Source organism: Mobula birostris, chromosome 29 (genome assembly GCF_030028105.1).
Source record: "Mobula birostris isolate sMobBir1 chromosome 29, sMobBir1.hap1, whole genome shotgun sequence".
Lineage (NCBI taxonomy): Eukaryota > Metazoa > Chordata > Chondrichthyes > Myliobatiformes > Myliobatidae > Mobula > Mobula birostris.
The window spans coordinates 321,412-443,307 of NC_092398.1; the positions used below are offsets into that span (position 1 = coordinate 321,412).

The window sequence follows — 121,896 nt, forward strand, 5'->3', positions numbered from 1 at the left end:
TTATGTGAGGTATAAATAGAGTAGGCAACCATTATCTTTTTGCCAGGATTGAAATGCCTAGTGCTAGAGTGCATATATTTAAAATGGGAGGAGGAAATACAAAGATGTGTGAGGCAATTTTTTTTTTAATACACATAGTAGGAGCCAGCAGTGGACCCTAAGACATGGGAACTGAATTAGGCCATTTGCCAGGCGTGGTGTTGGAGGCAGATAGCATAAAGAGTATTTACAAGGCTCTTAGATATGCATATGCAGAGAAGGAAGCGTTATGGGCAATGTGTGGGGAAGAGGGATTAGATTAATTAAGGCTCATTCGTTTAGTCTGGGCTGAAAGGCCTATCCAGTCCATACTGATCTACAGTATGTTCTAATATACACTATACCTTTCCATTTGTCAGTCTGGCCATCTGGGGAGTTAGTTCGTATAAAGGTTTTGTTTGTATTCCTTTCATGACAGGCCTTCCAGATAGAGACTAAAACTGCACACAACTTGCAGTGGGGTCTGGCCATGGCCCGTAGCCCTGTACAATGTTAGCAAGTAGTTGTAATCTGATTTGTGTAACTTCCATGAGACCAGAAAACATAGTGCTATAAAACTTTTTTTTTCTCTTTTTGCTTTAATGAGATGACAAAAAAGATTAAAAAACTGGAAAAGGAGACAACGATGTATCGGAGTAGATGGGAGTGCAGTAATAAAGCTTTACTGGATATGGTCGAGGAGGTAAGTAATCATTTGTACTCAAGTTAAATGTTAAATTAGATCTACTTCTATATTAATGATAGATACTTGTGGCATCATTGTGGGCCAAAGGGCCTGTTTCTGTACACTTCTAATCTACTTCTCATTAATTGACTTTCAAGTATAAATCATTTGTCTATTTTTGAAAATAATTTGTGCTTCAGGTACTTTTTAAATTGAAGGTTTCGTATTAATTTATGGGAGCTAGATCTAGAACCATCTGGACTAGAAAAACCTGTATTGATTTGTGCTGTTAGGCCATTTGGCCCTTTGGGCCTGCTTCCCCGCACACCATCATGGCTGATCATTGATCTCCGAGCACTGTCATAGAGGAATCCCCAGAGCTGGAACTTTTCTTCAATTTGTTGATGTTATTAGGCTGTTTACCTCCAACATTTGACAATGTTGACAATTACGTTTTGCTCATCATTCACTGTGAATTGTTGCAGAAACCTTTTCCCCTTCCAAAAATGAAATGAGAATGTTGCTGGATCCCAAGAGAGAATTTGCAGAATGCCTATGAGATGGCTTTTTAAGGCAATTTGTGGTTGAGCCCACTAGGGAGGAGGCAATTCTGGGTTGGGTGTTGTGTTAGGGAGCTTGAGGTAAAGGAACCCTTAGGAAACGGTGATCATAATATGATAGAATTCACCCTTCAATTTGAGAGGGTGAAGCTGAATTCGGATGTATCAGTATTAAAGGGAATTACTGAGGCATGAGAACGGAGCTGGCCAAAGTTGATTGGAAGTGAACACTAGCAGAGATGGTGGCAGAACAGTAAAGGCTGGAGAATCTGGATGTAATTCAGAAGGCGCAGGATAGATACATCCCAAAATGAAGTATTCTGAAGGCAGGACGAAGCAACCATGGCTGACAAAGAAAGTTAAAGAGCAGAAAAGCAAAAGAAAGGGCACATAATATCGCAAAAATTGGTGGGAAGTTCGAAAGTTGAGAAGGCTTTAAAAACCAACAGAAGGCAAGTAAGAAAGCCATAAGGAGAAAATAAATGGAATATAAAAGTGGGTACAAAAAGTTTTTTTTCAGATATATAAAGAGTAAAAGAGAATCAAGAATGGGTAGCTTCAGAATTGAAGGGTATCACTTTAGAAAATTTCTGTAGCTTTAAGGTGGTGAATCTGTGGAATTCATTGCCAGAGGTGGCTGTGGAGATGGAGTCATCAGGGATATTTAAAGCGTAGGTTGATAGGTTCTTGATTAGTCAGGGCAACAAAAGTTACGTGGAGAAAGCGTGAGAATGGGGGTTAACAGGAATAATAAATCGGCCATGATGGAATGGCAAAGCAGGTCCAAGTGGCCTAATTCTGCTCCTATGTCTTGTATTGAATATTGGCTTTATTTTTTAATTAAAAATAGAAAACCCTGCGCGACAAGGAATTTGAAAATCTTCAGATAAAGATTCAGCGCCTGGAGAAATTGTGTCGAGCTCTTCAGACTGAGAGGAATGACTTGAATAAAAAGGTTCATGACCTGAGTGTCCAGTCTACACAGGATGGGCACAACAAGGGGGCTGGAGAAAATGAAGATTCCCAGTCCTTCAGTAGTGTCCCCCAAGATGATCAAGGCAAAGGATCTACACTGGATGTTTCTGTAAAGCCTAATTGCCTCAGCCAAGAAATTCAGCTCTCATCTGAAGTTTGTGCTTGTGTGGCTGAGCAGATGCAGTCACCCATGTTTACAGAAAATTTGGAGAAATCCACCAGTGAAGCTTCTAGCACCCAGCCTGAATTACTATCATCAAACAGCTCATCAGAGTAGCTTGCTATGGCCATAGGGAGTGCAAAAAGAAGGTTACAAAATCCAAAATGTTTGGGCTGTATGGAACTGAGACATTTTCACCATATCTTCGTTTGGGTGAAATTATTCATCAGTGATTTGGTTAAATAAGTTTCCTCAAAAGCTTGTTGACAAAATTTCTGTATTAGACCACATGGTTCATGCAAGTGTGAGTCAAAAAAGTTTGGTTTAATTGCATGCAAAATCTATCAGTGTGATTGAAATAGGTTCCTGAAATCAGCTTTGCACATTCAAAAGTATAGGCCATTTGAAGTAAATCAAATGGTCCATGTTTTATTTACACTTTCTTAGGTTTTAATGTTCTTTCTGCACTCCCTGTCCCTGGAGTATACGCCTACACTTCTCCAGTTACTTTGGTTTTATTGAGCTGTTTTCTGTCTACAAAAGTTGGCAAGTACATTTCATCGTCTACTTTAGCTCCTTAGTAGATCATTAGAGGGCGCACAACAGCGGCATGGCACAAAACACAGCTTTTCCACCCCTGCTTCTGAAATGGCTTTTAAAGTACCCTTGGCATGTGAGAAAAAACAAGGGTCAGACAGAAAGAAGTACAGAGAAGCCTTTTTCCACAACGCATGCAGTCAAGCTGCATTTTGTTTGAAGACTGAACAGATTGAAGGTTTAAATTAACCAAGAATATGTTCATTTAAATTAACTAAGGCAAATGATATTTAAGCAAACCAATTACTCTTGGACAACATTGTCAAAAAGTCTTTGAGGGAGCTTTCACATCCTCCATCCCAACTAATTTACATAAATTGAAAATTTAACTGAACTAAACTTCATACTTTCTCTCTTTGTCCTTTTTTGTAAAATCTTGCTTCCATACAGTTTCTTCATAAAACATTTGCTTAAGAATCAAAAATGACTTATCTCAAACTTTCATCTTGGATCTTACTAAATCTTTTAAAACATATTATTGTGAAATGTAAAGCTGAAGATATTGCCATTGCAAATGGTGTTTGTGATGTTACCTTTTTGGGAAAGTTTTAGTTACTTGTTTGTAGTTCATTACGCTCTTTTCAAACTCATTAATATGAGCACTGAATAAAAACGTCACATGCACTTTTATCTGCCACCTTCACTTTGTTCTGAAGTCCCGAGAGATTTTACAGGACTACGATGATCTTACAGATGGATGGTGGAGGCAATTGGTTTTCCTTTTAAACCACAACATTTTCTACCAAATAAAATCTTTTATTATACTTAGCATTTAAAGTGGTGGTAACTTACTAAATGTTGCATCATAAATGCTGTCCCATTACGTTGAACAGAAGAAAATAGTTTGATAATGCTGAAGAAATGTTGTAACTATGATAGCTGTACCTTGATTATGAATGTCTAGTGTTGAAATTTTATTCAGAAACTTCCACACAAAAGCATTATTGAATTACTTGCTCTTGAATTTCATATTATGAATTTAATAACTTTAGTGGAACTCAGAATATTTAATAACTTTCCAACGTTTAATAATTTGTGGACTGATACACCTTTGGTGTCGTTGACAAGATTGGAAGTGAATAGGGGCTAAACTCTCAGAACATAAAGCCTTAATTTTTCAGTATTTCCTATTGTGTGTGCTGACAATTGCACAGTGGTAATTGCTATTTCTTCTTGCCATTCCTCTTGCCGTTGCCCATATTGTTTTGCTGGAGGAAGGCAGAGTTTACCTCTGACTGATACATCATCAATCACAAAGTAACAATGTACAACTGAGAAGATGAAAAAACACTAAAGCAGATTAAATCTGCGGTGTGATGTGTGATAATCTGTATGTAATGCGATTGAAGAATTTGGCTTGGTTGCTGCAATGCTTTTTAAAAATATAGATTAAAAAATCATATTGATTGTTGCGCTGGATTCAGTGAGAAATAAGATAAGTTACTTAATTGCTCCATATTTAGCCTCCACCAATGTTCAAAGACCTGACATAAGTTCAAAATGGATGGTATCCACGAAGTGATAAAGTTCCTACTTGTATACACACTTGTCAATGTGTTAAAATTAAGGGGTAGATGAGTTAATTCCAAAACAATATTCAATTTATGCATAGATCAGAATCACTAAAAAATATTGTAAGGTAAGCAAATGCCGAAACTTTGTTCCTTGTACCTATGCACAGAAATGTGTGTCCTTGTTTTAAATCTTGTAGATACTTTGAAAATTAAGCAACCCATTCTGGTTAATGTGGTGTAATTTTTTTCGTTAATATATTGTCTATGAAGTAGCTTGTATCATTTGCTACCAAATTAGTTCACAAGTGGAAAATTTCATTTTACAGCAACATATAACACTATCTTAATTTTCATTGATCAACACTGAGACCGTTGTGTCAATCTCATTTAATAAAGCAGTGTGCTAATTCTGAACACTGATACAATTTCTCCCCTAATGTTCACATGTGATTCTGAAGTAACTTCAGCTGTTTGAGTTGTGCACGTCCTGATTTCTCAGCGCTGCACGTTGCAGTGTGTGACCCACGTGGGACAGCTCTTCAGCGAAGATGCTGGTAAGTTAACTCTAATGGCTAGAGAGTGCAGAACCCAGGAAATGGAAACATGACTTAGTTTTTTATTGCAGTGAGAAATTTCTTAATTTTGTGGGTGAATCTGTACAGATTTCTGCCATGAGGGTTTTGAATGACGTCTCATTGAAATAGGGATCAGGTGGCATTGTGGAGTTGAGTTTAAACTTGTACTGGCAAAATGGAAGGACCTGATGACCCAGTTTTCCTTCTGTCCTTGCGCATATCACTTGATGAAAAAGATTATTCCTTTACTACAAAAAAAATGAGTAGAATACTGCAATATCAGTTGGAGTGCCTATATCATACTGATGATCGTCTATGATCATAATTGACAAACCTGATTGTTAGGGAGTAGCAGTGCCCAGTGATCAGAAGTGGCATACTATGTATTATCGATGGATTTGAATTTTTCAGTATAATCTTTGGGAGAAGTCCTGAGCAGATTGGGGAGGTAGGAAGTCTGGGTATTTGGTTTTGTCTTAAGTTCATGTTATTCTCTTGTGCAGTTGGTTTTTTTTTTTGCTTTTGGTGTCCAGAACTAGAGGAAGGAATTTGTGTGAAATAGTATGTAAAGTGCACACTTTTGAAATGCTTCTATTTCTCAGGATTTTTCAGCACAGAATAAATGGTTGACTTGGGAGAAGGAGTGCATTAAGATTGGCCTAAACTTGGCTCTAGAAGAATGAAAGATGATCGCAATCAGGAAATAGCCTTTGTGCGTCTAAGTTTGGAAAGTCTTTAACTACATGTCTCTGGACAAGGAATTGGCCATTTAGAGTGGAGATAAGCAGTCAATGCTCAGCCACGCTCTTGAATGTTGGAGCAAACTTGAGAGTCATAAAGGCCTTTTCTATCTGTTACTCCTTGTGTTTAGAATCATTAATATCTTCTCCTTTTTCTTATGGATAATTGCTCATTAATATATTCAAGCACCACAGAGTTGGCAATTACACACAAAAAAATAAGAATTAGGTGTGGAACAGGCCATTCTGACTTGTACTTTCCTTTAATGTTAATACAATTAACCATAGAAACTTTGCAGAAATTAATGGTGATACAGTTGTTTACTAAATGTTTACTAATATTTTCCCAGTTTTTTGTTTTATTAATACATCTTAAATTGATTTGAAGTTAATGTCAATATCAGTACCTGATGAAAGAAAATGGAATGAGGACCCTGTTAGTTTAGCATTGAATCTTATTGCAGTTTTTCATGTTTTAGTGCCTTCATGATTTGTAAAACTCTTCCTAGTGTGATAGCAATCTATGATATTGCCAATGACAGTTTCCTCTTTAATGATTTCTCAATGATTCAGGAAGAATGAGGCTTAAATACATTAGCTTTACCAACCCACTTGGACTATAAGACACAGGAGCAGAATTAGGCCACTCCACCCATCGATTTTGCTCCATCATTCCAAAATTGCTGATTTATTATCCCTCTCATCCCCATTCTCCTGTGCTTTCTCATAACATTTCATGCCCCGACTAACCAAGAAACTATCAGCCTCCACTTTAAGTATACCCAATGACTTGATCTCCACATCCACCTGTGGCAATGAATTCCACAGATTCACCACCCTTTGCTCCTTATCTTTGTTCTAAATAGACATTTCTGGGTTCTGAGGCTGTCTCCTCTTGTCCTAGACTCATCCACTATAGGAAACATCCCCTCCACATCTACCCTATCTAGGCCTTTCAGTGTTGGATATGTTTCAATGTTTGCAGCATCTTCAGTGTAGTTTTCACAACTTCATGGATCTTCAAGTTAGCTTGGCTTTTAGACGAAGGAACATTTATGAAACTTAAGTGCTCTGCATTTCTGACAATTTCAGAATTCAATCATTAAGTTCCATTGCTAAGTATTGTCCAGATCTGACTCCAGTGCTGCATGCTGTGCTTCATTCCAACAGAGAGCCTGTGGCCATGAACTCAATTGGTGTGTCAGAAAGGAATCTTGTCAGATTATGTTGCCAAGGCTGGAATTGTATGAATTGAAATCGTTAACTTTAATTCTATAAATGTAAGCTTAAGAGACTCTGAAAATGCTGGAAATCCAGAGCAATACACTCAAAATGCTGGGGGAACTCAGCAGGTCAGGTAGCGTCTATGGAAATGAATAAACAGTGGATATTTTGGGCCGAGACCCTTCATTGGACTGGAAAGGCAGGAGGAGGAAGAAACCAGAATAAGAAGGATAAGGAAGAGGAAAGTGAAGCCAGGTGGCACACAATGTAGAGGATGCTACAGCAGGAGCATAGCCATAAAAAGTACAGCACACAGACGGCCCTGTGGCCCATCTAGTCCATGCATGGCCATTTAAACTGCCTACTCCCATCAATGCAGCAGAACCTTAGCCCTCCATATGCCTACCATCCCTATCCCTATCCAGACTTCTCCTAAATGTTGAAATCGAGCTCGCTTGCACCACTTGGGCTGGCAGTTCTTTCCACACTTTTACCACCCTCTGAGTGAAGAAGTTTCCCTTCATGTTCCCCTTAAACTTTTCACCTTTCACCCTTACCCATGACCTCTAGTTGTGGACCTACCCAAACTCAGTGGAAAAAGCCTGCTGGCATTTAACTTACCTATAACCCTCTTAATTTTGTATACCTCTTTCAAATCTCCTCTTACTTTTCTATGTTCCAAGGAATAAAGTCCTAACCTATCCAATCTTTCCTTATAACTCAGGTCCTACAGACCCAACAACATCCTTGTAAATTTTCTCTGTACTCTTTCAACCTTATTTACATTTTTTCTGTAGGTAGGTGACCAAAACTGCACACAAACTCCAAATTAGGCTTCGCCAATGCCCTATGCAACTAGATACAGTCTATAATACTGACAGCATTGCAGCTGTCGTGTTGACAACGCGGAAGGGCCATTTGGGGCCCTGAATAGAGGTGGGGGAGGAGGTGAATTGGTAGATGTAGCATTTGTTCTGGGAGGGACAAATAGACGAGACCCCTGCAGAAAGTGGGGTGGGGGGGAGGTAAAGATATGTTTGGTGGTAGATACGTTTTATAAAATTATCTAGGCAGTAGCCCAAGACCATAAGATATAGAAGCAGAATAAGGCCATTTGGCCCATTGAGTCTGCTCAGCCACTTTATGATGGTTGATCTATTTCCATCTCAACCTCAATCTCGTGCCTTCTCCCTGTAACCCTTCATACCCTGACTAATGAAGAACTTATCGTCCTTTTTCTTAAATACACCCAATGACCTTTCTTTCGCAGCTGCCTGTGGCAATGAATTCCACAGATTCACCATACTCTGGCTAAATAAATTCCTCCTCATTTCTGTTCTAAATGGACATCCCTCTACCATGAGGCTGTCCCCTCTGGTCTTAGACTCCCCCACCATAAAAAAAAAATCCACTCTGAAGAGGCCTTTCAACATTCGAAAGGTTTCAGTGAGATCTTGCCCTCCCCACCCCCCATTCTTATAAATTCCAGTGAGTCGAGGCTCAGAGCCATCAAATGCTGCTCATGTGACAACCCTTTCATTCCTGGAGTCATTCTCTTGAACCTCCTCTGAATTCTGTCCTTTCTAAGATAAGGGGCCCAAAACTGCTCACAATGCTCCAAGTGAGGCCTCCCCGGTGCTTTATAAAGTCTGAACATTACATCTTTGCTTTTATATTCGAGTCCTCATGAAATTTAAAAAAAAAATTTAAGGTTCAAAGTCTGGTTTACAACTGACTACTTGGATCTCTCAGCCTGGTATCTTTTATGGGTATATTAAGCTCAGGTCAAATTAACTAGAGGGCATAACCTCAAAATGGAAGGATGTTCATTTAGAACAGGGATGAGGAGAAATTATCAAAATGTCAATTAAAACCAATACTTGTACCCAACTGGAAGCCCAAGAAGAGTTTGTTCATCACATACACCGGGAAAGCTCTAGATCCTTGTTGAAAGATGACTAAAGAAATTGTTTCCATGTGTTTAGAAAATGCTTCCTAAATTGGAGTGTAATGTAGTTCAATATTATATGTTGTTTGAAGACTTTTTTGAAAGCCCTTTACTTTCTGCAGCAATTGTAAATAATCAGCTTTCCTGTTGCAATAATCCTGTTTCTTAACAAAATAAGCATGTATTAATTGGAACATTTTGTGGGGGCTGGGAAATAATTGTGATGTCAGTTCACCATTAGTTAATTTACATCATCTTCGTTAATAAGTTATCCAGTGACATCTCCAGTCTGACAATGTTTGTCTTCAAGTATTATTCGGTTGAAACATTGATAATTGTGAACATTTCAATTGAAGAGATTGGACTTTATGTGCAATAACAAATAAAAGTAATTTTCTCACAAGTTTAATTTTGTTTTGCTTAGTAAAATGGAAAATTGATTGCACCAATATGCTTAGATTTATTTCATAAACCTTAACCTCAGAGCCCTAAAATCATTTTAATTACCATCCTTTTCATAAGGCTCATTTGGAAATCTCAGTTAATGATGAGTTTGAAAGAGAGAGTTGCTGCAGTGAAGTGCCATTACCAAAGGGACTGGGCGGTTAACGTGGTGGAATGATGTCATAGAAACATAGAAAATAGGTGCAGGAGTAGGCCATTCGGCCCTTCGAGCCTGCACCGCCATTCAGTATGATCATGGCTGATCATCCAACTCAGAACCCTGTACCTGCTTTCTCTCCATAGCCCCTGATCCCTTTAGCCACAAGGGCCATATCTAACTCCCTCTTAAATATAGCCAATGAACTGGCCTCAACTGTTTCCTGTGGCAGAGAATTCCACAGATTCACCACTCTCTGTGTGAAGAAGTTTTTCCTAATCTTGGTCCTAAAAGGCTTCCCCTTTATCCTCAAACTGTGACCCCTTGTTCTGGACTTCGCCAACATCGGGAACAATCTTCCTGCATCTAGCCTGTCCAATCCCTTTAGGATTTTATATGTTTCAATAAGATCCCCCCCCCCCAATCTTCTAAATTCCAATGAGTATAAGCCTAGTCGATCCAGTCTTTCATCATATGAAAGTCCTGCCATCCCAGGAATCAATCTGGTGAACCTTCTTTCTACTCCCTCTATGGCAAGGATGTCTTTCCTCAGATTAGGGGACCAAAACTGCACACAATACTCCGGGTGTGGTCTCACCAAGGCCTTGTACAACTTCAGTAGTACCTCCCTGCTCCTGTACTCGAATCCTCTTGCTATGAATGCCAACATGCCATTCGCCTTTTTAACTGCCTGCTGTACCTGCATGCCCACTTTCAATGACTGGTGTACAATGACACCCAGGTCTCGTTGCACCTCCCCTTTTCCTAATCGGCCACCGTTCAGATAATAATCTGTTTTCCTGTTTTTGCCACCGTGGTCATGGTATTCTTGGGAATAGTGGACATGGATTGGTTAAGGGAAGATGGAATGTGAGTAACAGCCTCGCATGACAGAATCAGAAGCAGGTTTAATATCACTGGTATATGTGGTGAAATTTGTTCACTTTGTGACAATGCAATACATGATAAATATAGAAAAACAAAAGCTGAATTACAGTATTCATATATATAGTAAATAGTTAAGTAGTGCAAAAACTGAAATTAAAGCAAAGTAGTGAGGTGGTGTTCGTGGATTCAATGCCCATTTAGAAATTGGATGGCAGAGGGGAAGAAGCTGTTCCTGAATCGTTGAGTGTGTGTCTCCAGGCTTCCTGATGGTAAGAATGTCCTGGGAGATGGGGGTCCTTAATAATGGAAGCTGCTTTTCTGAGATGCCGCTCCTTGAAGGTGTCCTGGATAATAGAGGCTGGTGCCCATGACAGAGCTGACTATATTTACAACTCTGCAGCTTACTTTGATCCTGTGCAGTAGCCCCCCCCCCCAATATCAGACGGTGATGCAGCCTGGCAGAATGCTCTTCGTGTATACTCGTAGAAGTTTTTGAATATTTTAGGTGACAAACCAAATCTCAAGCTCCTAATGAAATATAGTTGCTGTCTTGCCTCCTTTATAGCTGCTTCAATATGTTGGGACCAGGTTAGATCCTCAGAGATCTTGACATCCAGGAAGCTGAAATTGCTCACTCTCTCTCTCTACCTCTGATCCTTTGATGAGGAATGGTTCTTGTTTCCTTGTCTTACCCTTTCTGAAGTCCACAATCGGCTCTATTGTCTTACTGACACAGAGTGCAAGTTTGTTGCTGTGACACCACTCAGCTAGCTGGTATATCTCGCTCCTGTATGCCCTCTCATCTCCATCTGAGATTCTGCCAACAATGGTTGTATCATCAGCAAATTTATAGATGGCATTGATATCAAACAAAGAAAAGGCCTTTGGAATCAAGGGTCTGATATTTGTGCAAAGTTGGGTAATGATTACCGAGCATCTTTGTGGTTGAAGGAGTATTACTAACTAGAGGGGTCCTACGGAGCTCAGTGCTCAGCTAACTGGGTATTAATAACTTCAACCTAAGGGGAGGGGTGAAGGTGTAATAAAGAAGTTTACATGTAGTGTTTTACAAAACAGTCAACAGTACAGTGTAGGAATAGGCCATTCAGCCCATAATGTTGTGCTGGATCAGTAAGAAGAAAAGCTTAAGGGAAGATGTTGATGGTTTGGTAAATTAGGATAGAATTGAATTTGGTGATGTGTGAGGGTGATGGATTTGGGGACACACACAAGGGTGAAAAAAAATGAATGAAGGTGAAGAAATTGAACAGTGTGAAAGAATAGAGAAACCTTTGGTATATGTGTCCCAGGGGTTGATGTGCATCTCCAGGGCTGTGATTATACGGGCGAAGGTGAGAGAGGCTTTAACCACAATGACCTAAAGCATCTCAAGCCTGTTACACAATGCAATCTATAGTGGTTGATCTGATTTGTAAATTCACAACAGAAAGCAACTTCTGTAAATCCTGAAGTATCTTCAGATTAATGAAAGTGTTGCCATCAGTGGAAAACTGGCTGTGAGGAAAGATTTGAAACCAAGAATATTTGCTTTCAAGTGGAGACTTAATTGAGTTACACAAGTTATGAAGATTTGGAAGTGTAGATAGGAAGGATCCCTGTACTCCTAGTGAAGAATCATAAACTAAGAGCCATAGATAGGAATAATTGGTGCATTAGTAAAGAGATGAATTTCTTTCAATCTTGAGATGAGCTGTGTGGAACTCATTTCCTGAACGTGTAGTGGACACAGACATCCTCAATATTTAAACTTCTATACACACTATGTACTTGAACACTTGGATCTTGCAGAATCTGGACCCGGTAACCAAAGATGGGGGTTCATTGGGGATATCTGTAATTCACAGAAGAAATGAAGAAACACTAAATGACTCCTTCCTGTGTCTTCAATTTTGTGATTTCTCAAAGTTCATAAGCAAACAAAAAATCAATGAGGACAGTTGCACACTTGTTCACGTCTTCATTATCTTTTCACATCTTGTCTTCATGACCTGATTTTTGAATGGATGTTTAACAACTCCCAGAACAATGATATTATTTTCATTGCTTTCTGTTTTTGTTTGTTCTTTTCATGTCTCATTAGGCATCCATGGTACAATGTTTCTATTTCTGATGCTAATCATATTGATTCCTGTAGAACCATATTTGGAGATGGAAAGAATATACAGTAAATGGTGGAAACTACAAATTTATGTACAGAGTCCATGGTTCCCTGAAAGTAGCAACACCTGTAGAGTGGGTAGTAACAGAGTGGTGAGGCACATGTGCATTGGGGTAAGGGCAGTTGCAATTCTATAAAACTCGAGGACTGGATGTCTCTTTACTGAAAGGATGTAAAGGACTGGGGGAAGGTGCAAGAGAGGTTCACTGGGAGGCTGCCTGGATTAGAGAGTATTAGCTAAAAGGATAATTTTGGATGTTTTCTCTGGAAATTGAGGCGATAGAAGTGTTAGTCTTAAACACTGGAGGGCATGTATTTAAAGTGGGATGGGGGAAAGTTTAAAGGGATTTGTGGAGAGGAATAGTTTAACTTAAAGTGTGGAATATGCTGGTGATGCAGATAATACCGTTTGGGGAATTTAGGCTGGATGTGCTAAGAATGGATCAGGTTCATGTATAGAACATAAAACGCACGGATGGATACAAGCCCTTCGGCTCCACCGGTCTGTGCCCACTCTGTAGGTCCGATATCCAGTCCCTCCGAGCGCCACCCCGCCACTCCCTGGTGAACCAGCTTTTCCTGCTTCCTCATCCGGGACGCGACGTCAAAAACGCTCACACAGGTGACGTAGCACGTCGAGGGCGGGACGATCATTCCATTGGTCCCAGGCGGTAATTGGTGGTCCGTTGCCCCGCCCCCTGTGGGATTACATTGTTACCGGCCGCGACGCGTCGTTCGGCTCCCGGTAAAGGTTCAGATTTTGAGCCCGGAGCCGGTCGGCGGCGGAGTCTGTTTAGGAAGACAGTGGGCGATGTGGGTGATTTAAAAGCCCTTAATAATTCGAGAAATGAAGTAAATTGAGACAGAGTCAGTCTCCATTTGAAATGGGCGGCACTCGGTAGCGGCGCCGACGATCCTAACGGTGGAGACAGCGGAAGATGCTGGAAACACTCGCAGGTCGGACAGCGGCTGCAAAGGGAGAAGCAGAGTTCGCGTTGTAGGTTCGTGACCCGCCGCGGATGTGTGTGTGTGGCTGAGTTCTGGCTGAGTGTGTCAAAATGGAAATCCCAAGCTGAAATGACAGAAGAAAACACGCAGCAGGTCGGTCAGCGTCTGCGAAGAAAACAGACAATCTTTCAAGTTAGTTTAGCGACAATTAAAATCAGTTAACTTTTTTTCTCTGCCTTATGTGGTGCTAATGGACTATAGACAAAAAGTATTTTAAAAAATTGCGTAATAATTATTGGTAGCCAAGGCCGGTTCTCATTCAGTAACAGCGAGTAACCCGAAGTTGGAGAGTTCAATACCTAGTCTGGAATTGGGGATGTTTTAGTGATTTACCACTTAGGCACATCACATCATGGGCAGCCCTGAGAAGGGTCTGGGCCTGAACCATTGACTAACGATCCATTTCCGTGGATGCTGCCTGACCTGCTGAGTCCCTGCAGCATTTTGTGTGTATCACACTTTGGACTAATGCCTCTTTCACTGGCCACTAGCAAGCTTGTTGTGGATGGGGAGAAGTGGTTTAAAAAATAGGAAAGTCATTGTTGATGGTCAGGTAGCCTCTGTGGAAACAGAAACCATTCATGTTTGGGGTCCCAGACTCTTTGTGGGTACCAGGGAGCAAAAAAAGAGAGAAGTTAACTTAAATTTCAGTTTAGAAATGTTTTCTTTTATCAACACATTAGACAAAGAAGCACAATGTGCTTGTAACTGGCCCCCAACTCCACTATTTCAGAGATTCCGTTTATTCTACCTATTGCTCTCCCAGCACCACTACTACTAAAAACAAACTGACCTTCCAGAGTAGGAGGTACTCAGCAGGTCAGGCAGCATCTGTGGAGGGGGAGAAAGGTCCGCATTTTGGGCCAAGACTGTTTATCAGGACAGGACCTGATGAAGGGTTGTGGCCTTAAATGTCAACTGTTTATTCATCTCCATGGATGCTGCCTGACCTGCTGAGTTCCTCCAGCAGTCTGTGTCTGTTGCTTTGGATTTCCTGCACCTGCAAAATCTCTTGTGTTTCTGATTTGCTGACCTTGTTCGGGGTTAGTTGAAACTTGTTCTTTAATAGCTACAATTATGAGGATCATTGATCAGGAAGATGTAATTTAATTGGAGTGGACTCGGTCAATTCAGCACAGCAGATGTGTAACCATGTGCTGTTCCAGCGTTCCATGAATGTATTCTCCTGTTATAGAATTGTACCCGTACAGTCAGTCATTGCACTCAGTCAGTAGATAACAGCAAAGCCTGGCCCTTCCCATTAGTATTGTACCCGTACAGTCAGTCATTGCACTCAGTCAGTGTAGAAGCAGCACAATCTGGCCCTTCCCATTCTATTTGTACCCGTACAGTCAGTCATTGCACTCAGTCAGTGTAGAAGCAGCACAGTCTGGTCCTCTCAAAGATTCAATTCAAAGTACATTCATTTATTATCAGATTATGTATGCAGTATACATTCCTGAAATTCGGCTTCTCAGAGACAGTCCTGAAACAAAGAAGAACCTACAGGGGCAAAGTCCAGCACCTGGCCGCGTGGTGTGCCGACAACAACCTGGCCTTTAACACCCAGAAGACCAAGGAGATCATTGTGGACTTCAGGCATGCTAGGAGCCACACTCACGTCCCCATCTACATCAACAGAGCTGTACTGGAGCGTGTATCAAGCTTCAAATTCCTTGGTGTCCACATTTCCGAGGATCTCACCTGGTCCCTGAACTCCACCATCCTGATCAAAAAGGCATAACAGTGCCTTTATTTCCTGCGGAGCATCAAGAAAGCTCACCTCTGTCCCAGGATACTGACTGACTTTTACCGCTGTACCATTGAGAGCATACTCACCAACTGCACCTCAGTGTGGTATGGCAATTGTCCTGTATTGGACCGCAAAGCACTCCAGTGTGTGGTGAAAACTGCCCAGTGGATTAACGACACCCAGTTGCCCACCATTGAGAACATATACCATAAACGCTGCCTGGGCAGGGTGAGAAGCATTATCAAGGATGCCTCTCACCCTAACCATGGACTTTTTACTCTCCTCCCATTCGGTAAGCGCTACAGGAGCCTCCGCTCCCACACCAGCAGGCACAGGAAGAGCTTCTTCCCTGAGGCTGTGACCCTGCTGAACCTCACATCACAGTGCTAAGCAGTATTGCACCCATATTGTACTGTCTCAGTACTTTTATATTTGTGTGCTGTAGCACTTTTTTTATTCGCAGTTATTTTGTAAATACCACTATTCTTTGCATTTCTGGTTAGATGCTAACTGCATTTCATTGGCTTTGTATCTGTACTCGGCACAATGACAATAAAGTTTAATCTAATCAACCTACTCAAAGAAAAACATCAAACATTAAATCTCCCCCACCCCCATGCGCAATAGAAATAGCACAAATGTCAGCCAAAAAATCGATCAAAAACACAATATAAAATGCAGCAAAATTGAAGTACAGTACAGTTAAGTTCACTGTTTGTTATCTGCAGGCCACCAGATTCAAAAGTTGCCCAAAAATATTAACAAAAAAGAGTGATTGGAACTAGAGTTAGAAACTAGAACACATCATAAACTGGAATTAGAATCCCAATCTAAAATCCGCATTGATTAAACATCGTTCTGGTACTGTCAAGGGGGAGAGAGATCAATTGAACTGTCGGGAGCATTGAGAAACTGTCACATTCACCGGCAGCAGCGAGCAAGAGGCTAAACACTCACTTGCCTTCCGCACCTGTCTCGGTGATTTCAATCTTCCTCAGCAAGGTCGATGAGGGATGGAGTTGGTCATGGGTCACACCTGGCCTCCATGCCACAAGCTTTGGTCGCAGCCTCGTGCAACACTCTCGGAGACAACTAAGTGCCAGATCGCCCGACCAGCCCAAAATCACACTGCTAGAATATAGATAACTAGCTCTAACAGTAGTAGAACCATGTCTGAAATATAAAGGTGTAAAAGAAGTGAAAGGAGTTGCCTTCGTAAACCATCCTGAGGATGTCACCTTTGGTAGCATTGTTCGTTGGCAATATCTTCTTCCAAGTGGTACCTGTAAGGCATTTGCCGCACTCAGTGTACAAGCAGCACAGCCTGAGTCTTTCCATAAGAGCAGAAGACACTGGAATTCACCCATTCTTCACCAGTAACCTCACAATGCTTTTCTGCTAATTCTCTCCCTGCATTGTGACCATAAGGCAAAGTGGTTTTGAGAGCACGAGTCACTGATTCCTGCTTATCATGACTTTCTTTCCACACATCATTTACAAAGCATTTGACAGAAATATATAGCAATGTAACAGAACATGCTGGAAAGTGGTCAAGCAGCGTCTGTGAAGGGAGTACCCTTCATCAGAGTATTCTTTACTGGAACTGCAAAAGAGGGAAAACAGCTTAGAGATGCAGAGGACGGGAGGTGAGTATCTGTGATGGGGTTAGGCAGCAGTTGAGGTGATTGCACTGTTCTCAGAGCAGTCTATCTGACAGATTGATATGTACAGTTAGAGAATGAGCAAACAAATATAAAAAAGATGCAAATGCACATCACACCATCTCGGCATTTGTCCTTCACCCACTTGAAGACATTCCTAATGCTAGTCACTGTGTGTTTCAGAATCAGTTTTAGTATCACTGGCACACTGTATGTCATGAAACTTGTCTTTGCAGCAGCATTACATTGCAATACGTAGTAATAGAGGGAAAAAAAACGAATTACAGTAAGAGTGTGTGTTCATGGGTTCAATGTCCATTCAGAAATCAGATGGCAGAGTGTTCCTGAATTGAGTGTGTGCCTTCACTTCAGGCTCTGTACTTCCTTCCTGATGACAGCGTGTCCTGTGTGATGGGGGTCCTTAATGATGCTGCCATTTTGAGGCATTGCTCCTTGAAAATGTCCTGAATGCTGGGGAGGTTAGTGTCAATGATGGAGCTGTCTGAGTTTACAACTTCCTGCAGCTTCTTTCAATCCTGTGCAGTAGCCCCTGCCCCCACCCCCTCACAATACCAAATGGCGATGCAGCTGCAAACACCAGAAAATCTGCAGATGCTGGAAATTCAAGCAACACACACAAAGTGCTGGTGGAACGCAGCAGGCCAGGCAGCATCTATAGGAAGAACTGCAGCCAGTTAGAATGCTCTCCACAGACTATCTGTAGAAATTTGCAAGCATTTTTGGCAACATACCAAATTTCCTCAAACTCCTAAGAAATGCAGTTGCTGCCATGCCTTCTTTTTAATTGCATTGATATGCTGGGATAAGGTTAGAGCCTCAGATACTGACACCCAGGACCTTGAAATTTCTCACACTTTCCACTTCAGATCCCTCTATGAGTACTGATGTGTGCTCCCTCACCGTAACCTTTCTGAAGTCTACAATTGATGTACATGTGATAAATAAAAATAAATATCAATCTGAGAATATACTCATCTGCATTATATATCAGGAATGTACAGCGGAGAGGTGGGCCCCTCATCTCAGCTTGTCCATGCTAACTGTTTACACTCATTCCATTTGCCCATATTCCCTCTACTCTGGTCCTGCCCAGGCATCTCTGCAAATGCCTTTACAGTGTTGGAATTGTAAACATGAAATTTTGCAGATACTGGGAAGTTTCTTTGAGGTATGCCTACCCTGCAGAAGTTTAATCTCTTTGGGAGTTCAGTGAGACTCTCCCTCACTGTTCCCCCTCTGCTGCCTGACCTTGGACCTCAGTGAGACCCTCTCACGCTGCTCGCCTTTTGTGGTCTCTTGCTCCCTCTAGTGAGGAGAAGCTGTTGATGGGGCAGGGTCGCATTCAACAGGATGAAGGCGGACAAAATTGAAAAGGGTGAATGCAGGAGTGAAGGTGTTATAGTTGAATGCACGCAGTATACGGAATATGGTAGATGAACTTGTAGCACAGTTCACAGTAGATGAACTTGGCATGTATGATATTGAGGCATCACTTGAGCATGGCTGAAAGGAGATTATAGCTGGGAGCTTGTGTTAAAAGGACAGGCGGGCAGAGGGGGTGCGTTGCTCACTTGGTTAAAAAATGAAAAACACTGGCAGGGATGATGGCAGAGCGGCAAAGGCTGGAATTTCTGGAAGCAATACGGAAGGCACAGGATATAAACAGTACATTCCAAAGAGGAAGAAGTATTCTAAAGGCAAGATCACAACCATGGCTAACAAGAGAAGTCGAAGTCAAAGCCACCATAAAAGCCAAAGAGAGGGCATATAATAGAGCAAAGATTAGTAGGAAATTGGAGGATTGGGAAGCTTTTAAAAACCAACAGGGCAACTAAAAAAGTCATTAAGAAGGTAAAGATGAAATATTGTAAGTAAGTTAGCCAACAATATTTTTTTTAGATTATGAGGACACTCAGTCCTTGTTTATTGTCATTTAGAAATACATGCATTAAGAAATGATACAATGTTCCTCCAGAGTGATATCACAAAGAAAAAGGACAGCCCAAAGACTAACACTGACAAGACCACATACTGTAATTATAACATATAGTTACAGCAGTGCAAGGCAATACCATAATTTGATAAAGAGCAGACCATGGGCACGGTAAAAAAAAAGTCTCAAAGTTCCCATCGACTCCTAATAGTCCCGATAGCAGGTGGCAAAAGGGGGAAGCTCTCCCTGTCATAAACCTCCAGGCGCTGACAACTGCCGATGCATTGGAAGCATCCGACCACAGCCGACTCTTGAGTCCGTCCGAAAACTTCGAGCCTCCAACACCGAGCACTGAGCACTGTCTCTGCTGAGCACTTCGACCCTGCCCCAGCCGCTGAGCAACAAGCAAAGCCGAGGACTTGGGGCCTTCTCCGGAGATTCTGGATCACACAGTAGCAGCGGCAGCGAAGAAGGCATTTCAGAAGCTTTTCCAGATGTTCCTCCGTACTCTCACGTCTGTCTCCATCAAATCAGGATTGTGCACGGCACCCTACTTGACAGATAACAGATATCATTCACCGGAGTGGCCACTGCGCACTGCGTCGCGCCGCCATCTTCTCCTCTTCCCGATATTAAAGAGGATACCAAAATTTTCTTCAGACACATAGTGCAAAAGAGAGGTAAGAGTAGATATCAGACTGCTAGAAAACGATGCTGGAGAGTTAGTAATGAGAGACAAAGAAATGGAAGACAAAACTGAATAAGTATTTTGCATTAGTCTTCACTGTGGAAAACATTTGCAATATGGTGGAAGTTCGAGGTGTCGGGTCAAGAAGTGTGTGAAGTTACCATTTCTAGAGAGCAAGTTCTTGGGAAACTGAAAGGTCTGAAGGTAGATAAGTCACCTGGGCCAGATGGTGGTGTACACCTCAGGGTTCTGAAAGAGCTGGCTGAAAAGATTGTGGAGGCATTAGTAATGATCTTTCAAGAATCACTAGATTCTGGAATGCTTCTGGAAGATTGGAAAATTGTAAATATCACTCCACTCTTCAAGAAGGGAGAGAGGCTGAAGAAAGGAAACTATAGGCCAGTTAGTCTGACCTCAGTAGTTGGGAAGATGTTGGGAGTTGATTATTAAGGATGAGGTCTCAGGGTACTTGGAAGCACATGATAAAATAGGCCGTGGTCCCCATGGTTTCCTCAAGGGAAAACCTTGTCTAATAAATCTGCTGGAATCCTTTGAAGAAATGACAAGTATGATAGACAAAAGAGAATTGATTGATGTTGAATACTTGGATTTTCAGAAGGCTTTTCGCAAGGTGCCACACATAAGGATATGATATAAGCTATGATCCCATGGTATTACAGGAAATATTCTGGCTTGGATAAAGCAGTGGCTGATTGGCTGGGGGCAAAGAGTGGAGATAAAGGGAGCCTGTTTTTGGTTGGCTGCCGGTGACTAGTGGTGTTCCAAAGGGGACTGTTTTGGGACCGATTCTTTAAACATTTTATGTCAATGATTTGGATGATGGAACTGATGGCTTTGTTGCAAAGTTTGCAGATGATATGAAGATAGGTGGAGGTGTAGATATTTTGAGATATAGAAAGGATACATAAGGACTTAGACAGATTAGGAGAATGGGCAAAGAAGTGGCAGATGGAAAATAGTATTGGGAAGTGTACGTTCATGCACTTGGGTCGAAGAAATGAAAGAGTTGACTATTTTTAAATGGAGAGAAAATAACAAAAAACTGAGGTGCAAAGGGATTTAGAAACCCTTGTGCTGAAGCCCTAAAGGTTAATTTGCAGGTTGACCTCGGCGAGGAAGGCAAATGCAATGTTGATGTTCATTTTAAGAGGGCTAGAATTTAAAAGCAAAGATGTAATGTTGAGACTTTATAAAGCACTGGTGAGGCCTCACTTGGAGTATTGTGAGTAGTTTGGACCCCTTATCTTAGAAAGGATGTGCTGAAACTGGAGAAGGTTCAAATGAGCTTCACAAAAATGATTCCAGGATTGAATGGCTTGTCAAATGAACAGTGTTTGATGGCTCTAGGCCTATATTCACAAGAATTCAGAAGAATGAGAGGTGACCTCATTGAAACCCATTGAATAGTGAAAGGCATTGCTAGAGTGGATGTGGAGAGGATGTTTCCTATGGTGGGAGAGTCTAAGATCGGAGGACACAGCCTCAGAATAGAGGGGCATCCTTTTAGAATGGAAATGAAGAATTTCTTTAGTCAGAGAGTGGTGAATCTGTGGCATTCTTTGCCACAGGCTGTTGTGGAAGTCAAGTCTTTATGTATATTTAAGGCAGAGGTTGACAGATTCTTGATTGGTCAGGGCATTAAGGGATATAAGGAGAAGGCAGGAGATTGGGGCTTAGAGGAAAATTGGATCAACCATGATGAAATGGCAGACTAGGTGGGCCAAATGGCCTAATTCTGCTTTTAATGGCCTTATGGTCTTTGATTTCAGTAAGACCCTCTCTCACTGCTCCCCCTCTACTGCCCTCTGACCTTCGACCTCAGTGAGACCCTCTCTCACTGCTCCCCCTCCGTGATCTTCAATCTCCTTCCCCTCCCCCACCCTCTTATTTCTGGCACCTTCCCCCTTCCTTTCCAGTCCTGATGAAGGGTCTTGGCCCGAAACATCGACTGTTATTAATTTCAATAGAAGTTGCCTGACCTGCTGAGTTCTTCCAGCATTTTATTTTGTAATTTTATCTGCTTCCACCAACACCCCTGGAAACTCATAGCCAGGTATTCACCAACCTGTGTGTGGAAAACATACTCCTCAGATCACCACTTTACCCTTAAATCTCTGCCTACAGATCAAGATTTTCCTGTCCCAGGAAAAAGGCTATCTTTCCTATCTATGTCTTTCATGATTCTGTAAACCTCTGTAAGGTCACCCCTCAGCCTCTTGCATCTTAATAAGTGTAAACCCTTCTAATCCCTCCTTATATCTACAGCCTTCCATTCCAGGCAACATCTTGGTGAATCTCTACACATCCTCACTCAGGGTGGTGTGAGTGTGCATCCTGGTGAATCCCTTCACGTCCAGTGAGAGGGTGGTGAGAATGTGGAAAGAGCTGTAGAATATGTGGGTTTGATGGCAACATTTTAGAGAAATTGGGATAAATACGTGTAAAGAAGGGTATGGAGACCCATGGACCAGGTTTGGGTTAATGGGACTAGGCAGAATAATAATTTTGCACAGGTGAGGTGGGTTGAAGGATCTACTTCTGTGGTGTAGTACCCTGTGATCTTTCGTCCTTCCTACAGGTGTGGCAACCAGTACTGTACACGATTTTCTTCGTGCCTGAGAAGGCAAACACAATGTTTGCTTTCACCCGTGTTACCACTTTCAGAGAGCTTGCCGTGTACTCTGCATGTCTACCAGAATCTGACTTTCCAAACTATATTACTTTGTTGTCGGTATTGAATTCCATCCATTGGTGCTCTGTTGACTACCCAGCTGACCTATGTCCCACTGTTTCTTTTCAAAACCGTTGACTTCCTGAAAGAATTGGCCAGATTCCATCAATGTTTTTATATGATACCACTGTCGTAGGCTGAATATCAGGCATGGTGTGATGACAGTGACCTTTCAATGAAAGTAAACAAAAGAGCTGGTCGTTGACTTTGTGCACGCTTTCCCGACGCTTCACAGCTTGGTATGGCCCATGTTCTGCCCAAGACCACAAGAAACTGCAGAGAGTTGTGGTCAAAGCTCAACACATTACAGAAACCAACCTCCTCTCCATTGACTCTACTGACACTCCTCACTGCCTTGGTAAAGTGGCCTGCATAATTAACCTTAGACATTCTCTCTCCTCCCTCTCCCATTAGGTAGAAGATACAAAAGTCTGAAACCATGCACTGCCATATGTTTCTGTCTCGCTGTTATAAGACTAATGAACAGTTCCCTAGTAGGACTTTTGAACTGACAATCCACCTTGTTATGATTTTTGCATTATTTGCCTGTCTGCACTGCACCTTCTTTGCAACCATCACACTGTATTCTGCATTCTGTTCTTTTTCCTTGTACTGATTTGATTCACTAACGTGATGAAATAATCCATTTGGATGGCTAGAGAAACAAAACTTTTCACTTTACCTCAGCATGTGGAATAATAATAGAGGAATTAACAAACGACGGTACGTCTTCCCAGTGATGGTACATTGTCCCGTGGTGGTGTGTTTACCAATGCCATTAATTTACCAGTTTGCAGCTGTGTTTAGTTCTGTTGGCAGAACCATAAATACTTAAATAATCAGAATCAAGTTTAATATGTTGTGAAATAATGAAATGTGTGTTAACGAATGTATTAACCATCTCCTTGAAAGTAAATCTCAATGTTAGGTAAAGGTTTAAAAGGACAAGTTTGCTGAGCTGGTTTATTTTGATCTGCTGTAGTGGAAAAGTGAAACGTCTGAGAATGGAAGAAAGACTGAAGCCAGCAAGTCCAAAGGTGACCTTGTACCAGCACGGCAAGCTAGGAAGATCTCCGGTGTCAGCCCACATGGCCACGGCTTTCTCTGCAGCGTCACCCCAGCCTTCTTCACCAAAACTTAAATCCACATTGAAAAGGTTGGTGCTGACTTAGTGGAGGAAGTTTCAAACATAATTTGATTTTCACTGTAAAGTGTATATTTTTTTCAGCAATCTGTTCCATCCAGCTTCACATTCACATTTGATTTCTCACCACACTTGGCACTTTAATACATTAGCAGGTAAACTTGGTAAAGCAGAAGTGCACATGAGCTGTGAACAAATTGGCTTTGGATCAAATGGATCACCCATTGAATGTGTGCCTCGAGGACTGTTGTGGGAGAAAGGGTTCTAATTCATGAGGATGCACTAGGACTGAAGAAAGGGAGTAGGTCGATAGGACAAGCTTTAGCTGAACCAAACTGAGACCAGCATCTAAAGAAAATGACTTACAAGTATTGTAAATGAGCTTTAAAGATGAACAATGGGAGAAAGGGCTTAGTTAAGGGGAATGTTAGAAATTTAACAAAAAGATGGGGCAATGGGTAATGGTGAACTCTGTGCCAGAAAGTACAACCAACAAAAAAGTTAAAATTAAAGACTCTTTATTTAAATGCATGAAGCAACAGTAGCAATACAGATGAAATAGGAAAATGAACAAAGAGAGATTCAGTGTGATAGGCACGGTTTACGGTAGTCACAATGATGAAATGAACATCCCATAGTATTTGACACTTCCGAAGGATAGGCAATTGGAAAGCGGTGCTGATGGGTGCGTGAGAAGCTCCTGTAATAAAGGATTACGTTAAAACTATTGAGAAAGGATCTTGGCTCAGATGGTCAGCAAGTTCAGTGTGGAGATTAGAAACACTAAGAGACAGAAATCTCGTGGGTATAGTATTGGATTTGCTAGACAAGTTATTATGTGAAAAGAAATAATAAATAAAACAATAATTATGGGAATTTTTAGACTCGAGGATAAGCTCACAATGCATTTGTGACAGTTCCTTGGACCATATGTTATAGAGTCTTATCAGTGAACAGTCTAAGACTTGGCCATGTGTGATGAGACAGAATTGATTATATTAGATTAGATTATGAGGACACGCAGTCCTCTTTTATTGTCATTTAGTAATGCATGCATTAAGAAATGATACAATTTGTTCCTCCAGAATGATATCACAGAAACACAAGACAAACCAAGACTAAAAAAATTCAACAAAAACCACATAATTATAACACATAGTTACAACAGTGCAAAGCAATACCTTAATTTGATAAAGAACAGACCATGGGCACGGTAAAAAAAAGTCTCAAAGTCTTTCGAAAGTCCCATCATCTCACACAGACAGCAGAAGGAAGAGAAACTCTCTTTCTGCCATGAACTTCCAGTGCCACAAACTTGCCGATGCAGCACCCTGGAAACACCTGACCACAGCCAACTCTTGAATCCGTCCGAAACTCTCGAGCCTCCAACCAGCCCTCCGACACCGAGCACCATCCCTGCTGAGCGCTTTGACCCCAGCCCCGGCAACAGGCAATAGGCAAAGCCGAGGATTTGGGGCCTTCCCCTCCGGGAATTAATGACCTTGTAAAGTGAGAAAGATTTTCTGTGGAAAGGTGATCGTAATAAGACCATAAGACATAGGAGCAGAAATAGGCCTTTCAGCCCATCGAGTCTGCCCTGGCATTCCATCAGGGCTGACTCTGGATCCCACTGAACCCCATACACCTGCCTTTTCGCCATATCCTTTGATGCCCTGACTGATCAGAAAATAATCAACTTCCACCTTAAATATACCCACAGACTTGGCCTCCACTGCAGTCTGGCAGAGCATTCCACAGATTCACTACTCTTCGGCTAAAAAAAATTCCTCCTTGCCTCTTTTCTAAAAGGTCACCCCTCAATTTTAAGGCTCTGCCGTCTAGTTCTGGATACCCTCACTATAGGAAACATCCTCTTCATATCCACCCTATCTAGTCCTTTCAGTTTTTGGTAGGTTTCAATGAAGATTTCTGCCCCGCCCGCATTCTTCTAAATTCCAGTGAGTACAGGCCCAAAGCAGCCAAATGCTCCTCATATGTTAACCCCTTCATTCCTGGAATCATCCTCGTCAACCTCCTCTGGACTCTTTCCAATGACAACACATCCTTTCTGAGATATGGGGCCCAAAACTGTTGACAGTACTCCAAGTGTGGCCTGACTAGTGTCTAATAAAGCCTCAAAATTATCTCCTTGCTTTTATATTCTATTCGCCTTGAAATAAATGCTAATATTGCAATTGCCTTCTCTCCCACAGACTCAACCTGTGAATTAACCTTCTGGGTGTCTTCCACGAAGACTCCCAAGTCCCTCTGCACCTCTGATGTTTGAACCTTTTCCCCCATTTAGATAATAGTCCGCAGTGTTGTATAGAGTTTAACTGCCAGTTTTAAATGGAAATATTCATCTTTCTGCCATAGTTAAGCTTGGAATTCCCTCCCAGTGAGATTCTGACCAAGAAGCAGAGCAGAGATTTGAGGATGTTCGCCACCAGCTTCTCAAAGGAAATTAGAATAGGTAATAAATGCAATTTTATAATCAATATCCACATTCTAAACTTGAATTGAAAAACATTGATAGAACTGATTAGAAAAATGTTTCTAAAAGGTGTGAAAAGACAAGGATATAGGTCAGTTGGATGTTCAGTTGGCCACTGGCAGTTGGAGTTTAATCCAGATAAGTGTGGGGTAATTCATTTTGGGATGTCTAATACTGACAGTAAATAGAAGGGACTTTGTGTGCAGGCACAGATGGATAGGGTCATGAAGAAGCCATTTGGTATGCTTCTCCATGGGCTGAGGCATTGAGTATTAAGAGTTCAGACATCATGTTGCAGTTGTACGAGGCATTGGTCAGGCCGCACTTGGAATATTGTGTGCAGTACTATTTTGGACACCACACCACAGGAAGGTTTGTGATAGCAATATAGAGTGTGCTAAGCAGATTCATCAGGAAGTTACAGTATCTGCAACTGAGGGCTTTAGTTATAGGGACAGGCACCATCACTTTCTAACAGACTTGCCTCAAAATTCTCTTTTAAACTCTGCCCTCTCACCTTAAACCCATGCCCTCTAATGTTTGGCATTTCCACCCTTTGAAAAAGTTCGAAGTAAATTTCTTGTGGGCATTCATGGTAAATACAAAGAAACACAATAGAGTTGATGAAAGCTGCACGCAAGATGGGTAAACAACCAGTGTGCAAAAGACAACTGTGTAAATACAAAAAGAAAAAGAAGTACAGAATAATGATAAATAAACAATAAATATTAGAACATGAGATGAAGAGTCCTTGAAAGCAAGACCTTATGTTGTGGGAATAGTTTAGTGATGGGGTGAGTGAAGCCATCCCCTCTGGTTTGAGAGCCTGATGGTTGAGGGGTAATAACTCTTCCTGAGCCTGAGGCTCCTGTACCTTCTCCCTGATGGTAGCAGTGGGAAGAGAGCATCACCTGAGTGGTAGAGGTCCTTAATGACAAACGCTGATTTCCTCTGACTACCCCATCTCTTCAAAAGATGCTGATGATCCCTTCTGTGACTCTTATTATTCAGTAGTGAAGAAGGGCCTTGGCCTGAAATATTAACTATTCCTTTTCATAGATGCTGCCTGACCAGCATTTTGTGTGTTACTAAGCATGTTTTTGGTAGATTTGTTGATAATACATTATGTATAAAATGATATTGTGAGGAAGGGATTTGGACAGGTTAAGTGCAAGAACAAAAACAAGTGATGTGGGCTTTTCCTTGGCCTTGACACCCTTCCCCAAGAACATGGTTAGATTTGATACAGAACTCAATGTGGCCTCAGCAGAGTTTTGAACAAATGCAACATGACCTTCTTTTTTGCCCCCTGATTTAACGATGGATCTTGGGGTTCCATTGGCTTCACAAGTCTAAATGAAGTTTTACACTGGACCTTGGATGGATTCCAAATACTTGCCATAATGTGCAGTAAAGTAACAGGACTATAACTGCTCATTTATCCCTTCCTCTTATTTTAAAGTGTTACCTCTCATCCTCTTGTTCAGCTCCTCAATGAGCTACTTGTCCTCTGGTTCAGTACTGGATTGGTGCTCTGTTGTAACTACACTCACTGATGGAGCTCATCACACATCTGGCTGTCTCTGTTGTTGCATGAACAAAGTCATTGGAGTGAAGTACTGGTAGATATGAAGTAGTCTCTTTACTTGACAAAATGAGATACAGCAGGTATCAGATGGGGGAAGGTCTGCCTAACCCAATACTACACAACATTTTATATGCGAAAGATCAAATACAATTCCATATTAATAATGCTTCCTTTGAACTGCACACCACCTGACACCACCCTTTTCACAGCCACGCAACAGACCTCAAATAACACTTTTAATCAGCATTGCTTTGGTCTTCCAATTAACCGTGGTGACTTCCAATTAGCTATGGTTCACGGTTTTAGGAACCCATTATCAGAGCTGCATTTTAGATTTAATCCACAATTCATCTTTGAATCTGAAGACTAGTGGCTGAAGTCAGTTGCTGAAATTATTTGCTACATATATGCTAACCCCAAAAAACACTCTAATGTCCCTAATCTGTTACATGCCTGTCCACTCACTCCTCTGAACTCAAGGCTGTGGGCTACCCACCATGTGGAGTGCATCGTGCAGGCATCCCTTGCCTCTATCATGTTTTCAGGGGCTCACTCCTGTTGTCTCCGAGATTAGAAATCTTAGCCTTGGGGTTTAACCATTTTGAGGCCTTCTGTTACATGCAAGGTTTTCCAGAAGTGTTATCTGATCTAACAAACTTGTATCAACTTTTAGAAATTCTCATTCAGTTGTTATCCTGACAGATATCTCTATCATTACTTTTTTGTAGTTTTGCCTTCCAGTTTTTAGCTTGGATTTGGACACCACTTTCCCAGTATCATCATACTCCTGGGTTCTACACTGTTTGAAATCTGTGCTCTGCGCACTTTCTAGTAATTTAACAGTTTTAAATACCAAAGCAGCACCTCCTCCCTCTATTGCACTGATTTCCCAATTTATCAAATTTTGACTTTTGCTCTCTTGAAGTTGCACTCATTTGTACCAATGCTTGTCTGGCCTGACGTGTCCTTAATCTTCTCTTACTGACGTGAATAAAATGTAGATCATAATGACCCATTTCACCTTACTCCCAACATCACATTTTCTGCAGTGTTGAGGGGACTATATGACATTTAGAAATGGCCATTTATTTGTGTGAAACAGTTGCCTTCGTTAGGTTATCTTTCCTTAAATTTACAATAATTTGGACATTTAAACAGAGCAGATAAAGGAAAAGCAAACCCCCGGGAGCCAGCGGAAGTGTCTAAACCAGCTTCAGTTCAGCACTCCTTCCTAACGGACGTCTCTGATGTGAGGGAGATGGAATGTGGATTGTTACATTTGCTCAAAGATTTTCACTCTGGGAAGCTACAAGCTTTTGGTAAGTTTGGTTGACAAAAATGTGACATTTAAAAATTACGAACTTAAGGTGCAGAAAGTATGTATCAAGAGAAAGGAAAGAAGCAATTGATGAAGCTAAATGCTTTATTTTTTTTAAATTATAAGGTAATGGAATACAAGGGTAAACTTATTTTGTATAAGCTTTTAGCAAGATCTCATTTGGAACAGTGTGCAGTTTTTTGGAATTCTAACCGAAAGGAGAATATAATTATCTTGGAGTTGGTGTCTAATGCTTTGAATAAAGTGATTCCTGCAGTGATGAGATCTGTCCTGCGAAAGTGACCCAGTAATATTGGCTGAATTTCACGAGGTCAGAAGGTGTTCTCTTTAAGGTCGCAAAATGGTTTGGGAGGAGGAGGAGGAGGAGGCCGCTGAGAACAGTCTAGTTCCTGGAAAAGGCCACTCCCGGCCTCTTGCTGCAGAGACTGAAAGTTCTTTCCTTTGCCTACTTGTATGCTTCTGTTTAGAACTACAAGTGAATCTGTATACTACCCTGGCTGTAAATTCCAGAACCTTAACCACTTTTTAAAATAGAACTTTTTCTTATACAGTATCAGCTTTGATTCATTTGTACAGCATCGTCATTTGGAGTTCCATGGTTGGCGACACCTCTGTCGATGGGAACAATATCCTTCATCATTTTAAACATATCCTCCATGTCCCCTCAACATGCTCTTTTCCAAAAGGAACACATCTAGCTTCTCCATTCTACTGCAAGAATGTAAAGAATTTATCCAGGACATGCCCTCTTCTTACTACCATCAGGGAGGAGGTACAGGAGCCTGAAGACTCTCAGGTGGTATTTTGAAAAAAGAAATAAAGTTAAGGAGAATACCATACATATTGAAACAGCCACATGTAAATTTTTGCATCTATCACAAGCTGCATCTGTAGCAGAATGTTGTTCCTGACTGAATCGTGTGAATACACTTCCGTGACGCAGCTAAACAGACTGAAGTGAAAGCACATTGAAATCATTTGCAGCATTTCGAGCGGCAGGTCAAATTTAACCCAGTTTTGGTAAATCTGCTTTTATATGTGAGTGAACTTTATTAGGACTGAGAGCATTGCAGTCTGCTCAACTTCATGCAGTTAATTTTTGCAATTGTGAAATTGCTCGATCTTCCTTAGGGAAAGAATGCTCCTTTGAACAGATGGAGCATGTGAGAGAGATGCAGGAAAAAATGGCCCATTTACACTTCAGCCTGGATAGCCACGTGGAGGAACTCTCTGAGGATCAGAAAAAAGTTGTGTCAGACAGGAATCTCGAACAGCTTCTGATCAACGTGAGTATGTCTTTTTTCTCTGATGTCAAATGTGATGTTTTGTAATGGTAGCAACGCACACAAAATGCTGGAGCAACTCAGCAGGCCAGGCAGCATCTATGGAAAAGAGTATAGTCAACGTTTCAGGCCGAGACCCTTCATTAGGCCTGTATACTCTTTTCTATAAGTGCTGTCTGGCCTGCCGAATTCCTCCAGCATTTTGTGTGTGTTACTTTGATTTCAACTTCTGCAGATTTTCTCTCGTTTGCTATATAACGGAGTCTGCTGCAGAATGACAACATCTGAGCATAACAGTTAAAGATTTTGAAGAAAGATTCAGAAGGGACATCAGGTTGGAATTACTTAAGTTTGATGTTCTGGAGATGAGACCTCCTACTCCTTGTATAAAAGCTTTTCAAATCTTTGAACGTACTGCACATTTCCAAGTTCAAGATACATTTATTATTAAAGTATGTATACTATATACAAACAAGAGAAAATCTGTAGTTGCTGGAAAACCAAGCAATATACTCAAAATGCTGGAGGAGCTCAGCAGGCCTGGCAGCATCTATGGAAAAGAGTACAGCTAATGTTTGGGCCGAGGTTCTTCATCAGGACACATCAGCTGTGAGCTGAACACTGGCCCGTCTCTCATCTCTGACCCTGACACTCTGATCTTTTCAATTTGGTCCTGTATTTAAATTGGCTAAACTGTTGAGTTCTGTTCATTTGGGCTATGTAGGCACTCAGTTGGGATGTTCACAATCCCTGTTACGCGCATGCACACGAAGGTAGGGATGGTGGGTAAGAAAATGGCAGCCTTGTGTATCAAATGTGAAAAGAGAAAGTCAAGTTGTTAAAACGAAAGAAAATCTTGTCTTTGTTGTTTGAACATTAACATTCAATGGTGGTAGAGGAAGGTTACCAACTATAGGATCTTGCCACTATTCAATGGGAACAAGCCTTACGAAAACTGGAAAAATGAAATTGGAATATGGATTTGTGTTACTGAGCTAGAGAAGAAGAATGCCATTACAGTTGTACTGTTGCTTTCGGGAAGAGTGAGAAAGACTGTGATGGGAATTTCAATGGCAGACTTGAACAATGATGACGGTATTGTAGGTTTTTGCAAATAAAACTGGTGGAGGCATTTTATGTTTAAGAAAAACTGCAACAACTCATTTATTGTATTCCAAATACAGAACATAAAGCATGGTAAGAGTACTTTACATAATTATGTCATCACGTCAGACCAGCCTCTTGAAGTGAACTCCAACTCAATGCTGGTAGCTATGAATTACGTTTCCACCAATTACATTACCCTACAGTGTGACTACACTAATAAATGCACTTGACTCAGTTTTCTGAAGAAAGAAAAGGATTGGATTTATGAGGCAGATTCAGACTTTGACAATATTTCCAGAGACAGTTCTACATATTGTTGATTTTGAACTAAAGTACAGTTGCATGAAGTTAAATACAAAATGGAACTTCCTGACACAGTATTAGCTTTCAAATTATTGGATATGGCGTGTCTAGACATAAAGGATTAATTGCATGTACAGAACTTGCATCTATGAAATCAGCACTGAAGACAATTTTTGCAGAAAAGGCCGCCAAGACAAAAGTTCGAATTAATGAGTCAGGAAACTGCATACTTCACTCAGCAAAAATGAGAGTAGCAAGCGTAGTTCCCAGAGTGACCAGACGAGGCACCATTAACTGGCTCAAATCCACCAGACAAGTACAGCAGGAGATTGAAATGTGCTGCTTGTCAGAGTTCTTACCACTTGGGCAAAAAAAACCAAACAAGTTAAGCTGAGTGAAGAAATTAACAAATCTAAAGATGTAGGGGAGTGCCATATATTATTGTTTGCAAAGGAATCACTCTCTAATGCAGAGGCATCTGATGCAGGTTTTGATGATAGAACCTCTAGGATCTGCTGTTACTGATACAGCATGCACACACACAGTGTGAGGAGAAAAATGGCTTGACAGCTATGTAAGTGAACTAAAACAGAATGAAGTGCATGAGCTGGTGAACAGATACACCCAGTAACAAAGCATTAAAATTTGGAAATGGAAAGATTGAACATTCCACCAAAAGTGTGAAAATTCTCACAAAAATAGGGAGACAAAGCATTACGTAAAACGGAGGTGTTACCAGTGAACATTCCATTACTGGAGTAAAACTTCCCTACGGACTGTGGGGGCAGAAACGGATATGGAGAACGGCCAAGCAACGATGTTTCAGCATGTCAGTGTCTTTTGAGCTCACCAACTCTGGACATTACTGTGTAAACATTCTAGATAAAGACATTACTGAAAACCAATGTGAGAATGAAGTAAACGCAAAGAGGAGGAAATCTGCAGATGCTGGAATTTCAAGCAACACACATAAAAGTTGCTGGTGAACACAGCAGGCCAGGCAGCATCTCTAGGAAGAACAAAGTACTAATTGTCACAGAGGACATGACCCCAGATGAGAAACGCAAAATGTTGCTCAAGCTTCACAAGCAGTTTGGACATGCTTCGACTGATAGACTTAAGAAACCGCTCGGGAGTTCTGGAAACAAAGATGCAGGTTATTTTTCCATTCTAAAGCAGATAATTGGCAACTTTGAGATGTGCCAAAAGTTTGGAAAGCCCAAGCCTGCTGTTGGTCTGTCACCTACATGAACTGGAGCAGGGAGTGTAGTATCTCCACATCACTGATGAATTCACACATTTCAGTGCTGGTAGCATTGTAAGTACAAAGAGTCCGCAGAGACAGTTTAAAAAAAACTTCATCCATTTCTGGATAAGTGTGCATGGCTCACCTCTGAAAGTAATTGTGGCAAATTTTATAATGACGAATTCAGAGATATGGCAGAGAACTTTAACATTGAACCAAAGACAACAACGGCATACAGTCCTTGGAGTAATGGACTTCTGCAGCAACACAATCAAATGATTACTGAAATAGTCAAGTCACTTTTTATTGTCATTTCCACCATAACTGCTGGTACAGTACACAGTAAAAACGAGACGTTTTTCAGGACCATGGTGCTACATGAACAATACAAAAACTACACTGAACTACGTAAAAAAACAACACAAAACTACACTAGACTACAGACCTACCCAGGACTGCATAAAGTGCATAAAACAGTGTGGCGTTACAATAAATAATAAACAAGACAATAGGCACAGTAGAGGGCAGTAGGTTGGTGTCAGTCCAGCCTCTGGGTATTGAGGAGACTTTTGGCTTGGGGGAAGAAACTGTTACACAGTCTGGTCGTGAGAGCCCGAATGCTTCGGTGCCTTTTGCCAGATGTCAGGAGGGAGAAGAGTTTGTATGAGGGATGCGTGGGGCCCTTCATAATGCTGTTTGCTTTACGGATGCAGCGTGTGGTGTAAATGTCTGTAATGGCGGGAAGGGAGACCCCGATAATCTTCTCAGCTGACCTCAGTATCCGCTGCAGGGTCTTGTGATCCGAGATGGTGCAACAGTAATGCTGAAGGTAAAGAAAAGCAATGTCTGTAATTGGAACACAGCCCTGGATTGGGCCCCTATGGCAAAGAATACCATGCACAATGTATATGGCTATAGCCCATATCAACTTGTGCTCAGCCAAAATCCAAACCTTCCATCTGTAGTGGTTAACAGGCCACTTGCTCCTGCAGGCACTACAAGGAGTGAATGGGTTGGGAATCATATTTCAGCACTGCATGCGTCAAGGGAGGCTTTCATTGAAGCAGAGTGTTCAGAGAGAATTCGAAGAGCATTGAGGGCACATCTCCATCCTACAGATGAGAAATATGAGACCAGGGATAAAGTGTATTATAAAAGAGCAGTGTACAGAATGGAAAAACCCTGGAGTTGTCATTGGTCAGGGTGGAGTTGTGGTATTCATGAGACATGAAGGTACATGGGTGAGAGTGCATCATTCCAGACGTGTAAAGCACAAAGTGAAGATCAGAAGTCTATGGAGAATGACACAAAAAATGAAAGGCGCTTACCTGATACACTGTCACACAGCACCGAAGGTGTTCAGAGAGTGCAGCAGAGGGCCCACAAACAGTCCTGCAGAGAGTGCAGCTCAGGACTGACACAGCCTAGCTTGAACAGAAATCATCACAAGTGCAAAGACAATGTGGAAGTTTCAGTCTTAAAGCAGGACAAATGGAGCTTTGTAGACCGAGACACTGGTATCTCATACAAAGCTGAAGTCTTAGGACGAGCAGGCAAAACACTGGGAGAAACAGAAGATGGAACAACTTGGATAACCTGGAACCATGTCACAGATAGACAGACTTCATTTTGAACCAAGTAAAGATCAGGCTGGCCCATCCGAGAAATGTTAAGATGAAGATGTCTTAGTAACTGAGGAGGTGTTGTCTGAATCTGTAAAACAGGATGAAATCAGTAGTTGGAGAAATAATGGAGTGTTTGAGGAAGTCAGAGACATTGGCCAAAGGACAATGTCTACAAGATGAGAAAAACCCCAACAGGAATTGCACCAAAAGCACACCAGTGGCTGGAGGTTTTGAGGAACTGAAGATAAAACAACTCCAAAAAGACTCACCAACATGTGTGTCAGTCTCTCCAACTACTCATGGTTATATGTCAAAAGCATTGGCAACCCCATTGCATGGACATAAAATCTGCATTCTTACAGGGAATGGAGCTGTCACATGACATTTATATTCCCCCGTCTGAACACTGTGGAAACTCAAAAGCGTGTATATGGTCTAGCAGATGCATCGCTCTACCTGTATAAAAGAGTCAAAGAAATAATGTTGAAAATAGATGGAAAGATGTCACAAGTGGATCCAGCTGTTGTTTTTACTGGCAAGATTCAGAATGTCATGTGACTGGAGTACTCGCCTGTCATGCAGGTGACCTCGTATGGGGAAGATCACAAACTTTGCCACAACAGTCATCCCTCAGCTAAAGTCAGCCTTTCAGGTTGGATGCGAGGAACATTACAGAGTTGTAGGGCTAGACATCCTTGCTGTTGATGGAACAGACAGTCTGCATGGAATCCTGATGTGCCACACAGCAGGATGTACCCCAGTGAAGCTGAACCTCAGCAACTCAGGTCAAAGATGGATCAGATTCTATGAGTAGCAAGACAAAGCAGACCTGACATCATGTTTGATTCCTGCAACTTGGCATCCAGCACAAAAAATGCCAAGTACAAACTTTACATGAAGCAAACAAGATAGTGTGCATAATTCAATCTGAAAAAGTAGTTTTGAAGTTTCAACAGCTTCTGAAAGATGGCTTTTGGAAGCTCATTGTCTTCAGTGATGCCTCACTTGGAAATTTCCCTGATGGAGGTACACAAGGGGGACATTTTATTGTACTGATGGGAAAAGAGGGAAGATTTTCACCTCTGTTGGCAATCGAAAAGGATCCGAAGAGTTGTACGTAATACGCTGGCACAAGAAACCTTTGCAACACACACAAAATGCTGGAGGATCTCAGCAGGTCAGGCAGCATCTATGGAAAAGAGTAAACAGTTGACGTTTCAAGCTGAGACCCTTCATCAGGACTGGAAAGAAAGAGAAGTGGGGGAGGAAGAAGTACAAGATGATAGCTGAAACTGGGGGAAGAGGTGAAGTGAAGAGCTGGGAAGTTGATTGGTGAAAGAGATAAAGGGCTGGAGAAGGGGTAATATGATGGGAGAGGATGGAAAATTCCATGGAAGAAAGGGAAGAAGGAGGAGCATGAGGGAGGTGATGAACAGGTTAGGAGACAAGATGAGAGATGGAAAGCATATAAACCCTTGCAATGTCTGATGGTATTGATAATATCTGGCCACATACTATTCTGAGCTTGTCCATGGTGGCCTGAAAGACTGAAATAAGAACACTACAAATAACTTGTGTCACAGACAACTACTCTGGTTGATGCCATCAAATCCACCAAGTCAGTTACAGAGAAGAGTCTTCATCTGGAGATAAGCAGCATCAGGGAACTCATTCAAGCACAGAAAATTCATCACATGCTATATTCAACTACAAAGGAACAACTAGCTGACCGTTTCACTAAGAAGAGAGCACCAGCTCTTGTGCTGCTGAAAGCACTTAGTGAAGGCATTTGCAACATCAAAGGTTAGAACTAATCCTCATATCCTAAATGACATTCAAGTGATGGAATTGACCCTCATACCCTAAAGGATTTTTGAGTTGATACTTTAAAAAAAATGTTGTAGTACTTTGAAGGCACCAAGGGAGGTTATAGGGTAGCTTCAGAAATTTACATGGCCTAACAACTAGAGGTAAAAGCAATACATCTAAACCAATGGGCATTTAGTTTTTTATATTTTTTAATTTTTTAAGAGGATGGGAGATTGTAGAGTACTGTTCATGTAGGATATAACCATATAACAATTACAGCACGGAAACAGGTCATCTCAGCCCTTCTAGTCCGTGCCGATGTAGGCATTTAGTTGAGATGTTCGCTTTCCCTGTTGTGGGCATACACAAGGTGGAAGGGAGGATTGTAGGTAAGGAAATAGTATCCTTGTATACTAAACATGACTGGAGAAAGTAAAGTTGTTAAAATGAAAGAAAATCTTGTCTTGTTTGAACATATAGCATCAATAATCTGAATGATAATGTGGTTAACTGGATCAGCAGATTTGCAGATGACAGCAAGATTGGTCATGTCATAGACAGTGAGGAAGACTGTCATGACGTGTAGAGGGATCTGGACCAGCTGGATAAATGACAGATGAAAATTCAATGCAGACAAGTGCGAGGTGTTGCACTTCAGTAGGACCAGCCTGGATAGGTCCTGAGGAGTGCTGTAGAACAGGTATATAATTCCTAGAAAGTGGTGTCACAGGTAGATATGGTCATAAAGAAAGTTTTTGGCACATTTGCCTGCATAAATCAAAGTACTGAGTACAGGAGATGGGACATTATGTTGAAGTTGTATGAGATGCTGGAGAGGCCTAATTTGGAGTATTGTGTTCAGTTTTGGTCATGTACCTACAGGAAAGATGTAAACAAGGTTGAAAGAGTACAGAGAAAATATACAAGGATGTTGCTGGGACTGGAGGACCTGAATTATAAGGAAAGATTGAATAAGTTAGAACTTTATCCTTGGAATGTAGAAGATTGAAGGGAGATTTGATAGAGGTATATAGAATTATGAGGGGTATAGATAGAGTAAATGCAAACAAACCTTTTTCACTGAGGTTGGTTGCAACAACTAGAGGTCATGGGCTAAGGGTGAAAGGTGAAATATTTAAGGGGAACATGAGGGGAACGTCTTTGCTCAGAAAGTGGTGAGAGTGTGGTACAAGCTGCACAAGTGGTGCATTTGAGCTTGATTTCAATGTTTGAACAGTCTGGAAAGGTACATGGATGGTAATAGTATGGAGGGCTATAGTCCTAATGGAGGTTGATGGGAGTAGGCAGGTTAAATGGTTTGGCACAGACTAGATGGGCCAAAGGGCCTGTTTCTGTGCTGTATTTTTCTATGACTCTGCATGTTCTTTGATAATATTTATATATAGGCATCCGTTAGTCTCGTGAGACCATAGATTTGCGACGGAAGACCGGCGTTGCCCATGCTGCGAGTCTCCCCTCACCACGCCACCGATGTTGTCCAAGGGAAGGGCACCAGGGCCGATACAGCTTGGCACCGGTGTCATCGCAGAGCAATGTCCTTGCTCAAGGACACAACATGCTGCCTCAGCTGAGGCTCCAACTGGTGACCTTTAGATCACTAGACCGATGCCTTAACCACTTGGCCACGCACCAAAACTTGATAATAGATTTGGACCATAAGGTATAGGAGCAGAATTAGGCCATCTGGCCATTGAGTCTGCTCTACCACTCAGTCATGGCTGATCCGTTTTTTTTTCTCCTCAACCTCAGTTCCCGGCCTTCTCCCCATAACCTTTGAGGCCATGTCCAATCAAGAACCTACCAATCTCTGCCTTAAATACACCCAATGACCTGGCCTCCACAGCTGCATGTGGAAACAAATTCCCATAAATTCATCACCCTTTGCCTAAAGAAATTTCTCTGCATCTCTGTTTTGAAAGGGCACCCCTCTATCCTGAGGCTGTGCCCTCTTGTCCTAGACTCTCCCATCATGGGAAACATCCTTTCCACATTGACTCTGTCTAGGTCTTTCAACATTCTAAAGGTTTCAATGAGATCCCCCCTCATCCTTCTGAATTCCAGCGAGTACATATGCCAGAGCCATCAAATACTCCTCGTATAATAACCCTTTCATTCTTGGAATCATCCTTGTGAACCTCCTCTGGATCCTCTCCAATGCTAGCACATCTTTCCTAAGGCTACATCCACACTAGACCGGATAAATCCATAACCGCTTTTTCTCTTCGTTTTGACCCTCCGTCTTTCCTCTCCCGAAAACGGAGATTTTCTAAAACGCCCTCCAGAGTGTGTAAATTTGAAAACGCCGATTGTGCAGAGCAGGGTGGACAAGGTAAATGGATTTTTTTTAAAACACTGTCATGACATGTCGGAACAGATGGCGGCAGCGCAGCATTTCATTGTTTTCTTGAACGCAACCCCCCACACAACCTAACAATTTCAGAACAGACGGCAACAAGACTGAAGCCAGAAGAGTTAGAAATGTACTCACCGAATACTTTGACCCATAGCTTACTCAATAAATAAGTATACTCACTTTGCCCTGTTTTCTGTCCTTGCTTGTATGAAGGTGGTTTACCTATTTATGCAAGTACTTCTCTGACAATAGATGTGTAACCCAGCCTAATGTAACATTGTATGGAAATACGAGATAACACTGATGCAGACATGTTTTATACATTTAACAAGGCGCTTTATTTGTCATGGTCTCTTCTGGCAATCCTCCAGCTTACTATTTACCTCAAGAATTGGGCTTCAATCCCCTCGTTTAATTTCCAATCATTCCCAAGTGCCACTAACTACACACACCTGCTTTCCATCTGAAAATGCAGGATAAAGACCCTGTGAGCACAACAAGGCACTGCCAAGTTGTTGGTTGACTCTGGGTGAGTAACCTTGTTTCATGGTTCTTAGGGCTGTTAGTTCTAAGTCTAGCTTCACTCCTGGATTCTCTCCAAATCCAAGATTTCAGGTAAAGACTCTCCTGGAAACCGATTCCACGCTTGCTACGGTGATAATGCCTCCTGACTCTGACCCGTGCCCGTGTTCTGCACTTGTGTTTATCCACTGCCACTCTCGTGTAACATTAATAATGTATTGCTTGTGCAAACATTCAATAGATGCAATTGTCATTTTTGCCCAGTAACTCGTTTTATTGCACGTGTTAAATACAGCAAAATAATACACAAAGACATGGTAAAAGTAAAGGCAAACAAATGAGGTAACAGGAAATTTCACTTTTGCCCAGTAACATTGCATTTTAACTTGCATCTTATTGCATTTAGTTGTAGCTGTCATCCCTTTCACCGATGAAGAGACTATGGCTGTAGGAAATGTTTCTGGACAATTATGTGCACCAAGTCTTTCGTTTGGCAATTTCCTTTTAAGTTTTTCTAGTCTGTAACTGGACAAATGTGCACCAAATATACTGTCTCCTCTTCGCTTGTTTTCTGTGTGTCCTGCGCATGCCCAGTAGGAGATTCACCCAAATATTCATTTTAATGTGGACAGAGGTATTTTTAAAAACACCTGGTGTGGATGCCTGTCATTTTTACACAAAAACTGGCATTTTCAAAATTATCCAGTCTAGTGTGGACATAGCCTAAGATGAGGGGCCCAAAACTGTTCTCAATACTCAAGGTGAGGCCTCTCCATTGCCTTATAAAGCCTCAGCATCACATCCTTGCTCTTGTATTCTAGACCTCTTGAAATGAATACTAACATTGCATTTGCCTTCCTCACCACCGACTTGACCTGCAAGTTAACCCTTAGGGTGTTCTGCACAAGAACTCCCAAGTTCCTTCGCATCTCAGATATTTGGATTTTTTTCTCGTTTAGAAAATAGTCCGCACATTTATTTCTACTACCAAAGTGCATGACCATGCACTTTCCAATGCTCTAACCATGGTAGTAACTTTCCTATAATACCATGGGCTCTTAACTTGGTAAGCAGCTTCATGTGTGACACCTTGTCAAAGGCCTTCTTAAAGTCCAAATATACAACATCCACTGCATCCCCTTTATCTATCCTACTTGTAATCTCCTCAAGAATTCCAACAGGTTCGTCAGGCAAGATTTTTCCTGAAGGAAACTAGGCTGACTTTGTACTATCTTGTCCTGTGTCAATATGTACTCCATCATCTCATCCTTAACAATTGACTCCAACATCTTCTCAACCACTGAGGTCAGGCTAACTGGCCTATAATTTCCTTCCTGCTGCCTTCTTCCTTTCTTAAAGAGTGGAGTGACATATGCAATTTTCACGTCCTCTGGCACCATGCCAGAGTCCAACGATTTTTTTTGAAAGATCACTTCTAATGCCACCACAATCTCTAATGCTACCTCTTTCAGAACCCTACGGTGCAGTTCTTCTGGTCTGGGTGACTTGTTTACCTTTAGGTCTTTCAGCTTTTTGTGCATCTTCTCTCTTGTAATAGTAACTGCACCCACTTCTCTTCCTTCACACACTACAACATCAAGCACACTGCCAGTGTCTTCCACGGTGAAGACTGATGCAAAATATTCATCTAGTTCATCAACCATCTCCTTGCCCCCCATTATTATTTCTCCTGCCTCATTTTCTAGCGGTCCTATATCCATTCTCATTTCTTTTATTTTTAACATACTTGAAAAAACTTTTACTATCCACTGTGATATTATTTGCTAGCTTGCTTTCATATTTCATCTTTTCCCTTCTAATGATTTTTTAGTTGCTCTCTGTTGGTCTAAATCATTTTACATTGAACTTTGAAGGTGAGTTGGCTAATTGAGCCTGGAAATGGCTTTCTGGTAGGAGGCGGAGGGTAGTGATGCTGTTCTGGTTGGAAGTCTGAGAAGCGATATACAGCAAAAGTTGATACAACAATTCCTACTCTTGATGTTGCTGTTGGATAGTTACAGCAACTTGGATGTAAACGTAGGAGGTATGGTTAATGAGCTTACAGATGACATGAAAGTCGGTGGGATATGAATACATGGGCATGTTGGACCAAAGGGCCTGTTAGCATGCAGTACACATCTAGTATTTAATGGCTCCATGATGCTGCTCCTCCCCAGGTCTCTTCAGATTGGGTGTCCTGAGAGAGCTTGTTATGGCTCGCACCACAGGCTCTGTAGAATGTAATGATGCAGAAAGTTATAAAATCAGTGAATGGCAGACCTCCAGAAAGGCCCCATCTTCCAACCTGAAAAGGTGGTGTGTTGTGGTGGTGCTCCTCTAGTTAAGTATAAACTAGTTCAACTTTGGAGAAATACCTCTTGGATATGGATTGCTGGCCATGAAGGAATTAAAATTTGGAGGAAAACATCGAATTGGAATGGGTCAAGGTCAGTGGAAGTAGACAAACCAGATGTCTTTGTTATGTGCTTGGAGTGGAGGCTGCCATTTTGTGAAGCTGCTCTGTAATCTCCATTTTGTGAACTGTTTGATGTACTAATTCATGCTCTGGTGTAACTTAATCAGAGCAATTGAATGTGAGAACAATGTGTTTCTACTATTGATCTGCTAAACCTGAGATCATTCTCAGATAAGCTGTACAATGGCAGGTTTGCAGAAGTTCATTTGTTATCTCAACCCAGTGTCTGGGTAACGCAGTTTGACTTGTTTGAACCAGAGTCGAATAGAGCAAAAGAAGTCACCTAAGGTATAAAATTGTGTAGCTCTTAGACTACATTCAATGGGAATCTGACATAGGTGAGTCAGATAATTCAAGCCAACAAGATTGAAGTGCGACATCTGAACTGCTAAGGGAAGACTATAAGAATTAAGAGCTTCAGATGCAAAGTGGCGAGAACTTTTGGAGACTAACTAGGAATGGAAGAACCCACATGCCAAGGGCGGGGATCAATTGGCCAACGGGAGATCTCTATTTCAGTGTTATAAATTAGAGAATTGTTCTGAATGAGTATTGGTACAGATGGAACAGTAGAATTCATGTTTTAAGTTGTTGGCCTGGGGGTCAACATAGTTACATTGTTGTTTGTGCAGAGACAATAAAGTGTAAGCTTTGATTAAGAAAGAGTTGTCTAATTTAGATTAGTTGATGTAGTCAACATGCATTTCCAACTACTGTGATTAAAAATGTGCTTTTAAAATGTCTCCCAATTTCAGTTGAAGTTAGTTACATAAATGTCACTGATGGCATTAAACAGATCACTGAGAACTATTACTTTTTAATGATTTATTCTTTGCATTAATTGTTTTTTTTACCTTACAGTTGGAAGAACTTAGTACCTCAATGTATCCTTTTCAAATGATTTCTGTACCTGTAATTAATTACAGGTATAGAGCTCTGAAACAGCCTCATCGTGTCCATGCTGACATTCAACAACCTATCTCTGCTCATCTCATCTACTAGCACTTGGTCCTATGCCTTGATGATTTAACTGAGTACCAGCTTCTCAGGTGATGCATTCCACATTTCAATTACCCTCTGGATGGAAAAAAAAATTCTTCCTCAGATTCCCTCCAAATTTCTTACTCCTCACCTTAAACTTGTGCCCTCTGGTCTCACATAGCCAAGACATGAAGAGACATTTTCATACTATACACCTTAACGCCTGTTGTAATGTCACATTCCAGGGAAACAAACTGAGCCTATGTACGCTGATTCTTATAACTGAAGACAAAATTTAATCGGAACAACTGAGTTTAGACATTTTTGGAAGTGAAATAGGGGTAGGATTTTACTGCAAGCAGCAGGGTGCGAAGGATTATTTCTTTATTTGTTGAGATACAGTGCACAATAGGCCCTCCCAGTCCTTCAAGCCACACTGCCAAGCAACCCTAGCCTAATCATGGGACAATTTGCAATGACCAATTAACCTACCAACATGTACATCTTCGGAATGTGGGAGGAAACTGGAGCACCCGGAGGAAACCCACCAGGAGAACGTACAAACTCCTTATAGACAGCGGTGGAAATGAACCCCGAACAGCAAGCTTTAGTGCATATTTTTTTGTCCACTGAGCTATTTGCAGGCGAGGTATGGGAAATGTAAGAGTTATTACGTGTATGATGTTTTTGGTGAAAAGAAGAAATGATCCTTAATATAAATTAAGACAAAAACTACACTTGGCAGAAAATCAAGAACTGCCAAAAAATGAAGAGTTGAAATCATCTCCTACCTAGAAGTGGTTGAAAGTGAGACCCAAGGGAAGGTGACCCACACTGCTCAGTGAAAGCACCCCTTCGAGAGTAAGATATGTAACAGCAACTTCCTGTTTTGTTTAAGCATGGGAGCCCGATTTTACAACTAACTGCTCAGATTCTACGACATGTATATATTTATTATTGGCTTTCTCTCCTGCCTGTAAGATTGTAAAGACTGACTGCTTTCTGTGTTTTGAGCGTAGACAGTAATTTTCAGTAGGTGAGCTGTCCCGTATCTAATTCTGCAGTGAGGAGGCACAGAACTGTCCAGCACGAAGACAGGGCTTTCAGCCACCATTGTGCCTATCTATACTACTGCTATTTGCCTACACTAAGTCTGTATCTTTTTAAGCCTTGCCTATTCAAGTGCCTGTCAAAATGTCTGCCTCCAACATCTCCTCTGCAATTAACCACGGTGTGGGAAAACTTTCTCCTCCGATCACTTTTAAATTTCCCCCCTCTAACCTTAAAGAGATTCTAAATGCTGGAATTGAGATGAAAATTATGATAAACAAAGTTAAGGTAGATAATCGGTCTTTTTTCTTTTCGGGGCAAAAATATCAAATACTGAAGGGCTTAGCTTTAAAGTCCATATTCCTAAACCTTCCTTATCCATCTACCCGTATGGAAGTCTTTTAGACACTGCAATTATACTTGCCTCTACCACTTCCTCCGGCAGCTCGTTCCACATATCAAACGTCCTCTGAAAATAGTTGCCCCTCATGTCACTTTTAAATCTTTCACTTCTCATGCTAAATCTGGTTGTAGACTTCCCCATTCTGGGAATAATTTACAATGACCAATTAACGTACCAACATGTACATCTTCGGAATGTGGGAGGAAACTGGAGCCACCCAGAGGAAACCCACCAGGAGAACGTACAAACTCCTTATAGACAGCGGTGGAAATGAATCCCGAACAGCAAGCTTTAGTGCATTTTACTGTCCACTGAGCTATTTGCATCTTGTCTTTAACCTCGAAGGTCAGTCCTTGGCATGGTTTCCTCTAAGCTGCATAGGTACGTGGACACACGGTAACTAAATGCTCCCGTAAACATGGTCTTTCCCACAGCTGGAGTTTTCTTTTATATCATGTTTTATTAAAGTGCCGCACAGTTTCAGGCTGTGTAAAAATTTCCTGCTCGGAGCAATGTTTGGTACGTGCATCTGTTTTTTTAAAAAAAGGGAATGTTGGTCCTCAGCCTCCTTCATTCCAAGGGAGAACAGACACAGCTTGTCCAGTCTTACTTTATAACTCAAGCCCTTCATTTCTGACAGGTTTTCTAAACCCTCTCTAGTTTAGTCACATTGTTCCTTTAGTATAAAATGAGAATTGTGCACAATAGTTCAGCTATGGTCTCACCAATGTCTTGTTCAGCTGTAACATGACATCACAACTCAGTGCCCCTAACCATCAAGGTGAGCAGACCATATGCTCAATTCACCCCCTCCCCGCCCCCAGTCAATGTATGTAACCACTTTTGATGGACTATACACCTATACCCCTGGGTCTCTCTGTTCTACAACACACTGTGGGCCACTCCATACATATACTCCTTGTTCTCTCTGGGCCACTATGTACTTGTACCCCTGGGTCTCTCTGTTCTACAACACACCTTGCTGTCCTTCAAGTCCTGCCCTTTTTAACTTTCCAAAATGCATCACTTTGGGCTTTTCTAAATTAAATTCCATCTGCCATCCCTTTTCCCATTTTCGCAGTTGGTCTAGATTCTGTTGTAACTTTAGGTAACCTGTTTCGCTGTCTACCACACCACCAATTTAGGTGCCATCTGCAAACTTGCTAATCATTCTTAGTAAATTGTTAATACATCATGAAGAACAGATCTCTACTCTGAAAAACAATCCTCCACTATCACCTTTTGACTCCAGTCAGGGACAAAATGGAGGAGGATTTGGGGGCACATGCTACAACAGGTTTGGAGTAAGAACTGTTCCATATAGCCAGACGTATGTTAGTGATATTAACTTGATTCTGATTCAGAGCCAACAAAAAGGCAGGCCAAGCTATAGCCCATAGCTACCTCTCAAATATGAAAAAAGTGGAGGAATTAAAATAAGTTATTAAGGGTAAGTGTAAATTCTGTGAAGTTGCTGAGAGTGTTGGTAGAGGGGCAGTGGTTGGGACTGACTTAAGATCTTGATGGGGGACGCTGGTGTACAGAGACTGAGAAAAATGCTCTGGTTGGGAAAATGATACAAGGCACGAATGGTGTTCTGGATACAAGTGGAGAAATGTCTGGACCAGGAGAGATAGTATTGAGTCCAGGCAAAAGAAACAAATTCAGTGGGGCAACATCAGGTAGAAACAGTACACTATGGGCAATGCTCGTTAATGATCTTTTACCTAGTTAAGGGATAAAAGTATACCTATGCTCTCTTGTTTGAAGAAAGATTCTTTGTGCCTCTGATAACTTTATATACCTCTATCAGGTCAATCCTTGGCCTCCTTTGTTCTAGGGAAATCAAGCCCTGCCTATCAAATCTCTCCCCGCTACCAACACCCTCCAGTCCAGGCCACATCTTGGTGAGCCTCCTCTGCATTCTCTCTGACACAATCGCTTCCTTCCTATAGTATGCACAACAATCACTTCCTTCCAACTGCACATAGTATTCCCAAGTGCAGTTTAAGCAAAGTTCTGTAAGTCTACAACATGACATCCCAATGTTAATATTCTACACCCTGCCAACAAAGGTAAGCATGCCATCACCATGTGTATCCTAATTAACAGGGCTTCCATTTCCCAAGATCAAGTGCAGTTGTCGTGGATGGAGTTACTGCTGGTTTAGTTCCAGAGTTTAGATTATTTACAAAGTACTGTGCCATTCTGAGCTGGTGTCTACTGGTTTGTTCCATTTCAAAGAGCTATATGAAAATTGGATGGAGGAAAATTAAAATAGAAAATAGTTTCTGTAGTGAACATCTGGAAAATGTACAAAGTACATAGCTACAAGAGGACAATTTTCAGTGGTGGGTAAACCCCAGACACTCTATTGTCCTCAAGAGTTTTCATTGCTGAGCCCTTTCAGAAATCTCTGAATATGTAACTGAATGACAGAGCATTTAAGAAATGTTGGTAAGTTGAAAACTCCTGCTCTTGGGGGTTTTATTCCAGGTTTATGTGTTTGCAGAGAGTAATGTTAGCAAATCCAGAACTATGATGATTTTGTCAAGCCTGCATTTGTGTAAAATGTATCATGGTGCGTAAGGTGATTTTTGTGAAACTGTGCTTAAATGTTTTAAAAATTCCATGAAATTGCTTTAAGTATTATCATTCTTTTCTTTACCTCACATTGTCTAGGACTCAGTTCCACATTTTCATCTTGTAGGTTTATAAAGTTATGAGTTTTGTACTAAAATTTATACAAATTTTGCTACTAGAAAATGACTTAGAAAAACAGTAAAGTTACTGATTGCAATTGTTATCCATTTATGTGAATCTAATGTAAACTCGGATATAATTAATATTAAATGTTGTACAAGCTATCTCATTGTATTCTTGTTTGAATAATTACAAAACATGTATTGGAAGCAAATACATTGATCCATAGTCAGTGTAGCTACTGCGAATAGAGCACAAAAACCACCAATTCAGTCCAGCTAGTTTTGCTGTTAATACATTTTTTGCACTTCAAATTCCATATTCCAGGGTACTGTGCAAAAGTATTAGAAACATAGAAAATAGGTGCAGGAGTAGGCCATTCGGCCCTTCGAGCCTGCACCACCATTTATTATGATCATGGCTGATCATCCAACTCAGAACCCAGCCCCAGCCTTCCCTCCATACCCCCTGACCCCCGTAGCCACAAGGGCCATATCTAACTCCCTCTTAAATATAGCCAATGAACTGGCCTCAACTGTTTCCTGTGGCAGAGAATTCCATAGATTCACCACTCTGTGTGAAGAAGTTTTTCCTAATCTCGGTCCTAAAAGGCTTCCCCTTTATCCTCAAACTGTGGCCCCTCGTTCTGGACTTCCCCAACATCGGGAACAATCTTCCTGCATCTAGCCTGTCCAATCCCTTTAGGATTTTATATGTTTCAATCAGATCCCCCCCTCAATCTTCTAAATTCCAACGAGTACAAGCCCAGTTCATCCAGTCTTTCTTCATATGAAAGTCCTGCCATCCCAGGAATCAATCTGGTGAACCTTCTTTGTACTCCCTCTATGGCAAGGATGTCTTTCCTCAGATTAGGGGACCAAATCTGCACACAATACTCCAGGTGTGGTCTCACCAAGGCCTTGTACAACTGCAGTAGTACCTCCCTGCTCCTGTACTCGAATCCTCTTGCTATAAATGCCAGCATACCATTCGCCTTTTTCACCGCCTGCTGTACCTGCCTGCCCACTTTCAATGACTGGTGTATAATAACACCCAGGTCACGTTGCACCTCCCCTTTTCCTAATCGGCCACCATTCAGATAATAATCTGTTTTCCTATTTTTGCCACCAAAGTGGATAACTTCACATTTATCCACATTAAATTGCATCTGCCATGAATTTGCCTACTCACCCAACCTATCCAAGCCACCCTGCATCCTCTTAGCATCCTCCTCGCAGCTAACACTGCCACCCAGCTTCGTGTCATCCGCAAACTTGGAGATGCTGCATTTAATTCCCTCATCCAAGTCATTAGGTGCATATATACCTAAGGGTGCCTAAAATTTTTTGCACTACTGTATTTGTCAACGTGAAGCAGAGTGTGTTTGTAAATCTGGCGGCAGTAAAGAAGATTGGGAATGGCAAGGGTAGAATGCCACAGGAGGAGTGTGGAACAGGTTGCAGAGAAGGAATGCCAGGAACGGGGAGTGGCATGAGTGCAGATGTGCTCAGCCCTGAGACACCAGGCAAGGTCACTTGATTCCAAATGATTGGTTTATTGATAATCACAGAATGTCTCTGTGGTGTTTCCCGCTCCCTTCCCCCTTTCCACTCTCAGTCCACAATAGTGACCCATATCAGAATTGGTTTTATTATCACTCATGAAATTATTTTTTTGCAGCAGCAATACAGTGCAATACATAAAATTACTACAGCACTATGCAAAAGTCTTAGGCACCCTAGCTATATAGGTATATGTGCCTAAGACTTTTGCACAGTACTGTAAGCAAACACTTTGCTCCAGAATTCTTAATACCTACTTTAAACTTGAGAATTTTCTCCCTAAGTATATCTATTTAATCTTTTAATTCCAACCTAAAACCCAGCAATTCACCAACTGTTCGCCACACCAACCTGGTAAGAATTAATCTGATTCTTCCTGTTATAGACCCTGCTATGACATGCTTCACATGTAAGATAATGGAACAAATGGTTATAGCAAGCTTTTCCTTATTTGTGGAAAGTAGTGGAAAATTAGTTGTATAACAATGTGGATTTCGTTAAGGGACAGTGTCCTTGGACTCTGTTACATTTGGAATCTGATACTCGTAAGGCCCAAGTTAATAAAGAATCGGTGGTGCCAGTTTTTTTTGATGTAGAGAAAGCTTTTGCTATGTTATGGTCAAAAGGATTGCTGCTTAAACTGGACAACATGGGAATAGGTGGTAAAATGTTCAATTGGATTCAAGTTTTTTTTAATGTAATGGGAAGATACAAGATAAAGCGGGAACAATGTTCTCGAAGGAGTATGCAATAGAGAATGGAACTCCACAGGGGAGTGTGTGTAGCCACTCCTTTTTAAGATTATGATTAATGATATTTTCTTAAATGTTGGTTGAGACATTTCTAAATTGTTATATGATGGTGCAGCATGGAAGTGAGGCAGAAATGTAAAGTATAGAGTTAAGAAATCGCAGGCAGCTATTAATTAGAGGAATGAGGATGTCATTGGGGGTTAAATTTCCTGTTGCAAAGACTCAAGTTATTTGTTTTTATAAAAGAAACATTATACCCACAATTGATCTCAAGTTGTATGGCAACTCTCTCAAACAAGAGTAGGTGGTAAAGTTTCTAGGTATGTGGATGGACAAAAAGATGGCAGGTGGAATAGTGTTGGGAAATGTATGGTAATGCATTTTGGTAAAAGGAATAAAAGTGCAGATTATTATCTAAATGGAAAGAAAATTCAAACATCAGAGGTGCAGAGGGATTTGGGAGTCCTCATGGAAGAATCCCAGAGGTTAATTTACAGGCTGGGTCTCTGGTAAAGAAGGCAAATGCAATATTGGCATTTATTTCAAGGGGAATGGAATATAAAACGCAAGGAGATCATGCTGAGCCTTTATAAGACACTAGCCAGGGTGCACTTGGAGCATTGTCAACAGTTTTGGGCCCCATATCTCAGATAGGATGTGTTGTCATTGGAGAGTTCAGAGGACATTCATGTGGACGATTCTGGGAATGAAGGTGTTAACATATGAGGAGTGTTTGACAGCTTTGGGTTTCTACTCACTGGAATTTAGAAGAATGCAGGGGGGGGAGTGGAATCTCATTGGAACCTGCCAAATGTTGAAAGGTCTAGATAAGGTGGATGTGGACAGGCTGTTTCTTGTGGTGGGGGTGTCCAGAATTAAAGGGCACAGCCTCAAAATTAAGGGGCAACCTTTTAGAACATGGCTAAGGAGAAATGTTTTTAGCCGGAGTTGTGAATCTGTGGAATGCTCTGCAGTAGACAGATGGAGGTTGTCCCTGGGGTATATATTTTTTTTGTAATTTATTTTTTATTGAATTTCATCATCAAACAAATATTTCCATAAGATTTCAGATACTGTACATATATAATCATATTTGTTACAAATCTCCACAATATTTATCTGAGGTATACACTTATAGAAAGGCAAGGAAAGAATGAACAATCGAAAGAAGAAAACTATGTACAGAGTAGGGAGTGATTTTTTTTTACAACGTATTCATTGACTTGTGAGAATAAAATCAAGCCTACGAGGTGTTATGTAGTTAAACCATTTTTTCCAGTATGAATAAAATTGTTCCAACTTATGATTAACAGATGCTGTTATCTTCTCCATTTTGTAAATGTCCACTGTAATTTCCATCCATACATTTAAAGTTGGGCTCTCCTGTGATAACGATTTCCTGGTAAGGGTCTTTTTACCAGTCACCAGCAGTACATTCATTAAATATTTATCTCCTTTCAACCATTCTTTAGGTATATACCCAAAATATATGGTCTTGCTCTCTAATGGTATCTCACATTTAAAGATGTCTTATAGGGCATTATGTATCCCACACCAATAGTCTTTTATAATGGGGCATTCCCAGAAAATATGATAATGGTTTGCATTTTGATTTCCACAATTTCTCCAGCAAATGGGGGTTACTATCATAATGGGATTACTATCATAACGCTGAATAAACTGGATGCTGGATTTAAGGACTGGACTGCTAAAGGAATAAAAGCTATTTGCAATATAATGAAAGAAGGAACACTTCAGTTTTGAAATGCTCAAAGAGAAACACTTATTAGAAAAACAAGACTTTTACCGGTATTTACAGATGTGACAGTATGTTAATAGAACGGTTAAAAATGTAACCAAGGCAATTACATCTGATAGAGCTGTTTAGAAAAGCATATAATTCAGACAACAGTAGTAGAATAATTTCAAGCATGTATAAGGGTTTGTCAAATCTTAAAACACATTCGACTTCATACATTAAAACAAAATGGGAGAAGGAAGGAGGGATAATAATAACTGAGGAAGACTGGACAATAACATGGAGGTATCAATGGAAGTGTACCAGTTCACAGAAATGGAGGGAATTTGGGTGGAAAAACTTGATAAGATATTTTATCACACCCTCTCAGAAGTCTCTGGGTATATTTAAAGCAGAAGTTGATAGTTTTCTGAATGGTCAGGGCATCAAATGATGTGGCAAAAAGGCAGGTGTATGGGGTTGAGTGGGATCTAAGATCAGCCATGATGGAGACTCAATGGACTGAATGGCCTAATTCTGCTGCTATGTCTTATGGTCTAACAGATGGTGCAACACATATTGTTTAAATACAGTTTCTGTTAGGTGCAAAGGAAACAGCTAATTGTTAAATTGACATCTTTGGGACAGACACAGTTTAACATGGAAGCTTTGTTGGGGTGCAACTGACTTCCTGAAAAGCATTAGACTTTTTGATATTATAAGTTTTTTTGGGGAGGGGGAAGTCAATGGGTATATTTACTGTCTCTTTGCTCTGCACTCCTACTCAGTAAGTGATGGTAATGCACCTTATGTTGGTCTGCCAAACACCACTAAACCACAAGACTAAGAACTCCTAGCATCCTTTCAATCACACTTCTTTCCATTGCCATTTGGTATTTCTTCTCAAAACACCCAATAAAAGAGCAACGTGTATATACAAATGTATCATATTGGGCTGTGTGTTATTTAGTTTAAAAGGTAGTCTTGTGTTATCATAAAGGCTTGTCTTGTTCTTGTTTTTGGACATTTGTGGAGGAGTGGTTATAATGTTAAACTAGTGTAAAAGAGATGTGAAGCAACGTTTTAAATCTAAACAAAGGAATCTGAAGCAACGCATGCACACACAAAATCCTGGAGGACCTCAGCAGCTCAGGCCAGCATCTATATTGGAGAGGAATACAACAGACGTTTCGGGTATGAGAGGAGAATTGGCTAAGATTGTAAGGAGGAACGTGGAAAGGAAACTGGTTAGCATTTAAAGAAGCAATGCAAAAAAAAATTGCAATAAATATTTTCTCCAAAATATGAAAATTCCAATATTAAAAGCGATTCTACCATGACTGATGACAGATAGATAATATTAGAGAATTAATTCATTGCCAATTAACAAAAGAGTAGACCTGCGGGTTGGGAATAATTTAGAACCAGGTAAAGGAAGTACACGCAATTGACAGCGAAAGAATGTAGAACGGTGAGAAAGAGGAAAGCAGATTGTAAGATCATCTACTTGTATGTAGGGAAAACCTGCGGACCCCTTATGAAAGAATTGCGAAAAATGACAGTGAAAGTAAACACTTTGAACAGAGCAGTTGGGCTATATTAAGAATAAAGCATCAAGCAATAGCAATGTATTGCAGTAACTGACCATTTGCGAAAGAACTGCAGACATTTGTGAGATTGAACGCACAGGGCCGCGAACTTCGTTCCCCCCTTGCAGAGCGTGTGAACCCTCAATATGGCGCTACTGAGATCAGCCTCAGCATCCGATCACGTGGCCAGCCTGCTGCCTCCTGATTGGATGGTTTACGGAGGCAGGTTTTGACGCGCAGTTGGCGCGCGAACGGACAGCGCATGCGCAAGAGACGCAGAAACAAAGACGGCGGATCGTCGGCATGGCGGATAAAGAAGGTAATGGGCCGGGCCCGGCGCCTTCGGTCCCCGGCTCTCTCATCGCACCGCGCTTTCGGAAGCCGGGTTACGGCAGCGGGCCGCAGTGGCCCCGGGGAGGGGGTGGGAACCGAGTGGGCCCGGGACGTTCGTACCCGAAGGAGGGCCTTGCTCGGGCATCGGTGTCTTGTGCTGTGTGGGAGGGAGAAGCGCCGGGAGGGCCGAGATTGGGAGGCGGGGTATGAGACCTGGAGCAAGGGGAGGAAATGGGGGTGAGCTGTGGGGTTCAGAACCGACAGGGTGCTCTTTCGCAGCTGATTCGAGGTTGCGTGGTCCAAGAGAGATGTGTAGAGGTGTCAGATTGGTTGGTTGCAGGTGTGCGTGGTGCATATGGCAGGGAAAATGAAAGTTTTGTTGGGCGAGGTGAGGGTATCCAAGGGGCAGTGGTGAAGGCTGGGTGGTCTGGTTTTTAAGGGCTTAGATGTTTTGTAGATGGAGGTGTGTTGGCGTGTTAGGGAGTCCTAGGTGGTTGGAATCAGGGTAGGTAAGGTAGTGGGTGAGGAGTTGACGATAGGATGGGGTTGGCAAAGGGGTGAAGTAAGGGTGTGGGCTGAGGCTGTTACTGAGTGCGGTGGAAGTGATGGTGCTAAGTGGAGATGGGATGAGGATAGTGGGGAATGAGGTGGGTTGGAAAAGGTTGGTTCAATGGGAGTAGGGCCTGGTGAAAGGGGCATTGTGTTGGGTAGAATGTTCTGGGGTGGGCAATGTCATGTGAGGGTGCTGTAGTGTGGAATTGGCATGTGGGTGTGGATTGGTGACATGCTTGGGTAGGGGGAATTTTGAGGATGAGAGCAGTTGGATTTAGGGTATTAATGAGGACTTGGAGCGATGGTGTGTCGTCCAGGTTGGTTGCCCTGAATGTGTAGATTGTGGCTTCAAGTGCCTATGTTGGAGAACAGTTTTTCTTTGGGATAGCAGTTGCATTGCAGCTACTGTGCGTGGCTCAGCTGTTGGTTTGGATTTTGTTCTTGGTTTGTGATGGTTTGATTTAGCTGAAATTGGAAAAAGGGCATACATTGGTCCATTTGGCCTCGTATTAGTGGCTTTGTTCCTGCACTAGGCGACTGGCTACTCATACAGGGTTAATTGAAAATTTGCACAGTCAAAACTTGTATTTAGTCTGTATATTAAAGCTACTTACCAAGATATCAATAAAGGTAATTATTACTTTTATTTTCATTTCATTTCTTATTGTGATTAAGTGTTAAAATATGAAATTACAGAATAGCTTGTGTGAAAGTTTTAAAGTGAACTTGTTTCCCCACTTTTTCAGTTGAGAGAGTAGCATGTCACTGCTCTCAGTGCTCCTCTGCTTAAACAATCAGTTGCCTTGAGAAATGTGGAAAGGAATACCACTCCAGCACTTCTCGTTTCTTTAGCTGAGCTTAATGTAATCCCTGGTTTCCTCCCCATTTCAATCCTCTACTTCCTCAAAAAAAAAGGCCTCAGCATGAATATTGGACTTGAATGTCAATTTTATGCTTTGGCAACACTCTATTTTAAGGGGATATGAGAAGCCATTGCAATGACTATAATGTATGCAAGGTACTCTGTAAATTTGTATCCCTGTAAACTGCATGTACTATTGTCAGAATGTTTAGATTATTTCTCTTTAATTTTGCACCTCTAGCATCAGATGCCCATTATGATGTTACACCTGTGACGTCACACACCCACTGTTCTTCATTACTGACGGCCGCCTCACCAGTGCAGTCCACTCATCTCGACACGACGCCAGCCATTTGTCATGAATGGAAACGAGGAAAAAAAAGTACCTTGTATATATTATACACAATAACAGACTGTCAGGAGATGAATTAGAGAAGTGCATGGGAGACTCCATTAAATTGTGGTCTTGTAGTGGCTGTAATGTGAAATGCCCACACTTGCCCCATTTCAGTCAAAGCCCTAATACACATCTATAATTCACCTCATGACATTGATTACTTGATTTTAACATTGTAAAACGTGACAGCTGTGCAATAAATGTACTTTAAATGATTTATACTGTATAAATACTATTTTGTGCATCTCCCCTTAAAATTAAGTGGTTTGTAAATTTGTTATATGGCCCTCTTCAATTTGACTTGTGTAATTGAGAAAGGGTGATAGGATTTTAGATGTGCACTTTGCAGAAATTCTTGATTGTAGGTGTTGGAAAATATCTTGCATCTTTCAGTAGACTCGTAGAGATTTCAGTATAGCTGCTATTTGCTTTTTTTGTTGAAAACCTCTAAATACCTGAAGGTGGAATGCATTATTTTTGATTCTGATTGTTATAAGCATCTGTTTTCATGATGAATGATGAAGTTGGCTTTTCTAAGTCTGTTCACATCATTTACCACTCAAGTCATCTGCGAGATATCATAGGGGACGCTGAACAGCCAAAGGTTGTGCTAGATCTAGATACCAATGACACTGGAAGGATAAGCGCCTGTAAAATTAACCTTTTGGATCCAAAATTGGCCTGACAATAGGAAGTGGGTGGTGATGCATCTTTATTAAAGGAGGTGTAAAACACTCTATCCCTCCGCTAGCCTGCAGGTCACCCTTGGGCGAGGTGTAGCACCTGCTTAGCCACCCGATCAGGGTCACGTGAAGCCATGGGAGCAGATGGTGGTGGATGGTCGTATGAGCGGCTGGTGCATATCACAAGTCCTGGTTATGTGGCCGCTGACACCAGGTAGTCAATCTCTGCAGAGTATTGATAATGACTGGGGTCACCCTTCTTGTAAAAACACTGCCCGGAAGAAGGCAATGGCAAACTACTTCTGTAGAAAAATTTGCCAAGAATGATCATGGTCAAGATCATGATTGCTTGCTTCATATGACACAGCACATTCTGATAATGAATAGGAAGCAGAGGGTGGTATGTGACTCGTGGTGTCCTACAAGGATAGATGCTGGAATCCTTACTGTTTGTCGTATGTGAGTGACTTGGATCTGGGTGGCACAATCAGTAACTTTACAGATGACACAAATATTGGAATTGACTGTGTGGAAGGTAGCCTTTGGCTGCAAAGGAATATCGAGGAAGGGAAAATAGTTGATCCTACAGGTGAGGCACCAGAAGACTGGAGGGTGGCTAATGTGCGTTTATTTAAGAAAGGCTGAAAGGAAAACCTGGGAGCCGCAGACCAGTGAGTCTATTGTCAGTGGTGGGCAAGAGACAGGAGTACATGAACCAAAAATGGCAAGCACTGATTAGGGATGGGCAGAATGGCTTTGTCATAGTCATACTTTATTAATCCTGGGGGAAATTGGTTTTTGTTACAGTTGCACCATAAAACCATAAATAGTTAAATAGTAATATGTAAATTATGCCAGGAAATAAGTCCAGGACCAGCCTATTGGCTTTGTACTTGGGGAATGAAGAGGTAACAAAGAAGTGAATGAAGGAGATGTTGCAGATTTATCTCCATGGGCTTTAGTGATCTTTGAGTAGGTGCTGCATGGTTTGGTAGGCTAGTCCGAAGATTAGATCACATGGGATTCAGGGCAAGCTAGCCAGCTGGATACCAAATTGACTTGATAGTGGAAGACAGGGTTGTGTTTCAGATTGGAGGACTTTGGCCAGTGGTGTGCAGCTTAGATTAATGTTCTTTGTTTATTTGGGTGAAAATGTATGGTTAGTTTGCAGATGACACTAAAATGGTGGATAGTGATGAAAGTTATGTAAGATTACAACTTGATCTTGACAAAGTGGGTGAGGGAATAGCAGATGGTGTTTAATTTGGATAAAAGTGATATATGCATTTTGATAAAATCCAACAGGGACAGTAAATGTAAAATAACACTTGCACACTACCCCTAGCCCTGAGGAGTGTTGTAGAGCAGAGAGACTAAAGGGTGCAGATACATAGTTTCTTGAAAATAGTGACTCAGGTAGGCTGGTGAAGAAGGCATTTTGGCATGCCTGCCTTCATTGACCAGGAGTTGGAACATCTTGCTACAGCTATACAAGGCATTGATAAAGTCACAGCTGGAGTAGTGCACAAAGTTCTGCTTGCCCTGCTTTTGGAAGGCTGTCATTAAACTGGAGAGCATGTGGAAAAACATTTACAAGTACCTAAATAGAACTGGTGGGTCTAGGTTAAATGGATAGGCTTGGGCTTTTTTCTCTGGAGTGTAGGAGGCTGAGGGTAATATTAGACCATAAGATATAGGAACAGAATTGGGCCATTTGGCCCATTGAGTCTGCTCTGCCATTTCATCATGGCTGATCCATTTTCCCGCTCAGCCCCAATCTCCTGCCTTCTGCCCTTCTCCCCCCTGCCCTGTGTTGTATCCCTTCATACCCTGACCAATCAAGAATCTATCAATCTCTGCCTGAAATACAGAGCTATAAAGGGTTATCAAATCATAAGGGGCGCAAACAAGATAAATAGGAAAATTATTTTCTCAGGTTTGGGGAGTCCAAAGCTAAAGGGCACAAATTTAAAGTGAGAGTCAAAAGATTTAAAACAACCTTAGGGGCAACTTTTCCCATATAGAGGGTGGTGAGTATATCAAAAGAACTGCCAGAGGAAGTGTTGGAGGCAGGTGTAGGTTAGTGGCTTGTGGCCGTGTGGGTGTCCTCCAGGTACATCGGAAGCGTAGCAACACGAGCAATTTGCTCTCAGTACAACTTAAATTGTGTTGGCTGTTGATGCAAATGACACATTTCACTGTTTCAATGTACATTTGATAAGTTATGGTAGTCTTGCAGGGCTGAGAATTAAAAAGTATTTTGACAGTTATGTGCACAGGAAAGGATTAGAGGCATGTGGGACTGGCTCACTTTGGCATTAGATCAGCACAGACAAGATGGCCCAATGGGCTTGTTTCTGTGTTTTTAACTACCATTATAGTATAGGAAGGGTGTTATAATACTGGAGTATGTAGAGCGCTTCATGGATGGAACAGTTCAATTATGAAGAGAGACTGGAGAAGCTGGGTCTGTATCGCTGGGTTGGAGGATATCGAGGGATATGACTGACCTATATAAAATTACGAGGAATAAACTTCAGGAAACTTTTCACTATCTCAAAGGTAGAGAACATGGGTGTATGGTAATGAGTAAGTGGCTTAGAGAGGACATTGGGGATCCCACTTCACCCAGTGAATAGTGAACACCTGACTGGTTGAACCTGGGCTGCTGACAGTATTTTAAGTCATGTCTGGATTAGTATTTGAATTGCTTAGTCATAGAAGCCTATGGACCAAGTGCTGGGAGATGCGATTAATATGGAAGGGTATCCAGTGTCTTGTGTTGGATGAGTTGGACCAAATGGCCTCTTTTCATGTCATATGATACTATGACTGGGTTTAGGAACCAGGAAGCCAATTAAAAAGCAGCACCACAATGGTAATCTCTTGATGGCATCTGGCACCATGAGTTGGTTCAGTGTCAGAGTAGATGGTAGTCATTGTATGCAGGAGAATGGGCTTTGTGTTCCTGGATCATTGCAACTATTTCTGCGCAATGTGGGATCTGTACAAGTGAGATGCGTTGCTCCTTAGCCACGATCTAACTGGCATCCTTGCTGGAGGTGTGCTTGCACTGTTGGAGAAGATCTAAGCAGAGTTAATCAGATGGAGAGCAACAGTCAGCTCTGAGGAAAAATGGTTACTGGGACTGGTAGGCAGAACGAAGGAGTAAGGGCACGTTCAGAGAATTTAAATTGTACCTAACTTGTTACAAGGAATATTAGCAGTAAATTATAACTCAACTATAATTAACATGGGGGTCGACAGTGTTTTTGCCATCACTGAGATGTGGCTGAAAGACAGAAAGGACCATTAATTCAATATTCCGGGGCAAAGAATTTCAGGTAAAAGGAAGCATTGCACTGTTAGTCAGAAATTGCGTGACTTCAGTGGAGAAGGAGAAAGTCGGAGAAGGCTCTTTAGATGAAGTCATCTGTCTAGAGATTTAAAACCAGAAGGGGTGTAAGTACTTCACTGGAATGTATTACAAACCTCCAAGAGCCAACAGGAAATGGAGAGCAGATAAGAGGTCCAATGAAATAGGGATCTTGTTTTCCCAAATATTAACTAATGACCTGGGCCTCCATAAGCTGGAGACCCATATTCCTATAAAAGTTATTACCATCCAATAGAAACTAACTATTTCTTAACATAGCCTCTAATGACATTGTCTTAGCAACTTTAGGTATATTAGAGCATTTCATGGAAAGTTAACAAATTAAATTAAATAATAATAAAAAATAAATATCGAGGTATCACAGAAACTGGAAACTGTCCATCTTCTGCTTTGGTCTTATTCTAGCTCTAAGTTACTTGACCAATTAGAGTCATTAAAGACTATAGCAGAGAAAGAGACCCTTCATCCCATCTAGTCCATGCCAAAGTGCTATTCTGCCTAGTTAATTGACCCACATCTGGTGGGCCATAACCCTCCATACCCCCCTCTCAGCCATGTACTTATCCGAAATTCTCTTAAATGTTGACATTGAACCTGTATTCAACATTACTGTTGGCATCTTGCTCCACAGTCTCACCACCCTCTGAGTGAAAATGTTCCTCCTCACATTTCTCTTAAATATTTTGTCTTTCAGGTATAACCTACTGTATGACCTCTAGTTTGTGTTTCACCTTTACATTATCCCATCTTTACCTCTCATACTTTGTATACCATGAATCAAGTCTTTTCCCCTCTTTATTCTCCTACACTTCAAGGAATAAAGTCTTAACCTATTCGACCTTTTCCCTATGACTCAGGTCCTTAAGCCCCAGCAACATCCTTGCGAATTTTTTCTGGACTCTTTCAATCTCGTTGATATAATTTCTGTAGTTAGGTAACCAGAACTGCACACAATAATCCAAATTCAGCTTCACCAAGGTCGTACGCAACTTCAACATAACATCCCAACTTCTGTACTTAATACTTTGACTTATGAAGTCCAATGTGCCAAAAGCTCACTTTATGACCCTATTTACCTTGATGCCGCTTTCAGGGAATTATGGATCTGTATTCCTAGATCCCTCTGTTCTACCGTGCTTGTCCATGCCCTACCATTCACTGTTTATCCTACCCTGGTTGGTCCTACCAAAGTACAACACCTCGCACTTGTCTGCATTATATTCCATCTGCCATTTTCCAGTTGGTCCAGATCCCCCTGCGAGCTTTGATAGCTTTCTTTGCTGTCCACTATACCGAATCTTGGTGTCATCCACAAATTTGCTGATCCAGTTTACTGCATTATCGTCCTGATCATTCATATAGATGACAAACAACGATGAACCTACCATCTATGCCTGCAACATAGCACTAGTCACAGGCCTTCATCCAGTGAGGCAGCTGTCTACCTTCTCCCACAAAGCCACTGTCTAATCCAATTTGCTACCTCATCCTGAATGCTGGGTGACTGAACCTTCTTGACCAACCTTCCTTGTAGGACTTTGTCAAAGGCCTTGCTGAAGTTCATGTAGACAACATCCACTACCATCATCAACTTTCCTGGTTAACTCCTGAATAAACTCTAAAAGATTGGTTAGATATAACCTACCACACACAAAACCATGGTGACTATCCATAATCAGGTCTTGTTCACCTAAGTACTTTTATGTATCTGGTCCCTTCCTATAATTTACCCATGACTGACGTCAGACTAATTTCCCTGAATATTTATTGACTATCACTGACTGTCCTCCAGTCCTTCAGCATCTAACCTGTGGCTAAAGATGTTTTAAATATCTCTGCTGGGACCCTACAATGTCTGCACTAGCCTCCCACAAGGTCTGCATAAGATCATCTCTGAATACACAACACATCAAACCATGAAGTGGATGTGCTACAGCAACAGAAGACCATGAACATACATTCTATGCCCTCTTTATTAGGTATCTAATAAAGTGGCCACTTAGTTTTTCTGTAGAAACCCTTCAAATTCTCCTTTACCTTGTCTGCCCTCCTGATTTCCCTCATGTTCTCTTGCCTTTCTTATTTTTCCCAAGTATCTCATTAGTTCCTTGCTGTCCACACCTGCTATGCAACTCCTCCTTAATCAGGGTTTCAGTATCCTTTGAAAACCAAGGTTCCCTAAACCTGTTAGCTTTGCTTTTTGTTCCAACAGGAACATGCAAACTCTGTACACTCAAAAACTTTGAGTTTTGAATGCCTCCCACTTACCAAGCATCCAACTTTTAGAAAGCAACCTGTCCCAATCCACACTTGCCAGGTCCTTTCTGATGCCATCAAAATTGATCTGTTTTCATTTTAGAATGTCAACCTAATAACCATTCTTCTATCCTTCATAATTATTTTGAAACAAATGAAATTATAATCACTAGATCCAAAGTGTTACCCTACACACACTTCTGTCAACTGCCCTTGTCTCCTTCCCTAATAGGAAATCCAGTATCTCATACTCTCTAGTTGGGAACTTTACTGAATGCATTTGACAAACTATCCCATCCAGCTTTTTTACAGTATGGGAGTCACAGTCGATATATAGAAAGTTAAAATCACCTACTATCACAACCTTGTGTTTTTTTCAATTTTCTGCTATCTCTGCACATTTGTTTCTCTAAATCCAGTTGATTATTGGGTGGCCTATAATATAATCCCTTTAACATGGTAATCCCTTTCTCATTCTTAATTTCACCCATATAGCCTCAGTAGACAGCTCCAGTCTGTGCTGTCTGACACTGGCTTGACATTGTCATAATTCCACATGTTGATCCATGTCTAAGCTCATCCGCCTTGCTTCATGCATTGAAATAGAAACAACTCAGAGCATTAGTCGCACTGTGCTCAACCTTTCGATTCCTGTTTTTATGTGCAGGCTTAACATCGTCTTTCTCCACAACCACTCCACTATCTGTCCTGGCACTTTGGTTCCCATCTCCCTAGTTTAAACTTCTTCCTGAAGCAGTACTAACAAAGGGACAAAGCTGCAAGATTTGGGGGAGTAAATTTAAGACGGAGATGAGAAGGAATTACTTTTCCCAGAAGGTGGTGAATCTGTGGAATTGTGTGCCCAACGAAGCAGTGGAAGCTACCTCAGTAAATATACTTAAGACAAGGTTGGATAGATTTTTTGCATAGTAGAGGAATTAAGGGTTGTGGAGAAAAGGCAGGTAGGTGGAGATGAGTCCATGGCTAGATCAGCCATGATCTTATTGAATGGTGGAGCAGACTTGATGGGCCAGATGGCCTACACCTGCTCCTATTTCTTATCTTATGTAAACCTTCCCGCACGGATGTTGGTCCCCTTCCAGTTCAGGTAGGGATCATTTCGGAGATAATCCTGTTTTTATTTTTTTTTAAATGAACCTTGGAAGCTATAGTTCTCTGCTATTCAATTGAATAATTGTTGATGTATCTTAAATTCATCTTAGGAGTTTAACTCTGTTGCCCAACATTCTTTCCAGTCTGTGACCCATTCCGCAGAGCTTCTAGTTTTTCACTCCCTTTGAATGGAAAAGTGGCTCTTTAAGTGTCTAAAGATATAGGGGAGCGGTTCTTCAGTTAAGAAAGTTTTATAAGTCCTGGACCTTGTTGCCAGAAAAAATGATCACTGAAAATTTTCACCCTAGTCACCTCAGTTGTCTTGTTTAGGACTCTGCATACATACAAGTACGTTGAAGCCCAATCTTTGCAATATGCAGCACAAGAGAGTGCAGCTGGTGGAATCTGGAGCAACATGTAATCTGCTGGAGAAACTCGGGGTCGAGCAGCATCTGTGTGGGGGGGGGGTGCGAGGATTGTCAATTGGTTGTAGTGTTTCAATCTAAAGCGTTGGCAGTTTCTTTCCTCTCACAGATGCTGCCTCATCTGTTGAGTTGTCCCAGTAGCTTCCCTGCAACCCATCCTTGCATTTGACGCCTTTCAGTTTGGCATCAATCTGCGTTGTTATCCTTTAAAAGGGCAATACATCCTTCCAATGATACTGTGCACTTTGAAAGAGCCATGACTAGACTTGTATACATTTGACATAACTTTGAAATATGAGCAAATATTCTGTGTAATTATTTCTGTATTTGGCCTCAGTTATTGCCGCTGCTTCACACTTCTAAGGTTCTTGGAGAGCGGAATGGCACAGAAACTGAACCCTTGGCCCAATCTGTCCATGCCAGATGTGATGCATATATGCTCATCACATTTGTCTGTATGGGGTCCATGTACTTGTAGTCCTTTTCTATCCAAGTACCTGTCCAAATTTCTTTTTGTATCTGTCAGTATCTGTCTCTGCCACTGTGTGAGGGAAAACCTGCCCCTCAGATCTTTACATTTCTCCCTTCTGACCTAAACCAGGCTCTCGCTAACCTGGGAAAAAGACTGACTGTGTAGTTAAGATGTTTCATCCTCTTGTGGAATATCGGAATCAGGTTTATTATCACCAGCATGTGACGTGAAATTTGTTAACTTAGCAGCAGCAGTTTAATGCAATACATAACCTAGCAGAGAGGAAAAAAATATCAGTAGTGGGCAGATGTAGTTTCAGAACAAAGGTGAAGGTGGGGAGGAATATCATCTGAGGGTCTCAGATCTTTGAAATTCTGCACTATAGAATGCTGAGTCATTGAATATATTCACTCAATGCTGTAAGATCTTTCGTCTGTAACTAGAACAGGCACAAAGTGAGTTAGATGAAGTTGTAGCCTTGAATTACAGAGCAGCCTGGCAGGTTTCAGGCAATACTTTTCATTTCTTGTGTTTGTCGCTTAGAGTTCCTCAGTTCTGTTGCTAGAAGTAAATAGTTTGTTCACTCATTGTGAAGTTTCGGGTTGCTGCTGTTCATATGTATGAGGTAGATTGTTTAGAGGGAACTTTCCAAATTTTAAATAAGATTCTAGTTTTTTTTAAACTTCGCAGTTTTTAAAAATATATATATTTAATTTCTAGTTAAGGTATTAACTTCCTTAGCACTTTGTTGAGACAAAGGGAAATTTTTTTAACACTTAATTTCATTCCTTTAGCTGACTATATTCTCAGTATTTTTTCCCTGTTTCTTTAGCCAACATCAAAAATTCAAAAGTGTTTTACTTCACTCAGATTTTGTAAGTTTACTGTTAGTTGGTGACGAGAAATGTTGCTTGTTTTATAAACTAATGAAGATTTGCAGTTTAGTGTCAACCAAATGAAAGGTGTGCAGTGTAACAACAGGATGTTAATTTTATTATAAGTAAAACAATACTTCTGTTTGGTCGGGAATAAATTGTGGGTCAGTAGTAGAATATCAATAAGCAATACAGATTGTGGAATTTTTGTTTGCCACTGATGACAAGTTGTGTATTTGCAGCAGCCTTTGATGATGCTGTGGAAGAACGTGTCATTAATGAAGAATACAAGATCTGGAAGAAAAATACTCCCTTCTTGTATGACCTGGTTATGACTCATGCTCTGGAATGGCCAAGTCTGACTGCCCAATGGCTACCTGATGTTTCCAGGTATGGATCTGACTTAAAGAAAAATAATCGTGTAATTGAAAATTAAACATTGCCCATTAAACAAGTCTACATTTGGGTTTCTCTTTCTGGCAAAACTCCATTAATGTATGTTTCTCCTTTTCTTTCTGTGGCCCTTAATTTCAAGCAGAACTTGTGATTCGTTTAACTCCTCTATTCTTAGTGTTCCCGGTGGCTGATGGATACTGCTTCTTCTCAAATTACCATCACATAAACTAGTCTTAAATCTATTTGTCTGAATATCCAACGTATAGCAAAGGCTACTGAGCCCGTCATCATCTCAGCTGTTGTACTGATGATCTGTGCTTCAAAGCCAGCTTTTAGCCAAGGTGTTCAATACAGTTAGAATGTTGGTGTCTATCCAGCAATGTGTACGGTGGCATGGGTGTGGCCTGTTTACCTGAATCAGAGCAAATTTAATATGGATAATTAATGTACAATCAGTTTACCCTCCAGTAATCTTTTGGTGATTAGCATTTCAACTGAATGAACTAGAGAACCCAAGAGAGGACAATGATACGAACCCTTCAACTGCCTGCTAATAGTCCATCAGAAACATCTCCTTTCCCCATTCTCCTGGCAGCCTAGCAAGCTCCTTTTGCCTCTTTCCCACTTCTAATTACTTGAAACATAAGCCCTCTTTTGCTTCCTACAGATGCTGCCTGACTGGGGTATTTTTTGCATTTAATTTCAGATTTCCTGTGTCTGCATTTTGTTTTTTACTTTCACTGACTTTTGTACTTGACTCCTTGGCATTCTTTTCAATGCTTAGTTCTTCCATTCTGCCTGCCACCACTATGCTTGTCTTTTCTGAACATTAAGAGTTGGACAGTTGATTCCCTGAACTTGCTGTACCAGTAAGGGCCATGGTTGCTCTATAACCTCAGCTCTATGTTCCAGTAATGTTTAAATGTTTAGCTTCTTGCTTATGAAGAATCTACCTATCTGTGCCTTCCACATAATTCAATGAGTCTACTTCATTGCCTCTTCAGAAAGAGTTCCAAGAAATTTGTATCAGGGATATTAAGTGCCCAGTCATGTGTCTTCTTCAAACTGGTTCTTGATTAATGCCCTCTATCATGACCCTGCATGCCTTAACCATTGCAGTTCACTAACTCTATCCACTGCTCTTTGTGTTTTTATATGGACTCTCAAACAGCTGCTGCATTCTTGGCAATCTGCTTCTAATAGTCTACAATTTTACTATTGCTGTTTAACATTCCTGCCCTGTTTGTTACTACATACTGGTGCTTGTCTCCCCTCCCCAGTGAATTGGCCATTGATCCTAGTTTTGTTTAGGTGAAACCGATCCCCTTTGAATACATTGGATGGAACTGTTTGTGCAGCTAGTAAAACGGTTGCCTTACCTCGCTAGAGATCTAGATTCAGTCCATTTGGAGTTTGCATGTTCTTCCTGTGACCCTGGTGCTCCAGATTAATCCTGAATAAATGCAGGTTAGTAGGTTCATTGGCCTCTGTAAATTGTTTGTGGTGTCATAAGTGAAGAATTGAATCCATCCAGCTTTTATGTGAATGAAGAAAAAATTGGGATTAAGGTCAGCACCGACTCACTGGGCCGATGGGTTTATTTCCATTCTGTATCTGTCTGAGATATAAAACTATACAGATATGTTCCTGGTCCTCCAGGAATCTGATGCCTTCCTGTAGGATATCTTTAGTATGCATTCAGCTGCCTGATCTATTTCTGTTTCTACTTTTACATGCCATCAGGGACTCACTGCACTATTTCAGTGACCACTGCACTGGCCTGCAGTGCACCACCTCTTCATTTTTAGGGTCTCTTGCTGTTTCCGATACATGGTAGCATAACTCTTTACAGCGCTGGCAGCCTAGGTTCAATTCCTGCTGCTGTCTGTTATGAGCTTGTATGTTCTCCTTGTGACCATGTGGGCTTCCTCCTGGTGTTCTGTTTTTCTCCATCATTCTAAAGATGTGCAGGTTAGTGGACTAATTGGTCACATGGGTGTAATTGGTATATCACCCTATGGTATCTCCAAATAAAGATAAAATAAACATTGCTTGAGTAAAATGCCTTGTTATGAGTTAGCGGCTTGTGTGTAATGCAGATTTGCTATTGGCATGCAGAACCACTTGGATGTCCACTTGAGCTGCAAGTCCTGTTCAGAATCTATTTAAATGAAGGAGGCTTGAAAAAATGCTTTCTTGTAGACTGTTTGACACCTGGCCAAACCACTTTGTAGGCAGCAAAAGTGGTTTGAGACAGTGATGGTACATTTGGAGTGTGTTTTTTATTTTATGGTACATTTTTCTGTGTTAAAGAAAACTTTAATTTCTTGGATGATCTGTTAATTTAATACTTAATGATCTACAGGCCTGAAGGGAAGGATTACAGTGTTCACAGGTTGGTCCTTGGAACCCATACATCTGATGAGCAAAACCATTTAGTCATTGCCAGTGTTCAGCTTCCAAATGATGATGCACAGTTTGATGCTTCTCATTATGATAGTGAGAAGGGAGGTGAGATTCTTTAAGTGCAAAATATTTTAATGTGTATAGATAGACTTAAGATTTTTCCAGGTTGTAGTTTGTGACATGGGGTATGCGTATTTGTACCACTTGCAATTTGGTGCTCTGACAGAAGTTTCCCACCCGCTTAGTGCCTATGCAACTAACAACTGCAGCCAAAGGCTGTGCATTATGCATGTTAACTTCTTAAGTACTGATTTAAAAGTGATTCCCCACACTATTCCCATGCTTTTTGTCATGTTCTGGGTGAAATTTACCCTGCTGCCCAAATGGCTGTTCAAGTGTGAGTCTTGGATTATCAATTTCAGTTTAGTCTAATCTAGTTTTGAAGTCACAGAATTTTACAACTTGGAAACTGGTTCAACTCATCCATGCCATATCTATCCAAGTTAGTCCTAACTGCCTGCATTTGTCCCATATCCCTCAAAGGCTTCATCTTTTGTCATTTTGCCACCTCTACCAGTTTCTTTGGCAGCTTGTTTTAGGTACCCATCACCCACTACATGGTAAAAGATCCCCCTCAGCTCTCTTTTTAAATCTACATGTGTCTTCTCTAATTTTAGACTCCCCTACCATGGGGGATAGGCTTATCATATGAGGAGGGTTTGATGACCTGGCCCTGTACTCACTGAACTTCAGAAGAATCAGAGGGAATCTCATTGAAACCTATCAAATGTTGAAAGGCCTTGCTAGAGTGGATGTGGAGAAGATGTTTCCTATGGTGAGGTAGTCTAGGACCAAAGGACACAGCCTCAGCCTATAGGGTTGTCCATTTAGAATGGAGATAAGGAGGAATTTCTTTAGCCAGAGGGTGGTGAATCTGTGGAATTCATTGCCACAGGTGGCTGTGGAAGCCAAGTCATTGGGTATATGTAAGGCAGAGGTTGATAGATCCTTCAATAGTCAGGGCTTAAAGGGATATGGGGAGAAGGCAGGAGACGAGGGCTGAGAGGAAAATGGATCAGACATGGTGGAAATGGCATAATTCTGCTCCTATATCTTATGGGTGGCATGATGGAGATATGTCTCTACCCAAAGGGAGGAAGATGCTTCTTTTCTCCACTAACCTGCAGGTCCCCTTGGGCAAGGTGTAGCACCTGCTTAACCCCCGATCAGGATCATATCAAGCCATGGGAGCAGGTGATGGATGGTCATATGAGCAGCTGGTGCATATCATGTCCTGGTTATGCGACCACTGGAACCGGGCAGCCAATCTCTGAAGGGTGTTGATAATGGCTGGGGTCACCTGTCTTGTAAAGGCAGTGCCCAGTAAAAGGCCACGTTAAACGACATGGTGCAGAACGATGATTGGAGGAAAAGGACTGTGACCATCCTCATTTTCTATGCCCCTCATGCTTTTATAAACATTTATAGTCACCTCTCAGCCTCCTACACTTAAGGGATGAAAGCCACAATGCTGTCCTTCTACATCTAATATTCACAAGCATGCAATAAATAAGTATTAGGAAACCAGGGCTAAACATGGAACATCCTAACATGTCTCAAGAACTTATCTACTGATTGCAGAAAATATGGGAATTGAGTGTTTTCTGAGCCACCAAAAAGTCATTAAAAAAAATAGGATCAGAACTGGGCCATTTGGCCCATTGAGTCTGCTCCACCATTTCATCATGGCTGATCCATTTTCCCTCTCAGTCCCAATCTCCTGCCTTCTCCCTGGATCCCTTCATGCCCTGACCAATCAAGAATCCATCAACCTCTGCCTTAAATATACTTAAAGACTTGGCCTCCACAGCTGCCTGTGGCAACAAATTCCACAGATTCAACATTCCGGCTAAAGAAATTTCTCCTCATCTCCGTTCTAAAAGGATGCCCCTCTATTTTGAGGCTGTGCCCTCTGGTTTTAAACACTCCCACCAGAGGAAACGTCCTTTCCACATCCACTCTACCAAGGCCTTTCACCGTTTGGTAGGTTTCAAATAGTTCACTGCCCATTCTTCTAAATTCCAGTGAAAAAAGGCCGAGAGTCATCAAACACTCTTCATTTGACAAGCTGTTTAATCCTGGAATCATTTTCATGAACCTTCTTTGAACCCTCTCCAGTTTCTGCAAGTCATTTCTAAGATAAAGACCCCAAAACTGCACATAATATTCCAAGTGAGGCCTCGGCAGTGTTTTATAAAGTCTCAACGTTACATTTTTGCTTTTATATTCTAGTCCTCTTCAAATGAATGCTAATATTGCATTTGCCTTCCTCACCACAGATTCAACCTGCAAATTAACCTTTAGGGAATCCTGCACAAGAACTCCCAAATCCCTTTGCACTTCAGGTTTATGTATTTTCCACTCCATTTAGAAAATAGTCAACCTTTTCATTTCTTTTACCGAAGTGTATGACCGTACACTTGCTGATGCTGTACTCCTTTGCCCATTCTCCTAAGTCCTTCTGTAGCCTCCCTATTTTCTCAAAACTACCTATCTCTCTGCCTACCTTCATAATGTCTGCAAACTTTGCAACAAAGCCATCAATTCCATCATCCAAATTATTAACATATTTAAAATAATTGGTCCCAACACAGGCCCCTGCAGAACACAACTAGTCACCGGCAGCCAGCCAGAAAAGGCTCCCTTTGTTCCCACTCTTTGCCTCCTACTATTCAACCACTGCTTTATCTATGCTAGAATCTTCCCTGTAACACCATGGACTCGTCACTTATTAAGCAGCCTCATGTGTGGCACCTTGTCAAAGGCCTTCTGAAAATCCAAGTACACACTATCAACTGATCCTCCTTTGTCCGGCCTGCTTATTATTTCTTCAAAGAATTCCAACAGATTTGTCAGGCAAGATTTTCCCTTGAAGAAGCCATGCTTGACCACAGCCTATTTTGTGTCGCTAAATACCCCGAAGACGATTACATCCTTAACAGTTGAATCCAACATCTTCTGAACCATTGAGATCAGACTCACTGACCTATAATTTCGTTTCTTCTGCTTCTCTCCCTTCTTCATGAGTGGAGTTGAGCTATCCACTCACTCTTGCTTTTTTTATTCTGTCACAGTTTACTGTTTACTTGAAAACTCCAAAATGGTGTAGTTTGTTTGTGAAATTCTTTCAAGTCTCATGGATTAATAACATATGCAAACTTTAAATTAAAAGGTACCATCTTGAATATTTAAAAAGGTTCTTTTTACCATCAGAAAAGTTCAAAGGAATCTTAGGTTTTGTATTTGTTAGGATTGATAAACTGGCTATGATAATCTTTCCTGTTTGTAAATTGTTTCTTTTGCAGAATTTGGTGGATTTGGTTCTGTTAGTGGAAAAATAGAAATTGAAATTAAAATCAACCATGAAGGGGAAGTGAATCGTGCACGCTACATGCCCCAGAATCCTTGTATTATCGCCACAAAGACTCCCTCCAGTGATGTGCTAGTCTTTGATTATACGAAACATCCTTCCAAACCAGGTAAGTAGTATAAGCACTGCATGGAGCAATGGTGCTTTTTAATGCCACTCAGCTTTGAATTGATTTCCAGCAGCACCTTTAGGGAAGGAGCAAGAACCAACAGCATTGCTGAGATGCAACCAACTGTTGTGGTTCGCAGTTGACAGATATGTTTTAAAGCAGTCCAAGTTAAATTATTAGTCTGAAAGTTAGTAGTCTGATCTTGTATGGTTTCCCTTTATCCTTGTAGGGAGCAATTATCAGATCATAATCCCTCTGCTTACCTATCCAAACCTGTCCTCATAGAGTCCATATGACATTCCAATGTTGCTTTGCAAGAACTATCTAAACATAGGACAATAATAAACCAATCATTGACTAGATGTGGATTTAATTATTAGTCTAATGCTGGCCATGGTGTACACTGACCATGTTTGGCAATGTTCCTCTAAACCTTTCCTATCCACGTACTTACCCAAATTTCTGTTAAATATTATTAATGTAACTGCCTCAGCCACCGTCTGGCAGCTCATTCCATATATGCCTGCATGAAGAAGTTGCCCCTATAGTCTAAATTTCACCTTCTAAATTTTTCAGCTCTCACATTAAACTTGTGCCTGTTAGTTTTTGGTTCCCCTTCCACGTGGGGGAAAGAATATGTACGCTGACCCTATCTATGCCACTCATGATTTTAGACGCCTCTATAAAGTCTAGCCTGGTCAAGTACGCATAAATCTTCTCTGCATTCATTCTAGTTTAATGATGTCTTTCAAGATGACCAAAAACTGTACACAGTATTCTCAAGTGTAGTCTCACCAACATCCCTTAACTCCTCGGTTCACTGCTCTGACCTATAAAGGCTAACATGCCAAGTGCTGCCTTCGCCACCTTGACTACCTGCCTCCTTTCACACTCTGACCTAGCAGTCCAATGTGAAATAAAAGAAGCATTGAGTTCTATTATTGAATTATTCAGGAACATGGTCTTCAGTCCACAGTGTTGTCTGAGTTAATTAAATAATCAATTCCTTCTGCATAATGTCTATATTCCTCCATTTCCTACACATTCATGTGCCTCTTGAATGCCCCTAGCATTTTTGCAGCCACCACTACTTCTGGCATTGCATTCTAGGCACCCACCACTTGTATTTAAAGAATACTTGCCCTGCACATCACCCTTGAACACCCCCAATCACCTTAAATACATGCATGAGGGTGTTGGGCATTTCAACCCAGGGGAAACAATATTTGCTGTCTGAACTATCCATGTTTCTCATATTCTTAGAAAGCTCTATCAGAATTCCCCACAGCTTTTGGTGCTCCAGAGAAAACAACTCTTATCCAACTTCTCCTTATAGCACATACCCTCTAATCGAGGACACATCCTGATAAATTTGTGGACTGGTCATTGAAACACCTGGACGAATGAAGCAGTGACCTGGCCTTTGATTCCAACATGACAGCTGTGGGATATAAATTGGCCTAATGATCTGGTCTCTGTGGGGATGATGCAGAGGGGAACAACTAATCTTGCTGATAGAATTGTACAGCACAGAAATGAGCTCTTTCAACCTAACTTGTCCAACTGACCACGGTGTTCTCTTTTGCCTGCATTACACCTGTATTCCTCTATGCCTTTCCTATCAACCATCTACCATGTTAATTATATCCACCTCCACCAGCTCCTCGCAGCACATTACAGATATTCACCACCCTCTGTGGAAAAAATTTACTCCCACCTACCCCATCCGATCTTTGAAATGTTTTCTCTCTTCCCCCCACACCTTAAACCTGTGCCCTCTAGTTCTAAACTCTGTCCTTCGTGATTTTATCAACTCCTCAACCTCCTGTATTCCAATGAGAATGAACAAATAAAAATATCCACAGACTTCCATTCCAGGCAGCATCCTAGTGAATCTCCTGTGCATCTTACAGTGTGGTAAATAGAACAAGACAAAGTATTCCCAGTATGGTTTAACTAATGCAACACACATCAAAGTTGCTGGTGAACGCAGCAGGCCAGGCAGCATCTGTAGGAAGAGGTGCAGTCGACGTTTCAGGCCGAGACCCTTCGTCAGGACTAACTGAAGGAAGAGTGAGTAAGGGATTTGAAAGTTGGCGGAGGAGTGGGAGATCCGAAATGATAGGAGAAGACAGGAGGGGGAGAGATGGAGCCAAGAGCTGGACAGGTGATTGGCAAAAAGGATACGAGAGGATCATGGGACCGGAGGTCCAGGAAGAAAGACGGGATGGGGGGAACCAGAGGATGGGCAAGGGGTATATTCAGAGGGACAGAGGGAGAAAAAGGAGAGTGAGAGAAAGAATGTGTGTATAAAAATAAGTAACAGATGGGGTACGAGGGGGAGGTAGGGCATTAGCGGAAGTTAGAGAAGTCGACATTCATGCCATCAGGTTGGAGGCTACCCAGACGGAATATAAGATGTTGTTCCTCCAACCTGAGTGTGGCTTCATCTTTACAGTAGAGGAGGCCGTGGATAGACATGTCAGAATGGGAATGGGATGTGGAATTAAAATATGTGGCCACTGGGAGATCCTGCTTTCTCTGGCGGACAGACCGTAGGTGTTCAGCAAAGCGGTCTCCCAGTCTGCGTCGGGTCTTGCCAATATATAAAAGGCCACATCGGGAGCACCGGACGCAGTATATCACCCCAGTCGACTCACAGGTGAAGTGTTGCCTCACCTGGAAGGACGGTTTGGGGCCCTGAATGTTGGTAAGGGAGGAAGTGTAAGGGCATGTGTAGCACTTGTTCCACTTACACAGATAAGTGCCAGGAGGGAGATCAGTGGGGAGGGATAGGGGGGGGCGAATGGACAAGGGAGTCGCGTAGGTAGCGATCCCTGTTGAAAGCAGAGGGGGAGGGAGGGAAAGATGTGCTTAGTGGTGGGATCCCGTTGGAGGTGGCGGAAGTAATATGTTGGACCCGGAGGCTGGTGGGGTGGTAGGTGAGGACCAGGGGAACCCTATTCCTAGTGGGGTGGCGGGAGGATGGAGTGAGAGCAGATGTACGTGAAATGGGGGAGATGCGTTTAAGAGCAGAGTTGATAGTGGAGGAAGGGAAGACCCTTTCTTTAAAAAAGGAGGACATCTCCCTTGGTTTAACTAATATTTGGGACCACTGCAACATGACATCCCGCAGTAATAGTGACTCCCTGGCCTGTGAATACAGCAGAAATGCGTTTATCATAATCTTATTTACAGTTCCTTGTAAAATTTTTCAGCTCCCACAACTATTTTCACATTTTACTATCTCGTTTTCTAAATTTAAAATATATTGAAGTAAGCCTGAGCCAGTCTGGCCATTCTCCCGTCTTCACCCACGGAACTGCCACTTGATGCTTGTTTGTTTGTTTTTGCACCATTCTCTGTAAACTCCATGCTGGGGTTCCCAACCTTTTTTATGCCTTGGACCCCTACCATTAACTGAGGGGTCAGTGAGAACCCCTGCTCTAGCGAAGTGCATGAAAATCCCAGGAGATCAGCAGTTTCTGAGATACACAACCCACCTCATCTGGCACCAGCAATTATTCCACAGTCAAAGTCACTTAGATCACACTTCTCCCCCATTCTTATGTTTAGTTTGAACAACTGAAACTCTTGACCTTTGTGCATTGAGTTGTTCCCACACGATTGGCTGATTAGACGCTTGCTTTAGCGAGCAGGTGTACCTAATAATCTGGCCACTGAGTGTAAATGTTCTATTTGACTAGATGAGTAATTTTTTTCCCAGAAAGGTAGAACTTTGCAACCAAAGTTGACAATCTATCTTCATTGTACTCATTAGTTAGAAAGTTTTCTGATATTTAAAGATGATAAAACTCTACTTCCAGTGAACAGATTTTATTTCATAAGATCATAAAAGATAGGAGCAGAATTGGGCCATTTGGCCCATCAAGTCTACTCTGCCATTTCATCATGGCTGAACCATTTTTTATCTCCATCCCAGTCTCCTGCCTTCTCTCTGTATCCCTTCACACCCTGACCAATCAAGAATTTATCAACCTTTGTCTTAAATATACATACAGACTTGACCTCGGCAGCTGCCTCTGGCAATGAATTCCACAGATTCACCACTCTCTGGCTAAAGAAATTCCTCCATCTCTTTTCTAAAAGAACACCTTTTTGTTCTGAGGCTGTGTCCTCTGGTCTTAGACACTCCCAGTAGAGGAAACATCCTCTCCACATCAACTCTGTCAAGGCTTTTCACCATTCCATAGGTTCCGTTTGATAGGCTCAGTTTTTTTTTTAAAAGTCTCTTATCCACTTCTGAATAGATCAGGGTTTTTGACACATTTGACTTAATTATCACCACACAGATCCTTCTGGTGAATGCAATCCAGATCTTCGGTTGCGAGGACATCAGAAGGAAGGTTATGGGCTTTCTTGGAATCCAAATCTTAGTGGTCATTTACTTAGTGCTTCAGATGATCATGTAAGTATTGTCTTGTCATTAATGCTTTAAGGATTCAATTGACAGTATTGCTTTGAGTGAAGTTTGCTACTTCAGTAAGTGCTTCACACTGATATAGATATGTTTGTGGAGGTTGCACAGGCATATTGGGGAGAAGGGAATAGAAGTTATTGACACATATAAGGAACCTTGGGAGGCAGGGGTTTGATTGGGTAATGTTTTTGTACTTTATCTTCTCTATTCTACAATTTAATTCTTACCTAATAATTCCTACCTACATAATATCTATATACCTATATCCACTCTTATACAATTTCAGAGCCAAGGATGAATTATTGTGGAAAATGTGAAATTGGTAGTTTAATGCATTTACTGATGGTGCCTATTAATTTTGACTTATAAATATGACTGTTGTATTTGCTACAAAATGATCTATTCCTGAGTATCTGCACAATATACCTGAGTTCCATTTTGTTTTGTTGTTTTTTCATGGGGGTGAAAATGGTTTAATGTAACATGTATATATAGAATGAGCATGTAGAACATGAAGGTGATTTACATGTGGTAGATTTGATATTTTGCTGTTTCTCATTCTCAGACCATCTGTTTATGGGACATCAGTGCCGTGCCTAAAGAAGGAAAAATAGTTGATGCGAAAACCATCTTCACGGGTCATACAGCAGTAGTGGAAGATGTATCATGGCATTTGCTACATGAGTCTCTGTTTGGTTCTGTGGCAGATGATCAGAAACTCATGATGTAAGTTGATCAATTTTTTCTTGTTTAAATAAAACTTATATTAAAAATTTTAATGCACAACTCTTATTTGTAGTAATGGTATATATCCACAGTTATGCTTTAGAAATTGCGATGAGTAGACACACGTTTAACCAAAAGTAAAGTACTTCAGATGCTACAAATCTGAACTGAAGCAGTAAATGCTGGAATTGCTTAGTAAGTTCAGTGAAGTATGTGAGGTGACCAGCTGAATAATTTCAAATTTTTCGAGATTAAATCAAATTCTGCACAGACAATTCCATGCAAGTAGGATGCCTTGCCATTTCTAAGGGTGATCTCTTACCAGTACTTCATTAATTAATGGCTGTATAATCAGAATGAATTACCCATGTATTTGTTTAAAAGTAATGATTACTAGTGTGCCCTAACAAGGTCCAACATTCTTTCCAGTTTGGATGATCTTATTTTGCTTTGCACTAACCTATATATGCAGCTATATAGGTCCCTGGTCCGACCCCACTTGGAGTACTGTGCTCAGTTCTAGTTGCCTCACTACAGGAAGGATGTGGAAACCATAGAAAGGGTGCTTGGAAACCATAGAAAGGGTGCAGAGGAGATTTACAAGGATGTTGCCTGGATTGGGGAGCATGCCTTATGAGAATAGGTAGAGTGAACTCGGCCTTTTCTCCTTGGAGCGATGGAGGATGAGAGGTGACCTGATGGAGGTGTATAAGATGATGAGAGGTGTTGATTGTATGGATAGTCAGAGGCTTTTTCCCAGGGCTGAAATGGCTAGCACAAGAGGTCACAGTTTGGAAGTCACAGAGGTCAAGGTGCTGGGAAGTAGGTACAGAGGAGATGTTGGGTAAGTTTTTCACACAGTGTGTGGTGAGTGCGTGGAATGGGCCGCCGGCAACGGTGGTGGAGATGAATATGATAGGGTCTTTTAAGAGACTCCTGGACAGGTACATGGAGCTCAGAAAAATAGGGGGCTCTGGGTAACCCTAGGTAATTTCTAAGGTAAGGACATGTTCGGCCCAGCTTTGTGGGCCGAAGGGCCTGTATTGTGCTGTAGGTTTTCTGATCCTCTGATCTTCCACACTGCCAAGAGTCTAACCATTAATACTATATTCTGCCATCATATTTGACCTACCAAAATGAACCACCTCACACTTACCTGGGTTGAACTCCATCTGCCACTTCTCAGCCAGTTTTGCATCCTATCAGTGTCCCGCTGTAACCTCTGACAGCCCTCCACACTATCCACAACACCCCCAACCTTTGTGTCATCGGCAAATTTACTAACCCATCCCTCCACTTCCTTATCCAGCTCATTTATAAAAATCACAAAGAGTAGGGGTCCCAGAACAGATCCTGAGGCACACCATTTGATGTATTTGATAGATTTTAAAGAGCTGGGTATTTGCCTCCCCAGAGTTTGACGGCAGCTTTAATGACCCACTTTAAATACTTGGCAGACATTTTCTGTCATAAATTACTCGGGTTTGTTATCACTCATACATGGCATGAAGTTTATTGTTTTGCAGCAACAGTACAATAATACACGGCATAATTAAGATTATGCGTGAGGTCATAAATTCAAAAGCACAAATGCATGATTTAACTTTTAGCCTTTGGCCAAGACTTGGGGAATTTCTCTATATACAGTGGATACTAGTTAATTGGAGCAGCTGTTTATTTGGAGCTCTTAAAGAACCAAAAAAGAATTGGGAAAATAGCCAGGATTCCCTTTGTTTATTTGGGAGACTGTGCTGCTTAATTGGGACAGAAAACTTGCATCAGTTGCATGCCCTATGCGGTTGTTAGACACTACACCATGCTTAGAGTGAACAGTTTCTAAATAGCATTAGTTGTGTGTGTTTGTGTTCAAAAAACAGCAATTTTTGTCACTGATGATTGGCAAGAAATAAGCAGCAAGACAACTTGGAACTGGTTTGCAAACTCGTTTCAAGCATTTCGGCTTGAAGATGTCAGAAATGGCTGCAAGTGGAAATGAAATGATTTCACTATTTCCACAAGTTAGCAACTACGAAGATTTTGAAGGTATCAAAAATCATCTTGAATGTTACAATGAAAATGAAAGATTTGGAAGATGCAATAGCTGATAGCATTGTATGAAGGCAGTACATTATCTGCCTTGATTTTGTTCATTTACAGTCAATCAAAAGAATATAGCAGGGTACACTATATAAATTCCTCCAATAATTATTAGGAACTAGTACACAGTTTTATCGTGCTGTAGGGGTGTGGTTGTGTTCTAATTTGTTCTGTATTTAAATATCTAATTTGTTACTTAGTTAAATGGTAGTTTGTCTTTTTCGTACCTTAATTTATTTCCATGAAAGTTTGCTTAGTTCGGCCAACATGTACTGATTCCGATGCGTGCCCATTAGAACAGAATCCACTGTATTATGTTCCAAGTTGCTAGTCCTGTAGGATGTATGAAATCTTCTAATTTCGTGGCATAGTATTTGAAAGAAAGAAAAAAAATAAAATGTAGCTTTATTGTTGTTTTTCTCCAGCTGGGATACCAGATCTAACAACACATCCAAGCCGAGTCATTCAGTTGATGCGCACACTGCCGAAGTGAACTGTCTCTCCTTCAACCCCTACAGTGAATTCATCCTGGCAACTGGTTCTGCTGATAAGGTGGGCCTTTGAAGCTAGTTCTCCCTCTTTAATTCCAGTGGTAACGAGATGAAAGGTTTTATATGTTTCTCTGTACCTCATCATGACGCTTACTTAAATGGTGAATTGACTCTGCATCGGTGAACTTTTCAAATGCATGTTTGCCCTCTGTTTGTTCCTACATGTTTTTGTAATGAAAGTGCTAAATTATTCATTGGTAGTAATGGGGAAATAAGCACAATTGTCACGATACCATCATCACAACCTATTTATATCACTGGCAAATTTAAAAATCTTCCATTTGATTCCCTTCTGTAGGTCATTAATAGCAAGCAGTGAAAAATACTTATTTTTAACACAGGAGGTGCTTTCAATAGCTACCTGGCTGTGTCCAAGGAAGTATGTTCGTGGACACATCTGAACAAAAAACTCGTTCAATAAGTGATTATTGGAATGATTTTCAATGAGGGCCAGATAATAAATAGATTGGAGCATTAAAATAAACTGAAACTAAGTAATATTTAAAATTTTAAGTGGTGGGAGAAGCCCATGAAATGCACCTAACCATGGACGAAACAGAACTGAACTTTCCTGTGTTACAATATAACACACAAACTCAAATGAAATTTGCAATATTCAAAATTAAGGAGGAGCAGCTATCTGTTCTACGTTCTACATATTTGTTCATAGATAAGCCATTGGCAGGCCTATTTGGGAGTATTGTGTGCAGCTTTAGACACCTACCTACAAGAAAGATGTAAATAAGTTTGAAAGAGTACATTGAAAAATTGCAAGGATGTTGTCTGGTCTGGAGGACCAGAGTTAAAAGAAAAGATTGAATATGTTAGGACTTTATTCCTTGGAACTTAGAAGATTGAGAGATTTGATAGAGGGGTATAGATTAATTTTTGATATGCGGATGACACTGTGTTAATTGCAAGTACAGTCAAGTCACTTTTTATTGTCATTCCGACCATAACTGCTGGTACAGTACACAGTAAAAATGAGGCAACGTTTTTCAGGACCATGGTGCTACATGAACAATACAAAAACTACACTGAACTACGTAAAACAACACAAAACTACACCGGATTACAGACCTACCCAGGACTGCGTAAGGTGCACAAAACAGTGCAGGCATTACAATAAATAATAAACAAGACAATAAGCACAGTAGAGGGCAGTAGGTTGGTGTCAGTCCAGCCCCTGGGTATTGAGGAATCTGATGACTTGGGAGAAGAAACTGTTACATAGTCTGGTTGTGAGAGCCCGAATACTTCGGTGCCTTTTGCCAGATGGCAGGAGGGAGAAGAGTTTGTATGAGGGATGTGTGGGGTCCTTCATAATGCTGTTTGCTTTACGGAAGCAGCACGTGGTGTAAATGTCTGTAATGGCGGGAAGAGAGACCCCGATAATCTTCTCAGCTGACCTCACTATCCACTGCAGGGTCTTGCGATCCTAGATGGTGCAATTTCCGAACCAGGCAGTGATGCAGCTGCTCAGGATGCTCTCAGTACAACCTCTGTAGAATGTGGTGAGGATGTGCGGGTGGGAGATGGATCGACTTCTCAGTCTTCGCAGAAAGTAGAGAGGCTGCTAGGCTTTCTTTGCTATGGAGCTGGTGTTGAGGGACCAGGTAAAATTCTCCACCAGGTGAACACCCAAGAAATTTGTATAGAGGAAGAACTACAAAACTTAATTGATATAGTTGTTGAATAAAGTGCAAAAATGGGTCTATCTGTCAATTGCAAAAAGACAGAATGTATGGTGATATCCAAAAAGAAGGAGAATCCTATCTGCAGGCTGAGAATAAACGCGGAAGACAAGACAAGTACAGAACTTTTGCTACTTAGGAAGCTGGGTGACATCAGGTGGCAGGTGCGACATGGACATTAGATTAGGTTAGATTATGAGGACACGCAGTCCTCTTTTATTGTCATTTAGTAATGCATGCATTAAGAAATGATACAACAGAAACACAAGACAAACCAGGACTAAAAAAACTGACAAAAACCACATAATTATAACATATAGTTATAACAGTGCAAGCAATACCGTAATTTGATAGAAGAAGAGACCATGGGCACGGTAAAAAAAAGTCTCAAAGTCTCTCGAAAGTCCCAACATCTCACGCAGGCAGTTGAAGGGAGAAACTCTCCCTGCCATGAGCTTCCAGCGCCACAAACTTGCCAGTGCAGCATCCTGGAAGCTCCTGACCACAGTCTGACTCCAAGTCCGTCCAAAAACTTCGAGCCTCCGACCTGCTCTCCAACACCGAGCACCATCTCTGCGGAGCGCTTCGACCCCGGCCCCGGCAACAGGCAGTAGGCAAAGCTGAGGATTTGGGGCCTTCCCCTCCGGAGATTCTCAATCGCACAGTAGCAGCGGCAGCGAAGCAGGCATTTCAGAAGTTTCTCCAGATGTTCCTCCATGCTTCTCACGTCTGTCTCCATCAAATCAGGATTGTGCACGGCATCCTAGTTCACAAATACGATATCATTCGGAGCAGCCACGCACACTGCGTCGCGCTGCTATCTTCTCCTCCCCCTGTTCATCAAAAGAAGAATAGGGATGGCAAAAGGCAGCTTTACGAGAATGAAAAGTATACTGACCAACACTAAACTAGGCATGTCAACCTGTCTCAGAGCACTGAAATGTTATGTTTATCCAGTTATGGTCAGAATGTTGGAAAATATCTAGTAACATGGGGAAACTAATTGAAGCAGGAGAGATGTGGTTTTTGAGGAGGATGCAAAGAATATCATGGATGAAACGAATATCTAATGAGAATGTCATGAACAGCGCAAGCACAAAAAAGAGAAATAATGTATGAAATCATGTAAAGGCAACGTGACTTCATTGAACATGTGATTAGGGAAGAGGAGTTATAATGCACGGTAATTATGGGAAAGATTGAAGGGAAGAAAGCAAGAGGAAGGCAAAGACAAATGATGGAGACAGCAGCCAGAGAACTGGAAATGAATACCAATGAATTGATCCACTTGACCTGAAACAGGAGTGTGTGGGCAATAGTAGTCAAAGCTCAAACTGGGCATGGCACCAGATGATGATGATTAATTGTGAAGGGTATAGATAGGATAAATGCAAGCAGGCTTTTTCCACTGAGGTTAGGTGGGACTACAGCCAGGGTTCATGGGTTAAGGGTGAAAGGTGAAAAGTTTAAAGGGAACATGAGGGGAAACTTCTTCACTCGGAGGGTGCTGAGAGCGTGGAATGAGCTGCCAGCACGACTGGTGCATGCGAGCTCAATTGCAATGTTTAAGAGAATTTGTATAGGTACATGGAGGGCTATGGTCTTTGTGCAGGTCGACGGGAGTAGGCAGTTTAAATGTTTTTGACAAGGACTAGGTGGGCCAAAGAGGCTGTTTCTATGTTGTACTTCGCTATGACTCCATCACCCTAAAAACAAATATGTGAGCTTGCAAGAATTTTGCAGTATGTGGGAAGTCAGGCCAAGCACATTTGTCCCTGATGACTACACCTGTAAAAGGTGCATCCAGCTGCAGCTCCTGACAAACCAAGTTAGGGAACTGGAGCTGGATGAACTTTGGATCATTCGCAAGGCAGAGGCAGAAATAAACAGGAGTTACAGGGAGATAGTCACCCCTAGGAGTCAGGAGACAGGTAGCTGGGTGACTGTCAGGAGAGGGAAGGGGGATAAACAGAATGAGCAGAGCACCCCTGTGGCGGTTCCCACCAATAATAAATACATTGTTTTGGATACTGTTGATGGGGACGACCTACCAGGAACAAGTTGCAGTGGTTGCGTCTCTGGCACCGAGACTGGACCCTCAACTCAGAAGGGAAGGAGGGAAAAGAGGAGAGCAGTAGTGATAGGAGATTCGATAGTTAGGGGCACAAATAAGAGGTTCTGTGGAAGAGATCGAGAATCCCGGATGGTCTGTTGACTCCCTGGTCCCAAGGTCCACAATATCTCGGATCGAGTTCTCAGTATTCTCAAGAGGGAGGGTGAGCAGCTGGATGTCGTGGGCCATGTAGGGACCAATGACGTGGGTAGGAAGAGTGAGGAGGTCCTGAAAGGTGAGTTCAGGGAGTTAGGCACCAGTTTAAAGGACAGGACCTCCAGGATAGCAATCTCAGGATTGCTACCAGTGCCACGTGCATGCAGGTTTAGAAATAGTAAGATAGCGCAGATCAACACATGGCTGAAGACATGGTGCGGGAGGGAGGGCTTCAGATCTATAGATAATTGGGCAGTTTTCCAGGGAAGGTGGGACCTGTTCCGGCGGGACGGTTTACATCTGAACTGGAGGGGGACAAATATTCTTGCAGGTAGGTTTGCTAGAGAGACTGCAGTGGATTTAAACTAGATACAAGGAGGGAGTGGGAACCAGAGTGTAGGAACAGATGTAGGGGAGAAGGAGGAAAAAGGAGATAGTAAAGTTGTTTGCACCATTAGTGATAAACAGAGTAAGAGGTGGAAAATTTCTTAAATGCATTTATTTTAATGCTAGGAGCATTGTAAGAAAGATGAATGAGCTTAGAGCATGGATTGATACCTGGAAGTATGATGTTGTAGCTATTAGTGAAACATGGTTGCAGGAGGGGTGTGATTAGCAACTAATTATTCCTGGATTTTGTTGCTTCAGGTGTGATAAATCGGAAGGACAAGAGGGGGAGGTGTTGCATTGCTTGTCAGAGAAAATATTACAGCGGTGCTCTGGCAGGGTAGATTAGAGGGCTCGTCTAAGGAGACTATTTGGGTGGAATTGAGGAATGGGAAAGGTGTAGTTACACTTATTGGGGTGTATTATAGACCACCTAATGGGGAGCGAAAATTAGAGGAGCAAATTTGTAAGGAGATAGCAGATATTTGTAGTAAGCACAAGGTTGTAATTGTTGGAGATTTTAATTTTCCACACATAGACTGGGAAGCCTATACTGTAAAAGGGCTGGATGGTTTGGAGTTTGTAAAATGTGCAGGATAGTTTTTTGCAGCAATACATAGAGGTACCAACTAGAGAAGGGCAGTGTTGGATCTGCTGTTAGGGAATGAGATAGGTCAGGTGTTGGCGAGCACTTCGGGTCCAGTGATCACAACGCCATTAGTTTCAATATAATTATGGAGAAGGATAGGTCTGAGCCCAGGGTTGAGATTTTTAATTGGAGAAAGGCTAACTTTAAGGAGATGCGAAAGGATTTAGAAGGAGTGGATTAGGACAATTTGTTTTATGGGAAGGATGTAATAGAGAAATGGAGGACATTTAAAGGTGAAATTTTGAGGGTACAGAATCTTTATGTTCCTGTTAGCTTGAAAGGAAAGGTTAAAAGTTTGATAGAGCCGTGGTTTTCAAGGGATATCGGAAACTTGGTTCAGAAAAAGCGAGATATCTACAATAAGTATAGGCAGCATGGAGTAAATGAGGTGCTCGAGGAATATAAAGAATGTAAAAAGAATCTTAAGGAGAAATTAGAGAAGCTAAAGAAGATACGAGGTTGCTTTGGCAAGTAAGGTGAAAATAAATCCAAAGGGTTTCTACAGTTATATTAATAGCAAAAGGATAGTGAGGGATAAAATTGGTCCCTTAGAGAATCAGAGTGGACAGCTATGTGTGGAACCAAAAGAGATGGGGGAGATTTTGAACAATTTCTTTTCTTCGGTATTCACTAAGGAGAAGGATATTGAAGTGTGTAAGGTAAGGGAAACAGGTAAGGAAGTTATGGAAACTATGATGATTAAAGAAGAGGAAATATTGGCGCTTTTAAGGAATATAAAAGTGGATAAGTCTCCGGGTCCTGACAGGATATCCCCTAGGACCTTGAGGGAAGATAGTGTGGAAATAGCAGGGGCTCTGACAGAAATACTTCAAATGTCATTAGAAACGGGGATGGTGCCGGAGGATTGGCATATTGCTCATGTTGTTCCATTGTTTAAAAAGGGTTCTAAGAGTAAACCTAGGAATTATCAGCCTGTAAGTTTGACGTCAGTGGTGGGTAAATTAATAGAAAGTATTTTTAGAGATGGTATATATAATTATCTGGATAGACAGGGTCTGATTAGGAACAGTCAACATGGATTTGTGCGTGGAAGGTCATGTTCGACAAATCTTATTGAATTTTTTGAGGAGGGTACTAGGAAAGTTGATGAGGGTAAAGCGGTGGATGTTGTCTATATGGACTTCAGTAAGGCATTTGACAAGGTTCCACACAGAAGGTTAGTTAGGAAGGTTCAATCGTTAGGTATTAATATTGAAGTAGTAAAATGGATTCAACAGTGGCTGGATGGTAGATACCAGAGAGTAGTGGTGGATAACCGTTTGTCAGGTTGGAGGCCGGTGACTAGTGGTGTGCCTCAGGGATCTGTACTGGGTCCAATGTTATTTGTCATGTACATTAGTGATCTGGATGATGGGGTGGTAAGTTGGATTAGTAAGTATGCAGATGATACTAAGGTAGGTGGAGTTGTGGATAATGAAGTAGGCTTTCAAAGCTTGCAGAGAGATTTAGGCCAGTTAGAAGAGTGGGCTGAAAGATGGCAGATGGAGTTTAATGCTGATAAGTGTGAGGTGCTACATTTGGTAGGACTAATCAAAATAGGACATACATGGTAAATGGTAGGGCATTGCAGAATGCAGTAGAACAGAGGGATCTAGGAATAATGGTGCATAGTTCCCTGAAGGTGGAATCTCATGTGGATAGGGTGGTGAAGAAAGCTTTTGGTATGCTGGCCTTTATAAATCAGAGCATTGAGTATAGGGGTTGGGATGTAATGTTAAAATTGTACAAGGCATTGGTAAGGCCAAATTAGAGTACTGTGTACAGTTCTGGTCACCGAATTATAGGAAAGATGTCAACAAAATAGAGAGAGTACAGAGAAGATTTACTAGAATGTTACCTGGGTTTCAGCACCTAAGTTACAGAGAAAGGTTGAACAAGTTGGATCTTTATTCTTTGGAGCGTAGAAGGTTGAGGGGAACTTGATAGAGGTATTTAAAATTATGAGGAGGATAGATAGAGTTGACGTGGATAGGCTTTTTCCATTGAGAGTAGGGGAGATTCAAGCAAGAGGACATGAGTTGAGAATTTGGGGGCAAAAGTTTAGGGGTAACACGAGGGTGAATTTCTTTACTCAGAGAGTGGTAGCTGTGTGGAACGAGCTTCCAGTAGAAGTGGTAGAGGCAGGTTCAATATTGTCATTTAAAGTAAAGTTGGATAGCTATATGGACAGGAAAGGAATGGAGGGTTATGGGCTGAGTGCAGGTTGGTGGGACTAGGTGGGAGTAAACGTTCGGCACGGACTATAGAAGGGCCGAGATGGCCTGTTTCTGTGCTGTAATTGTTAAATGGTTTATATGGAATTCTGGAACTAATGCCTGGATTACTATTATTGTTACATTTAAGTTTGGAGCATTACTTTTTATATCTTTTAATCTTTTCTGTATGAATATTCATTACTTAATTTTGCCTTGCCTTGCTGTAGTTGGTAATCCAAAAGTGGTCATCTTGTTTTCCAGACAGTTGCACTATGGGATTTAAGAAATCTGAAATTGAAACTGCATTCCTTTGAATCACACAAGGACGAGATTTTCCAGGTAAAGCTGTTTCATTTGTGCTGCAATGCTAGTATTAAAAATATACTGAAATAGACAGCCTGTAGCTATGCTGTGGAAAAAGGTTTCTCACTATCTTGCCCCTCAGTTCTGTACACAATTGGTTGTTTCCTTGTTCTTCTCAGCTCCAAGGAAAACAAACCCAGGCTAGCCAGAATGTTCTAGCTGCAGTGTTCTGTGCCATGTATCGTCCTGGTTACTGTGGCAAGCAGAAGTGCCCACAAGGCAGCACAGAGGTTCGGCAGATGTCACTGCTCCAGCATCCTGAGTTATGTCCCAGCCTTTGCTGTCATTTACTGTAATCGGTGTTCCTAATGAAGCTTCCGCTACAGCAGTGTGACCCGGCGTAGATTGGGGACCGCTTCATCAAGCATCCTCATTAGCCAGGATTTCCCATGACCACCAGTTTAAATTTCACTCCTCATTCCTTTTCTGACATGTCTATCCATGGCGGTCTCTACTGCCACATTGAGGCCACTCTCTAGTTCTAGGAGCAACACCTCATATTCCATCTGAATAACCTCCAACCTGGTGGTGTGAATCTTGATTTTGATAATTTCCAGTAATTCTTCTCTCTTTTCCACTCCCTATTTTGGTTCCCCTCTTACTCTGTCTCTTCTCATCTGCCTATCACCTCCCTCCCTTTCTTCCATGATCCACTGTCCAATCAGCCCTTTCTTCAGCCCTTTCCCCCCTATCAACTTCCAACCTCTCACTTCATTCTCCCCCTCCCTCCCCCACCCATCCAGCTACCGTTCTCCTCACCTGGCCTCTGCTAACCCCCGCCAGCTTACACCCTCCCCACACCCCCCCGCCTCCGGTTAGTTGGTCACTAAATTATAACCCAGTTTGGAGATGCTGTGGTAAAGTCCAAGGGGTGTTACTGAGAATGTTGTGAGAATACGATGGGATTAGGAACTGAGTACATGTTGGTAACTGGACTTGAAATGCTGAAGGGCCTTTTCTCCTTGTACGACCTACTCCATTATGGCTAAATTAATATTTTCTGTAGCAGTTCCTGAGTCTTTCTGGGGTACTGTGCAATATTCCATATGCTGCCGTAATCATATGTAGTTAAGGGTCATTTAAGGGATGGTGATCATAATGTGGAATTCCAGAGGCAGTTTGAGGTTAGACACATCCTCTCCAAAATCAGTTATCCTCATTTTAAACAAGACCATTTACAGAGTCGAGAGTGGGCCAGACAGGGGATAGAGGGATGTGAACCTTAAGAAGAATATACTTGCATTAGAGGTGAACCAGTTGAGATGCAAGATGAAAGGGTTCTCCTATGATAGATAAACGAAGAAAGATAAAATCTGGATTCTTAAATTGAGAAGAATGGAGTGGGGATGATTATGTTGAAACACACAAGATCCTAAGGAGGATGATAAGGTGGACCTTTCGGAAGGGTGGTGCATCTGCAGAATTCTTTACTCCAGAGTACTGTGAAAGGTAGATTACTGGAGGGGTTTAAAGAGAATGTAGATGAATTTTTGACGACATTGTGGAACTGGCACAGAGATGAGGCCTGGAGCTGATCATATTGAGTAGCAGGATAGGCTGAAGGGGCCGAGTGCTCTACTGCTACCATTTTGTGTAATGTGTGTTCTTTGGGAATCCTTGATCCTTGAACATGGACATTGAGATCCCTCTGTTCATCGATATGAATGATTGATACTATTGTACAGTTGAAGAACACCCTGCTTGCTATGTTGTTCCATTACCGAGTCTTGCACGTCTTTCCTCCTTTCTGGAAAATGCCGATCCTGATCTTTGATCAGCTTGTCTACAAACCTCTTGCACATGTCAGATAAGGCTAAACCTGGCAGTCGTGGATAGATCTCATCTGGCCATGGGATTTATCCACCTTTAAGTCTGTTAACACTTTTATTGCTGCCGCTTTGTAGATGGTAATTTGTCTTAAACTTTCATTCTCCCTGGATTCCCAGTTCTAGCATCCATTTCCATATTGAAAATAGATGGGAAGTATTCATTTAAGACCAGCTCCAAGCACAGATCACCACTATGGTGTTCCTGCCCTGATATACTTTTATCAGGATTTTGCCTGCAAGTACCAATTCGTACATGCTTTTTTTCCCCTGAGTCCCTCCTACAAATTCTGTCGTCTTGGTGGTCCTTGTGTTTGATATTCCAAGCCCTCTGTAAGTTATCATTTTTTTTTACTCCCCATCCTTCAGCAGCACAGTGAAATGCTCGCCTAAAGGCTCACTGTGATTTTTATATCCCTCCCACTGATTGCCTGTAAGTAGTTGCTCCGAGTCCACTTTTACAGTCTTCAGTTGTCAGCTGTAATAACGGCTTTTAAGGTGTTCCTTTGGAGAATTTACAAATGGTTTTAATTAGTGAATCTGAATTTTTCAATATTCATAGAGTTATAGAGAAGCACAGCATAGAAACAGGCTCTTCAGCACATCTGCTCTGTGCTGAACCATTTAAGCTGTCTACTCCCATCAACTTGTACTGGGACTATATTCCTACTGTTAATGTACCTATCCAAACTTCTCTTGAACGCTGAAATTGAGCTTGCATGCACCTCTTGTGCTGGCAGCTCATTCCACACTCATGACCCTCTGAGTGAAGGAAGTTTCCTCTCATGTTCCCCTTAAACTTCTCACCTTTCACCCTTGACCTGTGACTGCTGGTTGTAGTCCCATCCAACCTGAGTGGAAAAAGCCTGCTTGCATTTACCCTATCTATACCCATCCTAATGTTATATACCTCTATCAGTTTCCTCTCAATCTTCTACAAGCAGATGTGTAGGAACCAGAGGAGATACGTGTCACTGACATCTTGTGGAAATTGCCCACATTCGCTTGTTGTCAGTTGATACTCCCAGTCAACAGTGACCTCCCAGAGCCACGTTGGCTACTTGACATCTCTCTGGCTGCTATTGCATAAAGATGCAGTTCTTTTAAAGCTGTTTAATTTCATCTATGACGAGATTTATGTTAATACCATCAGGTTCAGTGGTCTCCACACAATGAAACGATCCTGGCATCAAGTGGGACAGATCGTAGGCTGAATGTATGGGATCTGAGGTAGGAGTTTCCCTTGTGATCACTACTCCTGATTTGTAACTTGTACTTTTGAGTTTCCTTTTCTGATCTTGGAGGTGACATAATACTGAATGAAGTTTTATTAGTTGTGAGAAAATTGAATTTCCTTGCAGCTGGTGTGCTGGGGAGGACAGGGCTTATATTTTATTCTCCTAAGGAAATACCAAGACAAATCTTTAATATGATAATATTTTAATAAAGTGAGTAGTGAATTGCTAGTTTGCATCTTGGCATAAACGTCCTTCCTCGCATATCCCTGCATCTTATGACAGTCACTTTAAACTTCGATACTGGTTCTTACCCCATCTGCTGGTGGGATCGGTGGCTGTGTGGCGTGTTGTTTCAGCAGCTGGAAGGGTTGTGGCAATCTGAGGTAATGGGCATGAGAACTGACTCCAAATGTCATGGCCCCAGGAAATCGTTTTTCAAGCTTTTATCTTTAATGTAATCAGGGTATGTAAAGTTTACATTTCAAAAAATAAATGCATACTGAAGTAATTTAGTAGATAAATAACATTAGTTAAGCAATATGAAATAAATCCCAAACTAGTTGAATTTATATCTCATTATTTAATTTGTATCAAAGGTGTCTTATTTCACTAGCTCCTTGGGTGGTAGGGTTGTCCTTTAGAAAAATCAGTTGGACTCTTTGGAGGTTTTTGAAGCTTATTAGAATGAGAGGTGACCTTATTGAGACATGAACGGTTGAGAGAGGAAGACGGTTATTCTGCATCTAAGGTTGTTCACCATGTATGGGGGAGGCCTTGGGATAAAGTGTAAGCTTTAAACCAGTTAAAGGCTTATTAAGCAACACACACAAAAGTTGCTGGTGAACACAGCAGGCCAGGCAGCATCTCTAGGAAGAGGGTTAGTATCTCTGTACAGACTGTACCTCTTCCTAGAGATGCTGCCTGGCCTGCTGCGTTCACCAGCAACTTTTATCTGTGTTGCTTGAAATTCCGGCATCTGCAGATTTCCTCATGTTTGCGTTTTTAAAGGCTTATTAATATTGTTCCTGATCAAACTTTCTTTTTTTTTTGTAATTTATTTTTTATTGAATTTCATCATCAAACATTTCCATAAGATGTTTTTCAGATACTGTACATATATATCATATAAATCATATTTGTCACAAATCTCCACATAATATTTATCTGAGGTATACATTTATAGAAAGGAGAGGAAAGGAAGTCGAAAGAAGAAAACTATGTACAGAGTAGGGAGTGATTTTTTTTTTACAACATATTCATTGACTTGTGAGAATAAAATCAGGCCTATGAGGTGTTATGTAGTTAAACCATTTTTTCCAGTATGAATAAAATTGTTCCCGCTTATGATTAACAGATGCTGTTATCTTCTCCATTTTGTAAATGTCCACTGTAATTTCCATCCATACCTTTAAAGTTGGGCTCTCCTGTGATAACCATTTCCTGGTAAGGGTCTTTTTAGCAGCCACCAGCAGTACATTCATTAAATATTTATCTCTTTTCAACCATTCTTGAGGTATATACCCAAAATATATGGTCTTACTTTCTAAGGGTATTTCACATTTAAAGATGTCTTGTAGGGCATTATGTATCCCACTCCAATAGTCTTTGATAAAGGGGCATTTCCAGAAAATATGATAATGGTTTGCATTTTGATTTCCACAATTTCTCCAGCAAACAGGGAGGTTACTATCATAATGGGATTTCTGAGAGGGAGTAATAAATTATCTTATCAAGTTTTTCCACCCGAACTCCCTCCATTTCTGTGAACTGGTACACTTCCGTTGATACCTCCATATTATTGTCCAGTCTTCCTCAGATATCATTATCCCTCCTTCCTTCTCCCATTTTGTTTTAATGTATGAAGTCGAATGTGTTTTAAGATTTGACAGGCCCTTATACACGCTTGAAATTATTCTACTACCATTGTCTGAATTATATGCTTTTCTAAATAGCTCTATCAGACATGTACTTGCCTTGGTTACATTTTTAACTGTCCTATTAACATACTGTCGCATCTGTAAATACCGGTAAAAGTCTTGTTTTTCTAATAAGTGTTTCTCTTTGAGCATTTCAAAACAGTGTTCCTTCTTTCATTGTATTGCAAATAGCTGTTATTCCTTTCCTGATCAAACTTTCTAAAACTTTCTTCACTATAGGTAGGGAACTTGTTGGAGAAGATTCATATGGATAGGATATCTTGCATCTGGAAAAGTGTGGGCTAGTTACAGTTGGTCAGCATGACTTTATGAGGTAATTTTGGGGAGGTGACAATGATGATTGAGGGCAAGGCAGTGGATATTTTGTACATGAACTTTAATAAGGCATTCAACAGATCTCCCATTCTAGGTGAACCCAGAAAGCTAAGGCACGGAGGAGCTGCGATGACTTGGTACATTGAATTTAAAATTAACTTGGCCATAAAAGAAAGGATAGTGGTGGAAGGGTGTTATTCTGACTAGAGGTCGGAGACTATTGGTTTTCTGCAAGGATCAATGGTGGGGCTTATCTTTGTGACATAAATGATTTGGATGAAAATATTGGTGGACTGATTAGTAAGTTTGCAGACAGCACAAATTTTGACAGTGGTGATGGCAACAAATGTCAAAAGATTCAGCAGATCAGTTGGAAATGTGGGTAGAGAAATGGCAGGTGAAGTTTCATCTGGACAGGTGTGAGATGATGTAATTTGGGAAGTCAGATATAACAAGAAAATGTACTGTAAATGACCGAACCCTGTTAAATCCGAGTGATCTTGTGATCCAAAGGTTCTTTGGAAGTCAAAAATGAGGCATGAAACTCATTTTTATGGCTGTTTATTGAATTACAAGAGTGAAGAGTAAAGGAATAAAAGTAATGGTCATCATATAGAGAAGCTAGCTCAGACTATAACCATAACAAGACACTGTGATAACAAATAGCCAGATTCAAGAGGCATGACATGACACCTCCAGCAGGAAAACTTAATAATTTTCTAGAATAATACGGAAGAAGCAATACTACAATAACTGGAAATTTCACTGAACAATTACATGTTTATAGATGATTATATAAAAATACAAGCAAACATAGAAAAGATTAAACTATGAGGGCGAAAAATAATTTTTTACACTCTAACCCAACAACCTTAGGTCTAGGTTTACAGAGGGATCTTACGGTGCAAATCTATAGCTCCCTAAAAGTAGCAGCAAATAGATGGAGTGGTATTGGTGGTGTACGACATTGCCTTAATGGGTTTTGGTGCTGTGGTATGAAACTTTGGTGAGACCACATTTAGAATCCTGTCTCCTTTTGATGAGGATGTTTTATTTTGCTTACAGTGTGGAGGGTGCCAGGGAAGGTTGCTGGCTGCAGATACACAGCAATGTTTTAAGAGGCACCATAGAGTAATATAGCATGAAAGCATGCCCTTTGGCCCATCTGCCCCATGCTGACCACAGCATTCTCCTTGTTAATCCTAGTTGCTTGTATTCAAGGCCTAACTCTAAGCCCCTCCCCTCTATGTATCTATCCAAATGTACCTACCTCAACCACTTCCTGTGGCAGCTCATTCCGGGTACTCACGACTCTTTTAAATATCTCCTCTCTTATCTTGTACCTGTGCTCTGTGGTTTTGGATTTGCCAGCTCTGGGGAAAACATTATGACTGTCTTAACGCATCCATACCCCTCATGATTTTATCAGCTCCTCTGAGGCCATTCCTCATTCTCCTGCGCTCTCAGGAATAAAGATCTAGCTTGGCCAACCTCTCCTTGCCTCAGTTTCATCCAGGCTGCATCCTCGTGTATCTTTTCTGCATGCTCTTCAGCTTGACAATGACCAGAACTCTGCATAATACTCTACAAGTGTGGCCTCACCAGTGTCTGTATAACTGAAACACAATGACTGATGAAAGCCAGTGTGCGAGCCCCTTCTTCACCACCCTGTCTACTTGGTTGCTTTCAGCAAACTGTGCACTTGTACCCCTGGACGGTCTGTCCCATAACACGTATCAGTGCCCTGCCATTCATGGTATTAGTCGTATCCTGGTTTCAATGTTCAAAATGCATCAGCTCACAATTAGCTAAATTGAAATCTATTTTCCATTCCTTAGCCCATCTCCCTAACTGACCGAGATCTCCTCGCAATCTATTGTAACCTGCTTCACTGTCAACGAGACCCCTTACTTTAGAATCATCAGCAAATTTGCTAACTGGGCCATGTACGTTATATCCAAATAATTTATGTAAATAATAGATCCCAAGACTGAACCATAGGGTACTTCACTTAGTCACAGGCCTCCAGTCTTCAGCTGTCGCCTTCTGCTTCCTATCACTGAGGCAAGTCCGAATTAACCTCACTTACTCTCCCTGAATCTCATGCAGCCAACCCTTCCAGATCAGCCAGCCACGTGGGACCTTACGGTTCTGTACTGTTGTATGTTTTATATCCACTCTTTATGGTTGTTCATCGATCTCTCTGCCCCAACCCACCCCCACCCTCCATTCTGTATAAGTTTTGTACTGTTTGATATTAATATTATTGCTTTGTGCTTTTTGCTCTAGTAAAATTGGAGAGGAACAATCCCCAGAAGATGCTGAAGATGGTCCTCCAGAGTTGTTGGTCAGTCTCATTAATGTATCAGCACAATCCTTTTTGTTATTAGTTTTGATTTTCTATTACTAATTCTCATGCATACTTTCTGTAAAAATGTGGACAGTGAGGCTGTTTAACTCTGAATCCTATTAGAGCCAAACTCATTGCTGTGATTCAAAGCACCAAGGAGGTGTTTCAGAAGGGTCAGACATGGATACTAAGACAGAGTTCCACTCTGTTTTGCATTCCCATATTGTGATGTGCTCTCACCTAAGCCTCTTTCCTGGCTGAAGTCAGAAAAATTGGTGTGGACTGGAGACCAGTGGTCAAGCAGGAGAGCCTCCTGATCCCAGGATCATCATGGGACCTACTACGCAAATCCATCATCCCTTCTCGTCTACAGATGGCTGCCAGAACAGTCTAGTCAGCTCATTTTCCTTAAAACCAATTCCAGTTTTTGTATAACACTTTAAGATGCTGAAAAGAACTTGAATTTTTGATTTCACTTTTTCCCAAGTGTTTTTATTGGAATGTACCTAATGACATTTTAAACCATTTGGAGCTTACTCTCCTCAAGTTGCTGGCGACACCATGCTCAACAAAGCAGTCTATCAAAAGAACATTGTCCTTATTTTAAAGTTTCGAGTTGGCATCAAGTCCCTGTCGTTTACCAGCTCTAGTTTCACTCTCACGCACTAGTGAGTGTGACAAGCAGCTCTAGTTTCTCTCACACACTAGTGAGCGTGACAAGCAGCTCTAGTTTCTCTCACACACTAGTGAGTGTGACAAGCAGCTCTAGTTTCACTCTCACACTAGTGAGTGCGACAAGCAGCTCTAGTTTCACTCACACACTAGTGAGCGTGACAAGCAATAGGCTTCAGTTTACCTTTCACATGCTAGTGAATGTAAAACCAGATTTTTTTGGGTGCACTGATTAAGGTTTGTGTTACTGATGTAAAGTGTTTTTTTTTTAGTTTATTCATGGCGGACACACAGCTAAAATTTCAGACTTCTCTTGGAACCCAAATGAACCTTGGGTAATTTGTTCTGTATCTGAAGACAACATCATGCAGGTGTGGCAAATGGTGAGTTTGGACTCTTTTCTCCAACATGTAAGCATGTTTTGCATCTGGGAAAACAAGAATGTCTAAATTGAATTGATTCATTAAAATAACAACAATAGGTGGGGGTTCACTTATCTTCTAGCATGTTGGAGCTAATTCCACCTCCTTGTTCTCAGTCTGTAGTCCTGTAAATTACAGCTCATTGTGTTCATCTGGTTTTAAAATGGGATGAGAGTTCCTACACTTAACCCTTTCAGACAGCAAGTTCTGCACTTCTCTTTCTGGGTGAGAATATTTTGTTTCTCAACTCCCCTTGAATCCAGTAAATATACCCACCTGTGTCATTGATATTTCTATCAAGGAAGATATTCTTCCTATTTATTCTAATTCAGCCTCTCACCCACCTCTGTTCTATATTTCCCATCTCTTTGGCAGTTGCAAACTAGTTGTCTTAACAGTTGGGAAGCACAACTAATGTGTTCAAATGGCTGAAGCAGTGCATAGTGTCTAGCGTTAATCCACCTGAGTTTTGAATTTCTCAAAAGATGGGAAATAGGAGCCCACTTCTGCTTTGCAGAGTGAAGTTAATCAATTTCATCGGTGTCTATCCACTTTGCCCTCTTCCCAGCTCCTGTGAAATGCCATGGGATATGTTACTGCCACATTTTTACAGGAAGGGAGATTGATAATGAAACACTTCCCAAGGGACACCTATGCAAAATGTTGTTTTACTTAACAACGCACTGACATCTTCGGTCTTTCATATAAAAGGGACACGTGCCAGGGTTTCCAAATGGTCTGATTTCTGTTCAGCTTTTCAGCCACTGATGAGGCAGCTCTGTGAGATATGGATTTGTTCTTCACAGTAGCAGTCAGAGGGTGACAGCAGAGAGCTGTATTTTAGATTGGAGGTGTGTGTCCAATGTGTGCTGCAGAAACTGGTGCTGGCTCTGCTATTGCATGTTAGATAAGAATGTAGTTAGTAAGTTGATGAATGGCACCAGAATTGATACTGTGGTCAACAGTGAAGATTGTCCAAGGTTACAGCAGAAGCTCAATCAACTGGGAAGGTGGGTGGAAGAATGGCAGCTGGAATTTAAACCAAGCTGCCCTGTACACAGTGAATGGAAGACCCTGGGGAGTGTTGTAGAACAGAGAGACCTCCATGTACAAACATATAGTTCCTCATGGTTTAATCACTTAATTGGATATGATAATGAGTACAAGAGTTGCAATGCTATAGAAGAGTACAGCAACCAAGTAGACTTTTTCTAAAGCAATGTGTTTATTTGGTTAGTGACACTTGAAATGTGCATCTAATAGCCAATAGGTATTAATACTTTTTAGTTTCAGTGCTGCTTTAATATTTAAACAAGATTGTTTTCCCCACAGGCTGAAAATATTTACAATGATGAAGATCCAGAAGGAGCCCCTGATCCTGAAGGCCAAGGCTCGTAGCTGGTTTTAGCTTTCAAATGCCTTTTTCTATACAAACTTGCTATTCTGTTAATGCTGAATTGGGAGAAGCTGTCGGTGTCTAAAAGTACCATCTCCAACTGCAGGAGTTTGGATAGAAGTATGTCCTCCAGTAAGGACCCCTTTTTCCTTTTGAAAATGTTTGCTTCTACCCCACAAGCCTAATGTCCCATTTTGCAGACATGTCTGCATTTCTATTTGACCAGTACAAGGAAGCAGCTTGTTCTCCTGTTGTGTACAATACATATTTAAAGGCTTTTGCCCCGAATGCTGCAACATTTACATTGTTTCCTTTGAAATACAATCAAATATTCTCTGTGAGAGGGTCTTGCTAAATATAATATGCATCAATCCCAATAAAAATATGTTTTTCTACACAAAATATGAAGTGTAAATTTCTTTGCATTGTTGTAAGTTGATTCTATGGTGAAAAGGGTTTGGAGTGAAAAGCTATCCATAGCTGCTGTTTGATCTAATGGTGACCAGTAAAACTGCATCAGCTGCTAAGCAGCCAGTTGAATCATCATTCTTTCACGCTGGTTAGAATGAACAGCATTAAGGGTATATCCACAACTCAAGGGCTGCAGCTGTTCAAGGCAGTAGCTCCCTGCCACCACCTGGTCATTTAATGCTGACTCAGCCTGCAAAACCTACATTCATTGGAAGAAGAATCAAAACAGTGTATGTATAATTGCAACCTCCCTCATTTAATCTGGCTGGTATTAGTATCTAACTTCTAAAGATGCACTGTGAACACTTGAAGGTGGCAACTGTCCTGCCTTTCTTTAAATACAAGTCTTGAAGTCAATATGTACTCTACAATACATACTCTCTGATGGGGGAAACATGTTGTGTCCTTTCCAGGGCAGTTAGTCCACCTTTGGTCCCCAGCTGGCACTCAGCTCTCACCTGTGGCTCCCCGTAGCTGTTTGCATGCAACAGTGGCCACACCCCACTATCTATGCCTCTCATCTTATAAACTTCTATCAGATCTCCTCTGCTGTTCCAGAGAAAACCAGTTTATCCAGCCTCTCATGATAGCAGATATCCTCTAAACCAGGCAACATCAATGGACAGTAAGGGTTGAGATTGAGATCAACTGGGTAAATGGCAGATAGATTTTATCTTGGGGGAAGTGTGAAGTGATGCATTTTTGGAAGTTAACCAAGACAGGACTTGCACAGCAAATGCCAGGGTCTGGGGGGGGGGGGGGCACACACAGGGGGCAGGGGGGTTGTAGAACAGAGACACCTCAGGGTACAAGTATGTAGTCCCCTGAAAGTAGGCAGGGTGTTAGTGAGGGCACTTAACATGCTTGCTTTCATTGATCAGGGTACTGATCAGAGTTGAGATGTCACATTACAAGTGCACACAAGGTCGATGAGACAACACTTGGAATGTTGTGTGTAGCTAAATGAAAGCTGTCATTGAGTTGGAAAGAGTATGGCGACAGTACCTGGGACTGGAAGCTTTCAGTCATAAGGAGAGACCGGGCTTTTCCCTGGAGTGTGGGGGAGCAAAGTGTGATGTAACAGGTCTATAAAATAATGAGGAACAGTGAGAAAGTGAATGGTCAGTCTTTCCTACAGTGTAAGAATCTAAATTTAGGGTGAGAAGGGAAAATTTGAAAAGGAATCTGTCGGACAACCTTTTCGTGTAGGGCAGTGAGATGGAACAAGCTGCCAGAGGAAGCTTTGGGAGTGGGTCAAGTTGCAGTGTTCGTACAGGAAAGGTTAAGTGGACAAATGGGACTTGCTGAATTGGTTGGCATGGATAAACTGGGCCAAAAGGGGTGTTCCATGCTGAATACCTTGAAGTACACATCTTTACAGCTGCTGATTCATTTAGGATTCAAATTCTTTAAATCTGCCTTGTCTGAAGAGTCAATCAGACTTCCACAAGCAGTCAAACACTCCCTGCAAAGAAAAAAATATTTTCAGCAGATCTGAACTGAAGCAAAAGATGTCAGCTTAGTTTAGGAAATGGACTTTGAAGGCAGCTGGGTGCAGTTGATATGTATCACTTCTCAAGTGAGAATTTAATGCAATTGGAAATAATAAGCTGGAGAAGTAAATGGTTATAACACATACCTCAAATGTTAACAAAAGAATCATTAAAAACATTTAAACACAAGAAAGGCTTTGCCAACAAAGAATGCAGTTCTAAATGAAATGGGACAATCAGTTATAAAGTCAAATTCCACATGGAACCTTAAATACTGAAAGATGTGTCCCATGATGGTCAGCATAGATGTAGAGAATTGGTCATGGAGGTCCACCACAGGAAAACAGGCCCATTGACCAGCTGGTCCATGTCAAGCAAGATAACACTCCTGGCATTTGGCCTATAACTTTCTAAGTATTTCCAATCCATGTACCTGTCCAACTGTCTTAAAAGTTATTGTTCTTGCCTCAACCACTTCCTCTGGCAATCCATTCCACATAGATTAAATAAAACTTGCCCTTCAAGTTCCTCTTAAATCTTTAAATGTCCTTGAGGTCTTGATTCCTCAGCTCTGGGAAATATTAAAGAGGTTGTGGGCTGAATGGCCTGTATCTATACTTGACTCAATGACAACAGAAAGGAGTGTTTCTTTATTTAAATCTATATTTCTAAATTTTGCTATTATGGAGTGACAGCAATACAGCACTGCCATAGTGCCCAGTGAGTCCTGATTTCCTGCATTTGGCCCATCTCCCTCCAAGTCCCTCTCTCCATGTGACTACTCATACCTCTTCAATGAAACTATTTCACCTGCCTCAACCACTTTAGCATCTCGTTCCATATATTCACCACCCTCTGGGTGAAAAAGTTGCCCCTCAGGTCTCTTAAATCTTTCCCCACTCACCCCAAGTCAATGCCCTTTTGTTTGAAACTCTTATCCTGGGGTAAAAAGCTGACCATCCATCTTATCTACACCTCTCCTAATTGTAAATCCTACTTTAAGGTCACCCTTCATTCTATATTTCAAGTAGTAAAGACTTAAGCTGGCCCTCAAGTCCTGGAAACATCTTTTTAAATCTCTCCTGCACTCTACAGTTTAACCACATCTTTACTATAACAGGGTGACCAGAACTACACAGTACTCCCAGTGCAGCCTCACCAACAACCCATATAACCACAACATAATGCATCAACTACTGTACTCAATGTCCTGACTGAAGGCTATCATGATCAATTCCTTTTTCACCATCCTATCAACCTGTGATGCCACCTTCAACGAACTCTGCGTTTGTTCTCCATAGTCCCTCACGCACTCCCTAGTTCCCTACCACTCATAGTACAAGTCCTAAGTTGGTTGGACTTTCCAGACTACATCACTTCACATTTGTCTATATTGAAATCCATTTGCCACTTCTTGATCTACTTCCCAAGCCGATCGACATCACGTTGTAATCAACAGTAACCTTCTTCACTAATCACTTCATCAACAATACCTTCTAATTTTGACATCCACAAACTTACTGATCAAGCCTTGTGATTTATATCCAAATCAATGATATAGATAACAAACAAGAGCCGCAACATTGGCCCCGTGACACACCACTAGTCATTGGCTCCTATTCTGCGACACCAGCCTCCGACTCAATCTCCATGGATTCCTTGGGATCTAACCTTTCAGATCAGCCTACCACGTGGGAGCCTGTTGAAGGTCTTGCTAAGTTCCAAATAGACAACATTGATGTCCTACCCTCATACACCTTTTTGGCTACTTTTTCAACCAACTCACAAGCCTGCGCACTCATCTACACCATGTGACCAATTAACATATTGACCCTTTCTCCGTATCTTCTGCTAAGCCTGAGAACTTGACTTTGAGAGAAGAGGAAGAACTTTGTGAGATGTACCTGATCATGCACTTGAGATAAAATTTACTGACCTGCCCCTGGAAAGGTTCTGGATTTCTGTGAAAGAAGATTATCCTGCCATTCATAGGAAAGCAATGAACATTTTGCTGCAGTTTTCAATTTCTTACATGTGTGAGCAAGCTTTTTCTTGTTTAACAAATATCAAAAGCAAGGACAGAAATCATCTCATTTCAGTTGAAGGTGAAATCTGTGTGTGCTTATCTCAAGTTCAACTCAGAATTGAGAAATGTATTATGTTTGTCTTATGAGTTTTTAAAATTTATGAAAGGGAGAGAAAGATTAATTTCAAGAAAGGTAAGCTAGGCTTAACTATAAGTTCTCCCCCCACCCCAAGAAAAGTTGGCTAAAAATTCATTCTCTACACAAAAGAGCATTGACAATTATGTTTGGATTATTATATCTACAACTTACTGGTTACGCTAACTTACCAGGAGCTGTAGGTATAATAATTTTTATGCTGGGGTTCCCTGGGACCTGAAGTTTCGGGTCTAGCTTGCCTTCAGGGTGCCGGATTTTTGTGGCTCTGGAGGGTCAAATCAAGGCTGGTCCCCCTGACTGAGGAGTCACAGGAGAACACAGAAAATCAGGAGCAGCTGTGGGCTTTGTGTCCAGAGACCTGAGCTCTCTGGGCACAGGGCTCAGACAAAGAAATGCAACAGACTTTTAACATCATAAATCAGCAAGTTAGAGAGAGACAGAGAGACTGTGGTATGTGAACGTGCAGTCTTTGGGGTACTGCAAGTTTGTGTCTTTACTGATGCTTTGCTGCACATTCGAGTGCTCGGTGAGGGGCACCGATGCACTTTTGCTGCTTGGGGGGGGTGGTGTTGCCTTGCTGCTGCTTGTGTGTGGGAGGGGGAGCTGGGGGGGGCTTTGGGTTTCTAATGTTTAACTGTGATTCATTCTTTGGGCACTTGTTTTTGTGGATGCTTATGAAGAAAAAGAATTTCAGGATGTATATTGTTTAAATTTCTCTGACATTAAATTTACCCATTGACCTATTGATTGACCTATTATTTCAAGGGTTTCTCTATGGCAAATAGGTTGAGAAAGGCTTGTGTTTTGAGTGATGCTGGTTTAAGGAGCAATATTAATTGAATATCAAACGCCAAGCCGTTGTATCACCAGTAGCTTTAGTTTGATGGTTCTAGTTAATGGCCCCCATTGGCCTAGCATTTATTGTTTTCCCTTCATTTCTGCACAGTTCCCATTAAAAGTCAGTGAACTGTTGAACCACTTCAGTGTTTCTCTCTCCGCACTTGGACCATAACACACACCCTGTCCACCACTCAACTGAAGAAAATGGACCCAGCTGAGAGAAAGCAGCTGACCTTGGCCCTGACATTCATTGGCCAGATAGGAGAGAAGTTAGTCAGTTGAAGCTGCTTTGGGAGAGGTGACTGGCAGTGCGACAGATACTCTCGGAACAACAAGGCCAGTCCGGACCGAAGCTTGTGCAGGAGAAACTGAAATCAGTAGAAGCTGGGGGAGATATGACCTGTACAAAAGGGACAGGTTGCACCTGAACCTGAGGGGACCAATATTCTTGTGGGCAGGTTTGTAGAGTATTTGGGGAGAGTTTAAACTAATTCAGTAGTGGGATGGGAACAGGAGTGAAGGGACTCAGGATAGGATAGATGGTAAAAAAAAAGCAAAGAGAGCGTGCAGTTAGACTGTCAGGAAAGGCAGGCAGATAATAGGACAAAATTGCAGCCAACAGGGTAAGTATCAGTGGATTAGGGATACAAAAATCAAAAAGGGTAGCAAATGCAGTACTCAAAGTGTACATCTCAGTGCACAGAGTATAAGAAATAAGGCGGATGATCTTGTTGCACTTTTATAGATTGTCAGGTATGATGTTGTGGCCATCACTGAATCAGGGCTAAAGGATGGTTGTAGTTGGGAGCTGAATGTCCAAGGTTACACATTGTATCAGAGGAATAGGAAGGTAGGCAGAGGGTTGGTATGCCTCTGCTGGTAAAGAATGGCATCAAGTCATTAGGAAGATGTGACATGGGATTGGAAGATGTTGAATCCTTGTGGGTTGAGTTCAGAAACTGCAAGGGTAAAAGGACCCTGAAGGCAGTTATATACAGGCCTCCCAACAGTAGCCAGAATACAATGGGAAATAGAAAAGGTGTGCCAAAAGGGCAATGTTAATGATAGTCATGGGAGATTTTAACATGCAGGTAGATTGGGAAAATCAGGTTGGTAATGAATCTCAAGTGTAAGATGGCTTTTTAGAGCAGCTGGTCATTGAGCCTACTAAGGGAAAAGCTATACTGGATTGGATGTTACGTAGTGAACCAGAGGTGATTAGGGAGCTTAAGGTAATGAAACACTTAGGAGGCAGTGATCACCATATGACCAAGTTCAACTTGAAATATGATGGGGAGAAAGTAAACTCTGACATGACATAACAGTATTTCAGTGGAGTCTTTGTGTGGAACACCCTAAGGGTTAACTTGCAGGTTAGAAACAGAAAACTTGCAGCACAATACAGGCCCTTCGGCCCACAATGCTGTGCCGAACATGTACTTACTTCAGAAATTACCGAGGGTTACCCAGAGCCCTCTATTTTTCTAAGCCCCATGTACCTGTCCAGGAACCTCTTAAAAGACCCTATCGTACCCGCCTCCACCACCGTTGCCGGCAGCCCATTCCACACACTCACCACTCTCTGCATAAAAACATACCCCTGATATCTCCTCTGTACCTACTTCTAAGCACCTTAAAACTGTGCCCTCTCATGTTAGCCATTTCAGCCCTGGGAAAAAGCCTCTGACTATCCACACAGTCAATGCCTCTCATCATCTTGTACACCTCTATCAGGTCATCTCTCATCCTCCTCCGCTCCAAGGAGAAAAGGCTGAGTTCACTCAACCTATTCTCATAGGGCATGCTCCCTAATCCAGGCAACATTCTTGTAAATCTCCTCTGCAGCCTTTCTATATTTTCCACATCCTTCCTGTAGGGAGGTGACCAGAACTGAGCACAGTACTCTAAGTGGGGTCTGACCAGGGTCCTATATAGCTGTAACATTACCTCTCAGCTCTTGGACTCAATCCCACAGCTGATGAATTCCAATGCACCGTATGCCTTCTTAACCACAGAGCCAACCTGTACAGCAGCTTTGTGTCCTATGGACTCGTACCCCAAGATCCCTCTGATCCTCCACACTGCCAAGAGTCTTACCATTAATACTGTATTCTGCCATCATATTTGACCTACCAAAATGAACTACCTCACACTTATCTGGGTTGAACTCCATCTGCCACTTCTCAGCCCAGTTTTGCATCCTATCGATGTCCTGCTGTAACCTCTGACAGCCCTCCACACTATCCACAACACCCCCAACCTTTGTGTCATCAGAAAACTTACTAACCCATCCCTCCACTTCCTCATCCAGATCATTTATAAAAATCACAAAGAGTAGGGGGTCCCAGAACAGATCCCTGAGGCCCTCCACTGGTCATCAACCTCCATGCAGAATATGACTCATCTACGACCACTTTGCCTTCTGTCGGCAAGCCAGTTCTGGACCCAGAAAGCAAGGTCCCCTTGGATCCCATGCCTCCTTACTTTCTCAATAAGCCTTGCATGGGGTACCTTATCAAATGCCTTGCTGAAATCCATATACACTACATCTACTGCTCTTCCTTCAATGTGTTTAGTCACATCCTCAAAAAATTCAGTCAGGCTCGTAAGGCACAACCTACCTTTGACAAAGCCATGTTGACTATTCCTAATCATATTATGCCTCTCCAAATGTTCATAAATCCTGCCTCTCAGGATCTTTTCCATCAACTTACCAACTGCTGAATTAAGGTTGAGTTGGTGGTGAAGAAGGCAAATGCAATGTTAGAATTCATTTCAAGTAGTTTAGAATACAAGAACAGGGATATGATGTTGAGGTTTTATAAAGCATTGGTGAAGCCTCACCTTGAGGTATTGTTAAGAGTTTTGGGCTCCTTATCTAAGAAAAGATGTGCTGGCATTGGTGAAGGTTCAGAGGAGGCTCACAAGAATGACTCTGGGTATGAAAGGGTTATCATATGAGGATAACCCTTTCACGGCTCTGGGTCTGTACTCGCTGGAATTTAGAAGGACGAAAGGGGATCTCATTGACCTCTTTCGAATGTTGAAACACCCAGACAGTAGATGTGGAAAGGACATTTCCCATGGTCAGGGAGTCTAGGACAAGGGGGCACAGCCTCAGGATAGAGGGGCCTCCATTTAAAAGAGATTTCTTTAGGGGGTGGTGAATTTGTGGAATTTGTTACCACAGGCAGCTGTGGAGGCCAGGTCGTTCAGTGTATTTAAGGCAGAACTTGATAGGTTCTTGATTGGCCACGGCATCAAAGGTTACAGGTAGAAGGCCAGGGAGTGGGGCTGAGGAGGGGAAAAAAGGATCAGCTAGATTGAATGATGGAGCAGACTCAATGGGACAAATGGCCTAATTTTGCTCCTATGTCTAACGGTCTTATGTCAAGCCAGAAAAGTGCGAGTTCCACAAAGAACAGGTGTTGTTCTTGGTCAATATACCCAGCCCTCCCTGTATTCAAATGGACTCATGTAATGTTCAGGCAGTCACAGAGTGGCCCAGACCACCTACGGTCAAACAGGTGCTTCATGGGGTTTGTGAACTTTTATCACCGCTTCATCCAAAGCTTCATTTCTGTCATTGCACCCATAAATGCACTCGCCAAGATGACCTCTGCCGGATTCCATTGGACGGGTGAAGCAGACTAAGCGTTCTTGGAATTAAAGCGACGCTTCATCATTGCCCCAGTGCTGCCCCACTCGGACCCAGCCTGGTTATTCATCGTTGAGGTGGGTGCACCCAGAGCTGGCATTGGACTGTCTTTCTTCTACAGACAGCCTGCTGCACCATGTGTCTTTCTTTCTCTTCGCTAGATGCCAAGGAGGCATCTATGCTATGCCTCAATGTAACTACAATGTTAGGAACTGAGATCTCTGGCTGTCAAGGAGGCCTCGAAGGGACAGCGACACCGGCTGAAGTGGACAGAGCATCCTTTTTTTGGTTTGGACAGATCACGAGAATCTCTCCTACATTCAGTACATCAAGAGACAACCCCTGTGAAGCCATTGGGCTCCCTTCTTCACCTGGTTTAATTTCAACCTCAACTATTGTCTCAGCAGTAAGGATACCAAGGTCGATGCTCTGTCCCAGCAGTTCGACATGTCCGAGGACAATGCCAATCCAAAGCCCATCGTTCCTCACTTGTGCATTGCTGCTTCAGTAATTTGGGGGTTAGAGGCGGTCTCCCTCCTCTGACCTTCCCTGACCAGGAGTCCCTGCTGCTGAACAGCTGTTCCAACACTACAAGTGTATGTGGAGATGGGCAGGACTTCTCTGCTGCGTGCTCAGAAATAACATGCCTGGGAGGCTGATCAGCTCTGCCAGCAGGTGAGGCCTCTCATGCCAGGGGAGAAAGTCTGGCTGGCATATGAAGATCTTCCCTTGAAAGTCAAGAGCCACAATTTGGCTCCACACTACATGGAGTCCATTCATGGTGGAAGAGGTTATCAACAAGTATGATACAGACTGTGCCTTCCATGTTCAATGAAGATCCACCCAGAGTTCCATGTTCCAGTTCAAGCCAGTGAATACCTCAGCCCTGACTCCAGTCACACTCTCTCCACCTCTTCCCTGCTTGCTGAATTGTTCCCTGGTTTATTCTGTGCAGCACCTCCTGGCATCTCACTGGCCACGGGCCAGGGTCCAGCACCTCATGGATTGGGAGGAGTAAGAAACATTACTGCGTTCAGGTCCATGCGTTCTGGACAAGTCTCTCATCCAGGACTTCTAGCAGGCTCAGGTCTCTGGTGACTTGTGAGCTGCGCCTGGGGAGGGGCGGGCAGGGTCCTGTCACAACTGTGGACTCTGCCATAGGGTCTGCATGCTCTAGCAGGTGGGCTCAGCAAACACCCTCGTGAGTATGCACGTTCCAGCCAATTGGTGTTCCATTGTGGTGATATTGAACTCCCTCTCATTCCAGTCTTGTCAAGACTTGACCAAAAACAGATAATCTGAGCTCCCTGCTTACCGTTGTCCTGGTTCTGGGAAAGAAGACTACCAAGACTGATGCTGTTAAGGAGCAGTAACTATTTAGTATCAGGCTCTGAACAAAAGAGGATAACCACACTTATCTTAAAATGTTCCCACAACCAGTGATCTCACTAAGAGCTCTACCTTGTTTTTTCGTGTTCTCGTTATTTATTGCTATTTATTTATATTTGCATTTGCACAGTTTGTTTTCTGCACTCTGGTTGATCTTTCATTGATCCTGTTATAGTTACTATTCTATAGATTTACTGAGTATGCCTGCAAAAAAAAAATTACATGTATGTCACCACATACAATTTTGAGATATGATAAATTTTACTTTGAATTTTGATGAACCTACTACAGTCGAGCTGCTGTACTGACGTTAGCTTTCATTGGACGGTTCCAGTTACTGACACTGGTGGTGTCACATATTACACATATATGTAATCTGATATACACATACATTAATCATATGTAATCTGATAATAAATTTTACTTTGAACTTTGATGAATCTACTACTGTCGAGCTGCTATATCGGCATTAGCTTTTGTTGGACGGTTCCAGTTACTGACACTGTTGGCCTAGCGTTTGTGGCTTTTCCTTCACTTCTACACACTTCCGTCTCTCCCTCTCTCCCCCCGCACTTGGACCATATCCACAAACCCTGTCACCTGGAGCTCTGGTGATTTGTACAATTCAGTTCTGATATGCAAATTCAGCTGATGTTTGAGAATCTAATTTTACTTCCAGGAAAACCAGAAGAGAATTTACTGGTTCTTGGATTTTGTACAGGTGACAGTGATGTTGGGTACCATAACCGATGCACAGCTGATTTTTAACTTTGTCTACACTGAATGTGAAAAAGAATTGTTCAGAAGTTTCACTTTTCAGTCTTAATATTTCTGACAAGAGGAAAACACTGCAACTGTTTTATTCTTGATGATTTACACCAGTTGCTGTAATTGTCTGTATTCTTCTAAAGTATCATGTAGAACATTTCAATCTGATGGCAAAGACTTTCTGAAACCTTTAAGTAGGCATTATTTTGACATTGATGCAACTTGCAACCCGCGTTCTGTTACACACTCAGACTTACCTGTACGCAGCCAATTCCTCCAACAGGCTCTCCTTCATAATCCTCATATTATCATTCTTTTTCTTCTGTATAATAAGCTCGGTTTTCAGGATGCTGACTTTGGCTTCTAACTCCCTTATCTGTGTCTGATACATTGAGAAATGTTTATTGAGAAATATTTGGAAATTTGTTTTCACAATAATACTGTAGAAATGAAGTCATTTAGCATTTTGCAGAAATGCTGCAATTTCAGAAAATTCGTCAAATGAATTAACTAAGTGACTTGCATGATATTGAAACTTCAACAAACAACTCGGGTGGCCTCACGTTAGCTTGGCGGTGGGTACCAGGGAAAGGAGGTGTATGTAATGTGTTAAAGGCTGAGGTGATGAGAGCAAGTGGGAACAATAATATTTAGAGAAACTTGTACTGTTCAGAGGAAACTCAGCTCCTGTACTGGGCAACACACATAAAATGTTAGACCATAAGACAAAGGAGCAGAAGTCAGCCATTCGGCCCATCAAGTCTGCTCCGCTATTTTATCATGATCGATCCATTCTCCCATTTAGTCCCACTCCCCCACCTTCTCACCATAACCTTTGATTCCCTGGCTACTCAGATACATATCAATCTCTACCTTAAATACACCCAATGACTTGGCCTCCACTGCTGCCCGTGGCAACAAATTCCATAGATTCACCACCCTCTGACTAAAAAAATTTCTTTGCATTTTTGTTCTGGATGGGCGCCCTTCAATCCTTAAGTCATGCCCTCTCATACTAGACTCCCCCATCATGGGAAACAACTTTGCCACATCCACATCAAAATGTTGGAGGAACTCAGCAGGCCAGGCAGCATCTATAGTAAACAGTTGATGTTTCAGGCTGAGATCCTTCATCAGGACTAGAAGTTAAGAGAAGTCCGGGTAAGAAGCTGGGGGAAGGGGAGGAAGTAGTAAAAGGTAAAACTGGGAGAGAGGGAGAGGGTGAGGTAAAGAGCTGGGAAGATGATTGGTGAAAGAGATTAAAGGCTGGAGAAGAGGGGGGTGGAATCTGATAGGAGAGGACAGAAGGCCATGGAAGAAAGGGAAGGGGGAGGAGAACCTGGGGAGGTAATGGGCAGGTAAGGAGATAAGGTGAGAGGGGGATCAGGAATGGGGAATGGTGAAGGCATTTACTGGAAGTTCAATGTTCATTTCATCAGGTTAGAGGCTACCCAGATGGAATACAAGGTGTTACTCCTCCAACCTGAGTGTGGCCTCATCACAGCGGGATGAGAACAGGAAATAGAATTGAAATGGGTGGCTACAGGGAGATCTCACTTTTTCTGGCAGATGAAGCAGAGAAGAGGTCTCCCAATCTATGTCTGGTCTTGCTGATGTACAGGAGGTCACACTGGGAGCTCCAGATACAGTAGATGATCCCAACAAACTCATAGATGAAGTGTTGCCTCACCTGGAAGATCTGTTTGGAACCCTGAACGGTGGTGAGGGAGGAGGTGTAGGGGCAGGTATAGCACTGGTTCTGCTTGCAAGGGTAAGTGCCAGGAGGGAGATCAGTGGAGAGGGATGAATGGACAAGGGAGTTGCATAGGGTGTGATCCCAGTGGAAAGCGGAGAGTTTGGGGTGAGAGGGAAAGATGTGCTTGGTGATGGCATCCCTTTGGAGATGGCAGAAGTTACGGAGAATTACGTGTTGGATGTGGAGGCTGGCGAGATGGTAGGTGAGAACAGGAGGAACCTTATCCCTGGTATGGTAGCAGGAGCAAGGGGTGAGGGCAGACCTATGCGAAATGGGAGAGATGCAGGTGAGGACAGCGTTGATGGTGGTACTGAGAACAAATGAAGGCTCTGGAGTCACTAGACATACATACATATGTTGGTCCGAAGCAATAAACAGGTTCTGGAGGAACTCAGCAGATCGAGCAGCATCCGTGGGTGGAGGGTGAGGAGGAGGAATTATTGTGGACACCAGGTTATCATATGAGGAATGTTTGATGACCCTGGGTCTGTACTTGTTGGAATTCAGAAGGATGACGGGGGATCTCATTGAAACCTTTCCAATGTTGAATGGTCTAGACAGTAGATGTGGAAAGGATGTTCCCCATGGTGGGGGAGTCTAGGACAAGAGGGCACAGCCTCAGGATAGAGGGGCACCCTTTCGAAACAGATGCTGAGAAATTTCTTTAGCCAAAGGTGGTGAATTTGTTGCTACATGCAGCAGTGGAGGCCAGGTCGTTGGGTGTATTTAAGGCAGAGATTGATAGGTTCTTGATTGGACATGGCATCAAAGGTTACAGGAGAAGGCCGGGAACTGGGGTTGAGGAGAAAAAACAGATCAGCCATGATTGAATGGCAGAGCAGACTCGATGGGCCAGATGGCCTAATTCTGCTCCTATGTCTTACAGTCTTATAAAGGACTATGCCTAAAAATTTGAGAGGAACACTGGTTATTGCAGCAGTACAAAGTTGTAAAGATAAGAAATACATCCCTTTGGAAGAAATATACTTCATTGCAAGATATAAAAATGACCACTTCCGGAATAACCAGCAGTTCCTTTCTCTCAAAGAAGCTGCTCAACCCACTGAGTTATATTGTGAAATTTATCTACTTTTGATTTCCCTCAGCAGATTGCTTGTTGCTCCAGATTTCAGTATCTGCCACCTCCTGTGTCTCCACCTGCAGAGTGCTGTGTGTCAGTCTGAAAATTTCACAGGCCTTCCTCGCCCATTTTCATTACTGAGGATGGACTGAATAGTCACAAGAGAAGTACAGTCAGAAATAGAACCTTCACCAGCACTAATGTCCATGAAAAAGAGTACCTCCCTGTACCAGCACCGGGTAGGTAACTGACCCCATCCTGCACTTTCACATACTTGTCCAAAATGCAAGACCATAAAACCATAAGACATAGGAGCAGAATTTAGCCATTCAGCCCATTGAGTCTGCTCCACCATCCCATCATGGCTGATCCCAGATCCCATCAACCCCGTACATCTGCCCTCTCACCATATCCTTTGATGCTCTGGTTCTTAAATGTTGAGAGAGCATCAGCTTAAACCAGGGGTTCCCAACCTGAGATCCACAGAACCCTTGCTTAATGGCATAATACGTTCATGGCATAAAAAAGTTGGGAATCCTTGGCTTAAACCATCCTCTCAGCTGGTGTGATCCACTGTGGAGGCTGTCAATGAGTGTATTTAAGGCAGAGATTGATAGATTCTTGACTGATGAGGGGGTTAAAGGTTATGGGAAGAAGACAGGAAAATGGGGTTGAAGCAATAATTGAATGGCAAAGCAGATTGATGGGCTGAATGGCCTAATTCTGCTCCTATACTTTATGGTCTTCTGGCCTCATTACAAGCGCCCCCACGTGAAACGTATTTTTCATTGAATCTTCTCTAAACCTACTATTCTTTCGTTCAAATCTTTGTCTGCTGGTCTTGGATACCTTTGTCCCAGTGAAATATTTCTGTTAAAGGTGGCCCATCAAATTTTCAGATGACATGAGGAATTCTGATGAAGAGACAGTGTTACCTTCTTTATGCTTCTTCCCACAGTCCATCAGGCCACCCCTCAGCTTCCTCTACTTCTCCAGTATCTCCATGCAAGTTAAGCACTCTATCCCAGGAATCATCCTTGTGAATCTACTCTAACATTATGATGTTGGAGTGGATCAGAAATCCCAGTAATCCCTGTGACTGTAACACTTTCAACTCTTTGCCCAATCCCCTAAATTCTTTTTTCAAAACCTCATCTTCTTACCCCATGTCAATTGTACACATCACGATCTCTGGCTGTTCACCCTCCCATTTCAGAATGTCCTGTATATGCTCTAACATGTCCTTGTCCCTGGCACCAAGGGAGGGAACACACCATCCATTTTTAAGAGGTACTTTTAATGCCAAGCTATCTTCCCACATTAGTCTCTACCACTTCATGTGACCTCTTTGGATTATATCTGCTATCTCCTGCCAGTTTCAATCTATAACAACGCTTGGCATTGCTGAATTTTGTTTCATCTGTGAACTCCATAAAGTTGCTCCTGCACTGGGTGTAGGAGACTGAGAGGGGACCTTATAGAGGTGTATAACATCATTTGGCAGGGTGAATACTTTCAGCCCTTTTCCCAGGGTTGGGGAATTAAAAACTAGGCAGAGCAGATTTCAGGTGAGAGGTAGCTCCTTCATGCAGCAAGTGCTCTGTATACGAAACTAGTTACCAGAGGTATTGCTTGAGCAGGTACAACATTTTAAAATTACATGGATAGAGAAACAAAAATCCTGAAGGGTCTCGGCCTGAATCATTTCCACAGCTGCTGCCTGACCTGCTGAGTTCCTCCAGTATCTTGTGTGTATTGCTTCGGATAGGAAACGTTTAGGTCAGTGTTTTTTTTTTTTTTAACCATTTTTATATCATGGGACCCTTTCGTAGTCTGATGAAGCCTGTGGACTGCTTCTCAGAATGATGTATTTAAATATAGACAGTAAAATACATAGGTTTACAGAAGAAACAGTTATCAAATATAAAATCAAATTGTGATATAGTAATAGATGTGCTTTATTAACATTAAATAACAAGACTATACATTTAACAACTGCAATGTGATATGAAAATATCTGCATTTCTGTTGGCGACGAAGTCTCAGGTACTGCTAATACTGCTGTGGTTTGTCGCCTACATTCATCATTGAAGGAAATGCTAAATTCCAGTTTGAGGTTAATGAAAATAAAGATGTAAATTTTTCCCAGCCAAGTTCACAGACCCCAGCATCTATCCATGGACCCCAGGTGTGTAGACCCCAGATTAAGAACCCCTGGTTTAGAGGGATGTGGGATAAAGGGACAAACTTTGATGGGAATCTTGGCTGGCATGGCTAGTTGGGCTGAATGGCCTGTTCCCATGCAGTATGACTGAATTCCTCTCAAATCCTAATGCCCTCTCTGAGGAGATTTTGAAACTAATAGAAACCTTTCTCCTTAAACCTATACATTTAATTTTGATTTTGAAGTGAGAAAACTAAATTTAAATTGATCAGAATGTGTGAGATTTCTCCCATTACCCTATTGTAAAAAATTACCTGTCTCTTTACCTGATAAAGTGCAATGTCCTGGCCCCTCTTCTCGTGTGTTGCCTGGAGCTGTCGCTGGAGGAATTGCTTCTGGGTGCTCAGTTTTGCCCCCTGATCCAGCACCACCTGCAGTTGCTGCCTGAAGCCTTTGACCTCCTGCTGTGTGTGACGTAGGGATTCAGTCCTGCTTTGATCCCATTTCATCAGATTCTCCAGTTTGGGTTCATAATATTTCTGCAGCCACTGTCTTTGCTCAGCTAAAATGTTCTGGAATTCATCTGTTTGCTGGCCCTTTGATCTGGACACAATATTGATAGTGTTTCGGATGTTTTCAAGTTTGTGGATTACTTTGTTTATTTCTTCTTGCTGGCGATCTTTAAGCACAGCCAGTTCATCGGAGAGGAGCTGTGCCTCAGATTCTAAAGCTTCTTGTTCTAATGCCATCTGGGGAAGGCTTTGATTACTGGTGCTCACTGCATGTTTGTAGGTCATTTGAGTTTTTATAATCTCAAACAGTTTCCTTTTAGTAGATTTTATCTCCTCCTTGTAGTTTTCACATTCAATCTCTGCCTCCGATTTACCCTGGAAAAGCACCAGCAGCTTTGCCCGCAAGTCACAAACCTCTTGGATCATTGGTTCTTTCACAAAGATTAATTCTCTGATAAGATTCTCCCTTTCTTCTAAGAGTTCCTCCAAGGAGTCAATGCATCTTTGAAAGTGTCTCCCTACTGCTTGCAGGGTATCAGCAGCTTGAACAATGTCCACAGGCGACTCATCAGAAAACTCGTCCTTTGTATCCTACAGTCATCACGACACAAAATAAGAAACTTAAGATGCATTCATTTGATCATAAGATTCCCCTAGCAAGTGGAACAGGCTGCCAGAGGAAGTGGTTGAGGCAGGTACAATCGTATTATTGAAGGGGCACTAAGATAGTTGCATGGAGAGGAGGGGCTTGGGGGGACATGGGCCAAAAGCAGGGAATTGGGATTAGCTGGTGGGTATAGTGGTCAGCATATACTGGTTGGGCCAAAGAACCTGTGTCTGTGTTGTATTGCTCTGTGACTCTGTAACTCTACTTATTCTTCCTAATCAGTCTTATGTATTTGTCATTATTCTTACAAAACTCTGGGTACCATGATGAGTGATTCTTGTGTCCTTTCAGTGTTTGTGAAAATGAGGCCCTTCATTCTCTATGGACAACCAGTAAACTGACGGTTTTACTGATGCTCATCTTTGCAGGGACACAGATCATTTTCCCGTTGTAAATAAACCCTGGTGGCACAGGCAAGGTGGTTAGGAAGGCACCATCTTGTCTTCATCAGCCTGGAAATGCATTCCAGGGTTGGGCACATTGTTACACCTGTGAAATGAATTGCAGGGTTGGGCAGATCATTACACTGGCAAAATGAATTGCAGGGTTGGGCAGATCATTACACTGGCAAAATGAATTGCAGGGTTGGGCAGATCATTACACTGGCAAGATGAATTGCAGGGTTGGGCAGATCATTACACTGGCAAGATGAATTCCAGAGTTGGGCACATCGTTACACAGGTGCACTACGTTGGTTAGAAACATTGACAGATACATTAATGATGTACAAGAGGCACATGGATGATAGAAAGTTGATGGACTATGTAGGAGGGAAGGGTTAGATTGATCAGAGCTGACTACAATACTGTGCAAAATTCTTAAGCACATACTGTATATAGGTGAGGTGCCCAAGACATCTGCACAGTACTGTAGTAATTTTATGTATTACATTGTACCTCTGCCATACAAAAACAGATTTCATGACATATGCGAGTGATGATAAACCTGATTCTGATATGGGTCTCTGTTATGGACTGAGTGGGAAGGGGACAGGCAGAGGGAAACCATGGTTGGGAAAAGGGGAAGGGAGAGGGGAGGGAGCAAAAAGCACCAGAGAGACATTCTGTAATGATCAATAAAACAATTGCTTGGAATCAAATGGCCTTGTCTGGCATCTCAGAGCTGGGGTGTCTGTACCCACACCAGCCCCCACCTCTCCTTCTCTGCCACCTGTGTCACAACCCTCCTGCGGTATTCCATTGTCACCATTCCCAACATCCTTTGCTCCCACCAGATTTACAAGATCACACTCGGCTCCGCGTTGACAAGTATGGTACTGTACTAAAGTCCTGGCCACCCTAGCTACATACACAGTATGTGCCCAAGACTTTTACCCAGTACTGCATGTAGGAGGGAAGGGTTAGGTTGATCATAGAGTACCAATGTTCTTGGTAAGACATTGTGGGCTGAAGGGCCTGTACTATGCTTTGGCGTTCTATACCACCATAAAACCATGAGAACATAATGCGAAGGAACAGTATCAGGCCATTCGGTCCATCACATCTGCTCCACCATTCCATCATGGCTGATTTATTATCCTTCTCAACCCTATTCTTCTGCCTTCTTCCTGTAACATTTGACACCCTGACTAATCAAGAACCTATCAACCTTTGCTTTAGATATATACAATGACTTGTCCTCCAGAGCCATCTGTGGCAATGAATTCCACAGATTTACCACCCTCTGGCTAAAGAAATTCCTCCTCATCTGTTCTAAATGGATGTCCCTCTATTTTGATGTTGTGTCTACTGGTCCTAGACTTCCCCACCACAGGAAGCATCTTCACATTCACTCTATCGAGGTCTTTCAATATTCAAAAGGTTTCAATGAGATCCTCCTCTTTCATCTAAACTCCAGCAAGTACAGGCCCAGAGCCATCAAACACTCCTCATACGTTAAACTTTTTATTCCCAGAATTATTCTCGTGAACCTCATTTGGACTCTCTCCCTATACCAGCACATCCATTTTTAGATACAAGACCAAACCTGCTCATATTACTCCGAGTAGGGTCTGATCAAGGTGCTTATAAAGCCTCAGCATTACAACCTTGATTTCATATCCTAGTTCTCTCAAAATAAATGCTAAATTTGCAGAAGTTGCCTGAATGCTAAAATTGTCTTCTTTACTACTGACTTAATCTGCTAGATAATCTTTAAGGAATCCTGCACTAGGACTCCCAAATCTGTTTGCACCAGCACATACAAAATATTAGAGGAGAAAAAATGTGCTAGGCAAACTCAAAGGTCTTAAGGTGGCACCTGGACCAGATGGACTATGTCCCAGAGTCCTGAGAGAGGTTGCTGAAGAGATAACGGATGCATTGGCCATGATCTTTCAAGAATCACTTGATTCTACATTGGTCCCGAAGGACTGGAAAATTACAAATGTCACTCCGCTCTTGAAGGGAAGAGGACAAACAGAAGGAAATTATAGGCCAGTTCGCCTAATCCCAGTGGCTGGGAAAGTGTTGGTGTCTATTAAGGTTGAGGTTTTGAGGTACTTAGAGACCAATATAAAATAAGTCAAAGACAACATGGTTTCTGTAACGGGAAATCTTGCCTGACAAATCTGTTAGAGTTCTTTGAGGAAGTAACAAGTAGGGTGGACAAAGGAGAGACAGTGAATGTCATTTACTTGGACTTTCAGTAGGGGTTGATAAAGTGCCACACATGAGGCTGCTTAACAAGATAAAATACTATGGCATTACAAGAAAGATACTGGCATGGATAGCAGAATGGCTGACAGGCAGGAGGTAGCAAGTGGGAATAAAAGGGGCCTTTTCTTGTTGGTTACCAGTGACTAGTGATGTTCCTCAGGGGTCAGTATTGGGACCACTGCTTTTCACATTGTTTGGCAGTGATTTGGATAATGGAATTGAAGGCTTTGTGGCAAAGTTTGCAGATGATACGAAGATAAGTGGAGGGGTAGGTGGTGCTGAGGAAGCAATGCGATTGCAGAAGGACTTAGACAAATTGGAAGAATGGGCATAAAGGTGGCAGATGGAATACAGTGTTGAGAAATGTTTGATAATGCATTTTGGTAAAAGGAACAATAGTGTGGACTATTATCTAAATGGGGAGAAGGTTCAAACATCAGAGGTACAGAAGGACTTGGGAGTCCTCATGCAAAACTCCCAGAAGGTTCATTTACAGGTTGAGTCTGTGGTAAAGGCAGCAAATGCAATGTTGGCATTTATTTCAAGGGGAATAGAATGTTAAAGCAAGGAGATAATTTTGGTGCTTTATAAGACACTAGTCAGGCCACACTTGGAGTATTGTCAACAGCTTTAGGAACCATATCTCAAAAAGGATGTGTTGTCATTGGAGAGATTCCAGAGGAGGTTCACGAGGATGATTCTGGGAATGAAGAGATTAACATATGAGGAGCGTTTGGCAGCTTTGGTCCTGCACTCATTGGAAATGAGAAGAATTCAGGGGGGATCTTATTGAAACCTATTGAATGTTGAAAGTTCTAGATAGGGTGGATGTTTCCAATGGTGGGTGTATCCAGAACTAGAGGGCACAGCCTCAAAATTGAGGGATGACCATTTAGAACAGAGGAAAGGAGGATTTTTCAGCCAGAGAGTAGCAAGTCTGTGGGATGCTCTGCTACAGACTGTGGTGGATGTCAAGTCTGTGGGTATACTTAAGGCAGAATTTGATCATTTCCTGATCAGTCAGGCATCAAAGGATATGGCGAGAAGGCAGGTGTATGGGATTGAGTGGGATCTGGGATCAGCCATGAGGGAATGGCAGAGCAGACTCGATGGGCTGAATGGCCTAATTCTGCTCCTACGTCTTATGGAACTGAGCAAGTCAGGGGGCATCTACAGAGAAGTTTGCAGCAACAACAGAAGTTTAATCCATCTACTTGGGAAGAGTAGAGCCATTTAATCCCTTTGCCACAAACTCCATCATCCCTTTCCCTTGCAATGGCCTGAGGATGAACCAGACAGTTGGTCATCTTGGATCTTTATCTGGTCCTGAGTGAGCTGCAGGCTGTCTGGTTCCACCTCCATCTCTGCTGAAACCACTTCCTCTTTGCTGGCTTATCATTCCAACAATGTCCTGCGAGGCCTTCTATCTTCTACATCACAACACAGGAATATCGCTTCCACTTATTTCAATCAGCTTACCATGTCTGCACCGAATACAGTGCTGGCTTAAACCAATCCCATTTGTCTGAATCCCTCCATACCCTGCCTGCCCACACCAGAATAAGGTTTATTCTCACTGACACACATGAAATCCGTTGTTTTGTGCAGCAGTTTATGTGATGCAATGGATTGTATGGGATGCCCAGGGAAGGGTAGTATGTAAAACCACAAGACATAGGAGTAGAATTAGGCCATTTGGCCCATCGAGTCTGCTCCACCATTTCACCATGGCTGACCCATTTCCCTCAACCCCATTTTCCTGCCTTCTCCCCCATAACCTATCAGCCTTTGCCTTAAATGCACCTAGTAACCTGGCCTGCACAGCCACCGGTGGCAATGAATTCCACAAATTCACTACCTCTGGCTAAAGAGACACCACCTCATCACTGTGCTAATCTGTCCCTCTGAGGCTGTGCCCTCAGTCCTAGACTTAGGACATGAAATCCTAGACATTGAAAACATCTTCTCCACATCCACTCTATTGCGGCCTTTCAATATTCGATAGGTTTCAATGAAATCCCCCCTCATTCTTCTGAATTCCGGTGAGTACAGCCCGAGTCTTCAATCACTGCTCACATAACTCTTTCGTTCCTGGAATCATTCTCGCAAACCTCCTCTGAACCCTCTCCAATGTCAATACATACGTTCTTAAATAAGGGGCCCAAATCAGTTCCCAATTCTCCAAGTGAGGCCTCACCAGTGCCTTAAAACAGCTTCAGCATTACAGTGGACCGAGACGCAGGACTCTCGGGGAAGGGGAGAGGAGGCAGAATCCGCTTCTACATAAACAAAAGTTAGTGCACGGAGGTCACGATGTTAGGAAAATCATGCAGTCCACATCTAGAGAATTCTTATAAACTGTAGACTGTTTTATTCACCGCGGGAGTTGTCCTCATTTATTCTGGTTGGCATCTACATTTCCACCTCAGGCCTGCATCAGGGAGGCACTACAACACCTGGCTGACTGGATAACTGAAGTGGAGAACAAACATCCAGACTCCTTGCTCATTGTTCTTGGTGATTAAGGAAACCTTAGCCATGAATTGCCAAAATTTAGACAACATAATAAGTGTCCCACCAGGGACACTAGCATACTAGACCACTGCTACACGACAACAAAGGATGCATATCGCTCTGTTACATGCGCAGCCTTGGGACTCTCCGACCACTGCCTGGTTCACCTTCTCCCGACATGCAGGCAGAAACTAAGATCAGCTAAGCCTGTTGTCAGGACAGTCAGGAGATGGACCAACGAGTCAAAGCTGGAACTTCAGGCCTGTTTCGACTGCACGGATTGGAGTATCTTTGAGGCTGCAGGTACAGATCTTCATGATCTGTCTGACATCGTGACCTCATACATCAGTTTTTGTGAAGACATGTGCATTCCAACAAAAACCTTCTGCATATCCAACAACAAGCAGCCCTGGTTCACATCAGAACTCAGGCAGCTTCGTTGGGAGAAGGAGGAGGCGTACAGAAGAGGGGACAGGATTCTGTACAAACGAGCCAGGAACACACTGACAAGGGAGAATCACGCAGCGAAGAAGCGCTACATTGGAAAACTGCAAAACAGGTTTTCAGACAACAGCCCAGTGTCAGTGTGGAAGGGGCTCCAAGAGATCTACAAGAAACCATTCCCCCAGGCTGTGGAGAACCATCAACTGGCTGACAATCTGGACAAGTTTTATTGTAGATTCGACACCTTCATTCCCCCCAGCCTAAACACAGACCTACCTGCAACCCCCATCATCCATCACCCTGACACCTCAGTATCTGCTTTCTCACCCCACATTAGAAAAACTGCTCCTCCTACCCCCCTTCACTTCAGCCCTCTTGTACCTGCACTCAGGATCTGTAAGAGGGAGGTGAGTCAGCTGTTCTGGAGGCAGAAGACCAGGAAAGCGCCAGGCCCAGACGGCGTGTTGCCCTCCTGCCTGAAGACCTGCGCTGATCAGCTGGCCCCCATCTACACATGGATCTTCAATAGATCACTGGAGCTGTGCGAAGTCCCTCATTGCTTCAAGCGCTCCATTATCATTCCAGTCCCTAAGAAACCCACTATCAAGGGACTAAATGACTACAGGCCTGGTGCCTTGACATCTGTGGTCATGAGGTCCTTTCAGAGACTAGTTCTGGCTCACCTGAAGGACACAGGCCCCCTGCTAGACCCCTGCAGTTTGCTTATCGGGCAAATAGGTCAGTGGATGATGCAGTCAACATGGGACAGCACTACATACTACAACACCTCAACAACCCAGGAACTTCTGTGAGGGTCCTGTTTGTTGACTTCAGCTCAGTGTTCAACACCATTGTCCCAGAAATCCTCCACTCCAAACTCACCCAGCTCACTGTCTCCCCAGCCATCTCTCAGTGGATCACAAGCTTCCTGACTGACAGGGTGCAGCAAGTGAGGCTGGGGAGCATCATTTCTAGCACCCAGACAATCAGTACCAGTGTCCCCCCCAGGGATCTGTGCTCTCCCCACTGCTCTTCTCCCTTTACACTAATGACTGCACCTCACAGGCTCCATCTGTTAAACTCCTGAAGTTTTCAGATGACACAACTGTCATTGGCCTCATCTGAGACGGTGATGAGTCTGCATACAGACGGGTGGTGGAACGGCTGGCCCTCTGGTGTGGTCAGAACAATCTGGAGCTAAATACACTCAAGATTGTGGAGTTGACAGTGGACTTCAGGAGGAGCCCCCCAATACTCCCCCCACTCACTATACTCAGTGTTGTGTCTGCTGTGGAGACCTTCAGGTTTCTGGGTGTCACAATCTCCCAGGACCTGAAGTGGACATCCAACATGGACACTCTTATCAAAAAGGCTCAGCAGAGGTTGTATTTCCTATGTCAACTCAGGAAGTACAACCTGCCTCAGGAGCTGCTGATTCAATTCTATTCAGGAATAATCCAGTCTGTTCTCTGTTTGTCCATCACTGTCTGGTTTGGATCAGCTTCCAAACAAGACAAGAATAGACTCCAAAGAACCATCAGGGCTGCGGAAAGGATTATTGGCGTGAAGCTGCCCTCGATCCAGGACTTATATGCATCTAGAGTCAGGAAGAGAGCAAGCAGCATCATTGTAGACCCATCACACCCTGGACATCACCTGTTCCAACTCCTTCCTTCTGGTAGGCACTTTAGATCACTGTATGCCAGGACAAATAGGTACAAGAACAGTTTCTTTCCATATGCCATTAGTATTATGAATGCTTGAATTTTAGTCTATTATAAACCAAGTCCACCTGTACATACACAGGTATACCTCATTGTATATAGTCCACAACTATTTGCACTATTGTTTTGTTTGCTTTTTGATTCTGTACAGTGAGAGCTCAGGGAAACCAGCATCAAATTCCCTGGATGTGTCCACATACTTGGCAATAACAAAGGATTCTGATTCTTGCTTTTATATTCTAGTCCTCTTGAAATGAATGTTAACATTGCGTCTACCCACCTTCCTTACCACCAACTCAACCTGCAAAGTAATCTTCAGGGAATCCTGCATGAGGACCCCCAACTCCAGTGTCCCTCAGATTTTTGAATTTTCTCCCCATTTAGAAGATAGACTATGCCTTTATTCCTTTCTACCAAAGTGCATGACCATGCACTTCCCACACTATTCTCTCTACCACTCTTCTGCCCATTCTCCTAATCTGTCCAAGTCCTCTGCAGTCTCTCTGATTCTTCAACACTACCTGCCCCTCCACCTATCTTTGTATAGTCTGCAAATGTGGCCACAAAACCATCAATTTCATTATTCAAATCACCAACATTGTCAGTGTTGATGGCAGACCCAAATATGAGACACAAAAACACAATGCAAGGTAAACTAAATTGAGTTTATTGCTCATTGCAAGGAGGGCAAAGCAGAAGCAGGAAATGGCATCATGGACAAGGAACAGGCCCTGGACCAAGGCTGGGACACAGGGGCTGTGCTAAGGCTAAGACTAAGACTAGGAAAGTACAACCAGGTCAAGGAACCAAGAACTAGAAACCTGAAGGAGGACTCCAAGCCAGGGACTGAACAGGCACCCAGAACCTGGGTCTTGACTCAGGCTCAGACCCCAGATCCAGGCAAAGACAAGATGTGGCTAGGCTACAGGACAAGGCACATGGAACTCAGCCAGGGCCCCAGACTCAATGCTGGGAACCTCCAGGGCTAGCCAGGACTCTTCTTATTCATTGGACAGACTCAGACATAAAACACTGAGCCGGGAATCCTCGTTAGACATAGGACGGGCTCAGGACTCTATTTGACACAGGGTCAGGACCCCTTTTTAGACGCAGGACATTGATACGAAGACCACATAGTGACGGACAGTACTATAACTGGGCCGCAAGTACGCTCCAAGCAGCGGCAAGCTCTTGACTAACCCCGGCGGGTTAACTTTGACTGACCTGCTCTGATAAGGGAAGGCGGCTTGCTGGAACTTGCTCCAGGAGACCAGGCTTGCTCCAGCCAGCCGACATTGGCTCGCAAACTACCTTCAGTGACTTCGTTAACACTCTCACACGAAACGGTTGAAAGCCGGAGACTATAAACTGCCGGTTCAGCCGAGAGTAAATTGTCTCCAATCACCAAGCCCGAGGGACACGGAAAAACAGGGAGTCAACGGTCCAGATCGTAACACAAACAAAGGAAATTTAAAGGGAACCCGATCCGGACCATGACAAGCGTACAATGTAAAAATAATCAGCCCCAACACAGAGCACCGTGGAGCACCAGTAGTCAACAGCAGCCAATCTGAAAAGGATCTCTTTATTCCCAATCTTTGCATTGTGCAAATCAGTCAATGCGCTACCCATGCTAGTATCTTTCCTATAACGCCATGGGCTCTTATCTTGTTAAGCAGCCTAATGTGTGGCACCTTGTCAAAGGCCTTAAGAAAATCCAAGAACACAATATCCACCAATTTTCTTTTGTTT

The 121,896-nt window shown here is 42.1% G+C and overlaps 4 protein-coding genes across 13 annotated transcripts in view; 3 read left to right on the forward strand and 1 right to left on the reverse strand.

Annotated features, from left to right (window-relative positions):
- Positions 1 to 3,763, forward strand: part of LOC140190295 (alpha-taxilin-like) — a 48,575-nt gene extending 44,812 nt beyond the window's left edge. Inside the window, exons 9-10 of one of the 2 annotated variants that reach the window (XM_072246896.1) lie at positions 626 to 721; positions 2,114 to 3,763. In XM_072246896.1, coding sequence (XP_072102997.1) covers positions 626 to 721; positions 2,114 to 2,515 — 498 coding nt within the window. In that variant the 3' untranslated portion in view covers positions 2,516 to 3,763. The other variant, XM_072246897.1, reaches the window with a different exon arrangement.
- A 9,596-nt stretch (positions 3,764 to 13,359) lies between these two features.
- ccdc28b (coiled-coil domain containing 28B) lies at positions 13,360 to 47,091 on the forward strand. Of its 3 annotated transcripts, none has more exons than XM_072246416.1 (6): positions 13,360 to 13,665; positions 23,463 to 23,636; positions 28,865 to 29,025; positions 30,177 to 30,331; positions 42,652 to 42,674; positions 43,497 to 47,091. In XM_072246416.1, the coding sequence occupies exons 2-6, from the start codon at positions 23,485 to 23,487 to the stop codon at positions 43,564 to 43,566; spliced, it is 561 nt and encodes a 186-aa protein (XP_072102517.1). In that variant the 5' UTR covers positions 13,360 to 13,665; positions 23,463 to 23,484; the 3' UTR covers positions 43,567 to 47,091. The 3 variants fall into 3 exon arrangements, with proteins under 3 accessions (XP_072102517.1, XP_072102519.1, XP_072102518.1); XM_072246417.1 differs by lacking the exon at positions 13,360 to 13,665 and adding an exon at positions 13,674 to 13,765; XM_072246418.1 differs by lacking the exons at positions 42,652 to 42,674; positions 43,497 to 47,091 and adding an exon at positions 42,717 to 43,489.
- Positions 47,092 to 52,819: 5,728 nt separating this feature from the next.
- On the forward strand, positions 52,820 to 96,231 carry LOC140189853 (histone-binding protein RBBP4). 4 transcript variants are annotated; one of them, XM_072246167.1, is made up of 13 exons: positions 52,820 to 52,887; positions 54,557 to 54,697; positions 64,176 to 64,323; positions 66,695 to 66,840; positions 70,101 to 70,274; positions 74,588 to 74,703; positions 75,281 to 75,441; positions 77,964 to 78,090; positions 85,566 to 85,643; positions 88,647 to 88,723; positions 93,273 to 93,330; positions 94,278 to 94,388; positions 95,760 to 96,231. In XM_072246167.1, exons 1-13 carry the CDS (start codon positions 52,872 to 52,874, stop codon positions 95,823 to 95,825), a joined length of 1,419 nt encoding a protein of 472 aa, XP_072102268.1. In that variant the 5' UTR covers positions 52,820 to 52,871; the 3' UTR covers positions 95,826 to 96,231. The 4 variants fall into 4 exon arrangements, with proteins under 4 accessions (XP_072102268.1, XP_072102269.1, XP_072102270.1 ...); XM_072246168.1 differs by having other exon boundaries at positions 64,179 to 64,323; XM_072246169.1 differs by lacking the exon at positions 54,557 to 54,697.
- On the reverse strand, positions 80,592 to 121,570 carry sync (syncoilin, intermediate filament protein). Of its 4 annotated transcripts, none has more exons than XM_072246172.1 (5): positions 121,369 to 121,570; positions 111,953 to 112,729; positions 106,883 to 107,007; positions 97,654 to 97,759; positions 80,592 to 80,616 (listed from the first exon to the last, which is right to left on the reverse strand). In XM_072246172.1, the coding sequence occupies exons 1-4, from the start codon at positions 121,438 to 121,440 to the stop codon at positions 97,684 to 97,686; spliced, it is 1,050 nt and encodes a 349-aa protein (XP_072102273.1). In that variant the 5' UTR covers positions 121,441 to 121,570; the 3' UTR covers positions 80,592 to 80,616; positions 97,654 to 97,683. The 4 variants fall into 4 exon arrangements, with proteins under 4 accessions (XP_072102273.1, XP_072102275.1, XP_072102274.1 ...); XM_072246171.1 differs by lacking the exon at positions 80,592 to 80,616 and adding an exon at positions 94,359 to 94,432; XM_072246174.1 differs by lacking the exons at positions 80,592 to 80,616; positions 97,654 to 97,759 and adding an exon at positions 89,067 to 89,178.
- Between the last annotated feature and the right edge of the window lie 326 nt (positions 121,571 to 121,896).

Excerpts from the sequence above, each read along its gene's own strand:
- ccdc28b (XM_072246416.1), top strand. The coding sequence starts at position 23,485 with ATGGAAGAAAGACTGAAGCCAGCAAGTCCAAAGGTGACCTTGTACCAG. Across the intron at positions 23,637-28,864 it reads CTTAAATCCACATTGAAAAG|AGCAGATAAAGGAAAAGCAA; the intron begins GTTGGTGCTGAC and ends ACATTTAAACAG. Across the intron at positions 29,026-30,176 it reads TGGGAAGCTACAAGCTTTTG|GGAAAGAATGCTCCTTTGAA; the intron begins GTAAGTTTGGTT and ends GATCTTCCTTAG.
- LOC140189853 (XM_072246167.1), top strand. Across the intron at positions 66,841-70,100 it reads TTATGATAGTGAGAAGGGAG|AATTTGGTGGATTTGGTTCT; the intron begins GTGAGATTCTTT and ends TTTCTTTTGCAG. Across the intron at positions 93,331-94,277 it reads ATGGTCCTCCAGAGTTGTTG|TTTATTCATGGCGGACACAC; the intron begins GTCAGTCTCATT and ends TTTTTTTTTTAG.
- sync (XM_072246172.1), bottom strand. The coding sequence starts at position 121,440 with ATGTCGGCTGGCTGGAGCAAGCCTGGTCTCCTGGAGCAAGTTCCAGCA. Across the intron at positions 112,730-121,368 it reads GCCTTCCCTTATCAGAGCAG|GATACAAAGGACGAGTTTTC; the intron begins GTCAGTCAAAGT and ends TGATGACTGTAG. Across the intron at positions 97,760-106,882 it reads GAGGAATTGGCTGCGTACAG|GGAGTGTTTGACTGCTTGTG; the intron begins GTAAGTCTGAGT and ends TTTTCTTTGCAG.